Genomic DNA, 143517 nt, shown 5'->3' with positions numbered 1-143517 from the left:
CTGCGTAAATGTAGCAGGCCTTGACATTCCACCGATGATCATTTTTAAAAGAAAGCGACGTGCTCCAGAACTAGGAATTGGAGCTCCTCCATGTAGACTTTCTGGCAGTGGATATATTAATGGTGCTAACGCTGGAACTCCGATATCTGTTTATAATGTGGTAGCATTGATAGGAGAAGCGTAGGGTCGTGCAGCCACTGTTGGAACTGCAGCAGGAACCTTCAGGGGTGCAAGAATTTGGCAGTAAACCGTCATAAATTCTAAGATCATGACTTTGCACCATCTACTATTTTACAATCTGACGCAGCGGAAGACACAGAATCTCCCACAGCAACCTTACCTCCACCAGTTGATTGTATGGTCACTTCTTTCCCTGACCAAAAGCAAAATCGCTCCTTACTTATCTTACCCTTACCATCAACTAGTTACGTTAGAAATATTAGCGTCTCTCCTATTTTAACCAGATATTCGTCAGAAGTATTACATTCCCCAGTTGATCATAGCGTCACTCCTACTCCAACTTATTAACAAAGCTGCTCTTCACTTAGTTCACCCCTTCCATCAACTAGTTGTGTCAAAAATATGAGCGAATCTCTTATTCCGTCTTGCAGAAAACATTCCTCGCCCCTTCAGTCAATAAAAAAACAGTTCAGTTTGTACGAGATTCCGCCACTGCCGACCGGAGACAAAAAGACATGTGAACGACAAGACAAGGCATCCCAAATCTGCTATGGAATTAACAAACACACCATATAAAGAAGAATTAGAGTAGAAATAAAGTGAACAAAAAAAATAAAACAAAAAGGCACGTCGCGGGAAAAAATGTGATAAGAGAATTATTTGGAAAAAAATATAGGCATAACCCGTCAGACAAGTTCCGAAGAGGAAGAGAATGACGAAGGAAACACAGAGTGCCTGTACTTTAGAGACACCTACAAAGGTCACGTAGTGGAGAGCAAGTAGCCGCTGTTGGCGTTGTTATCGAGCACAGTTGGTATGGAGAAACCTTCTAGAGGTAATATCGCGAAGTATTGGCGCGAAATTAGACACGTGGTTCCTTGTGCAGGCGGTCTACAGAACTTTTAACCCCGGAAGCTGAACAAAACAAGGTAAGTGACCTTTTAGTGCGTTTGTCAGCTTCAATCCAAAAAAATTTAATTTTCGGAATTGTAAATCGCCGCGAAAAAAGATGTTTTCCATCATTAATACTAAAACATTATTTATTTTACCTTTTCATAACATTTGTTAAAAGTTTGTACATAACAAAGACTCTATATATTTTTTGTTACTTTTTTTTAATAAAAAATGACAATTATAATGCAGATTTTGTGCAAATTAACCGTGTAACAATAAGTTAGTAATTGCAACAGCATTCAACTTTGTGTTGACTTAAGATCAACTTTGTTAATAGATGTTAATTACTACATAATATCACATTATTAAGTAATGTTAAAAAGTCGTATGTCAGTTCTCCATTTACGAAGCATATTTTTGGCATCATCTACTTTGTTCTTAACATATAGCAAATTTATACATTTGCACAAGAAGACACCCACTATTAATTTTATGTTAACACCAATATTTACAAGCAGATATATGTTCATTAACACAAAACTATCCAAACCATCAAAATGCTACTTTACGCGACGTTGAAGCCCCAACCAAAAACCTTTCTCAACCGACATATTTATAGTTTTTCTGCTAAAACGAATCGGAATTTGTGTTTTCTCAATTGGAATTATTTCAAAATGTAACAGCATGTAGTAAAAAAGAAGCTTAATTTCCATTAAAGCAAATCTCGAGCCAATACAATTTCGTGGTCCCAATCCAAATGGAAAGAACGTATAGGGTTTGATTTTGTTTTTGTTCTCGTCACTGAAGCGTTCAGGATCGAATCGTTCTGGTTCTGGGTAGTATTCTGGATCCCTTTGAATTGCGTAGACCGGTAGAAATATCGTATCACCTTTATCTAAATGAACTGGTTCTTCATTTGGTGATTTTGGTTCGATGGTGTAGGGTTTAGTACAGGTTCTGTCAGTAACGATGGCATTTGGCCATTTTCTTAAGGCTTCTATAAATAATAATCAAAGAAAAATATAGGTACCTTATTAATATTACTATTATTACCAGACACCACCATATCCATATATTTCATTGTTGTTAAAGCTTCATACGTTATTTTTCCATTACATTTTTCGTTCGTAGCATCTACTTCTTTCTTAAGTTTCTCTTGTATTTCTTGATTGACACCTAGTTCGTAAGCCATAAAGCTCACAAGCGAAGAAACAGGATCGAATCCAGCAAAGAAGAATACAAAAGCCTGAGCAGTAATGTCTTCATCTGTTATTGTAGTCTTTCTTAGTTTTTGATTTCTGCCAATTTCTGACTCTTCTACCGTAGCAAAACCAGTATCCGGTAAAGAACTGTGATCGTCGTCGTCGTGCGTGTTTTTTCTTGCTTCAAGCAACAACCCAATCATATCAGCACGTTTAGTACCGTGTTTTTCCCTACTTTCAATATTTTCTTTGATTATTCTTCGAAAAAACTTCGCCATTTTGTCAGGGAAAAAAGCCACTTTGAAAAACTGTAAATAGATACATTAGTTAGATACCCAAAAACGTATCTAACACAAAATTGTACTTACTTTAAATAGTTTGGGCAATAAGATGTACCCCATAAACACCAGGATTTTCCTTATACTTGTAAAATCAGCAGCAAATTTTCCCATTGTATAAAACTCATTATTAGGTTCTTTCAGAGAGTCACTTTCAAACCCAAACACAGTATTAGCAATAACGTCATTTGCAAACCTTGCAGCAAGATCTTTCATTTCTACTTCAATTACGTCTTCATTTTTTTGCAGGAAATATTTTGCAAATTGTTCTCCGTTTTGTGACATTAAAGAAAACATGTGCTTCATTTTACTGCTAGTGAATGTTGGACTAAGTGTAGATCTCATCTCCCTCCACTTCATCCCGTTAAGTCCAAATAAATTTCGACCAAATAGAGGGTCCGCATCTGGATCTACGAGAGCTACATGATCCAAAAAGTGATCGAAATCTTTTACTGTGATTTGCTTGATGAGTTCTGGGTCTCTCAACATAAGAGCTGGTCGAAGAAACTGGTATATGCCGACGTACCTGATTGTTATTAAATATTTTGCTTTAATTTTGGGAGAGATAATGGCGCTTACCTTAAATCTTTATCAAAATTGTACATGTCTTGTATAATTTCAGGAACTGATCGTTTACGAAGAATCATAGGCCACATGTTTCCAAAAATAAACGTTGGTTTTATTTGTGGTACCCCTTTTCTAAACCAGTAACTATGACGTCGACTCAGCACCCAGTACCCAAATGCCATTAGTACCGCAGCGGCAATAAACACCCACATTTTTTAAAAAATTATTATGTAACACCATCCACAAAGAAAACCACAAATTTTATATTTTATCTTCACAAAACCAAACACAGCGTTCAATGTTTATTTAATCAGTGACGACTGCTGTCCTTGATGACATCCACATATGTGTGAACAGATTCGACGCGACGCAGCCTAAAAAGCAACTCTGACCACAATAAATTTTATTTAAGCTAGTTTTTGTACCAATTTATTACTAATTCTGAAATTTTGACTGACTATTAATACGTTCTGCAATGACGGCAATGATACAGTTGGGAAATAAAAGAATGTGTATATATTTTGGCATATTGCTTATTTTTAGCGCGCGTTTACGTGATCTGAAATTTCGAACTATGTACTGAGGGAAACTTGCGAAACCTAATTAAGTGCATCAGCGCGTAAAATGCGTATTAAATCACGAATCAGTAGGAATTAGGTTTTTTCTTATTAAACGGACTGAGTAGAAGACAAGTTTCACAGTTTACTGAATTTGTTGGTTTTTACGCATCACATGCTTCTTTACCTCCAGTTTAAAAACCCACTCCAATTTTTATTTAATCTTCTGGGGGTTATTATAACAAAAAAATCAAATCGGGATTCGTTTAATTGTAATTTAAGGGTCCCCAGTCGTCGTCCGCAAAATCGGTTCCAGTGAGAAGAATTATTTTTTGTAACTATGCAACCCAAAGTACCGAGCCATCGCAGGTACCGACCCAAAAACACGAGAGATCATAGTCACTGTCGGGTGTCTGTCATAAAATGCAAATCGGTAAACAACACCAGATAAGCTTATTTCTTTTCAAATGAAGGGTACAGGGAAATAACCATCGAAATCCATTTGTATGTATTTTGAAAGAAATTGAGTTGAAAGTTTAAAATGCTGCGGAAAATAGATTGAGAAACCCACAAGGTTCAGTCTAATACAACTTTTTATTTTCTTTATAATATTTTAAAAATATATAAAATAAACTGTTTATATTCAAATATAACAGCAAAAAAAATGGTGGAAAGTTGTTTCGACAGAACTTCCCGCGCACCTAAAATACAATGAAACATATCCAGCATTTTCGAAAACTCATCATATTTTGCACATTTTTAGTAGAATTTATTCGGCAAAATTTTGAGATGACGTTATTAATTTTTTAGTAGTGTTCCGGTTCGAAGTTTGTTAATATTTTGTTTTGATTTTGTTTGTTTTCCCGCGGATTGCTGACAAGTGTATTTTGGTCACTTTCCACTAGAGGCGCCATAGTACCGAGCAAAAGGGCCCGGTACTTGGGGTTGGCGCTGTTATCGAACAGAGTTATCGAGAAACCCTCAGGGCCGGTTTATCAATGCTCAGTTAAAAGTGTCTGTTAAGTAACTGTCAGATAAGGGTAACTAGCAGTTAACGGAGGTAAAGTGTTTATCAATGCACGATGTTTCTTCCAGTTTCGTAGCTCGAAGTTTAGCTGTTACTCTCTTAAGTTGGTAACGCTCACCCCACTGGAAATGAGTTGTGATTGGTCAGTTCAAAACTACCCCGACCTTGAAAGTTCCATCAGATTCGATCCGCATTCGGTATTCAACGATTGTATATCGCGTTTCACGTGATCAATCATGAAAAAGCAAAAGTTAGCATTAGAAAAAGTATTGGAAATTAAAAATGAAACAAGTAGGTACACCTATAAATAAATACAGAGAGATCGAAAAAGAAATTAGTCAAAGTTGGCCATGCACGAAAAGGCGTTTGTCTTAGTTTAAAATATTTTTTTATTAATCGTCACGTTGACAAAAGTAATTTGCACTGTTATCAAACGAAATTAAAGTTTTTTTGTTATTAGAATCTTCAGAAATGGGATAAATTTTAGACAAAATTGGAAAACGGTGATTTTAATTCATTCTTATGTGTTTTAAAATTAGGCGTCATAATTCTAATTTTAAACTGTCAATTTGACATTTAATAAAAAAAATTTAATTACCCTACCACCGTGATTACGACAAACGGCTTATCCTGCATGGCCTACTTCGATTAATTTCTTTTTCGATCTCGCGGTATTATTAGATAGGTTTTCAATTTTTGGTACCTACATTAGACCTGGAAAATAATCAGCTAATAATAAGTGTTTTTCTCATCTTTTCTCTGTCAATTTGTTGCACAACATAATCCTCATCAAAATATTGTTAAATTCGTAACAGATTTATTTGGATTTGTTAGGTTATGTTGCCACTAACTGGTGGATAACGCCTTAACTGACAGTTTGAATTGTCAGTTAATTTATCAGGCACTTTGACCACCAGTTTTGAGCTAGCGGGTAATGATAAACAGGTTAACTCACAGACAAGCTTTAACTGCCAGTTACTTTAACTTAACTGCGCATTGATAAACCGGCCCTCAGAGAGGTAACATCGCTAAGGTGGGCGTTAAGTGAACGCAGTTGCCATCTTGTGTGACGTCAATCGCGAATTGTTGTCGCGAAACTTAGACACGTGGTTCCTTTGTGCATGCGGTCTACAAACCCTCAACCCAGGAGGCTGAACAAAACAAGGTAGGTGACCTTTTGATGCGTTTGTCAGCTTCGATCCAAATTTTAATATTATTTTTTTGGAATTGTAAAATCGCCGCGAAAAAAAGGTGTTTTCAAAGCCTTTACGTCCAACAAGCAGCATAATCCTGAACTCGTGGTTTATAAATACATTATTGAGATTTTTCGGCTCTTTGGTTTTTCGATTTTTCAACTTTTGATGTTTCAATTTTTCAATATTTCAATTTTTGACATTTTCAATTTTTCCATTCTTCAAATTTTCGATTTCTCCTTTTTTTAATTTTTCGATTTCTCAATTGTCCGATGTTTCAATGATACGATTTCGCAATTTTTCAACTTTTCGATATTTTAATTTTTCAATTATTAAAATTCTAGATTTTTCGATTCCTCGAGTTTTCAGTTTTTCTATGCATATTTCAGTTTTTCAATTTTCGGAATTCATTAAATTTCTGATTTTCCATTTTTTTTTTATTTTTCGATTCTCCAGTTTTTCGATGTTTAGATTTTTCAATTATACGATTGTTCAATTTCTCGATTTCTAAATTTTAGATTTTCCAATTTTAATTTTTTTTGTTTTTTTTCATGTTTGGACTATTTATTATTATTGCTAAAAATAAAAGTAAAAAACAACTACCAAAATTGTGACTAAAAATATCTAAAAATTAATAGAAAATAGAACACATTGCTGCTAAAACATAAAAATAACTGCACTTTACCAAAAAAATCTATTGCATGATTACTGTTCCATTAGTATTGCTAATTTAGGACGTTAGTATCAAACGCAGTGAAAGTATTAATTCTTAGTTAAGCAAAAAAATTGTTGAGTGTCAAAATCGAGTGAAACATGTGAGACGTGTGTAAACAAAAGCATCTAAATAATAACTATTTCCCGCAGAATTTCTGGAGGCTTATAGAGTCGACATTGGCCTGAGCGCGCTCCGGTCTGTGGATCATACAAGTTCTCGGGCGACGACGTATCTAACGAGGCAATTGAAATACCTGATATGTCACAGGGCAAAAAGTATTTCTCAAAAAACTTTCAAACGTCGATGTTTTTTTAATGGAACAAAACACAATTGGCGAACGCAATAATCCAGAATGGTGCGCAGAAAAATCCTTTAGACTAAGCGAACGTTATTTTGGTAAAATTTGCAAAATGAGAGAACAAGTAACACGGCTAATCCTACTGTACTGTGAAAAACATTTTACAACCCTGCAAATCTAGTTCAGCATGTACTCTCCCAAAATCTTTGCATAGAAAATGACAAGGGCAAGGGCAACTGAAGCATTTTGCAGTAACACCAAACTGACAATAAGACAATGCGGTTTGTACATTTTTGGCGGCATTGCCAGACGGCTTAATAAACAAAAACGCTATCGTAGAAATATATAAAATGTCCAATTTAAATAATGCTTAATTCAACGAGATGGTAAATTTTGGGAAAATAGTATGACACAGCCCTAGAAAAATTTTATTTATATGTCTTACTTCCGGAGAGAGTAGATTCTCGTTATTAAACAAGTCAACCCATTAGACAAATTGTAAAGAAAAAATTGTACAATTAAAATTTTTTGCAGTTCATATAAATCTTTTGACCTTCTAGTATAAACACACACAGGAATAAATAGTAATAGTGGAATAGGTTTACTGGACTTACAACGTAAAAAACAACGTGCCTATAATACTCTACCTCATAGGTGGTGCGGAAAAGAAAATTAAATTGAAATAAATATGATTGTTCAGGTAAATAAGTGGTTAGTGAAGTGTATTGATTAATATATAAAATGACAGATCAATAAAAAATATTTAAATAATTTTTTTAAAGAAAATGTTTTAGTAGAATGTATAAAATTATAAAAATTTGCATACTTTTAAATCAAATTATGTCAGCAATGATAGAAGAAGAGTTTCAACAATATTGGTCAGCTAAGAGTATTTATGAATTTTATGACCTAAAGTACCTGAACTGATTACCTGAAAGGGTCGGTCGGCAAGGCTCCCTGCTGTGTAAAACTCAATCATTTATTGAAACGGATCTTTGTAAAGAGGGTTGCCTAGTTTCACTCTATTTTCATTATTCAGTATTTTTTTAAAAAGCAAATACATATTTTGATAAATATAAATTTTAAACAAAAGTGACCGGGTCTTCCCCATAGAGCTCAATGTTGTCTTTACACTGATATAAAAGTTGGAGCGAAAAATGCTCCCTCCTCTACTAAAAATGCAATTTCCTTCGAAGAATGAACGATTAATTAAACACTAAACAATCACTTATTTTAAAAAATATTGTGTCTTCCCCAGAGATTTAGAGATTATAAAAGTTGAAATTACGCCCGTAAAATGAACTTCTATTCAGCTCATTTTTCGGACTGCTACTGGGCACCCTTAAACCCGAGGGAGGTTCTGTGACAACAACTTAGACACATTTTTTGTAACCAATTAACAAAAACAGTCAATTTTAAATAAACGATATTTATTTATAACAATAACATTGTATACTAACTAAAAATGCTCTTTGATATTGATATGACATTTTTCGAAGTTACCTTAGTTTAATCTAATCAGAAATTTTTATACGTTTTATTTTATTTTATTATCATTGTAACCCTATATGTTACACAATATTAATAGCGACAAAAGTAACCGGTATTAGGAAATTTTTTACGATTAAAAATTTAACGTACACTTCCTAGAATTTTTTTGCTGTATTGTTTTAATCCTGATTTCCTTTTTACCCCGAACCATCGGTTTTTCTGTTATTTTATATGCTATGTTCTAAAATATAATCAAGCTTATTAATACAAACACACATCTCTCTAAATAGAACTTGTGCTAATTGCTAAATTTTGAAAATTAAAAGTCTAACAAAAATACTGAAAGCGCTTTACATTTATTCACAATGATATGTCTGTCTCATTGTGGATTGGTTTCTACAGGTTTTTCCCGTCAAAATTAGACATAAATAAAATTTTAAAACTGCGTTCATTTGCAAAATATGGAGGGCAAATCCCCGTACGTTATGGAATACGTTTCTTATTTTCAAATGCGATTTTTCGGCGCGAAATTGAATTTTTCAAAACGGGACACCACAGAGCTAAAAATCACTTATCCCTGTCATTGTTTTTGCCAAATATCAAACTTAATTTTTTCCTGTCAGCACCTCTTTAAATGTATGTACTACAAGTACATTCCATTGTATAAAAAAATGTTGTAAAGTTTGTAGTTAAATATAATTGTCCCAGGGATATAGTGCACACTTAAAAATTTTTCCACATTAAAGGACCGTCTGTTTATTTATAGGTGTATATGTTTTAACAGGTCTTTGAATCAGTTATTCAAGTAAACAAAAATTGTCAGGGCATCATGACAATGATAACGATGGCTTATTCACCACATTATCGTTAAATAAATTCATAAACCAAATACTACGAAAAAATTAACACAATTAATGTATTTTCACGTTAGAATTGCGGCAACTATAAAGTAAATCTTTATTAGCCCTTCTGCCTCCCCAAAAAGAAACTGTTAAAGCAACAGTTTTACAATGAGATACCTCTCCAAAATGAACAGACAACTTGTTTGGTGGTTCTTGCTCTGCTTTGCTGTCACATTGAGTAAGTTTTTATTTACTTAATAAAAAATTATTAAATTATTCTCAGGTGCAAATAATCGACAATTTGAAAACAGATATATTTCTTAAAACATTTTTTAAAGGTGAAACAATATATCTGTACAAAATTTATAAGCGAAATTAGCAGACAATGCAGTTAATTTATCTACTTTTGTGCATCGTGTGATTATATATATTTCTCCTTGTGGCCCCTAGACTACGAAGAAATAGGTCTCCCGTTTTCGTCTGTCCGTTTGTCTATCCGTCTGTCTGTCTGTCTGCCGTCACAGATTTTCATTAGACAGATCTCCGAAAGTAGTGGGCCGATTTTTATCAAATTTTGTATTTATATTAGGAATTTCATGTAGATGGTAGAACGTTAATCAAAATGTGTCTAATCATCGCCACCAATAAAGCGATGACGTTACTTCAAAACTGTAGACAGTAAATGGGTTTTAAATTGTTTAAAATAACATAGTCCTGCACATGTAGTTTATGACTCCGTGATTTTGAATCTGCAAAACTGAATGTTTTGAAATCTTGCAGATGCTTTAAAGTTATGATAAGTATGACAAATTTTTAATCAAAATATTTCTGTTTATTCCATTCAAAAAACTGATGACGTCATCTCAAAATTTTGTCGAATAAATTCCACCCAAAATGTGCAAAATATAAAGAATTTTTACTTTTGATTTATTATTGCATCAATATTTTTTATATTTGCTTAAACAGCTGCATCAATCAAAATCATCACAAAATTGTGTAAAGAAAAAACTCAACTCGAAAATGCTGGATATTTTTCTTTGTATTTTAGGATCTAGGAAAATTCTGTCGAAACAACTTTCGACATTTTTTATTTATTAGTATTTCGTTTTTTGTTTTTGGTTGCAATTCATGTTATTCTACACATAACGCAAAAATAGTACTAGTATAAAATTTTTTAGGGATCATGCATCAATAGATTTCAGAAAAATGATTGTACGTATTTTGAACGGTTTATAAAACTGAAATATTTCAGGTAATGCCCTGGTGTGCTATGAATGTATAAAAAGTACTAAATGAGCCTGTCGCAACCCTATCAATAAAACAACCATTGGAAAGGACTACTGCAACACAGGCACCTCTGACACCGCAGATTATCAATGTGTTGCCTATCTTGAACGCAGTAAGTTACTAAAATACATCCACGAAAATCTATAATACATTCGTATTTTAATTTCAGGTGGCAAAACAAATTTTTCCACTGTGAGCAGACACTGTGTGATAAAAAATGACTTTGTACAAATTTTACTAAGTACCGTAGACCCCAAGGCTATATTGTAGACGAGTGTTATGTATGTGATGGTGATTTGTGCAATTCAGGCCAGAAAACTGCTGCTCTTTTTGCTCTAACGTTAGGTTTTATATTTGTACGGAGATTTTGTTTTTAAACGATCGATAATAATTATTTGATTAAGTAATTTTGGTAATATTTAAACAATAGTGAAATAAAACTGCCGTCTAATTAAAAATAATAAGTTTTCTATTGTTTGTGCATTAAGTAGGTACCTTCTTAAAATGTTCGCTATAAATTCATGGTAATTACGAAGAAATTATTATATTTATGAGAAAAGCGAAGCTGGGAGGTTTTTAACTTGCTCTTATTTTATGTTAAAAACAGAGTGAAACCAGCATATTCATTAATGTGAAAAGTGAATTATGTTTCTCTAATGCACATCCTTCTACTCTTAATTTTAAAAAGTCTCTAAGTTGTTTACACTTTTTATATTACAGTACATAACTTTGCATAAGTTTTACCTGTTTTGTAATTATAATAAAATGATGTAATTAAGGAACTTTTTTACTTAAGTTTTCATAGCTACTTGATTTTAACCATGGTACAAGAAGACAACGTGTACCTTCTTCTTGTACCTATAATTTGTAATAAAATTCAGAAAAGTTAAACAAAATTACAGATTTCCTTATGTAATTACCCTTTGATGAAATTACATGCAAAACTCTACGTACCAACCTAACAGGGTGGACTTCCGTTAATCCCTCGACCTCATTACCCAAGTGATTGCCTACGTTATGGAATACGTTTCTCATTTTGAAATGCGATTTCGCGATTTGTTTTTTTTTTTTCGGCGCGAAATTTAATTTTTCAAAACGGAACGCCACGGGGCTAAAAATCACTTATCCCTGTCATTGTTTTTGCCAAATATCAAACTTATTTTTTTTTCTCGGCACCTCTTTAAATGTATGTACTACAACATCATTCCATTGTATAAAAAGTATTGTGAAGTTTGTACCTAAATAATTGTCCCAGAGGAATATTGCACACTTAAAAATTAATTTTCCCACATTAAAGGACCGTCTATTTATTTAGCGGTGTATATCTTTGGAGAATTCTGTGAATCAGTTATTCTAAGTAAACAAAAATTGTCAAAGAGTGTTTGAAAAACCATGTAATCACCATGACAATGATAACGGCGGCTTATTCATCAAATTATCGCTAAATAAATTCATAAACCAAATACTAGGGAAAAATCAATCACACAATGAGTGTATTTTTACGCTAGAATTGCGCCAAAACTATAAACCAAATATTTGTCAGCCAACCCGCCTTCCATAAACGAAACTATTAAAGCAACAGTCCTCCACTGTATCTCAAATAACTCTTCAAAATGAACACAAAACTTGTTTGGTTGTTCTTGCTCTGCTTTGCTGTTACACTGGGTAAGTTTTCATTTACTTAATAAATTAAATTATTCTCTTTTTAAACGTGAAACAATATGTTTCTGCAAAAAATTTTTAAGCGAATTAAGCAGACGATGCAATTAATTTATCTACTTTTATGCATCTTGTGGTCACAAAATTTGTACCTTGTGATTTAAAATTAAAACTATACGAAAACTTTTTACATAAGGAGATAGAATTTGACTGACGATAAAACGTATTTTTATTTTTATTTATTAATATTTGGCGTTTTCTTAATTGCAATTTTTGAAGAAAAAACCAGCAGTTATATTATTATTATTTATCATCATTGTATGTATATATTTTGAACGGTTTTGTAAATTTTTTGCTATATTATAGGTATTAAGTATGGAGATGAACAATTAAAATGTTTAAATATTTCAGGTAATGCCCTGGTGTGCTATCAATGCAGAACAAGTCATAACCAAGACTGTTACAGCCCTATCAATAAAACAAGCATTCAAAAGCACCACTGCAACTCACGCAACTCTGACGTCGTAGATTATCAATGTGTTGCCTATCTTGAACGCAGTAAGTTACAAGAATACATCATTCTACACAAATTAAATATAATATATTCTCTATAATATATTTGTATTTTAATTTCAGATAGCAGAACAAATTCTTCCACTGTGAGCAGACACTGTGTGGTAAAAAATGACTTTGACTGTACTAATTTTGCCAACAACCGTAGACACAAGGGCTACATTGTAGACGAGTGTTACGTATGTGACGACGATTTGTGTAATTCAGGACAGAAGACTGCTGCTCTTTTTGCTCTGACGTTAGGTTTTATATTTGTAGGGAGATTTTGTATGTAAAATTTTCGTAATATTTAAACACTAGTGAAATAAAACTGCCGTCCAATTAAGAATAATAGGTTTTCCATTGTTTGTACATTATATAGGTACCTACCTTCTCAAAATGTTCACTAAGCTTAATTCAGGATAATTACGAAGAAATTGTTATATTTATAAGAAAAGCGAAGCTGAGAGGTTTTACTGACACTTTATGTGAGCCGCATATTCATTAATGCGAAAAAAGTTAATTAAGTATGATTCTCTAGTACACGTCGATCCTTCTTGTTCTTAATCTTTTAAAATCTCTAAGTTATTTATAATTTTTATTATATAACATTATTTAACTTTGCATACGTTTTTCTCTTTTTTTAGTTACAATAAAATGATGAAATTAAGGAATTTTTTTTTACTTAAGTTTTCATAGCTACTTGATTTTAACTACCTACCTACGATTTTGTTTTTTTTTTTTCATAAAAATAATAATGGAGCTAATATATAACTGCTATATCCTATAAAAAGTTATTATAATTATTATTGTTACGTTCAATTTATCTCTTCTGTGCAAGACAAAAATTTGCTCAAAATTTCTATAAACGAAACAAAATGTGAAATATAGATGCAACCCAAAATACACTATGACAAAAATTTTCAAAACATTATTAAAATAGGTGACTGTCTGGCACTGAAACCGCTAAGATAAATGTGAAATATGTCACATCAAATTAAGTACCTACTTGAAAATCCATGCCCACTTTGAAACACTGTCAAGTTTTTCCAACAATGACAATAAACTTTCGCTTTCAAACAGAATGACATATATTTTTGTTGTAGATTTCCTAACAACCAATAATTTAGTATTATTCGAGGGGTAAACCGCCGACCATCAAGTGTACAATTGATTTCCTTTTGACAATGATTTCCTGTTGATTTCCCCCGCTTTCATTTGATTTTCTCTGATTTCCTTTGATTTCCTGTGATTTCCTTTGATTTCCTTTGATTTCCTGTGATTTCCTTTGATTTCCTCTTGATTTCCTATGATTTCCTCTTGATTTCCTATGATTTCCTTTTGATTTCCTCAAAATTTGTTTACATAATGTACTACAGGGCGATTGTTAACTTTTTTTTAACTTGATGTTTTTGTTTTGCCGATAATGATGTTGAATTTAAACCTTTTTTTACCAAGTGTTTACTAACGTACGGTGACTAGGTAAGCTGAAGTGCTTTCCCTTTAGACGAAAAAAATAAATAAATAAAATGTATTGTGCTGCTAAGCAACAAACTGAAATATTTAAGAAAAAAAATCTGATTTTACTAACAAAAAGAACGCTACTCTGAAATCGAGGTTTTAGATGTATAAATCAATAGAGTAAGTATACGTTCGAATTTTACACTTTCTTGGGTCAAATGTTTGTTCTAAAAGTGGACATATGCAATATTCTAGATTTTTTGCACATTCAGTCAGAAAACCTTATGGTCTATTTTAATTTTGAAATTAAAAATGTCTGGTGTGTACAAATTAGTTCGTTTAAATCACTCAAAGATTTAATAAATTATATCTATTATATATTATTATTAACTTTTTAATAAATTATATTATGAAATTTTGCTTTTGACTTTACGAAATAAAAGTACATGAGGCCAAGGATATTTTTAGTTACGTCAGCAGTTTTTACTTATCAGTAGAGAGCGGATTTTATGAAATTTGCATATCCTATATTTTTTGCATATAAGTCTTGATATTTTGTATGTGAACGAATCATGCTAATTAAAAATGAATGCAGCTATAAAAAAATTGCATATTTGCATATATTTGCCTTCTGCTGCATATTTCACGTATCGGGTGCATATTTTGCATATTTATCAATTTTTGTGCTAATTTAAAAAAAATGTTATTCTTTTGGCATTTAACTAGAAAGACGAAATTTCATATTCTCCTGAGCTTCAAATAACTAGGAAATGTTTAGGTTATATGGTAGTTTAGAGAATCCACTGGGTGTTAAGCCATCCTTCCAGGTAAATTCAGGCCCTAATTACTTTTGGAAATACGGTTCATTCCCAATATTTTTGTTCGTTACTTAAGTGTATTAATGGTATGTTTTATGGTGGTCGAAGACACGTTATCCTATTATTTTTCATCGTGAGTTTGCATTGAAAGCATTTAAAGTAATACAGGTGTGTCAATATGTCGAAGATAACTTAAATTAATTTATGGATTAAACCTTTTCCTGAACTTATTCTTCAAGAAGGAGTTGTGTTTTGTCGCGCCTGCTCTATTTTTACATCTGTGGACGTAGTATGCAGTTTTTCTATTTACAAATACATACTTTTAAATCACGGGAAAACTTTTTGTTAGAAGATTCGAAAAATATTTAAAAATAAATTGTTACCAAAATAGAAATTAAATAGTCGATTACTTCTATTTTTTGATTTGTTCTGTTTATATTTATTTTTTAGTATAAGAGTATTACCTTTAAAAATGTGATTTATGTGTTAGTGAGATGTAATCAAACACCTTGCAATGTGATTTATGTATTTTTTGTAATAAAACGTAAGCTCGGGAAACCTGTTTTTGTAATTTGTAAATAAATTTAGTTGGGTTATTAAGCTTTTTTTTTATTTTTGGAGCATATGCAACTGCATATCTCTGCATATATTAAGAAAATTACTGCATATTTGCATAAATTTGGTGCATATCTTATGATCATATTTGCCAAAATTTTGCTGCATATTTTCCGCTCTCTACTTATCAGTGACTCATACTCATAAGCATAAGACAACAACGACTGGCTCATACGTTCACAGAGGTAATTAATGAATACCAAATAGTCCAAAATCATTCTATTAGGTTCATCTCTGTGTTGTGCATACAAGATCATGTTAAAGTTTGACCTACTAAATCAAACTTATAATAATAACTGAGGTCATAACTTTTTAAAAATTGGGTTTATTCATTTATTGTGGTAGCATAAACAGAAAAAACAAGTAGTTTCATTTATTTTATTAAATGTTAAACAAAATGGTAACTCTAAACATAAAAGTAAAGCATTTCTGTTGGATCATAACAAAATAACAAAATAAAACAATTTCTTAAAAAATACTTACTCCATAACCTGAGTCGAGATTTGTGTATTATATTGTAGATGATGTTGAAGTAAAAAACTGTGCTAAATTCTAGCTACCCATAAATACAGATGATAACACTTTTAATTTTTTGTTCACAACTTTCAAATGAAGCATATTAGAAAAAAACTTTTGAAATGCAAAATTTAACACGTAAGAATTTTTTTTGCACAATAAAGGAGTGGATAACCCCACTTGATAAATTTTCAGAGGTAATTTTCCCCTTTAAAAGTGTTCATGGGCCCCTAGAATTTTGCACAGTTTCTTACTTTAGTATTATCTACGATATATACTTGTACAAATCTCGACCCAGGTTGAGCTTACATTATCACAAATTTTAATCACATCACTTAAAAAAAAACCTAGAATTAATGAAATATGTTTTCAATAATTTTTTTTCAAAAACTAAACTGCCTCTTCTGAGTACCTGAGGTGGAGGTGGTTTCATTATATATTCATTTTCTCGGATCTCCCCCTGATCTTTAATGTCCGGAAACATAAAAGCATACGGAATTTTTGGATTCCTTTTCAAAAAATCACAAAAAATAGGGTTAAGTGATACCACTTTCCCAATGTAACATTTTTTGTTTTGTTTTTGAGTTGTTAATTGTACTATAATATAATCGTCTATATTTAAGTCTGGTTTAGAACGATCAGTCTTACTATTTTCAGCCTTGAGATTCAAACGAGGATTCAAATCATCGGAATAATTGGAAGAATTCAAACTTTCGGTGTCCGTGCTGTCATCATATTTGATACTACTTGGGTTGTCTAAATCAGATAAGTCACTTGATATATTATAGATTCTTTTTTTTTCCAATTTGGACTGGTTTTTGAATTTGAAATGCATCTTTATGTTGAAGACAGGTATCTGTTTCTAAGTTAACTCTACTACTATTACATTTCTTATTTTGAATAAATCTTTTGAGATGATCCACACTGACGCGATCCTTTTCATTGTCTAACAGCCAGCAAAGTGAAGACTTTTTTATAACTTTTGTTGTATTATCTAAGCGTATTCTGACTAGATCACCTTTCTCAACAAAAATATCGTCACTATCAAAACTTCTCAGGTGTATGTCTCTGTCAAATTTCTTAGATTCGTACGAAATTGTGCAAAGATCATCCAGTAAATCTTCATCTTGGTCAACTGGATCGTTTTCCAAACTTTGAAAACAGTTACGTTTCATGGCTATTTGAGAATTGTTGCAATTTTCAATGTGATCGCACTGTTCTTCACTAAACATTTCATCTTCAACTTCGTCATTGCATTCATTGTCTTTACACGGAGGCAAAAATACATAGTTGAAATCTATCACTTTCATTCCTAAATCTTCAGTGTCACGCAGACAATCCCGTAAAGCTGATTCTACGGTGCTTTGTATATCTTTATCTGAAATGTTTCCTAAGTCATCATTTTTCACAAAGTCTCTCTTCATGATTGAACTTTTTTCCTGATTTCTCTCGGAAAAACGAATTTTTTATCCAAATTTTTTTTAATGTTGTTTATAGTTTGCAGTCTGTCACTTCGATGCAACATATCTCTTATACTAAAATTAAAAATTGTGCTAAAAGTTGAGGTCATTGATCTAAGGCTTCTAAACATACTCTCACAAGTTTGAGAGCTAAACTTCCAAGGTAAGAACAAATCATCAGTAAGATTTTTGCACGACCTGAACTTAATGAATTTGGGACCTCATATCACAAACTCAATTTTTAAAAACTAATTTGGGGTGAAATTATAAATTTGGTTTGTAGGTATAAAGCAATATAATGTATCATTTCTCATCGGAACTACAATTCATTAACTACAACTTTAATATTTGTCAAGCTGAAATATCATGCTGTCAGTTAATGATATTATACTGGAATTTTCTATCATTATGCCCTTAAAAGGTTATTTAATCTCCACTTTTAAGATTAAATTGATATTTTCTTTCTTATGATGAATGCTATGACTTATGTCGTACATGTTAAATTCCCTGAACTTTTTTCGTTAGGTTATGTTTTATTAAATTAAAGGTTAAAAAATATGCCAGAAAATAAACATTGTTGCCGATACTTTCAGTTTTCAGTAGCAATGACCAAGTTAACAGTATCCATTTCTTAGAAAGCATAAAAAACTTTACGCTATTTAAAACAGTTTTCGGCTTTTTGTAAGTGTTTATTTCATATGTAAGAAACAAACAATAAAATTTCATTTAAACATTGTTTTTATATGAATGGGGGTTCTATATACGACTATTGTCGCATACCACATTTAGCATCTCAACTTTAATTCTCAGTTCGTTCTGCTTCCAATGTCTTCCAACTTCTTTTTTCACTTTTCTAAGACTACTAAAACGGTTGGTAAAAGACAACAACCTTGCTCTAGTGCTTTGATGGGTTTAGCTCTTCTGAAACATTTTTTCGGCCTTAAATTGAATTATTTAACTATACAGCTATTACTAATGCTTACGTAAGTGCTCTTTATTTGCTTTTACTAAGTACTTGCAAACGCTCATTAATAAACACGTTACTATACGCCTTCTTCAGGTCCATGAAGAGTTACAAAAAAAAAATGAAAATGCTTAACATTTGGTGCAAAGTAACAACGTGGATGATCTAACTAAAATTATACTTATTTTGTTGTGCGTCAGGTAGTTTTTCACATACTACCTTGGTAAATTTAGAACGAAAGATGCGTAAAAATATCACCCCCCGACAAGCTACAATTCACTCCATTTCCATTATTTCGCTATGAAAATCTTTATCATCACCGTCATTTTCAAATTCAGATTCTGAATCAGATACACCTATCGAAATAATGAAAAGAGGTATAGGTTCGTACGAAAGATTTCCCATATTTTTTTCCCAATCTGCCAAAATAAGTTTTTCACAATGTTTACAAAAATTTTGCCACATGCTTGGAGTACATTTAGAAAGCGCCTCAAGCCATAAATTCTCCACCCTATTTTTTAATGAAGGGTGAGAATCTATATGCTTGTTGTAATAGTTCTTACAAAATCCCCACGCCATTTCAATTGGATTATATTGACAATGGTACGGAGGTAATCTAAGAACTTCATGGCCCCTTTCTCTTAATGTCTCGTCTACCAAATATCTTTTTTTTCTATTGTTTCTGAAGGGTTTAATTAAATCCCACAACTGTTTCTTCGAAAATTGTTTGTCAAATTCAACACTATGTTTAAAGAGCCATTCCTGCATTTCACATTTTTTACTAGATAAAGTGGGTGGTTTATCCAACTGAACCGAATGATACGGTGCATTGTCTAAAACCACCACACATTTTTGGTTCAACTTTGCCAAAGTAGGAATGAGCTGATTAAACACCCAATTTTGAAAAATTGTCCCGTCCATCGTTTTATGATAGTCTCTATCGTTATTTTTTGAATTTAAAAAATTGTTACAACCATCCAAGAATCCCGTTGAACAACCGTTTGGAGAATAATAAACCTTGATCCTTCACTTTTAATTTTGGTGGGATTGCTTTTTAGGTCAGTATCGTGCACCTCGCGACGAATGGACGAACCATTTTGATACACGAAAGTCAAATTTTCACAAGAATTTCGAAACTGTAAATATGTTCTCAAAAAAGTAATTTTAGCTGCAACGACATGTTTTTGTTCACATAGAATTTTGCGACCATTTGCTTCCCTGTGTTTATAACCCATTGACTTAAGAATTTTGTATAATGTGGTTCGCCCCCCTTTAAATTCCAACTGTTCCCTAGAATATGCCAAAAGAGTATCTAGAGTGAAATATTCGTTCATTAAGTTGCTAAATTTATCGTTGCAGGTCTGTAAAATTAAAAAATATTTTACAGCGTATTTTTACATCGTATTTTTTTAGATCGGGCCTGTCTTTTCGAAACTGCAAAAAATATCTTTTTATTGCAGTTTTTTGTTGCAGTAAAACTCTTTTAGGCATTTTCTTTTTAAATAATGTCGCAATGATCTGTGAATCTGTCACAATGACAAATTATCTATGCTGACAAAATTAAAACATTTGTTTGCTTGATTAAAAAATTATGTCTAATAATTCTGATCTAATAAATGAAGTAGAAAAGTGGCAATCCAGCTCAAAGCAAATGTCAATCAGACTACTGACTGACAAAAAACTAAATCATCAAATCAGTTTATCCAACTTAAAGAAAAAATATCAAAGCCTACTTTACTATATAAAGACCGTGAATGGATAATAAAACTGTGAAAGTCGTCTCTTACCCTGTCTAATAAGAAAAAACCTAATCGTACGAAATTCCGTCAGTACCTGTATAGTTGGAAATTTCAGTTCAGATAAACTTAGTCAAAACAAAATACTTGTACCTAATCACAAATATAAGTACTAAACAATGTATGATAAAAATTCGCTTAAACAACTTTTACTGTAGTGAAGTTGCCTTTGTTAATTACGCATGTTTTGTCGCGTCGAATCTGTTCACATTTAAGTTTACAACGTGATCAGTAAGCCTCATCAAGGACAACACTCGTCACTGTTTAAATAAACATTAGACACCACGGATGTGCGATTTGGTGAAGATAAAGTATACAATTTCGGTCTTCTTTTTGGATCGTGTTACATAATTTTTTAAAAATGTGGATATTACTTGCCGTTGCGGTCCTAACGGCACTTGGATACTGGATACTGAATAGACGTCATGCTTACTGGATTAGAAAAGGAGTACCACAATTAAAACCAATGTTTATCTTGGGAAACATGTGGCCCATGCTTTCTCGTAAACGATCAGCTCCTGAAATGGCGCAAGAAATGTATAATTCTGGTGAAGGTTCAAGGCAAGTACCATTATTTATACCAAACAAAAACATTATTTCGATAACAACCAGGTACATTGGCACATACCAGTTTCTTCGACCAGCTCTTATGTTAAGAGATCCAGAACTCATCAAGCAAATCACAGTGAAAGATTTTGATCATTTCTTGGACCATGTAGGTTTCATAGATCCAGATGCGGACCCTCTGTTTGGTCGGAATTTATTTGCACTTAATGGGATGCAGTGGAGGGAGATGAGGTCCACTCTTAGTCCAACATTTACCAGTAGTAAAATGAAGAGTATGTTTTCTTTAATGTCAGAAAATGGAGAACAATTTGTAAAATATTTCCTTCAAAAAAATCAAGACGTAATCGAAGTGGAAATGAGAGATGTTACTTCAAGGTTTGCAAATGACGTTATTGCTAATACTGTGTTTGGATTTGAATGTGATTCTCTAAAAGAACACAATAATGAGTTTTATACAATGGGAAAATTTGCTACGGATTTTACAAATATACGGACAATTCTCGTGTTTATGGGGTACATCCTCCTGCCCAAATTACTAAAGGTAAGTATAGTTTTTACCTGGATAAGTTCTTACACAATAATTTAATTATAGTTATTCAAAGTGAGTTTTTTCTCTGATAAAATGACGAGTTTTTTTGGAAGAATAATCAAAGAAAATATTGAAAGCAGAGAAAAATACGGTGCCAAACGACCTGATATGATTGGATTGATGCTTGAAGCAAGAAAAAATAAACATAGCGAAGACGACCACACTACTTTACCGGATACTGGCTTTGCTACGGTGGAAGAATCAGAAGTTGGTAAAAACCAAAAATTGAGAAAGAGTGATATAACAGACGACGACATTACTGCTCAAGCTTTTGTATTCTTCTTTGCTGGATTCGATTCTGTCTCTTCGCTCATGTGCTTTATGGCTTACGAATTAGGCATCAATCAAGAAATACAACAGAAGCTTAGGGACGAAGTAGACGCCACGAATGAAAAATGTAACGGAAAAATTACGTACGAAGCATTAACAACAATGAAATACATGGATATGGTAGTATCAGGTTAGTATCGTTATCATTATTAATCTATTTTTGTTAATCTATGATTCATAGAAACGTTAAGAAAATGGCCAAATGCTATAGCCACTGACAGAATCTGCACTAAACCCTACACCATCGAGCCAAAAACACCAAATGAGAAACCTGTTCATTTAGACAAAGGTGACGTAATATCTCTACCGATGTACCCAATTCAACGAGATCCACAATACTATCCAGAGCCAGAACGATTCGATCCCGAACGCTTCAGTGACGAGAACAAAAACAAGATCAAACCGTACACATTCTTTCCGTTTGGATTGGGACCACGTAATTGCATTGGGTCGAGATTCGCGTTAATGGAAACTAAGCTTCTCTTTTACCACATTATCTCCAATTTTGAATTAATTCCAGTTGAGAAAACACAAATTCCAATTCGTTTTAATAGGAAAGCCATAAATATGGCGGCTGAAAAAGGCTTTTGGTTAGGACTTCAACGTCGGGTAAAGTAAATAAAACATTTGATATTTTTTTGTGAAACTAAATTTATTACATTCTGTGTACAAAGACTGCATTTTGCATGTAAATAGTCAAGAAAATATTTGTGTACATAGAAATTAACAGTAGATGTCTTCTAGTCTAGTACATACAAATGGTATATTATACAACAAAAGAACTGAATATGTTTAACAACTAACCAAATCGTAAATGGCGTGTAAATAAAACTGAAATTTAGTACATTTTTGTCGATAACATAACAAATTTTACTTTATATATAGCTTTCATGCCGTTACAATTACTTACCTACTAAACTTACTGTATAATTTTAATTTCATATTATTATTCGAGAAAATTTATTTGTATTTACGTAACATTACATAACACAAAATGACTATTTTATGATATATTTTATTTTAATACCCCTGTACATTTTTACTTTCCGCGCATAATCTAATAAGGAAGTATTGTAATACGTTCTATCCGGCGTCCTGCGTCCTGCCAGTAACACGAAGGTCACCGATTCGATCTCGTCATGGGAGTCATGGGTCACTTTTTGTCTTACATTGTGACTGGTATGTTTTTACTTACATACCATAAAATAAATAAAATTTCGCGCAACCAAAAGGAAAGTCCTGTCTAAATAACCTTCAACCAATTTTTTGAAATAAAACTCTAAATTGAAGTCGTGTGATTTAACATCTAACCTAAGTACTTAAACTGCGCATTTCTATCTTCGTCATGTGACCTTATTAGAGAAAAAAGAAATTGCATTTTGTACGATTTACAAATGTGGAAAATTTGAAAATCGCCCCAAAAAATATCAACTTTCAAATTAAGAAATTTTTCTAAGAATAGGTATTCAAGGGGTTGGTTTTAAATAGGGGACAACTATGCTCTCAACTTTTTTTTGTAATATTTGTTTGACAACAGTAAACACTGTTGCATTTAAACTATATTTTCCATGATAACAAAAATATCAGTTACTTTTTATATTTTAATTTTTGAGTACAACTGTATAAAGATAAGAACAAATATCTCAGATACATTTAAAAAATATTGTTACAAATTAAATCCATACGCCGCTCCGGTACGACACCTGTGGGTTTTCTCCAGGGCTTTCTAGTATGTGCGTCGATGATGGGTGACTCATCGTCGGTGACGGCGGCTGGGCAGCGTTCGCTAAAGAAAAGCTGGGAAGCGGAAGTCGCGATGGGTACTCCAGAAAAACCTCGATCGCGGAACATCTAGAAGGGAAATGTGTTTAAATAGAGGCCGCCGTAGAAACGAAGTCAGTCAACGAAAGAATCCAGTCAGATTGCGCCGGAACTATTTTGTACATAATCACCGTGTAATGAGTCGTGTAAATTTGACTTACTGAGAAATATATTATAGAGTTTTACCCATCAAGTTTATAAAAACCCGCCAAAAATTCAAAATTTGGCGTACATTGTGTGAGTTTCTTTTGCGTAAATCAAAATGCAAAATGTACAGGACAAATTGTTTATTTTTTCATTGTTGAGGGAGAAAAACTGTGAAATAAACTATTTAAAAATTTATATCCGAGCTGCAAAACCCTCTCCAACTTTCAAAAATGCAACCAAAAGTTACGAATCAAAAGAAATGTATGTGAATTGAATTTCCAAAATTTAAATACACCCAGGAAAAATCGATATTAAAGTAACTGGATGTGAATACACAAGTTGTTACGATGATGTGGTTGAAAATTTAAATTGTGGCCGACGAGAAATTAGTAAAATGCCGCAGAGGACGTTGTAACCAGAGTCAAGTTCCTTATCGTAGTCTGTTACCCAAAAAACCTGCTGCATATTACACTCTACCCTCGTCTTCGCAAAACTGCCGACTTTTTAACCAAGCTGCGCCTTTAATACGAATGCGGGGCTTCCCCTTAAGTTTTCAATTTAGCATCTGCTAGGGTACGTAAAAACCAACTTTGAGTTAAAGCCGTGTGTTACGCTTTCGCCACGCGATATTGTGCCCTTATTTTAATTAAAATTCAAATCCTACCTTTCTCGAATTTATAACAATATGTGAATGAGTATTACAATTACAAGCAATGAAGCAAGCAACATTTAATTACGTCGCATAGAAAACAAATAAATTAAATTTCAAATTCAGGACACTACAGTAGGTATTATTCCATTAGAAAAGTTGCTGGCCATTTTCTGAAAGCCTTTACAATGATGTTTATCTTTTGTTTCAAAGCAACCTTGGAGTTTTAAATCGAAAATTGATGTGCTACAATATTTTACTTTGTAGTGCTTCTTCAGTAACACTGGTGCGAATAACAAATTGAATCTCGTAGTATACTGTGATGACCAGATTTGAATTAAAACTTCGCGCTGAAAAAAAAACAGCGGGGTCAAATAGCATTTGAACAATAAATTTGAATTTGAAAAAAAAACCAAATTAATCAAGATTAATCAATAATTATTTCAGCTAAGTTTTTTTTTTGTCAGTTGAAATTAGTCTTGAATTTTGAAGGTTTTTTTTCGAAATACGTATCCAAATTCAAATCCGAAGTTAACATCAGCAACGTGTGATTAACTATGTTACGGTTTTCTCGTAGTATATATCAAAGGTAACCACATAAATCCAAAGTAACCATAAGACACATTTCATATTCTGAAAAAACACATCACACTTTACTAGAATCGAAAAATGAATAAATGTTGTTTACTAACTGTTCTCCATTATAAGAAGTACTACCGAAACTTGAACTCTTTTCACACTGTTATGGCTAGAAGATCAAACTGTCAAAAGAAGTTTATAATTGTCTTATGCTATTTGTAGTAATGAATTTTGACTACCAGAGTATTTTACACGGTTTATGTAGATGATTATAAGGTCGAAGTAGGTCATGGAAACGTGTCGCGCCTCACTTTTGGACCTTACTAAACGTCACATGTTCACTCTCTTTTTTTAATTTAAAAAATGTTCTGTAACACCCTTTCGTCAATATTTTGGACCCATTGTTCAATTTCATGTTGCAGCAGGAACTCCTGAGTGCTGAGGAAACCTTGTCAAAGATGTTTGCGAATTTTGCTCAAGTCATCTCCAATTATCAACAATACTGAAGGTTTTCCTTTGTCGATATTGCCAGTCTGAACAAATCTGTTGATTATATCTCTAATGTGGGCCTCGAACGATGTTTCATGAATGACCAAATCACGGTATTTTTACCATGTAAATATTTTGTTGATTAATGTTTCCATCATAAATTGTCTGATGTCCAATCTTAATCTCAGATAAGAATTCTTTGCTGTTTCAAATTTCACGAGAGTGTATGGCGAATTTAAATGTTATTTATTGCTCTTTTTGCAACTTTAAAACTTGTTCGGTTGTAGTTTAATATTCGAGTCATAGAAATTGAACATTTAAATGGAATTAAGAAACATATGGCGGAAGCGGAGTGCGCGGTTCCTTGTCGAGCTGATGGTCCTGCCATCTGCACAAAAGACGCAGGTCTTGAATAGAAATCAGCAGGATCCCCAAACTCCGCTCGTGCTACACCACCCCCTATGGGTAGTTTTGCTGTGTTCTAGAATGAAATTGATATAATTTGATCGCCACACTCTTATAGCGACCCGGGTGCGGCCTCAACTTTTGGAGTCATAAGCATTCACCAGGAGGCGCTCTGGAGCTGCTGCCGCTACATAGAGTTTTATTAAAATCTTATTCTCTTGTTGACTGCCATAATTTTAAATGTGCCGCCACACGTCCGTAATGACAGTTACTTTAATTCAGATTTTTCTTTGTTTTTATTAAATTTGTGATATTCAAATATTTGCTTGATTCAGAACGTTTAATTTGATTTCATTCCAGGTTCCATTTTGTTAGACGATCGCAGCCAAATTTTTGAATCTTTGGATTTTTTGGCGGACTTTTAGAAACTTGTTCACATGTCAATTTAGGGCGGGATGTTTGGGTTATCACAATACATATAAAATAACGAAAAAAACGTCTATTTATGCTAAACATTATTTATGTTTTTTAGCACTATAGTAGTTTTTATCAACAGTAATATATTTTTCCATGTTACGTAATTTGAAAGAATCTAGTGTTGGACCAATTGTAAAAAAAATGAATAACAAGGTATATTTTTAAATTTCCAGATATTGTAAACTTAAGAAAAGCAAGTTAAAAATAGCGCATTGTGCATAACTTATACATGACAGGGTCCTATGATAGTGGTAATAAGTTCCATATTATTTTTTAACTATATAAATAAATAAATAAATATTGTTATACGCATAGACTATAAATTGCATAACTATGTAAACTTTATCCAATATCTATAATGCCTCACTGTGCGTCGATTCTCAGCCTATTTTATAGGCAATGCTTTAAACGTCAAAGTATTCATGCGTCCGGTGTCATACTGGGCGTCACTGCTGGGCGTATACAACGAGTTATTTCGTTACTTCATATTTATATTTATAGAGTGATTTCAAAACACCAAAACTTGTCCACCCCCAAACAAATCTTTTTCAGATTTTGTCAGTGTAATTGTGCAGTTAGTAACAAGAAAACATTGAAGTTGTGACGTCATTGGGCGTTTATGTCCAACACAGGAAACTAGTTAGGCCCCCGCTAAAAGCACACTTGCAACATAGCAGTCACAACTAAAATCAGCAGTAATGTCATATCGACCTACTGCTGTGATCAATACGTTCGTGTGTATTATTTTAAAATAAAATACAATAAAATTCACATTATAACTCAATATTTATTTTTCATAGTAATCAAAATTGACGACATGCACACTCATGAAAATTATAAATGACCAATACAGAGGAAAAGAACAAAATTTCTTAGAATGTTCTGAATCATTTTACCTCCGATAGTAAAAGCTAAAACAGTGATTCATAACTAGATAAACTCCAAATAATGGTGATTTATTGCTGTGGAATTATGTGTGCTTCATAAAAATGTATCTTTAACACAACCCACCATATGTTATAGGTATACATTTCTCAAATAAAAAAAACTACAACATTTTATCATATAATAAAGCCATTACGTTACACAATAAGATAACTTTATTTACTTAAATTTAAAAAGGATAGTCTGAGCAACAAATAATGTTTCCAAGGATTTCTTTCACCCATCGTTTAAAGCTTGGAACCAGATACCGAGAAATTCATTAATATTTTTAAGACGAAAATTCTAAGATTTATGGATGTCATGATCTTATTTAATTTATAAGACGTCGATAACAAAAAGGGGAGAAGAGTAAACTGCTTTCATTCAGAAAAAATTTGGTTTTTGTTTAAATGGAATGATTCATACACAAAATGGTTTCATAAAATTCCAAATGTCAGTTACCTTGAGCAATTTAAGTGCAACGGTTATTATTAGTACGCACTAATCAAGAATCCACAGAGAAATAAATTCGACTCTAGATCAGAAAAATATGTATTCCTATAATTTTTCGAGCTACTTTATTACAAGTTATGGACTCTAAATAAGAAGAAATTCGAAACGAAACGAGATGTGAGGTTTTTTTTGCAAATGAGGAGAAATATGCAGCCGGAGTGGGATTCGAACCCACCTCTCCCACTTACCGGGTGGGTATTCTACAAATTGAACTATCCATTGTGTTATCTTTTCTGTACTTGGTACTAACTAAAAACCAACTGTCGACAAAAAGGAAACCTAGACCACCTTGTGGAAAACTACTTGCCTGAAAGGAAACGAACACTGTCATAATATTATTCAAGTAAATGACGTAAAGCTGAAAAGGGCATTTGCAGCGAAAGTAGGTATCAAAGGAAAAAGGCTTCTGAAATAATAACAAATTTCAAGAATAAAATTTGGGAGTTTGTCGATTAGGCAGATGATGCTAATTATGATGTAGATTTTAATGAAAGGTTAGACCTGGAACAATTAGACATTTTTATAAAATCACGCTTTAGAAGCAAAATACAGGTACACATATGTTGTGCCTCTGTACTATGATGGCTGGTACTCCCCTTACGAAGTTGTGTTGAAGGGAAGTTCTGAGACTTATGCACAGAAGCAACACGTTGAAAGTGGTCACGTCGGCAAGGTGGTGATTGCAACAACTTTTATTTACTTATTTATTTTTGTTCTAGAACTGTCACTTGTAATGCTGTAACAAAAACGATTAAATATTTTAAAAAAATCAGTACCTACCACAAATTTGCTTTATAATAATAGGTCTTGTTTCTAATCGTAACAATGCTCGTTAAAATTACCAACGTTGTTACATTTAATTTAACATTAATTAAATAAAAGAAAAGTTGTTGGCCTTCTGTATATATATTTTTGCATTTATTAGAAACAATCGCTCACTAATAGTACCAACATAAAAACTAATCTTCGTTTGATTACGTTTTTCTTGTATAACGTATAATTATTTTCTTTACTTCTCAGTGGTAGTTGAATAAATAAAACTTCAACACTAAGGAAAAAACATCAGAGAAAGATGCTGCAATATTGATTTCTTTATATCCAGCAAAATGTGTCTGCGACACGCCCTGCGAACGTGCCTTGGTTACAAGTGAAGAATTATATTTAAATACGTATCAAGGGTCATACAGTCCATTGATAAGGTATTTATTATGGCTAACATATTAAATTCTTCAAAATATGTGTAATTTAAATTCTTTCGTGCGTTATTTCATAAAGCAATATTAAATATCATCGTGTTACTATTAAAGGAGCATATTATTTAAAAATTGACACAGTTACTCATTTTGACTTAATTGTACTAATAAATTAAAGTAAGTCTGGAAAATTAATTATAGCGTCCTATAATACTTTAAACTTTTACGGTACCTAAGCATTGAACAGTACTGATAAATCTAGTTTGTCTGGCGCTTCACAGGTATTAGAATACGAGACTGCAAATTTGGATTTCGATATGTATATCTAAACAACTGTATTTATACGGAAAAACTGGAAACACTGAACTGCTTTTGACTAAGCAGCAGCTTTTGATATTGTCCCAAAATTTCATGATCAAAATCAGCTAGAAAAGATGTCTTAGGGCCCTCCCTTTTCAGTTTCAAAATTTACTTACACTCAAAACGTGTGCCTAGAAATTTGTCCTGGCACTAAATTTGCCAATACGGAGCGCTGTCTTGAGGATCTCCATCGTTTGTTTATTAATAATTACCTACCTATGGGGCTTACATTTTTTCATTTAATGTGGATGTGGATGGATACGCATTTAGGTTGGTTGTAATTACTGTTTATGCCCCACTTTTATTACCGAGTTGAGTTCGTCATCAAGGTGACGTGGCAAAAAGTACGGTATTGATTACTTTTTGCGGAAGCGTTGTTGGTGATTTTATTAGCTTTATTAAGCAAATTAATTCAAAGTGCTTGGTTATCGATTCTATGTTGTGTGTCATTAATTAGCCGTTTAGAACATGTAATTTAAACTTAGGGAACGTAAAGTAGATCCATACCGACAACTATTCAAGTTACTGATAAAAATTTAGGATACGGTGTCACTTAACTTTAATCTTTTAGACACATTTATGGACTTTTTGTTAACAATAATTATTTTAGCTAAGGTTTTTTTTTGTCAGTTGATTAACCGCACTGAAATTTTGAAAGTTTTTTTTTCGAAATAGGTACCTGTCCAAATTCAGATCTGAAGCTAACACTAGCGACGTGTGATTACCTATCTCATGTTAGTGGTTTTATCGTGGTACATATCAAAGGTAACCACATAGGTCCAAAGTAACCATAAGAAACATACCAAGTTTTGAAAGAACACATCACACCTTACGAACTTACTAGAGTTGAAAAATGAATAAAAGTTGTTTACCGACTGTTCTCCAATATAAAAGTACTATCGAAACCTTAACTCCTTCCAAAAGAAATTTACAATTCTCTTTAGCCTTGTTATGTCATATGTAGTAATGAATTTTGACCACCACAGCATTTTACAGGGTTTCTATAAGTAATTATAAGGTCGAAATAAGTCATTGAAACATGCCGCCTCTCAGTTTTGGACTTTATTAAATGTCCAAGGACTCGCGCGATAAATACCACATGCATTTGTATAACTGGTTGCCTAAATGTTTCATATCATATTAAAAAATAAAACTAATTCATTAAACAAATTTATTGCCATTAAACATCACAGTAAATATTGAAAATGTTCACCATTTTGTTCACGCTCTTTTTTTAATTTCAAAGATGTTCTGTAACATCCTTTCGTCAATACTTCGGACACATTCAATTTCATGTTGCAGCAGGAACGCCTGACTGCTGAGGAAATCTTGTCAAACAACTTCCTCAGATACTGAAGGTCTTCCAGGAGATTTCCCTTTGTCGACACTGCCGGTCGGAACAAATCTGTTGATGACACCTCCAACGTGAGCCTCTAACGATGTTTCTTGAATTATCAAATCACGCAATGAAAGTATCTTCTTCAACAGAATAAACCGTTTCCACGGTCGTCGCTTCCTTGCACAAAAACAAACATTTTCGCGCGCACGCACCAAGAGTTTTTAAAACAACTACTTTCTACTTTGTTGTTTTGAGCTTGGATCAACGAGACTTACTGTAATTCACACTTGAAAAACGTTAAAACAATAAAAACGGTGACTTTGAATCGCAGGTTACAAATGACAAGTGAGAACTGTCATAATCAGGCATAATTTTTTGAAATCCATGCTCAACTACTCCCTTAGAATCATATATAAAAACCCTGTATTTTGTCCTTTTGGATAATTAACAGAGCAGAGAAAATCCATAATTTTATTCGATCTCACGATCTTAGCTGTGAAAGTGCATAGATTTTAAAAGTAAACTTGAATTTGCTCGACCTTTCAAAAATTGGTAATGTGAAATCAAATTATGTTCACATTAGTAGAATGAGGAAAATAATGTGCTGGTGAAATGTTTTGAGCACGGTAGAGTGGAAAGTGATCATGAAACATTTATAAGTATGAAAGAGAAACAAAGTGGAAATCTGTTGTAGAATAAATTGTTAGTGAACCATTTCATAACTGATCAAAGAAAAAATGACGTAGAGCGATGTTGGACGTTACGTTCGATGAAAACTAGACCAAAATTGATCTAAGGTTATATACACAGAACTTCCCCCATCTCTTAAATACAACGTCCAGTTTTTTTGAACAATTATAAAATTTGACTTCGCGTTTTTTATTTTAACCCCTAAAAGTAACAAATATAGATAATTCGATGCAGATGCTACAAGGATGGAAGTCGAACTCACACGGGGAACAGTCCGAGATTCCATCAACTGACCTGCTGGCCCACGAGGTATTGGCTTCATGAAATAACGAGGAAATTATTGCATAAAGCAAATGCGATAAAAATTAAGGTGGATTCATAGGCCATGAGCACAAGACTCGAAGGTGTAGATCATTTTATAAAATTTAGAAAACTTTGACTACGCAAAATGGTGAGGGGGCGTCATGAATTTGACAATAAAATCGATCCAAAAGTTTCGGAAATTTCTGTGTAAAAAAATAGCGTTTATCAAATGTATGGCTATTTTCATTTTTTCTCGATGTTTTATGACCCCAAGAGTACAAAAAAGTAGGTCTTCCGTTTCCGTCTATCGACTAATGAACTATTAAACACAGATGCTAGTTGATCAGAATAAGCGGCGGTGGCAGGTAATAAATATGCATTTGTTTAAAAGAAAATGAAATCTGACTAATTTTGTCTCCTAAAAATAGAGAAGATCAAATAATGTCAACGTGATTGGCGAAATGCGCCTACAAATATTTTTTATGTTTTCGTTGTTGTGGGAATAAATTTATAAAGTATTTGAAATTTTATATATTAAAATTTGCATTCTTAGAATCAGTTTATTTATCTACCCTATGATCGCAAAAATCCCCTAGTAAGTTATGAAATTAATTTTCAGAATAGTGGGTAACATTTGGAGAAATAACAGGAATAAAAAAATATTATTTACAGTGCCATTTTAATAAATAAGAATAGAATTTTAGCAGCAATAGATGCGCAATGACAAAGATTTTATGATAAATTATACAAAATTCATAGACCGACTTTTTCTGAAAACTAACGCGATTTTAACGATTAACATCGCCGCGAAGTCTCTGTTATAAAATGCGTTGCTAATGGGTTTTCTACGCTGCCAACTCAAACTGAAATAATAATTTATATAGAGTTTAAACAATACTTCCCTCGCCTTCTGTTGCGTGACCAATACATTGTACATTATACAATTAGATAAGCCGTTCTGGACTTGATAAATTGCTTTGTTTATTAACTCTTTCATGCATTTTCCATTGGTAATTTCAAAAATCGAAGAACAAACAACGTTGGCTCTGACTATTCCTTATAATAAACATTTATTTAATAATTTTTTAAGCTAACATCAAATTTCGAGGCGAGATAAACAAATAAAGTTTATTCCTTGTTCAGTAATACCAAATACAAGGTAGTATCATACCAAAATTCCAAAGAAGCACATTTCACAGGATAATTCGCATGGGTAAACGCGGGTGCCACAACATAACTTTTAAATAACAAATAAATAACAAATTTGTCAAACCAATCATTCACAACCACAAAACATAACAAAGTATTCATTATGTTTAACAGAAAATAATAACACATGCTGTAACAATGAAGATACATCGATCAAAACAGTAAATGACGGCGTTACATTCATTTTCAAGCCAACGTCATTCTAAAAAATTTCCAGCAACTGTCGAGATAATGAACTCTTACATTTTACCAAACTATTTCACAAGATCTATCTCTTTTGAAAAACTTCACACAATTATTTAGCGTGCATATTTAGGTTGTATTCAAACCAATACGTGCAAAGACATAATAAATACTAACAGCAATCATATCTATTCTGCTCCACATTAGGAAACAAGATTAAATTATAGAATCAGTAACATTAGAAAACAACTAGGTCAACTCACACAATACCTTAGAGAAGTTAGAACACCACATATCATTACATGCATGCGTTCGATATTGACCAAAAATAATTTTCAGCCAACTCATTATAATGAATGCAACACAATACTACTACAAATACAATACACTTTATTACAGAAACTTGGCCTATACACCAAAAGGCTTAAAAGATACAAACAAACGCATCTCAAAAAAAAATTCATTCAACAGTGTTTTAACAAAATTAAACATTATTCTATCGAAACAATTTTCAACAACTTTTTGGTAAAAATTTTGGTCTCAAGAATTTGAATTTTTTAAATCTGGTCAATAATGTATCCTCACATATCCATTAAACTAAAGTCGTGGAAATATCGCTGTTTAGACTGTGAGGTTTTCTTAGGACCAAAAGTATGTGCTTTCTTATGTTATGGATAACATGCTACCAATGCAAACTGTAGAAGTTTAAAATTAATTGATTAATTATACTTAAGTTTTATTTTTTTGTAATTAGATAAATAGGAGTTCCGAGTGATCTAGCGGAGCAGGTGGTTGGTTGCTCTGAGGTTTCCATCCTCTGTTGGTGAGTTTTCCTCTGATTTTCAAACCGAATTTTTACATCTCCTGGTGGATCTTGTGGTAGATAATTCATTTTGATTATAACGTTTGCCCGGTGGAAACGGTTGTCCCAATAGTGTTACCTCTCCCCAACCTAAAGTTACTGACAAATGCTTCCGACAAAGATCATAAACCGAGTAACCCGGACGATCTACAACTGTCTGCTCTCCTCGATCTGCCATCCCCAGTCGACACTTCAAAAGAATGCGTCATTCAGATTGTACTCAGACTCTGACGCCTACACCGGATCTGCTCGATCCTGCTAGAGATTTGCTTAGTAACACTGAACAATATCTCTTAACTATGACCAGACTGTAGAATCTATGGAGAAAGCCGTTGGAGAGAAAAATCTTATTTCTTTAATTCAAAAGTTCACTGCTGATGTTGACGGTGTGTACAGCTTACTGTATCACTTGTATCCACTTATGGAACATTCGACTATAAAATATAGATGTAGAAAATTTTAAGGTAAAATTAAATATCCCTTGACAAGCTTCGTAATGTAAAAAATACTGCAGATATTGATGCCTCCGGACTATCCCAAATATCTATAGATTAGTCCTTGAGCACTATTTGTCTTCTTATGGATAATCCTGTAGTTTATACCAACATTGGACGATCTTACTGTCTTTATCCATAATAACAATCCTTCTGTGGTCGTATTGACAGAAACCTGGTTAAATTCTGCTATACCTGACAGTATGGTTGCTTTAGATGGGTATAAAATTATAAGACGCGATCGCATTGGACGAAGGGGTGGGGGTGTGTGCATATACATTAGTGATCATATCTTTTCTGAATCTGCAGTAAATGTACCTAATTGACCACGTTGATACCGGTGGTACTGATTCTCTTTTCTTAAAGTTCGCTGAATTATTTTTGGGTTGTGTCTACAGACGTCCCTTATCTATCTTTATTCACTATAGGACTTTGTTTCAAAATATTTCTGAGTTAGCTGACAACAACGACAAGTTGTTGGTCTTTGGTGACTTTAGTATGCCCGACGTTGTCTGACCCTTAAATACGTCTCATGTTTGTGGGGCGTCCTTTCAATTGTTGGTCGATCTGTTACTATCTTCCCATTTAAACCAGTTGGTAACTGAACCTATTAGATATCCATCCGGCTAGAACCCATCTACTCTAGATTTAATTATAGCTTTAGACGATAATTCATTAACCAATCTGGAATATTTTGGCCCGATAAGTATCTCTGACCATTCAGTACTCAAGGTTCATATGCAGATGTGTTCTCTCCCCAAAGGAAGAACGGTTTCATTTAGGAGAACTACAACTAACAAAGACTGGAAAACTGCCACAGTACGCCCTATTTTTTAAAAAAGCCGACAAGTTTGATCGAAACAACTGTCGTCCAATTAAGTAGCTTAACATCGCTGGTTATTAAAATAATGGAATCAATAATTTACGACCGCTTAATGCAATTTCTTGCAGACCAGCAACTTATTCCTGCAGAACAGCACGGTTTTATTTCATGTAAATCCACCATCTCTAATCTCCTGTGCTATCTGACTAACTGGACAAGAAATTTGATTTGGGAATTCAGTCGACGTTATCTATCTAAATCTTTCTAGAGCGTTTGATCGTGTGCCAAAACGTCACTTCTTGTTAAAACTCTAACATTATGGGTATTAGGGGACTTCTTCTTCAGAGGATTGATGCTTTGCTATCTAAACGTAGGTTTAAAGTTAAAGTTGAGGGTGCTTTGAGAAATTGGATGGAAGTTTTGAGTGGGTACCGCAGGGGTTCGTCCTCAGACCACTACTGTTTATAATTTATGCCGAGGATTTAAAGAAAATTATTAAGTCCCCATTTGCCATGTAGGTATGCGGATGACATTAAACTATATAATGTTGGCAGTAATTCAAACATATTGACCTTTTAGCAGTCAGTGATTCAAGTTCTGATTGGTTAATGGTTAATTCCACTAAATATGTATTTCTAAGTGTTCGGATTTGTATATATATTGAGAACACAAATTTGAAACATACGTATTTGATAAATGTCGTTGAACTGAGCAAATCTGAACATACTTAGATCTAGGAGTACTTGTCACCTCGAATCTCTCATGGTCGGCACATATAGCGCATACTGTTAAAAGGGCAAATAGAATGACTTTCTTATTAAGCAAAACGTTTGTCAGAAGCGACGTAAATATCGTCAGTAGACTTTACAAGTCTTATTTGTCAGGTCGATTCTCGAATTTGCCAATCCTGTCTGGACCCCCGATACGATATTCACTTCTTAGAATCTGCACAAAGGCGAGCCACTAGAATACCGTTTGGTCGAGTTCGGCCACAATATTAAGACAAATTATTGTTAATAGTTCTGACGCCATTTTCGGAGCGACGAAAAAGATGAGACCTAATTCTCACATTTCGGTTTCTCAAAGACCCTAAGTCACCTATTAGACATCTATTTCTCTTCAATACTTCGAGTAAAACTAGAGCGCATTACCTAAAATTGCTAAGCGGCAGGTTTCGGACTACAGTAACACAATATTTTATATCGAATCGACTTTTTCAGTGTTGGAATTCGCTCCCATCCGATATTGTAGAATCTAATTCTGTTCTAAGTTTTGTGATAACCCAAACATCCCGCCTTAAATTAACATGTGAAAAAAAAATTGAAAAGTCTGCAAAAATTTCAAAAATTTAAAAATTTGGCAGTGATGGTCTAACAAAATGGAACCCTACATTATGTTTGTTTTTTTTGTGGTGGAATACGTTCAGATGTAAATGGTGGACCCCAAGATTGGAAAAGTACCGCTAACTAAAACGCAAAATATGTGGAGGGCACAAAACGTTTATTCCTCCACTGACAAAAAAAAGTTGCGACTAAGTTGTGCAGGTTGAAGACCTTCTTAATTCTCAGCTACAAAAAAAACTTGCCTAACTTTGAATGAAATAAAATTAAACGTTCTGAATCAACGCAAATATTTGAATATCACAAATTTAATAAAAACAAAGAAAAAAATCTGAAGTAAAGTAACTGGATGCAAACACGCAAGTTATTAAGGACGTGTGGCGGCAAGTTGAAATTATGGCAGTCAACAAGGGAACAAAATTTTCATAAAACTACAGCGGGGCCCACAGCAACAGCCAACAGCGACACCAGGGCGCCATTAGAGTGTGGCGATCGAACTATATCAATTTCATTTTAGAGCATAGCAAAATTACCCATAGATGGCGTTGTAGCACGAGCAGAGTTTGGGGCTCCTGGTTGTGGCTGTTCTCCCCCCACGACAGTGATTCTATTTTACCGGCAAGCACATGCCGCCCAGCACCCCTCTATCTAACGAAGAAACGTGCCGCGGTAGCAGGCCGATACGCTCGCAAACTCGTGGTTGGAAATCCCGTATATTGATAAGGCGTGAGCGTCACGACATCCCGACTACTCCCCTGTTTTCTATTCAAGAACTGCGTCGTTTGTGCAGATGGCGCGACTGCCAGCTCGACAAGGAACCGCGCACTCCGCTTCCGCCACGTGTTTCTGTGTTGTTTACCTCAATTCCATTTGAATGTTCAATTTCTATGACTCTGATATTAAACTACAACCGAACGAGTGTTAAAGTCTCAAAAGAGCAATACACAACCTTTAAATTCGCCATACACTCTCGTGAAACTTGAAACAACAAAGAATTCTTATCTGAGATTAAGTTTGGACATCAGACAATTTATATGATGGAAGTCATTAATCAACAAAATATTAACGTGGTGAAAAAAACTAGCAAAGGTTTATAAAAACAAAAAAAGATATGGTGTGAAGTAAAACTTATGCAGAAGAAAAAATACGTGGGGTTTGGAACTACAGAGCATGAAAATTTACGTTCAATTTAAATTATACGACAAAGAAAATTACTGAAGATAAAATTGTGAGATGGAGAAAAATTGCAAAGTTAACAAAATTACTTGAGTTTAATATATGCCATACTTTATCAACGATTCAAACAATTTCATATGTTAATGTTTACATAATGTTAAATTATGCCTTGATCCAAGTAACTGGTTACTTAAAACAGTTAGCTTTGACAGCTGATATCATGAATTGCCCCCAGGTTATCCCAAACAAACACATGATAAATAAACACAAAATGCGTCCCTCGTCGCGGTGATATAATTTCCCACGTCGGGAGAAATAAGTCTCGATGATGTCCAGATGATGATAACTGTCTAAGGGGGAAACACTAATCCCTTCGTCCCTCAGTCTACGATATTGGTTATGTCGCGCGGGTGGTGGTGTGAATCAGACGAGGGTTGGTGCTGAACTGTCTTTATTTACACTATTTACAATACAGGAAAAGTACCCTTCAAGGTCGTTGGACCGGTAGGGTGTAATAACCGTAAAGTGAGACGTACCATCGCCGCCCCCCTTGACGTCCTAATGGACTCAAATTTGTATACAAACTATGCAACTAATATGTAATACGAACACAAGTATATCTTAAATATGAGTAACAATATCAATGTGGATTAAAAAACGCTAATAGTAATATGATAACAATAACGGAAATAATTTTAATTATGATTACACTTCATTTAATTACTAATATAAATTGATTGTTCCAAACAATTTTTGTTGAACCTCAAAAAAAGTAAAACTTAATTTGTTCGGGTCGCACCTTAAAATAGTCCGCAAACTTATTTTTCAGGACCGCACCTTTACTTGTTAAGTCCGCAGACTTATTTTTCTGGAACGCACTTTCACTTGTTAAGTCCGCAGACTTATTTTTCTGGAACGCACCTTCACATGTTTTTGTCATCGTCCATGGGCACTACGCAAATTTTGCTAATGCCGCGTTTATACAGTCCCTTGTTCGTTTTGACCGTAACTACACGCACAAGACCATCGTTGCCGTGGTGCACCTCCTGGATGCGACCGAGTGGCCAATGCAACGGGGGAAGGCCGTCTTCAACGAGCAGTACCATAGCTCCAGGTTGGACCGCCGCTGTCTCAATCTTCCATTTGTTGCGCTGTTGTAGTTGGACAACGTATTCTCGGGACCATCGTTTCCAGAAGTGCTGCCTCATCTTCTCCACCATTTGCCAACGACTCAAGCGATTGAGTCTGACGTCGTCTAGGTTGATCTCTACCGGCGCCGTCAACGCTTCTCCAATTAAAAAGTGGCCCGGAGTTAGAGCTTCGAGGTCGTTGGGATCAGAGGAAAGAGGGGTTAGTGGACGGGAATTGAGGCAAGCCTCTATTCTTGTCAGAAACGTGTGCATTTCTTCGAAGGTCAAAATTTGTTCACCAATAACACTTTTCATGTGAGATTTTACTATTTTAATATTGGCCTCCCAAATGCCACCGAAATTTGGCGTTCTCGACGGAATAAAACACCATTTAATGTTTTGATTTGCCAAATGGTTAATAATGGTACTCTTACTGATATCATTTTTTAAAATGTCCCTTAACTCTTTTAACTGATTTTTACTACCGACAAAATTTGTAGCATTGTCCGAATGCAACTCTTTTACTTGACCTCTACGAGACATAAAACGCCTAAGTGCGTTCAAGAAACCTTCGGACGTCAAGTCACTTACCAACTCTAGGTGTACTGCCTTGGTACTACCTTTACCGCGGCCTCGGCTTTCTTTAATAAAAATGGGTCCACAATAATCCACACCTGTTTTAAAAAACGGACGTACAGGCTCAAGACGTGGTTCTGGCAGATCACCCATCTTTTGGTGCGCTATTGTGGGTTTTGCTCGAAAGCAGGTAATGCACTTGTGTAAAACGGATCGTATTGTGTTACGCCCAGCTATTATCCAATAAGAATGACGAATAGCGGCAAGAGTTGCCTGAGCCCCAGCATGCAAATTTACTATGTGAAAATGCCGAATTATCATTTTTGTTAGAGGGTGATTTTTTGGCAAGATTATTGGGTGTTTTTTATCAAATGATAAATTCGCATTCCGTAACCTACCCCCTACTCTAATTATGCCTTGCATATCAATAAAAGGACTTAGATTCAGTAGTTTACTCGACTTATTTATGTCTTGATTAGAATTCAACAAATTTAATTCCTGCGAGAAAGTCTCGTTTTGTACTAGCTTAATTAATACATCATGTGCATGCTGTAATTCATTGATTGTCAATGCGAGAATATGATTACTCTTAGAGGATTGCGCATCATCTAAACTTATAGATAATCTTCTGTTTTTAACTCTACAATTGTTAATAAACCTGTACATCCAAGCGATGCATTTTTTCTACATTGCTTAGCGTTGTATTCTCGTGAATAACTGACTTAAAAGTGTCCTTAAAAGCCAGCCATTCTGAAAACGAGCCACTAAATTCTGGTAATGTTAGTACCGGCAATTTTATTTTTGTTTGATCATTAGTGTTAGACGGTGGAGTTACCGTGGAACCATTTTTTTCCGTATTCGCGGTATGCCGTGTTAATAATGATTCTATTGCAGCGACCGTCTCGTAATATAGATCTTCAAAATCGACCCTTTTGTCTGCCTCCTCTGCTAGCTCTGTTGCATTTGCAGCACCCTGTTCTATACACGACTGAACCTCAGAAAATTCCCTGAACGCGTCAATTGCAACCGTATGTCTCGCCTTAATTAAACTGTTATTTATATTTTCACCAACATTATTAGCAAACGCTTGAATGCGTTGCAAACGGTTAATAATTTGGGTTCTTTCATGTTTATAAGCAGCTATGTCTTTTGCCTTTGTCATACTTGAAATTTAAAGACCTCAAAAACAAATGCACAAACCTCCGCAAACAACAGAGACGGGGTGGAAACAGGATATGAAATGGAAAGATCTGACCTTTTCTGCTGTACTCCTTGTGATCAGCTGTTGACGCCGTTGATATGTGAGCCCTTGTAGAAGACTGCTGGTAGTTCAAGAATGGTGATTGACGTGCCTCAGTTGACACGTTCTTAATATGCTGTGGTTCGTGGACCACCTCAGATTCACTGATTACACTGCCCGCTATTCCGGCGACTTTGTAATGATTATTACTATGTTATGTAATGTTGTTCTGTTCGACAACTTAATCCGGCTCGAAGGACCAAATGGTTATGTCGCGCGGGTGGTGGTGTGAATCAGACGAGGGTTGGTGCTGAACTGTCTTTATTTACACTATTTACAATACAGGAAAAGTACCCTTCAAGGTCGTTGGACCGGTAGGGTGTAATAACCGTAAAGTGAGACGTACCAGATATTATGAATTCAAGTGCACTTTTCACGGTCCTTTTCCCAGACTGGAACAACGTTAAGTTGATTTAACTACCGTAAATAAACTATTAGCGATCTTGTGTGACGAATTAAGAAGTGTTATAATGTAAAACTTAAGTATAAGCATCCAGAAACCTTATTTATAACTTGATAAACAAAGGATGAGTCCTGACTAAGTGAATTTCATAAAATCTCCTAGCAAGTGCTTTATCTGAACAATCTCATGACTGTTAAATTGTGTTGGAACCACTAACGATTAAAATCCTAACATGAATTGTGAATTTACAAACAATAATAACGTGTTGGTGTCAGTCGAAAACTCGAAAATTAGCATATTTCCGATTAGAAAAACAGCAATAATTAGTTACGGTTATCGGGCAAACTGTGGCGTCGTCATCTATGATTTTTTCCGTGTGGTTAATATAATTTTTTGCACTCATGACCTTTTTTGATGACTTTCGCGCATTCACCAGAGTGCGGGAGGTCGAACTTCCCGCACACGTGCATTTAACTTCCCGTTGCCATGGTAACCTTAAAATACTCGGGTAGTGTCAACATTGTGACGTGCTGACGGCGCTGTCAATGGCGTTGTTTATAAATAACTCACAGTTAATCTCTTCAGTTTAAAGGTTTATTCGTCGCAAAAAATATTGTACACAACACGTTCGTGAGCCTGCTTCCCGCATTCACGCAAATGCGGCACTCCCTTCGGTCGTGCCTCAAACAAGCGTTCATGCGGGAAGCAGGCTATCCCGAACTAGTTGCGTAAATTACTAATTCCCAGTGTGTATAGGGAACTTGGTTTATTACATTTTCCCAAGTTTTCAGTACATCAACAGAAGAAACATTTGTTTTTGGAATACTTTTATCGTACTTTCGTGTACATTACGACCATACCATTTCAATTGCATTAAAATGATCGTGGTGTGGCGGAAGTCTTAGGACACGGTATCCATGTTCTTGAGCAGAGTGATCTAAATGATACAATTTTTCGCGAAGTCTATTGCACACATATTCCAAATCTGACCTTTCATCGCTTTTTCATGATAATCTATATTTTTTGTATTTAACCATACCACCATTTTTGTGTCCAACTCTTTCGATGAATTTCTTTCTACAAATAAAGCAGAAATATTAAGTATACTGTACTTATCAAAACTAAAATAAACACCATAAGTCTACTGCGGTAAATTGCACTTTTTCTCTTAAACTGCCTAACATCATGTTTTCTTTTTTTCTAGATAATCCAACACATTTAATGTAACTTGTTTTGTTTAGATCACTAAATCGCTTCATTGTTCAAAATTAAGTAGAGTGGCAAAACGTTAAATAAACCAAAGATTTTGTTTGACAAATAATTCCGATGACGCACAAAGTGCATAAGATAGAACAAGTTTTATCTGAGCCATACAATTATTATTATCAACATATCGTGAGAAAATTTCAGTCCTACCTTTAGTTAACTCCAATGCATGTAGCATGTACCAAATAGTTTAGTTGAAATATTTACACTTAAATTATTCAATAATTGTCAAAATATAAAAAGCTACTTTTCATATTGTTTATAACTTCTCGAACAGTCTGGTCATGTTATACAGAATAGGTTAGTACCGCGGATAAATGATCGGTAGTTATTCTGGGCTCTTGAGGATGGGATAAGATTAGAGAATAATAGCAGATGAATTTTTATGCTGTGATGCTAGCATCCCAAAAGTTTTTTATTGATCTAAACAAAGCATATCATTACTTATACCATACTTGGTCTTAGTACCGGTAATGATAGAAGTCCTGGCTGAACGCCAATTATTTCCGGTTCAGTGGTGGTTCTTAAAATAGTAATAATAATACTAAATTATTTTTCCAACGAGCATTATTCAAAAGGATAATATAATGGAAACAATTAATATAATATGAAATATTAAACAACAATTAAAACACAGAAAACAAATAGAAAAAAAGTCAAAACACCGACTTACAAAAATCTAGAGTAGACAAACGGCAAATTTAAATTAAAGTGAGAGCCCTATCGCCCCTCCAGTTTCGCAGCCAATGCCCCCAGCGCTCAAACCCCGTTAATAATGTTACGACTCAGTAACCCTACCATAAACCGCAGGGGTGTCTGACGCCACCGTCTGCGATAAACCAACCTTATAAATTTTTCGTTCAATAACCGCTGGCCATCTTGCGTAAAATAAAAAGAATCTCCACAAGAGCAACTGCGAAGCGACGCAGAACGCAGCATCCCGGCGCGGCGCAACGTGCAGCAGCCCTTCACGAAGGGCGAAACGCGAAAACCTAGTATCACGAGAAAGACGGCAATATCCAGTCGATCGTAATCAACCACTTTCGATCTCACTTGCGGTATTGTAAAAATCACGTCCAGTCATCATAGTGCTACTAGAGATTCTGTCAGCTAAGCATCAAAATCACTTCACACCTTTTAGAGTTCAAAAAGCGGCAGTCTCTGGCGGCTTTGAGCCGAATTGTTCCGGCTACGGCTGTTGTTTGGCTTGCATTTTGCGATAAAACAGTCGTGGAACCCTCCAACTCCGACCGTTGCACAGTCTCAGTCTCTTAGTCCCTCTCTGGCAGTCGGAAGAGTGTGGTGTTTGGTCGATAAGTGTAACGGGCGTTGTTGCTAAATAACAAAGAATGGCTGCGAAAATTGTGCAAGTGCTTGCTTTCATGCTGGCCATCAGTACAGGTAATTTTTTAAATTTGTTGGTTGTTATTAATGAATTTGTTGTGATATGAGCTAAAAATATTGTGTTAATTTCTTTGTAAAGGGGGAACATGGGGGAGTCACAGTTCAGGATGGGTGGAAATCTGTGCTTGCGGTTTCGCATACGAGAAATAAAACTTTCCGGTACAGATTCATTGGTATATTATACCTTTTGTTTGGGTTATGACGGTTTGGTAATCTTTGGTAAAGTGTTTTACGAGTACTTAACACAAAAAAGAATTGGGGGCAAAATGGAAATGACCGACTAATATGTTAACTAATTCTTTATTCATTTACATGTCAAATATTTGTAAGATAGTTTTTCAGACTGCGATAACAATATTGGTTTTATGGTATGCAAACGGCAGTTTTATAACTTAAATATGTACGGAATTACACAATAGTGTAACACGTTACCAAAAGTGAGTGAACACATTTTTCTTGTTTTTCTTGTTCGCCAGAAGCACCATGAAGGGTTATTTTTGCTTTTTTTATCGAGATTGTGGAAGGAAGTGATTAGTTTAAATTTATTTAAAAAAAATCAGTCAATACATATTTAAAAATGATAAGGTTGTAATTTGAGTGAAACTTATCTATTCAGTGTAAGGAAATGTTTTTTCTGGTCATTTTTTAGAAGGAAGTTATTGGTTGTTCTGTGTTTTTTCGTTTTTGTATCCCTCATTTTTCAGAATTGTTTTAGTTGTAAGGATTTTATTTTTCATTACATTGCATTGGTTGAATGAATGTATGCACTGAAATGAATGTACTTAGATCAAAATGAGGAAGGTAAATCTTGCTGTTTTTATTCTACGAATAAAAACTTTGTTTTGGCATGTTTTAGTGAATTCGCTATCTCATTGTAATACAGTTTGTTGCTAAGAGACTACATATACAGGGAATAGTACTACGAGTATGTATTTGTTTGGAAAATTAACAATATCACGAAAGGGACGAATACCAATTTCAGGAAAACAATACTGACAGGATGTGTGATAAAGGGTGAATTATTTTGATATCAGAGACAGAATGATGATCGTATTTATCTCTCGTCGGAGTCGTGGTTTATCTATGTATTCAGGCTGAGTCAGATTTTGTTACCACGATTCACCCTCACGTTGCCAGCAATAAAACTATAATGATAATAATCAAAGTATTTTGCAATATACTCAATCTTTTTTCGTAATTTCAATATAAGTTAGTAAATTAATGTAAATAGTATTAGGTGATCACGATAGGTTTAGTAAAAACAAAAATGAGCTAATTTAACAAAAAATGCTATTTCATTACCTGATGACTGACGATAGAAATGTTGCAATATTGATACTGCTTATTTTTTACTTACCGAGCGTAAGCTAAAGTATTATAATCCGGTCCATCAGGCGACTGGCTACTTTCATATTTTGTCGATGGGTTTCCCCATTTCCGTCTGCCTGTCTGTGTCAAAATTTGGTTAAGACGGATAATCTCCGAAACTACTGGACGGATTATTGTCAAATTTTATACGCGTATTATGAATACCATGTATATCGTAAAACGCTAGCCAAACTTTCTGTAATCATCCCCACCAAAAATATGATGACGTCACCTCAAAGTTGTTCATAGTAAATGTATCTTAAATCTTAGAAAATAACATATTCCTACACATGTTGTTTATGAGTCCGCGTTGAGTTTTTACCCGAGACATCCAGCTTTTTGGAAAAACAAATCAAAAGTGTATAACGACATTTTGCAATTTAATTTTGAATCTGCGAAATCGAATGCTTTGAAATTTTGCAAGCGTTTCAAAGTTGTCGTAAGCATGGAAAATTTGTAATCAAAATATATTTGTTTACACCCGCTCCCCCCCCCAATTGATAACGTCATCTCAACATTTTGCCAAATAAACCGATCTAAAGTGTGCAAAATAGGAGTCTATATTGTGATTTATTATTGCATTCATATTTTTTTAGAATTCCTTTATACAGGATACAAAAAATTGACGAATGTGTCAGTTTATTTTTCAATTTTGTCGAAATAACTTTCGACGAATTTTTGTATCTGTGGAGTGTAGGAAATGTCATAAAGACACTAGTGTATTCTCAAAACTGCAGAAAATAATACAGATGCCGAAAATAAAATGACGCAAGTAAGGAAAATTTAAGGAACATTATATATGTAAACAAAGATTTGGAAATTAAACTTTACGTTTATTTATGTATTAAACAAATACGTTGATAAAACTTTTTATAGATAAGAGTAAATTAATCACTGCCATATTACCTAATCCAGATATTTTATACATACCTTTCCATTAAAGGCAAGGATTTTAATCCTGATATGGAACCATTTTTACTTACCCGAGCGTAAGCGAAAGTCGAGTCCGGGAGATTTGGTACTTTCATGTTTTCTCGACGTTTCATATCTGTCGTCTGTAGTCAATTTTTATTAGACACATAATGGTCAAATTTTGTATGTATATTAGGAATATCATGTATATTGTGAAACGTCATCCCCACCAAGAATTTCACGACGTTGTCTCAAAAGATTCTATGTATATTAAAATGGTTTAAATTTTACACACTTGTGGTGTACAGATCTGCTTTGAGATTTTCCCCTAAACGCCCAAATTTTCGCAAAAAAAATCCAAATTGAATGATCACCTTTTATATTAAGTAGTATAAGCGGCTTTTTAAATCTTAAACTTTGACGCTCACAATATATATATTTTTTATTGTTGAACTGTAGTTTGAACATCTCGTTTTTTCTTGGGCTTGTTATCAAACAAGCAGATACAATAGCAAATAATCGTGATCTTTGGCTGTGCCCACTTCCTGTTCCGAATTGGTTTCTTGGAAGAATATGTATGGTTGTTGTTAGTTAATTTTTATAAAATGTGGGAATATAGTAGATACTATATTGAAATACAGATATTTATAAATTGAACTTTTAGTATCAGTTTTTTCCATAAACTTAATTATTAGGAATAATTTAAAGCAGTTTTAAGAAATACTTTCGTGCACACGAATTACAAACCATTTCTCGAGTTTGAAATGTGTGACTTTTTTTTGTTACCAATAGGTGATATTTTTGTTTTTTTAGGAATTTTGAAAATATTGATACTAACAATTCGACCTTCTAGAATGTTGATGACGTCATCACAAAACTGTGAAAGGGAAAAATTAACTTGAAACATACGAATAGCTTACTACCTTTACTACACATTTATCTTTATTTTGAAAACCAAATTTTATAAATTTTCTAAAATGTTGGACCAGTTGTGGGCGAGGGAAGTTCTTCGAGCATTTTTTTTTCAGTTATTCCAATAAGCACCAAGTCAAAGTACTTTTGTGCCATAAATTGTATATAACAACATTTAGATTTTATTCGTTTCATTTTCCTGCATTCTGTAACATTTTTACTTACTTCCTTAATGGGAAGCATTATTTAAACGGATGAGATTTAGTAGTCTATGACCTTGAATTTTAAAAACGCCAACTAACGAAACTGTTTCATGCTATTTTAAACCACCGAGTCTTTCATTGTTAAGTCTTCGCACTTCTAAAAGGTACAGCGCATGTTCTTACAAAGCACGGCTTTACTGCTTTTTAACTTTCTCATCCACAATGAATTAAGTCTGCAAGGTAAAAATATTTCTTTTTCTACCGCCCACGTTTTTTGGTTTTCTAATAGAGCTATTAACGCACGCAAATGACGTCACAGCAGTTCGTTAATAGCGGAAAGGCGTTCTTTAATAGATCTGGTGTAATTTAGATCGGTAAGATTGGTAGCAATGACGAGAAATGTCAGGTGAATGTCAGTGGCAAATCTAAACTTAAAATTTCTCATGTTTCCGGACGGGTAACTTCTTCGCAAGACATTTTAACCAATTTTAAATTACAAAAACTCGAATTGGTTTGAATTACAATTATTGTTGTGAAAATTAGAACCTCAAATATATCGTGGTTAGCGTCAGACCGACCCATCACCAACCACGACAAAAGTCCCCAGATTAAAAAAAATGCAAATTTCAATTAAATTTTGGGAAAAAACGTGTGCGGTAGAAAAAATAGTATAAATAACTCGTTCATAAGGCCATTGAGGCACTCATCCTTTATATAACTCGCGGCTTCGCCGCTCGTTCTATAAACTTGGGTTCGTGCCTCAATATTTGCCTTATGAAACTCGTTCTTTAATATACTATTTCAAAACCTGTTTATGAACAATTCAGAGAATGGTAATTCATTATACGCGAACCTCACAGTTTGATCTAACGTTAAGTGTTACAATTCAGGTTATAAAACAATGAATGGCGCGTAATGGCTTTGTTTAAGTAAGTATGCTTGTGAACCTTTTAGAATCTGTTCATAGAATATCGTATCATCCACACGATTTACTCTGTCATTATTGCAAAACCAAAACTATAATTACTGTTCCCGCGTTAATATCTACTTGGTGTACGAATTAATAACAAATAAATCACTTTATAGTTCTTTTAACTTTACTTTGTACAATAGTTCACAAATATGCTGTCACTATCTCACGAAAAAGTTCTCATTTTGGAGGTTTTTTTTGTATGGTTTTTCCCTTTCACTTATCAGCAGACGTAACCGGAATGTGATTCCTGTTTGAAGTGGACGTTACTTCCTGTATGGTTCCTACTTTAAGGTTAATTAACATTGCAAAAGAACCGACGCATTCTATTGTTTAAATTTAATTCTTATTAATTTTCTGACATGCGTACTTGTATGTTTGTTACTAGGATTGTGAAAGACTTCCTTCTATTTCTGTCGTCGCCATCAAATAAACGACTTTTATTTAGTGCGTTGTTCGAGTTTTATGCACTACCGAGAAAAATCATCTTCGGTTGAGTAGTAATTCATTTATAAGTCCTGCAAAAACTTCCTCATTTAGCTTCATTGGAAACAAATACACCTGTGTTATCGCAGTTTTTATGTCTACTTTTATTGCAAGCCACTAACCAGTAATAGTTTTGTTTATCGTTAAAAAAAAATCGTTAGACAAAAAGTACTTAAAATTCATTTATTTAGTTTTGGTAGCTGCCTTAAACTTTTTACACCGCTAAAGTTTACCAAGAGTTTTTTAAATCTACAGCTGTACTCCTCACAAGCTTTGATGATCACGTTTTACTGTCTTTAATTATCGAATCTGAAATTTGTGCTTTGTTAAACTAACTCGCGTAATAGCGAACTAGCAAACAACAAAGTCACGTGAAAGGAGTTCAGGAGTTGTGGCACAGGCTGGTGCCATCACCACAAAACCACTCTTGATATAATCAATTCTCATCTGTCCATCATTAAAGCAGTTTTTTTCCACCCAAACTTCGAACTAACAATGATACCAACTAACAACACTAATGAATTATTAAAATAATTATATAACTTTTTTGATACTATCGACGAAATTTAAATTAAAACGAAGGCCAAGTTTGGTCTTGCATTTGCCAACCTAAACCCTGACTCACTTTTCTTTATTGCGATATAAATTGCAATGTTTGGGCCACAATCAGGTTACAACGCTGTTAAATGCTGACTCCTCACCGTAAATACATTCACCCCACATACATTTATAATAAAAAACCCCAATTCTAAATTAGATTTTCGATAGGGTGCCATCGATCTTGGTTCACTCACCCCAAAACCACTAAATTAAGTGCACGATATAATAAAATCATGAAAACATTATGAAGCTCGTAATACGTATCATTAAGTAACCATCGTTTGTGAGCAGGTTTTATGTTTCGTCTCATATTTAATATTTATTTTTTTGCAGCACTGGCCCTGACTTGCTACAAATGCGATTCCAGCGAAAACAAACTTTGCAGTTACGGCATCAGCAGCTTCACGTATAACACTGTTGATTGTAATGAAGAATTCGGTGGTGGTGCTCTCACCAGTTGGATTCCTAAGCAGTGTGTCAAGTTGGTTGCTCAAGGTGAGAATTGAAACCGAATCGGATTATGACGAGACGGAGGTCTGAAGTCATGGGTTTATCGGGGAATTAGCATACATAAAGAGCTAAATGAGATAATGAATGAGTATTTTAAACAACTACATCATCACTGTAAATGACCGTTACAATTGATATTGGTCTATTGGGGTACTCGTGTGGTACCACTGGGTGAAGTATGTGTCAGAGCAAACACCTGCAACTTGTAAATACCTATTCAATTTAACTGAAATGTGTTAAGAATGTTGAAATTACTAAGTAGTTCGACTTTTCAAGTGTCAAGAATTTTAATGACCGAAATTTCAAATGACGTGTGAAAAATATTGTAACATCCGTACTTGTGATCAATTATATAACACAAGCAGGAATTAAAACTCTGTTCGTTAAAAACAACACAATAGAGAATTAATTGCAGCTTAATTGTCATTAAATTTAACCTTGATTTCATTCCTGAGATAAAAAGCATAAAACAGGAACAGATTAATAAACAGTTAGGTACAGCTTAGTTTCTGCTTTAATAAAATCTAACTTTCCAATTTGTTGGTCTAAAAAGCTTTCATTATTCAAAGTTTCGATTCTGCCAAGAAATATTTTGGTGAATTTGCCAACAAACTTTTCGCCTAGATAGAAAAACAGATAGTATGTATGCAAAATTAAACACTAAAATAGCATTAGATTAATAACATCCCACGTATTGTTTGTTATCTGCTCTATTGTGGACCGTGTCAAATTTAATTAATACCGTCAAAAATAGAACGAATTGGAGTTTGTTGTGAAAATTGGAGTAGAGGTCAGGTCTGTCATTTATTAGTGTCTAAAATTATTTTTTTTATAAACACTGTGTATATTAAAATTGATTTAGTTGATACCACAACAAAGTGCGTACCTTTATTTATCAACGGCACATCAGAATTTCAAAAGAAAACTGTGGAGGACCGCGTGCTTGGTGACTCACCCAGTATATATTATATTTTTAATAATAAATTCTATATGTAACTGCACCATGTAAATAATGTATATTGAAATCACACGAAATGAAGAAATTGCGATTTTATTTATATATAAAAAGTGGATTTCAGTGTTTTGTTGCGACCTTTAGCTTTGCATGTGGTCACGTATATTTTCTAGGTTAATTGCCGGTGGATCTTTAATCAAAAAACGCACAGTACACAACTTTTCTCTGAACAGGGTCATCATTTTTTGAAAGGACTTACAGACAAATAATGTTTCTATTTGTATTTCACGTATAATAATTAATAAATTTCGAAAAACATATAGTCAGAAGTTATCAGTTAATTATCAGTTAAGAAGTCATGAAATGAGCAATATGTTTTATTCAGTGGAAGTGATTTCATCCAGGAACTATTAAAACTGAACGCAATATATTTATTTTACATCATTACGATAGATAAGAAAAATAACAAACCTTAACCCTGACCCTTGCAAAACCCCCAAAATCAACAGATCGGAGGAAAATCACAAAAACAGATTTCAGGTTTGCGTGGCTCTTAAAAACATTCATTCGTTGAGTTTTCAAGGATTCTGATTTAGATGAAAAGATTGTTTCGAATGAATATTCTCTCAGTTTTAAAATTGTGGTGCATAAATTAGTATTAAAATTAGTACGGGGTGTTCAGTTGAAAAATTCATCAAATTGGCCTTGATTTTTCGTAAACATGGATGTCTACAATGAATTTAATATTTAGTCGACGACAGTTGACAATTCGGAAATGTCAGTTACACACAACTATACGAATCAATAAAACACATGCATCTATAGGTATATTAATAAAATTTTGCAACCTCAGAGTCAAAGAACCAAAGTCCCTTATTTTTAGGCTTCGGCCTAAACTTGGCAGTCGTCAAACACCGAACAAATGCGGATTTGACGACTCCGTAATGAACTTAATTGAAACATGTGTAAGGATCATATACAGTGATGAACTGATGAAATATTCATTTGTTGATCGTATTTGTATGTGTAGAAGTAGTTTAGTTTCGACATGAAAGTAGTTTGGTCAGTATTCAGACGAGTGAATCTCTTTTGCAGACACAACCTTGACACTTAACGTAAATATTTCAAAATGATACCCCTCGTCTGTTACCACCTGTGTTGGCCTAAACATCACTCACAAGCTATGAAATTTTATTAGCATACAAAAAAATTGTTCGAACAATACATAAAAATGTAAGATTTAAATACTGTTTATGTAACTTTCCACGTTTTAAGATCCAACACACCAGTTGACTGTCTTCACTCACTATAAATTAGAACTACTTTACTAAACTCAATCTTGATTCAGTTTTCTTAGTATAATCTAATTGTTTTTTTCTTTGCAGACAAAGATGGTAACGAGCATATAGCTAGAGGCTGCATGCCCCATACAGGCGGAGCTTGTAGCAGCATTGCTAAGGCTCTGAGCTTCTTCAGCAGTGTGGAGGGTGACATCAAGGATATGAACTGTTACCCTTGCGACAGCGACAAGTGTAACTCGGCGCCCAAACTTACTTACACATTCCTTGGCGTGATTATGGCAGCTGTTGTATTCATGTTGATGTAAAATGTGCACATTAAGTTTTTGTGTGATATAGAATTTGATATTTAGTTACCAAATTTGATAATTTAAAACTTTGTTGCTGTGTACTCATGCCTTTGAAATGTCGCATCTCAATTTTTATGGTTTTTCTGATAATAACTATATTTTTCTATGGCAACCGAAGATGATAGCCAGATTCTATTTTCCTGTTGTACTTTACAAATTTACATATTTGTAGAAATGATAACTGCTTGTTATTGATATTACTCAGTGCTACTTGAGGTTTCTATAATAATAATCAAAATAAAAAGTAGTGAGTATAGAATAAATGTACCAATTAGAAGTAGAAAAAGTTTGTACTTTTTTTTCATGTTTTCGAAATAAATTTTGATTTTATATTTACGGTTCATTTATGTGACGAAAAATATGCATTAGGAAACTTAAAACGTGATTCGTGAAGTCGTACTTGTTAGTTTATTCAGTGGCGAAAGCCGATTTATTTAGAGTTTGTGCAGGTAGATCTTTGGGCGTTTATTCTTGTTGGTTATGCCAGGGTAATGGATCGGGCAGAAATCCAATACAGGCTGTTTGGGGGAAGGGAACACAGAATTAGTTTCGTAGCTTAATGGAGTGTATATCTGTACAAAGAATGTTGAAAGAAAATTCAGAATGCAGTTCAGAAAAAAGTTCTAGAACTTGAATGACAGGGGAACGACGTTGTTGAATGAGAAAACACGGAAGACGTGGAAAACCTTTTTTTAACTGTGTTGTGACTCGACGTAATACTATTGGCGATAATCCAATAGTCGTTTGGCTGAAGCCCCTGAAAAAGGCTGTTACATATAATTTGACCTTATTTTTGCATCAAAAGTTGTTGACTGCAAAAAAATGCAATAGACCTTTTCAATAAGATTTATTAAGGTCTTAATAAGCAACGTAGTTCAATAAAAAAAAAATGTGAAGAAGTGTCTGGTCCATAAAACCAAAGATGTTTTGTAATCAAAAAGTCAGTGCTTTCCAAAATTTTGAAAGCTTCAACTTTGTGAAAATCTATATACTATCATTAAAAATGTGAATATCACACTACATACTTCTCAGTACAGTTTAGACTAAAATTCAGTTAAAACGTCACCACATTGTTAGTGGATCAAATTTCGTTATTGTAGTTTCCGGATTCAAATTAAATTATGCTGGGAAGTGGATACACCGTTGTCTGCAGTGTATAGTCAACCAACTATACCTCCCTGTACTCATTAGTCGGGACTAGCCACGGCGTCACTTATTTAGAGTTGGAAAATTATTGCCACTGACATTTAAATTTGGCGCGTTGCCTCGTATGTCTCGCAACATTTTTGTTACTTGTTAAGGTCCAAATACAGTGCCAGAAGTAAGGAATAAGCAATAAGAAATATACTTTGTTGTATTCCTTGTTCCTTATTTCTATATTGTGGGTTGTTACACCCCTTTACACCTGCTGAAAATTTTTATTTCTTATTTCTTGGATTGTGTGTAGACCTTTAGTAATGTATCTCGACGATAAAGTAGAGTCCGTTAAATAGTGAACACTGACTATCTGACAATTAGAGGTCAGCATTAACCCGCTTAGGATTACGGAAATGAGAATTTACAGCACTGACTCCGATTGCTTACCTGTAAGGAACAAAGGTTCGATTTATCAAACAGCCAAGAGTTGTAAATGAATCTCACCATTATAATTCTGAGCAGTTTATAGAAAATCGATCTTTATTACAGTTTTCTTAGTCATTAGTTATTACGGTGCTGTTGCGCAAATTTAAATATGAACGTGCTACAGAGGACGTAACGACAGCGGAATTAAAGTTTCTCGTCGTAGTCTGTCACCCTTGTTAATGATTTACTCTATTGAAGTTATAATACACCACATCTTTACGCCGCATATTATAGGATTTACCCTGCCTTCGCAAAATAGCTAGCTAAGGTATGCATTTTATTTTCTTTTTTTTTTTTTTTGGTTTTTTTCTTAATGGGTAGTTGAATAATAGGGGTAGATACGACTCATTGTAAGTAACTGTTGTACTTACGGACATACGTACCAGAACGTTTATTTAGATTAGAATTATTACATACGCAAAATTTAGTCACATGTATTAAGTTAATGGAGATAATCCTTATTAAACGTTTAATGTCGTTTCAGTGATTGAACCCCTTTTGATTAGTTCCTCCATAAAAGGGACATTTTCCGGAAAAATATTCTTATTTAATGCACAAAATATTTAAAAAATTGTGCTTATAATATGTCTATTGTGCCCGCGAAAAATTAAAAAAATTTGCCTTGGCTATGATCGTCTAACAAAATGCATTCAGGTTTATTACGTTTATTCCTCCACTAACAAAAAAAAAAAGAAAAAAAAAGCTGCGACTAAGTTGCGCAGGTTAAAGACCTTAGTTCTCAGCTACAAAAAAAAATTGTCTAACTTGGATTGGAATCAAATTAAACGTTCAGAATCAATGCAAATATTTGAATATCACAAATTTTATGAAGAACAAAGAAAAATCTGATTTAAAGTAACTGGATGCAAGTACACAAGTTATTACAGGCGTGTGGCAGCAAATTTAAAATTATACCCATCAACAAGAGAACAAAATTTTAATAAAATTCTATGCAGCCGCAGAGCGACAGCGAGACCAGAACGCTATAAGAGTGTGGCAATCGAACTATGTATATCAATTTCATTCTACAGCACAGCAAAATTACCCATAGGGGGCGTTGTAGCACTATTCTATCGGCAACTTGCCATGCTAACAGGCCGTTACGGTCGCAAACTCCTGGTTGGAAATCACGGCTATAGATAAGCTGACAGCGTCACATCATCCCGACCGCTCCCCTGACTTCTATAAAAGATCCGCATCTTTCGTGCAGATAGTGCGAATGCCAGCTCGACTAGGAACCGCGCACTCCGGTACCGCCACGTATTCCTGTGTTATTTACGCCAATTCTATTTACATGTTCAATTTATACAGCGTGTTATTGAAAGGTACGTACAAAATAAAATCCACAATTGGTCTCGAGGTATGGGTGCCAAAAGTTAAAAAAAGTTCAGGTAAAAGTGTTCTCCTTTTAGAGATAAAAATTATGACAATTTATGTCCAAATTTGTTGTACGCCTCTGATAAAAAGATCATCTCTCGTTTCTATGGCAACATTTAGTCTTGACAAAAGTTTTATTGTTACAGTTGCTAGGATTCACTAAAATAAATTAATTTTACCTATTTATCCTTCAGTAGCGTCTAAAAAGGTTGGATAAGGGTTAATTTTCCCCTTATAATTTTGATAACACAAAATAAGATTTTCAGACTTCTTAGGCTTCGCGAAGAACTGCCAATTTTGTTGTACGTACCTTTCAATAACACCCTGTATAACTCTGATATTAAACTACAACCGGAGAAGTGTTAAAGTTTCAAAAAGATTAATAACCAATATTATGAATTCGGCATACACTCTCGTGAAATTTTATATAGCAAAACATTAATCAACAAAATATTTACATGTAAAAAAACTAGCAAAGATTTATAAAAACAAAAAAAGAACTGGTGTGAAGTGAAACTTGTCCAGACAAAAAAATTACGTGAGGTTAGGAACTTCAGAGCGCGAAAATTTACGTTCAATTTAAGGAAAATTACTGACGCTAAAAAAACCGTTGAGGTGAAAAATTGCGAAGCTCACCAAATTACATGAGGTTAATATTTGCCACATTTTATCAACGATTCAACAAAGAATTTACATGATGTTAAATTATTCCTTGATCCAAATGACTGATGGTAGTGATGGTTACTTAAAACAATTAGTTTTGAGAGTTTATATCGTGAACTGTCCCCAGCTCATCCCTAACAAAACACATGATAAACAAATGCATAGCACAAGAAGTAGCATCAGCTTTTTAAGCACGTTATCTATATTTTTCACTATTTCTAGACAGTATTAAACATGTAGAAATTTCTGAATATTAATTATTCCAATTAATCTGAAACAAATTTTCCAGTTCTCCAGTCATTCCTTTTCCTAGTTTGCTATGAAACGATTGGATTTTACAAAAGAAAAACGTGTAAACAGAAAAATATTTACTTGAAAAAAATATAGTAAGCTCCCTTTAGTTAATAATGTATGTATGATGGCAGAAATCTCATCATAACACCATTATCTCAAAGTCGATATGTTGGTAAGTCATAAATTGCGTTGAACGTATCAAATTTCTCATTACCTACCTTGCAAGAAAAATTGGGGGTTATTAACTATAACCGACCCTAATGTAAGTTCCATTATTCAATTGAAAAAAACTAGTCTGCTAGAACATAAAAGTCGGTATCGGTTAAAAATTAATCCTGAACTCTTAACCTAATTCCATGTTATCTTCTTTTGTGAGTGCCGCTATAGAACAATAAATAATAAAGACATGCATCATTAATCAAGAAAAAAGAGGATTGTAAGAACAAGGTTCATTAGAAAAATTGATGGAAATGCAATATACAATATATTTTATCCAGTTGGTAGACAATAAATTAATAACATAAAGCACTATTCAAATAATGATCCATTTATTATTTTATTTGATTGTAACCAAATATTCTTCCACTATCGTTAAAAAAAATATATAAAAAAATAGGTAGTTTCTGAGGCTTTTATTTACACAAAAAAAAATCGTTATGGATATTATTTTCTACTCAAAACACATGTATAAGTATATATTCTGTCTCTGGGGCCGAGCGATCAGTCGAATTATAGAGAAATGTTATTTCGCTGTACATTAAGGACCCCCTGAAACCTGCACACAATTCGTTGTGGAATATTTTTTTACAATCCCCCCTTTCCGCCCCCCCCGAATGGTTAAAACGTGTCCACTAATGGTTCCAGATCAGTCCAGGAAAGATCAGGATCCTCGAGGTCTTATCGCGTTACCAGAGACTTCAGAAGTATCCTAGACATTTACCAAATCAAAGGAGTGAAGATTCCTAGCCTTGGATTGCTTCCAGGTGGTGACTTCGTACTCGTACCTGTTACCACGATAACATTTCCGCAACTAATGGGTTTGCTGCCTGGGTTGGTAGCCCGTGGGTGTATCTCAGTTTGGACCCAGGTGGCTGTGGATTAAACAAAAATAGGCGCCAGGTTTCTTTAATTACCTTGCAACCCAAAGTAAGGTCCCAGGTCAACAAAATCCCACTTAAAACATAAATTCTATATTAAAACAAATTACAAAACTAATATAAAGTGGAATTATATAAAACTAATATGAAATTATGAAATATGTATTGAGGAAAAAAAAGAAAATTACATTATCCATTTCCGTGAAGAAGTAACAAATGTCTTATATAACAAAACAAAGTAAATGAAGTAAAAGAGGTAAATGAGGTAAACGAAGTGATTGAAGTGTGATCTTGCTAACATAAATTACACAAAAATACAGCGTCCTCAGGAATCAAGCCGACGGTGTTGCCGTTATTAACCACGTACTCAACTAACGCCCGAAGATGTTAAATATTAACCTCGAAAGAGCTAGGAATTGCTGTACCCTTTTTGGCATATAAAATGGTTACAAGGATTCTGTTGAAAGAAGGGTTGCCAACCGTCCTTTATTTCAAAGGACTGTCCTGTTTTTGCAAAAGTTGTACTTTGGATCTTTGACCTATTATTATCAATCATCCTTTATTTCATTTTTCTAAAAAAAATTGTTTTTTTAATTTATTGATGCTTTCTCGTGAGTCGTAGTTTCGCCATAGATTAATATAGATGCGACATAGAGGCTGATTTTGCAAAACCACCCTTATTGACATTGGAGTCCTCAACCGCCAAAGGCAAGCGTCGAATTGAAATAGTTGATGCCAATAAAAACCTTGTTTCACACTGGTTTCACTATAATTGTAATTCGTGTGATCTGAATGAAAGTGAAGGAAATAGTAAGCAGCTTGTAATATTCTGGTAATCCTAGTGTCAATTTGTCAAAAATAAAACGCGTCGTTAAAAATATTATGACATTTCTTCTAGTTAATTTTATTCCTAGTTAGAAACAAATACTGCTACCAACATAAAGTGACGAGTCCGCAACCGTCATTTGATTTAAACTATGACGCTTCTCTATGTTCTCTGGTTTAGTCCTTTACTTGTGTGAAAGAAAGTTGGCAACCCTAGTTGACAATAATACTAACAGTTCTCGGCTTCCTGTACCTCCAGTGATGATACCTCCATGAATGCGAGATATCAACACTAATAAGACTGTTGTACATGTTTCTATAAATGATTATAGGGTCGAAGTAGGTCATGCCGCCTCTCAGTTTTGAACTTTACTAAATGCCCAAAGACCACACGCATCTGTATAAATGATTGCCTAAATGTTTCATATCTTATTAAAAAATAAAACTATTTCATTACAAAAAAAAAAAAACAAATTTATTGCGGCTAAACATCAGAGTAAATGTTGGAAATGTTCGTTCTGTAATCCTTTCGTCAATGCCCATTGTTCAATTTCATGTTGCAACAGGAACTCCTGACTGCTGAGGAAATCTTGTCCAAGATGTTTGCGGATTCTGCTCAAGTCGTCTCAAATCATCAACTTGTTCATTTATTCAATCAATTTATTTCTTTTGTTCATTACACTTATTTTTAATACACACAATTTTAAATATTTCACGGCATAATGAAATTTCAGAAGTAAGTCTCTGGCACGGAATTATATCTTCCAGTGGTACAGCGTCAGTTCGCATTTGTTTAAAAAATTATTAAGGTCTGTAACTTCACATGGCAATAAACTTTAAAGATGTGAATGATGTCTTATTACTATATACATATTATACGTACATGTATTTTAAGTCTATTTAACATGTCCTAGTTCTTCAAATACAATGCGATGGTACAGCAGTCATGTCAGATTCGCTTATTTAGAATTTTTTAACATATACGCCAGAACGGAAATAGCTGAATACACAGTTTTTATAAGCTAGAAATATAATGTCGGTGTTAATGTTTATAGACTTATAGAATAACATACGGAGACAGCCAGTTTGTAGTTAATTGCTACTGATTTAGAAAATTCCAATCTAAATGTTTTCTGGTTATTTGAGAGGAATATTAAGTATATTTTTTTATTTTCTGAATTCCAGCTGGACCAGTCGATCGTTCTCAAAATCTCAAAACACTCATTTGTCTGAAATGAACTAATAAATAAAACTAGTGTCATTAGTTATTGGCGGTTCAATTGATTACCACATCCTCAACTGTCTGACCGCCCACAATTACAAAAACAAAACATAAAATAACGGTAAATACTAACGTAGATATACGCATGTATCGTCCTTCAAAAGTTCCCTCAAACTACGAATATGATAATGATAAGTAAATATTTTAGAGTTAGTGAAGTAACATACTGAAAGCAAAAATACGATTAGGGAAATGATCATTAAACCCCCTGTAATAGAAAAAAGAAATATAAAAATGTTCACTTCGTTTCTAAGTTCATTTCCACCCCTGAAATAAACATTAATTAATTGTTAATCGGTATCTGCATAAAATTGCTGCAAATACCGGATAAGTAAGCTGTGTTTTTGCACAATACGCTTTAAGAGATTTTTGACTTCCGTGTGAAAATCTTCATTAACTTCACTTTTGTGAATCTTATTTAAACTTTTAATCATATCAAACACCACATATGCCTGAAATCGCGTGTGCCAACATATGTAAATCGTCAGATAAAAGGATGCAGACATTATGAAGGGCATAATCAGAAAATTTGCTCTGTATAAGAATTCCAGCCAATCTTTCCACACAGGAAAAAAATCTTCAAAAAACGCAAGTGGGAAGAAAATTTCTCTATCATCTCCAAGAGGCAACACGTGAAAAATTCCAGAACTGAAGGCAACGAGATTGTTTACAATTACAAACGTATTCAAACAAAGGGCTTCAAATTTGATGCGTTGTTTAACTTTGGGAATGGCCGCACTTGTGTTCCAGAGATCCATTTTTTCTACGGCGACAGAAAAAGCATTCCCCATGTGTAAAGTGGCTTTTATGGAAACTAAAATCTAGCAATAATTAGTTTTTAGAAGAAAGATTATTATAATTAATATTTTCTACTTACAAAAAATGACCCACAGTAGTAGGGTAGGTACTTAATAAAATAAGTTTTCTCTGATTTTTCCAAGAACAGGACTGTCTGTATTAAATTTAAAATAATGATTGCGTAAAATAAAATGTTAAGAGTGTGTTTCGAAAATCGGTTGCGAAATATGTCAAAACAAATCATTCGAGTGAGCCATAGGCAGTCATCTACGACTATTGATTTATATGTTCATATTTATTACAATTGTAATTACCTGATTTTTTCCATTTCAGTGGGAACATTATGACTTTTTTAAAACAGATTCTTAATTAAAATTGGATGGTTTTTATTCCTAGTGAATTTTCCTTCTTAGAGCTCGCACAGACAACTGTATGTTCAATTGAAACAGTCTTGTTATAAGAACAAATGGAAACAACTACATATATCAAATCTTAAGTTTTGTTTCAGTGGATTTTTCCTCATTTGGTTACTCAAGCAGAAAAACTGTTAAGAAATTATATGTCAAGAACTTACTGCTCTAAGAATTTTGGAAAGTTGATATTTTGATATCAGCAGTTAGTAACTGCATTGAAAAGCTCTCTTACCAAATTATACTAAGCCCAAAAACGAACAAGCGAGGTATTTATACCTACTGTATGTTAATGAAATATTTAGATTGATGTTTGCACCGCTTATGTTTTTACTATATGAATAATATATTGACTACATTAGTATTGTTATTACATAGTAAGAGAAAGCTGTTACTTAATATTTATAATGTAAGAGCTGTTATGTCATTAAAAATTATTTTATAAAACAATGAAACCAAGGTTTTTTCATAAAATGAAATCAATTCTGGACAAAACTAAACACATATTTAGACAGTTACTTAGTTCAACTATAATTAGTTAATAGACCAATAACATTACACAAAAGATTTAAAATTTAAATTTCGCGCTGAGAAAAAAACAACGGCGGGAAACCGCATTTAAATAGTAAGAAAATGTTTTAATAACGTATACAATTACATATGTTAATCACCCTTTTGACTGGTAGTTTAAGGGTTGGTGCGTAGAATTTTGTTCGTAATTTCACCAAAAAGCTATGATCCCTTTCAACGAATGTAATTAGTGTAAGATCAATTTATTAACAATTTTATAATCTAAAAAGTGGAGTTTTTGGGGATTCTAGCGACACGTGTTAGTTAACTTTGAAATATATGTCATCAGTTAAATTAATACATATCTCCATGGACTCGAAATGAGAGGGGTATTTTATGTTTGTTTTGTATTATTGTAATGTGTTATTTTCTTACAACCTGAGTTTGAACATTTATTCGAGAATTATTATTTTGATTTTTGACCGTGCCAGTTGAGTTTATTCCATGTATGGCTTATGAACTCATTTTGATTTAATCACTCACTTATGTAAGTTTTTTGTTATTTGAAACTCTTGATAGAATGTCACAATTAAATTTTACTTACCTATTCATTGTGCCATCGTCAAAACTCAAAAGATTTTAGAAAAGGAAAAGAGGACAAATAATTTGATTATTTCTTGGATTACAGTAAAAATGCGTGAGAAACGAACAATGAAAGAAGAAGTGATTAAGTTCTTCGGAGAAAAACTAGAAGTGGAAGTTAACCTAAAAGTGTGAAAATTGATAATTTAAAAGAAAAGGTGTTGAGGAATAAAAGCAAGTGCAATTCTAGGGAAAGCAACGAGAATTATGTAAATCCTGTCTGTCTTCTCTTCGCGGGTTACGTGGAATTGTGGCTTTCCGCGCAATTCGCTCTTCGAGAAGGGAATTGCATCAGTTACCGTAAACGCAGTTCTAGGCGGAGCAGCGTGTTTGTCAGCTTTCTTGAAAGTGCGAAGTGCAATTTCGTGCAGAAATTGCCTTAACTTCGGGATGTTGGCCTCCAGAAGAATCTGATTGTTTGTGACGAATAAACAGGGAACCCTTAAAGCTTATCGGAGAATTTTTGTCTGGCGGACTTACAGACGATGAAATTGCTTTTGGAAGGCTCGTAGCTCGAGGCTACTGAGGCTTAAGAAATGGTGGGGCTTGTTCTTGATCGAGATCTCGCTGCGTCTGCCGATGAGTGGCGACAGGACGCCTTTGATTCCATTGGTCTTGCCTACAATGTAGTCAATGTGGGGAATGAAACTGAGCACTTTGTTTTGTCGTACTAGGGGATGTCCTGGTTGAACATGAAGACGTGTCCTACCGGGTCTCGATTTTTCATGATGGAAAGTGTAGAGCTCATATCGGGATTGACAGTGATGAGTCAGCCTCTCCACCATTCCTCCAACGCATCAGTGGCCGCCTCTAAGTAGGTTATCACACCTGCGCTGATTTGAAGCGTACAAGGATAGGATAGATCGCGAGACTCATTCGAGGTGGTATGCGATCTGCGGCGAAAATCGCATACAGCAGGGGAGATAGCTCTGATCCCTGAGGGACCCCAGCGCTTATTGTATGTTCTGCTGATACAGTGTGGCCTATGCGGGCACGAAACGTGCAAACGTCCAGAAATGATTCATGCTAAACCCTGTCGAAAGCTTTGGCTACATCGAGAAAGATTTAATTGACTTTATTGCGAATTCGACGATCCGAAGAAGTTGGTCGGAGGTGGAATGAAGGGTTCGAAAACCAAATTGCTCGTCGGGAAGTATGCCTGTATCGTTCACGATCTCAGCAAGCCATTTCCGATTGACCATTTCAGCGATCTTCCCTACCGAAGAAAGAAGACTGATGGGGCGATGATTTTGGGGGAAAGAATGATTTTTCCCGGGTTTCAAGATGAAGATGTCGTTGGCCTGTTTCTACCTACCTAGAAAGAAACGAAATTTGAACATTGCGTTAATAATACTTAGTTATTAACGCGACGATGACCTTTTCAGAGAGGTTTTCCAGCGCTTTGTTTAGAATCTGGCCGGGACCTGGGGACTTCCTCGGCTTGAGGCTTCGGATGACGGTTTGGACTTCATCGAGATTGGTTTTCCAGATGAGTGCGTCGTCATTTGGTTCTTCCTCTCGAAGATTTACTACAGTTTCTTCGACGAGGTCCATGTGCTCGTCGTCTGCGTCGCGGTAGATTTGTTCTCATCTGTGAAAAAGATACCGTTGTTCGCGCTGTGAATCGGTGGGAGTGGCCTCTTGACGCTTCTCGGCGCTTTGGCCATTTTCCTGGTTGATTGGTCCTCGTTGTTCAAGGTTTCGAGTTTTTGTTTTTACTGCTCAATCTTACGAACGCTGAACTCTGGGCTAAGGTGGGCCGTTTGAATGGCCACGCAGGGCATCGAACTGCGACTGCGTCGATGAGGTTCGGATACGGTTCTCGTAGTCCAGAGTTGCTTTCTCGATTTACTCGGTGCTTTGAAAATTCGTATCAACTCACCAAAGTTACCTTTGATGTGCTCGGCGAATTTCGTCCAGTCCGTGGTTGTGATTGTGTGCGATGTGGGTTCGTTGTTTTCGTTCCCAATGCACATAATCACCGGGAGAGTGGAGTTCGGCGACAGCGGTTACGTCCACTACGCGATGGAGATTTTTGACGAGCACCAGGTGAATTCGATCGATATCGGTCTTAGAAGGGCGGTTTCTCTATGGAGATGACGTCCACATCGGCGCTGCTCTGGAGGAAGGTTTGGAGTCGCCTTCCGTTCGGGTTGCGTTGTTTGGCGTTGAAGTCACCAATTGCTATGTGGGCCTCGTCGACGTTGGTGAGGTCTGAGATGTCCTCAATTTGAATCGTGGCGCTGGTGTCATAACATGCAATGAGGCGCAAAGGCTCTCTTGTAGTTTCACTGTCGTCGCCTCCAGCTGCCGGAAATCTGGAACAAAGAAAAAAGTGTTTAATCTCGTTTCTTACGTAGATGGTAGTTCCTCGTTCTTCTCCGTCACGGCAGTAGGTACGTTCGGTGCAGAGTGGATCCTGGTATTCTGTGATTTCTGTGTCCCGGCTGAAGTCAAGTTTCACAGAAGAGGACGGCGCCTAACTCGTGGGCATTCATTAACTCCCCGAGCTCATAACGCCCGCACTGGAGACTTGTAAGCGTTCCAGAAGGGGATCTGAAAAGAATTCAAAATTAATTGGTTACTATCCATTTAACTTTGAAGGAGAAGAAGGAACGCCATCAGCTTATCTGCCATGGATTTGGCGAGCCGTCAGGAAAACCTTTTTGGCGGGGGTGATGGGGGGGTTGCGAGGCCGCGCGAGGGGTAGTGTTGGTGGCAGTGCGGGGGGCTGCTTGGAGGGCAACGTTGGGGGACTTGGCTGCCTTTTGGGAAACTTAAGGCATCGTTTGTAGTTGGCCGTGTGAGGATCACCACAGTTTGCGTATTTTGCGGGTTTGGAGAGCTGTTTGCTGACTCGCTGATCTGATGAGTGGCACCGCACTTGACGCAACGGTGTTCCGCTGTGCAGTGGCGCTGGGAATAGTGTAAGTGCTGGCAGCGGTGGCATTGATGGAGAGGCCGCAAAATTTTGTGGGTCTTGCAGTACGTGTTGGCTAGGGATGCTGATGGGGATACCCTGGGCCTTTATTTGTTGCAGGAGTCTTGTGAGACTCCTAAAATTGTCGATGTCGAGTTTTTTGCTTTGGAAAAGCGAATTGATTTCTGGCTCACTCTGGACAAGACTTCTGGCCACCTCCTGCTGTCGTGAAGAATGATGGTGGAATTCTGCTCTTGTGAGGAGCAGACTGGGGCGGACTCATGTCAGAGGCAGGGATGTCTGTCTTCATGGTGTTCGGCTCGTCGACGACAGCGGAGATGTCGTAGAAAGTGAAGGGGGGGGGGGGGGGGGTGATCGATTTGTTTGGATCCCGACGCGGGAGCAGGTGAGATTGGGGGCAACAAACGTAGTGGGAGGGACATCGTCAACGTCAGCGCGGGTGTCGTCGGAAACCGTGGGAGGTTTGGCCAGGCCCGTGTCCCGACGTGGGATCCAGGCTGGAATGGGCTGGAGTTACTTGAAGTGTACAATATTGCTATGAAATAAACCCATACGCCGCAAGTTTGGAGCGGGTGTTCGCGTTCTATCCAGAGGAACATATGTATGGGTTTAAATAGAGGCCACTGTCGGGAACGAGGATTATTCGGTTAACGAGTCGAATCCAGTGAAGTTGCGCCGGAATTATTTTGTACATAATCGCTGTGTAATCAGTCGTGTAAATTCGAGTAATTAAGAAATAAATTGTTGAGTTTTGCCTACGTCGATTTGTTTAATTAAGATCAACGTAACAATATTTTTATGTATATTAAATTTGTGATATTCAAAGATTTTTTTATTAAATCATTTTTCTGAGATACCGTGTGCTATAGATAATTATATAAAATAAAATCATGTTACGAAAACACACATTAAAACGACGCATGATTTCACGAAAAAGTTATTAGACAAATTTTTTAGGCGACGTCATCTTCTTTCTAATATATTTAGCATATTTTGCCATTTTTTCTATTTTTCTCATATTTCGATTCAATCTGCATATTTCGGGCATATTTCGTATATTTCCATTAAAAATATGCACAGTCAAAATCGCAATGAGTGTTGAAAAATGGATCTTTTGTAAAAATGTATGCTTCTTGGGTTCACATATAAGCGCATATTTTAGAAAGTCTAACTAATAAAATAAAATTTTACAATACAAATATCTCATTGTATTTTTTTGATCTATTAGATCCCTCAAAATGAAAATTTGCATAGTACTATTAAATAGTACTTGACAATATAATATTTATACCTATTTAAATTAAAAAAGTAAATACCTTAAACGATACGTCCAACGAATGATGAACCAATACATAAAAGCTAATAACATTTACCCTTTAAATCCAAATTTTTGTTCCTGGCGTGCTGATCTCCAAAGAATTCTGTTGTCCACATAACATCATACATTTTTAATGAAAATAAAACAACACAACGTAACTACACGCATCAAAGTCAAATCACTGCACTAAAACACATCAAACGTAACGTAACGTGATGTAAAAAAAATTAATGCACTTCTTATCATAGACTAGTATTTTGTAGAATTATTAATCAACATATCACAGAATATGAAAATTTTCAATCATAATAAATACAAACATTAAAATTACCAGGATTAGAATTTGTCAAAATCAAACATGAGAGTCCCAAGTGGGTTTAAACATCAACAGTTTACTTATTTCAACTACTTTTAAAAGTGTCGTTTCTACTGATTTTTGTATTCAGAGCTATTTTTTCGGCAAAATTTAAAATTTTCCTTCCTTACTGCCAGACTCCTCCCGTTTTGTAACTTCATGTAAATATTTTCAAACAAATAAAATTTTTACCAAAACCCTCGACCATGATTCAAACCAGACTCGGTATTAACATACCTCTATTCGAATATTTCCATCAGGCCGAAAACAATGACCACCTGAAAATAAAATCGTGTTTTATTTTCCTCACTAGTGGAAACATGATTACTCGTCTCATTAATCGAAAGACTCAAACAGTGTAATAATTATCTCTTCAATTTTTCATCGTTCGAAAAAATGTTACATGACACGCAATGAAAGCATCTTTTTCTCATTTGCGAAGATGTTTTGTTTCGCCCTCACTTCTATAAAACTCCTTATCGATTACATTACAAACAACTGTTTTTCGACATTTAATAACGCCGTTAGCATATGTCAACGACAGGGGAAAAATTATCATATAAATATTGTTGCATATTTTCTGATCAAATACATCCAATTAGTATGAAATACTGATTAAATGTTATTGTATGCATGAATCTTTATTCTATTTATACAAAGAAGGTTTGATTGAAGTATTTATTAGCTGAAAACCATGCAGGACCACGCCTATGAAATTCACAAACTATTAATTTCATTAAGTTGGGTAAATATACACAACAGCAGGCCATAAATCAACAAAAAAGTTGTAGTTAATTCCAAGAATTTCATATAATATAATATATACAGCTCTTCAGTTTTAATCCTGATATTAAAAGGAATATATAGAACAAGCAACTTGAAAGAACTGCAACATGTGTTCCACTCTTTCAGGTAAACCGATATTATTAATAATGGTGAGATAATTCAAGTGCATATTGAAAGATATGGGTTTTATTAATCGTAAAAACACAGTAATTATTTTATCAAATTATCAGTTGTACGATAATCTCGAATTAGTGCAGTGTGAAGCTGGTCTAATGAAATTGTAATTAAATTCAGTTTGTGTACCATAATTTCAAAGTTTCGTTGTGTTTAAACAGTACAAAATTTGGGTAAGTCACGACACTGACGTAACAAATATTTAGTTATAAATTTTGGGATTGAAGCCGAGCAGTCATACTGCTGTTTTAAGAATATACCTTGTTAAAAAAAAAAAAAAATTAATAATCGTGACAAATTATCGTTCACAATATTTATAATCAAATGTCAAACGTCAAAGATCAAATATGATTATTTTTATAAATTTACTTAATCGTTCATCATTAGGAGCAGCTGTTTGCAGTTTTAACATAGCATCTGAGCTCATAACACTAAAGAAAATTCTTTTTCAAACAATACTGATGGCATGATGAAATAGTTGAAATAATATTTTTTAACCACATGTAGGTGCACAGCTTCATTTAAGTGAGTCGTAAATAATAAGGTTATACTCGTAAATATTATTAAGCTAATAATTATTTTGCCTCAAACGAAATATTTATTGACACTCCGACAGAATAATAAATAATAGTATTCAGATATTACTAAGTACAGCAAAAGTGTCCATAAAATCTATAAATACGAAGTAATCTATTTAATGGGGTCCATTCATAAAATTTTTAACATACAAAATACTGCCTGAGTTTACTTTACTTCCTATTAATATACTCCTTATAATGTAAATGACGACAACCTTCACGTCATAATAACTAAAACAAATTTTCAGTCAATATTCGTTCCAGATGTTCTTAGAAGTGGTCAAATAAAAATTATCGCATTATCTAAATCATTGTGTTCACAGGATTAATCTTTATTATCATTGGCGATCAATCACAACCAATAGTGATTAATTAAATTTACTGGATATGAAGCATATTTGGAAGAAAATATACCATATGTGCATCATTTAAGTGTTTGGTGGAAACCACTAATCTAATCTGAGTTGTTCCGAAATATCCAAGCTTATTGCTACTAGTGCCGGTGAAGATGTCCAGATACTTGGTTTTTTTAATTCTGTGCTTAACTACCATTAAAAATGGTAAGCTTTTTGATGATCATAACACCAATTAAGACGTAGTTACATATTTTTTTTTAATATTGATTGTGATTTAAAAAATACTAACAAAAAATACAGTTTCAATGTCGTAAGTCATGTTTCAAGCTTGTCCCAAGCTGTAATTTACGTCATAAAGTGTCCACTGTGTTGACCACCATTTTACAAAAATAATTCCAAATTTTAGTTTACTACACGGTCGTTTATAGTTTATTACACCACTTATTGTGTAGCGTGTAAATATTTTCTGTACTTTATCTGTTTTCTTTCGCCAAAGGATATATATCGTTCTGTTTGTTAAAACAACAGTTAATATATTTTTATCTCCGTATATATCACTCATTTCAGCCTTCTTTCTTTGTGTTATTACATTTTTTTAGGTTTCTGTTTGAAATGTTACGCATCTAACTACACAAAACAGTCAGTCAAAATACAAGATATTAAACATGAATTAAAAGAATGCCAAGATGTGTTAAACGAGATCAGGAAAAAGCAAGGACTTCCAGCAAGAAACATCACTATTGAGTTATGCTGTTACACTGTCACTGCAACAGGTAGGACGTAATGTTTATGTATCTATTTATTTTATTTTACGTTATTCAGGCCTTAATGGAGCGTTAACAGGCTGTTTTCCCAAAAACGGCTGCCAAGAGATGAAACCTAGTTTTAAAAAAATGTTCAAGCCACCCCCAGAAGCTGTGTATTGTACAGAGTGCGAAGAAGACGGATGCAACGCAGTGACATACAGATCGGTTAAATTAAGTGACAGTTCATCCGCAGAAAATGTGTTGGTTAGTTTGGTGGCTTCATTTGTATTTGTTGCGCCTTTAATACTACAATATTACGAAATTTGAGTGGTGGATCAAAATCAAGCTTTCGTCAATGAATGGTTTTATCGTTTATGAAGTGGGTGTTGTAAATTACAAGAGTTACTTAATTAAATTATTATTTTATAGATCGCGTTGATAACATTGAAAGTACTGAGAATTATCCACGTATAAGTAGCTTTCGGTTATAATCTAGATGATGAATTAAGTGGTTTGTAATAGTGGTGATTCATTAATTTGAAAACAATTAATTGTAAAACAACACTGTGTTATTATTCATGACGACTTAATTGCTAAATATTTAACAACTGAATCATTCGCATACTAAAGATTATGTAAAATTGTAAAAGATTTTTATTAATTAATTACACACTAATTCCTTCCTAAACAATATAAAAAATAGATAACGTACTGAACTTTGTCAGAGTTATTTTAAGATTTTATATTTTAGTCTAGCAATTAATTACATTTCGTTTATTTTGATAAGCTGACGGCTCATTACTCTAAAGCATAATAATCGGTGGTTATAAACCTACAACTCTAATTGTCTGGACGAATTTAGATAGTGAGCATTCTTAAATGATGTGCAATATTCTTGTTCTACTAAATTAAGCTTTTCAGAATAAATCAGGTGTAAAAACCTATGTTCCTAGAAAATAATATTTTCAGTAATTATATTAACTTATTTTCATTCCAAGTGTAAATAATTATTTGATTTTTGTATGTACATAAAACTGTAAACTGAAATACTGTACGCCTCGTTAAAATATTGAATACTTCTAAAATAAAAAATACGCAGACTGACAATAAAACAATCACTAAATTTTCCACAATGTTTATGTTTAAAGACAATTATAATATTTTTGTAATGTAACTGGGTCTTATTTTATCTTTATGTTTTATAATTTTATTTTTTACAAATGTCTAATTTGATGGTTTATCGGCCTACCGAAACGCTAAATTACGAAAAGATTGTTCATTTCTGTCTGTATGTTGGCAGTTTTGTGCCATAAAATAAATTCCGAAATAATTTAGTCCTTTACTTTGGAATTTTGGATAGAATTACTTATCTCAATTTTTTTTTTTTTAGTTTTAAAATAATATTGCCACTATAGTGTCATGGAAAAATCTTTATTATAAAGAATTTTATGGTGTTTTAATAAATTTGTAAACAAAAATATAATAATTATATACAGTGTAGTTTTAAAGTCAACAATTTTTTTTTTCATAAGCGTTGCAAGCCATTAGTTACAGATTCTAACTTACATAGCAACAGCTTGAAACAATAGTTCCAATTAGAAATCGTGAAATGTAACAAAGTTTGGAGAGTCGACTTTAATTCTGAACAGCCATTCAAATGATGGGTACTGATTGGCCTCACAGTGACGCACTGTGACCTTGAAATATCAAAACTGTGATGTGTAGGTAAAACATTTTAAATATACAAATTTTTCCCACTGTTTCCGAGTTTGGCCTAATTGTGTTGCTGAGTTTAATGTGTTGCCCCTTTTACTTTCATTATTTCCAATTGTCTTGTTCCAGGTATCTTTCGTATCGATATTGTTCCTTCTATTTCTTGTAAGTGTCCCCACCAACTCAGGTGTTTTTGTTCTATATATTTTAGGATCGATTTCGTATTTAATCTTTCTCCGACGTTTCTAATTCTATCACTTCTATGTAGTTATTCCTTTTGGGTATTTAATTTCTGAATCTGTGCGATCTACAGATTTTTTTCGAGATCTATGAATGCAAAACATTCATTAGTTTTGCTTGCCTAGTGGGTTCTATATACCTATGTATTTTAGTCTGTAATTTCTTGTGTCATCGGATTTAAATATGGGGGTTAGGATTCCTATTTTTTGGTATCGTTTCTTCTTCCCAGCCTTTAATACATAAACTGAATAACTTAATAACTACTCCCATATTTATATATTTCTTACAATTCTTCGTGTGTAACTTACTAGTGGTTGTCTATTTCTTCTTGATTTTTCTTCATTATCCATTTGGTGATTTACATCCGTCTTTGTTTTCATCTGCTGCTTCGGTTGATAATCCTTTCAAATGTTCCTTCTGTTGTTCGATTATTGCAGTCTCATTAGTTAATATTTTGCCATCTTTGTTTTTTTTTATAGTAGCATTTTGCTCTTAATTTCCTTTTATTGTACATTTCAAAACTTTATAAAACAATATTTTATTTTCTTTGGTGTTAGTTTCCATAGTCTCTACGAACTTTGTCTAGCTGTTGTTTTTTCTTCGTTCATCATGTTTTTGATTTTTATTTTTTGTGTTTTGTAATCTTATTCTGTGTTTCAGATATTTGTTCTATTATTCTTTTTAATTTTCACATCGTAGTTTATATTTTGGGTCCATCGTGCTGTTTGTTTTTGTTTGTTGTTTGTTTTCAGTGTGCCACTTGCTTCCTCAGTTGTTTCTGTGATAATTTGTTTAAATGTTGCTCCGGCTCTTTTACCGTTAATTTGAATTTTCATATCTCCTGCTACGTAAATAATTCCATTACTATTTTTGATGATAAGAGTCAGATTTTCCCAGAATATATCGTTCGTGTCAATATTTTCACAATTTGGACCAACTGCTGCAATAATAATAAGGTACGAGACAAAAAATTATCACGGTGCAATTTTTTAAGAATTTTTTATTATGTAGTCCTTTGATTAAATAAATCACCCAGTAGAAGTTAATTTAGCATACAAAAATGCTTTTTTCAGTGATATTTTTGCATCAAATAATTTCTGATCTGTGAAAACTCAATTGTGTCAAGAAATTTTGAGACAAAAAATTATCACTCATCACTTTTTGTATAAAAATTAAATAGAAAAACATAGTATGCGTAATTGTTGTTTATTTGTACGATACGTAATTGTTTGTTACAACTGTTAAAGTGTCGAAATATATTTGACCGAGCTACAATAATTGTCTTTCGTCATGGGCAAAGAAAACGATCTAACAAAATGTGAAAAAGGACAGATTGAGGCATACTATGACCAAGGTTTGACTTTTGCGAAAATAGGAAGAACAATTTAAAGAGATAGGACCACAATCTCCAAGTTTGTAAGGAAGAAATACAATAAAAATGGACGACAAAATTGTGGAAGAAAAGAAAAACTCACTGCACGTGCCAAAAGATCCATTGTGACTCTGGCTACAAAGGATAACATGTCGTTCCAAAGGATAAAGACGATCCTAGGACTTCCTGTTCACAAAAGAACAGTTTTGCGAGTACTGGCTAATGACAAAAATGTTAAATATGCCAAATATAAGAAATAACCAATGTTAACAAAAGAGCATATTCAAAAACGTCGTGGTTGGGCCAGAGAAATGCAGACGAAAAATGAAGAATGGTTCCAGACTGTTTTTTCAAATAAAAAGAAATTTAATATTGATGGTCTTGATGGTTTTAGAAATTATTGGCACGATTTACGGAAGAACCTAAATACTTGTCGAAACGAGTCCAAGGAGGTGGCAATACTATGGTCTGGGGTGGCTTTAGTAGCTTACGAAATACTAACTTAGCATTTATTTCAAATCAAATGGACTCTTTGAATTACCAAGATGTGTTGGAAGTGCACCTCAAACCACATTTGAACCTATTTCAAGACAGCAAAGTGATTTTTCAGCAAGATTATGCGTCGATTCATGTGTTTAATTCATCGAAAACGTGGTTTCAACGACAAAATATAGCTTTGCTACTATGGCCTGCTGAAAGCCCGGATCTCAAACCTATTCAGAATGTATGGGGTTCTCTTGGAAAGCAGTACGCAACAGTTAATGAACTGAAAGATGGTATCTTGACGACTTGGGAGAATTTGGACGTCAATTACTTTATCCATTTGGTCAATTCTATGAAGCAACGCGTCTATAATCTCATAGAAGCAGGTGGAAAATACATAGGGTATTAAATTCGTTTTCATTTAGTTAGTTAGTTATTTCCCTTTTAAGCGTGATAATAATTTGTCACAATAAGTCCGTTAACAAAATTACTTATTTTCAATAAATTTCGTTCAGTTTTGTGTTTTCTGTAAAAATGTTTTATTAAATTAATTAAAAATAGGATTGCTTTATCAACCAGATATCTTCACTTTCTTTTAATACATTTAGGCAAAAATTCTGCCCCGTGATAATTTTTTGTCTCGTACCTTAGTGGTTAGTTTCATGTCTAAATAGATTTCTATTTATTTCTATTATATGTATATCCGTTCTTATTAATTATGCATCTAACACTTGCGGCAGCTCGTTCTTCCTATTTAACTCCACTGTATACAAATGTTAATACTTGAAAAACCCCGACACAAAAAATAACCACTAAAAATGTTAAGAAAAAAATGTTAGCTTAATAAATGCTCAATCTCAATCTTTTGGTACTCTTGATAAACGTAAAATCTGTTATCTACTTTAACTACTTCAACTAACGGTGTTTAAAAAATCCATTATGACCCAATACTTCTTATGTCAAGCAGATATAAAAAATATTTTTTTCTTGGATCAGTGTTTTCTTTTTTAAACTTTAGTAGTACATGAAAAATGAAATAAGCTTTCAGGAGAGGTTACTTAACCTTATAAGGAAACCTATATTTTTTCAAGAAAATAACAAAATAAAATGCAGTTTCCAGAATATGGCACACTTTTTTGACAAATAGATATCAGTGCAACAATGCATAAACCAAACAATAATAATCAAATATATCAACACAGATAAAGATCAACAACAATAACATGAGCAAACTGCATGTCAGCAGATATTAAATTTTGCTTTCAGTATCGTATATTTTCAATTATACGACATCTGTTTCTGATTTAAATAGATGAAATTGTTTTCTTTGTATCTGTTTCTTATGAAACAGTGTATATAATTGCTGATTAAAAAATTAATAATTGGCGTCAACAAATATTTATTTTCCGACTCCTCTTTACATTTGATCGTGTGAGCGGTTCAGGTTTTACTACTCTCACGTCCCCCTGATCAACGAATAGTGTAGATTTAGTAGAGACAAATTTTTGACAATATCATATCCCAAACTTCAGCAGCCTCTCTTTGTTGTATTCACCCGGAACGCTTGTCCTCAACCGACCGGACTACCATAAGAGCAGAATTACTGCAAAAATTACTACGAAAATTAAAAGTCTGAGAAAAATATGTGCAGAAGACGCGATCGCTGCTCCAGGACAAGCCTAGAAGCGGTGACGGCGACCTTTCGAGAAGCGCCGCGTGCTGTTTAAATTGGAGCAGTCAATGAATTCCAGACAATGGAAGAAGTAGAGTCTAGTCAAATCCATTACAGTCGGAATTATTCTGTACATAGTCGTTGTGAATTATTTGATAATTTAAGGTTATTTGAAGTTTTCCAAAATCTCATTGAACATTTGAAAAAAGTACATACTTTAGGATCAACTTTGTATACCTAGTTCCAGAATTTTGCATAGTCAGGAATGCGGGACTGAATCGTAAGCTTTCTTACAATGAATAAAAACAGTATATTTATATATTTATGTTCCTGTTTCTTTTCGAGCTTATTCACAGATAATGGAATCTATGATTAATTATTGTTCTTTGCAACCAAAGGATTTTTTAACACATATTTTTTGTTCTTCGTTGATAATGTCAGATTTAAAATACTATGGATATATGTTTTTTGTAATGCATGAAATTATTATTTTGTATATTGTAGGTAAACACCTGATAGGTCTGTATTTTGATGGATTTTTGTGTTATCGTCTTTAGGTTTTAGGTATGTTGCACCATGACATAAAATACTTGGAAATGTAGAAGGGTTAAAAAGGAACTGGTTTAAGTGTTTTAGTACAAACAATTGAACTTTTTAATCCAAAAATTATGTATTTTTGCTGAGTCCTGGGATTTCTAGATTTGTGTTCTATCGATGGCATTTATCAATAGGTAAGTAAGTTTATTATATATAAAAAGTCGGAGACGTATTACATGTCATTAAGTTAATTGTACGTAAACATACTTATAACAATTACATTTGGGTACTAAGATATTTTTTTATATTATAATAGGCATTTTTTAATAAAAAATGTTTTAAATTTAATTTTACATGTCTTAAATTTCCTAATTTTTGTTGCATTGGTAGAGTGTTATATATTTTTAATGCTGAAAATAAAACATTTTTTTGGAGGTAAGTGTAGTTCATCATCTCACAGTCAAAGTTATCTTTGAAGCGTGTATCATAAGTATGAGTGCGCTCATGTTCTGTAAAAAGATCCTTATGAGTGAGAATAAACATGACACATTCATATATCTACAGGCTTGCTAAAGTTAGTATTCTTTTTTCAAGAAAATATGGTTTACAACTATCCGTTTTCTTAAGATTGAAAATGCTTCTAATACAACTTTTTTGTATAATGAATATCGTATTTACATCTACCGAGTTTCCCCAAAATATTATTCCGTATCTTATTCTACATTCTACATATCCAGTATACGCCATCATTGCAACTTCTGGTGAGGCTCATTTGGATAACATTTTCAGAGCAAAGCAATACTTTGATATTTCAGATGATAATATATTTATGTGTTCTCTCCAGTTAAGCTTTGTATCGATCCACAATCCTAAAAATTTGGTTTTATTCTTAGCTGGTGGTACGCTTTGATTTTGTGTTGATATATCACAATCTGTATCCGACTTATAATTGAATTTTAGTATAACAGTCTTATCATCGTTTAGCTGGAAATGATTTAACCTACATCAGTGTTGTAGTTTCTGTAGATTTCTTTCAATCGATTTGTTTAGGTCTTCACAAGACGCTTCCCTAATAATAATATTAGTGTCATCAGCAAATTGCACTGAAAAAGATTCACTATATTGAACAAGATCATTAGCATATACAGGGTGACTGCGAAATATATGCAAATATTTTAACCACGGCATCCCCCACCCTAGTAGAGCCGAAATATAGAAAAAACAAATTAAAAATCGAATGGGGCAAAACCCCCATGAACCACCCTCGATACGAAGGCACTGAGCCACCTTGTAAACAGAGTTGGAAAAACGTTCGAATAAAAACGACCTAAACACTTTCAGTTTCAATTAAAAGTAAAACCGACTTTTTGCTGCTTATCATTCGTTCATTCATTTACTCATTCATCGTTAAAGGTCACTGTGAAAGTTTTTTGGTAATTTTGATTCTGACGGTTGTTTGGTCCTTGTCACAACGATTTTACATTGTTTATTGGAACAAAAATAAGAGCAACTTAGAATGCTACTACCTTTTTACAAGAAATGTTGAAAATGTTGTCCTTGACTAGCAATACAGGCGTGAGAGCGTCGCAAGAAGTTTGTTGATAGGTAAAAAAAACACCGGAGTAGCGGCTGCCACTTCCACTTGTTGAAACTCTTCGATAATTTCTGGACACTGTTGATTTCCACAAACGAACTGTTTCATCCAACCGATACACATTTATCGAAAACCGTCTCATGAAATCGTACTTGTTGACGACTATGTGGAGTTCCATCGGACAAAAAATGAGTTACACAACGTGGAGAATCAGCGGGCTCCAAACCGTGCATTTTGTCAACATGGTATGGATGTGACCGTGTTCTTTTAATGTAGGATGCACTACAAGCTGCGAAAATCAAATTCCTTCTTTCTGCCCCATCACGACCACGATCGTGAGTTTGAGGTTGAAGGTACCATGATCTCGGAGATGCTGTACCACTGATGTTCGCGCACACCAATTACCATATCGACACACTCTGCATTGGAAAACTGGACCATACACCGATTTCAATGACCACTCGATAATGACTGGCCCTTTTCGTGTTTTTCACGTTGCGATTAAAAAAGTACCGGATAAAATTACTTTTTTGGTTCTTAATCCGAGTCGCCTGCCCATTCATTGCAGTAATTATGTAGGTCACGAAACATTACCAGCGGCGCGTATAACAATTTACATTTAATTTCAAATAATTTTTTCTAGCCACTTAGGACCGTGGATTTTTTCCAGTGACATAATCATATTGTGAGCTATTCCCCATTTTTTTTTTTGCATATATTTCGCAGTCACCTTGTATTAAGTAGAAGAGCGGCCCTAGAATAGACCCTTGTGGGATTCCTTTACTAATGGGGAGTTTGTTAGATTTAACTTTCTGTCCCATATAGTAATCTATTACACATTGTGTTCTTCCATTAAGATACGATTTAATGAGTTGTAGAGAGATGCCTCTCACTCCATACATTTCAAGTTTTTGAATCAGAATTTGATGATTGACAGTATCAAAGACCTTTGTCAGATCGAGACACATCATTGTAGTCTGCTTACCACTGTTTAAAGATGTTATAATTTTGGGTAAGGCTTGATAGATGTCTCTTGTTGTAGATTTGTTACTTCGAAAACCATTTTGTACATTTAAAGTTGTTATTTTCAAAATATTCCGATATTCGTTTGTAGTATATTTTCTCAAAAATCTTTGAAATATTTGAGAGCAGCGCTATCGGCCTATAATTTTCGAAATTGCATTTAGAACCTTTTTTATGTATGTATGCTATTTTAAGTTTATCTGGAAATGTGGCTTCTATAACTGTTTTATCAATGATGTCGGTTAGAGAGTCACTTATTTCTTGAGCTACAAATTTTAATAGTTTAACTGGTATTTCGTCTTCTCCAGTAGATGTTGTGTTAGCTAAACTATTTATAACATTGAAAACTTCGATAGAGTTTGTCCGTGACATAAAAATGCTTTTATTGCATTGGTCCTCAATGGGGTAGTAATCAGAATTTGTGGGTTTTGACGCTAATCCTTGATTTAGGAAAAAGTGATTTATAGTATTTATTCTATTTTAGAACCATAATCCCTACCTAGAAACATATTCTCGTCCAACTCTACCCAAGTCTTTTTTCTTCCGCCCCCTTCACCCAGCTTATACCATCAATGCATTCCATATCCTTCCTATATCAATAACTTCATTCCATGGAACATTACTGCACCCCAACTAGACTTATCACTATTAGCCTATCCCAAGCAATCAACTCCAATCTCACTTTTTCAAGAAGCTTTCCACACTGTCCTGGCCACTCACCCTCACAATCTACACTGACGACTCTAAAAAAAACTGAAGGCACGGGTTGTGCATTCGATTCCGCCACAACCACCACCACTACTCAGTTTCGTTTACACTCTGAATGCAACATATACACTGTTGAAATATATATTTTTCTTTAGGCATTGCAATATAATTCTTCCCTTCCCAATCGGAACATGCTCCTTTGCACTGATTCTCTCAGTTCCCTTACTGTTACGAAGTAAACCCATATTCCGCCCCAGTATGACGCCTATATGTTTTCTAGTATAAACAGTGATGAGCGGTGGTGACTCATCATCCCTGACGATGGCGCTCGACTAAAAAAGAGCCTCGAAGCGGAAATCGCAATGGGCACTCCAGAGAACCTCAATTCCGAAATATCTAGAAAAGAGCAGTGGTTGTTTAAATAGGGATCACCGCCGGGAACAGCCAATGGAGTCCAGTCAACGGGAGAAGTAGAGTCTAGTCAAATAAATTGTGTATGTATTACTGTGAAATAAATTGTTGAGTTTTACCCACGCCGATTTTTAAATGCCCATAAACTGTAACAGTATTGTGAGTTGACCTAGTTGTTTTCTAATGTTAAAAATTTTATAATTTAGTCTTGTTTGCCAATGTGGAGCAAAGCAGATATGTTTAGTTTTAACTTATTATGTCTTTGCACGTATTGATTTGAATACAAACTAAAGCTGCACAGTGGATAATTATGTGGAGTTTTTCAAAAGAGATAAAGTTCGTGATATATTTTGGTTAAAGTAAAAGTTCATTATCACGAAAACTGCTAGAAATTATTTAGGATAACGTTAGCATGGAAGTGAGTGTCTATGATTCGATTTTTTTATTGTTTGAGGAAATCGTCCAGGTGTTGGACCAAGGTTCGAAGTGGTGGAAGACCTGTTGTTTATGAACATGGTTCGGGTCGGGGATCGGTGAGAAGTCCAGAAGGCAGTGTCGTCCTGGAACATCCTTATTTTGATCCTTGTTGTGCCTGAAAGAGGAAAATCGCTGCAGTAAATCAAATACTTGATAGGTAAGAGCACGGAGCCTTGGAGAACTCCGACAGTCATCATAACAAACTTTTCTCAGATATGCATTTCGGTTATCTTCATAATACTCTAAAACGTTATTTGTTCAGATGTATGCTTACTTATTGCAATGATAGGAAAATTTTGAAAAACTGAGTACTCTAGGGATCGATTTTGGGTTCCTTGGTTTTTAATTTTACATTAATGTTTTTTAATTACTTTTTTGCACCCGTAATTTTAATAATAATAAAGACGAATTTCCTTAGGTTATGAAATTCTTTAAAATCGAGTCTAACATGAGAACAACAAATCGACGCCATGTCCGACAGATTGAACAAAACAACCTCTCTTTTAAAACAAGTATGCATTGAAGTCGAAACTAATATGCCATCAACTACCTACTAAAGCCTGTTTCAAATCGTCCCGACGTACGCAATTTTAATATGGGGACATAGTTCGCATACTAAAAGAAATTCCTCCTTTTAGCGTCAAGCAGTTAGAACCATATTTGGACTATGTTTCAAAGACGACGTAAAATAAATTTTTGTTGATCAGAAAATTTTAACCATCCCCTCTGTATACATTTACACATACATTTTATTCATGAGGGATAATTATATAAAAAAATATAATTATAGAGGTGATTTTCGCGCCTATATTACAGGCACGAAAGGCAATATACATATGTATATCAAATTCGTAAGACTTCTGTAATAAAATTTCAAGGGCCATAATTTCATTGCCCCGGTCAAATTTTGCCAACAAAGTGAAACATATTTTAATAAAAGGCGCCTAATATGATGTTAATGATACTGGGTGCAATAAAAGACTTATGGTATCACACATGTTTTATATTTTAGTTTTACAATGTTACGATATTTTTTTAACGCCTGTAATGTTACAGTGTAATTGATTATTATTATTATTAGAGAAAATGTATTCGGAAATGGCATTTATATTAATACAACTTACAGCTCAGAACATAACAATTGTAGACACCATGACTTCACTAATATTTAAAACGCGCTATAAAAGTCTCCACGTCAATAATGTGTAATGCAGTAGCTTTGAGTTCATCAATTTGTTCACATTATGAAACTGCACATTTTTCCGGTTCGAATATTTATTTGTACATTTACAACGGTAAGCCACGCTTCAACTTTCAATCAAATGTAATTGAACACCCAGCCTTGCCCATTATAGCTATCAATATCCATTGTTACTGGAGCCGCATGACATTAATTAACCCTAATTTTAAAACTTGTATTTTCAAGAAACATTAGTATCACCGAAATAGAGTACGAAAGTGCAAGTTGATGAAAATTCTTCGACGTTAAGTTTAGTTGTGCGCAAACCTCTGCGGTTTACAGCCGCGAAAATGGAGAAACATGTTGTTTTCCTCGTTTTGATACTTGTTTACTTAAAAGGAGGTAAAAATATCTTCCATCGAATTTCTAATTACTTTCTTTATTACTTTTTCCAGTCAGTAGTTTGACGTGTTACGTAACAGAAATTGGACCAGATTCAATAAACGGTTTGTTAAATAAAACCCACAAAGCGCGAAATTGCAACGAACAGAGCAAGAGCCTATTGCCATTTACAATCGACTTCGAGAGAGAATCAGTTGCCTGTTTTAAAATAGTTGGGACAGGTAAGTATCTGTTTGAGCACTATATTTAATTCTTGTGTTCCTCTTTGTGTGTAGATTCTCTTGGAAACATTATGGATATAAAAGGGTGCATTCCGCGGGGAAAATGTGATACAGTTAAAGATAGGACAGTGAATGGTAACAAGTTGGGTCAAACTGGGTATTATTTACCCTTAGATGGAAAGTGTCATGAATGTGAAGGATACCTGTGCAATTCAACGTCCAGAATAAAAGGGTTCAAATTCGCTGCAGTGTTAATTTTCGTTTCTATGTTGTTTTGACTTAATTTTTTACTGTGTTTTATATTTCGTTTGTAATTTATTTTTTACGTAATTTTTAATGAAGGTAAGTTATACAGACTATTGATAAGCAAGCGCACCAAACATAATAAAATAGTCATAAAGACAAATTGCGAAAACAGTTCCAAAAACATACTGATTAGCGTTCGTTATAAAAATTTTAAAATTATTTTTTAGCATTAAATTATTTTAACAAAAATACTGAATATTCAAAATTTGCTTTTTGTTTTGTTATTTGTTATGTCGTCCAAAATTCGCAAAATTTTGTATAGCGATGATGGAATCAATGATTCAAAATATTTACGGAAAGTGTGTAATAAATGTATTATTAACTTGATGAGAAACACTACAACACAACAACCACACTTTTACCTTGTGCTCTTCTTTACCATAAATGAATGCATACTTGTTTCATCTGCGAAATATTTGAACTTTCAGTTCGAAAATTTTATTGATTAGTTCAGTTTCGTTCAGTCGTATTAACCAAGATTTGACATAAAACGTAATTTTAAAATAACAGTCTTAATTAGATCGTAATCATTGTTATAATATGACTAACATTTCATTATTCAAAATAAAGCTAAAATTAATTTTTATGTGTTCATACAACTGTTTTTGCCTTTTCTTTTATCTTTCCGCATAAAAAATGTCTTGCATTTGATGTGATGATTATAAGACAAAATGTATAAACATAAATAAAAATAAAATAAAAATAATGTAAATAAAATAAAAAATAAAATCAAATAAAAGAAATATTTATTTTTCGATTCCTGTTTACATTAGTGAAAATTTAGTTTATCATCAACAAAAATCAACTTGAAGCAGTGCACAGCTGCTAACAGCCGTTTCGACAATGAATAAACGTCATCTTTATTGTAATCCGCTTTTGTAAACAGTGTTTGAAATAAAGTCATAATAAAAGACATAATTGGATTCTTGTATTAATTTATTGTTAAATTAAATGTGTTACTTTCATATTTTCTCGATGTTTCGTGACCTCTAGAATACGAAAAGACAGGTCTCCTGCTTCCGTCTGTCTGTCTATCTGTCTGTCTGTCTGTCGTCTGGCTCATTACCCCTATATTTGGGGGTTATGAATGCATCCAGATTTTCGCAAAAAAGTCTGCATCATCACATTTTATACAAGTATAAGAGCTCTGATGTGGGTTGAACCCATGTGACCGTGTCGTAAAAATGTTGAATTAATAACGCGAAGGTTGGTCACAATTTTTTGTATTGATCAAATAAAGAACGATTCCCCACGTTTTCCCAAAAATTTGAGAATACACAAATGTTGCACCCGCTTCTATTAGCTAGTTACCCAAAATAATATTCACAACTTTTTGTTCTATTGTAGCTTAATTAATAATTTGACTTGTCTCCTAAACAATCGAAGTTAAGCATGTACTGATAATACATTTTTCTGTTGGTTATTTGTTTTATATTTAACATTGTTGGTACCTGGATGTAACAAGCTCTACCTGGACTTCAAGAGTCAACACACATCTTTATTTTAACTTGCAGAGGTTGCCATAAAAAAATAAATAAAATTGGCCAAATTAAATTTCTTTAGAAGAAGAATGTATTTCAGGGGCGAAAGAAATTGCGTCTAAATAAATTTAAACCAATTTTACTGAAAGCTAAACAAGTTATTTTTCTTCAATGTCTATTATTTTGTCGCTTGTTTATGTGTTTTAATAGAGAAACTATTTTCGAAGCTGTCTACATCAAAAAATCCTTTTAAAGGGGACTCTGTTTTTACATACATGTTTATTATGTACTTAACTGTTACGTCCAGTTTGTTTTTAACTTTTGAATTAATTTCTTTAACAACAAACGATTCGGCACGTGTGTATGAAAAATTAGTAGGTAATACTTCCTCAAGTAGAATGAAAATACCACAGCTTAACTAAACTGGAAAAATTCAGATGAGCTTTATTTTGCTAACTAAAAAAAATAATAAATAGACTATTGAAGTTTATTTCTCTATCACACTGAAGCTCCAAATTTTTTACAAAAATAACCAGCTATGAATTTTTTGGTTGTTTCTTGCCATTAAACTTTTCAAAAATGTGTTTCCAGTTTTTAACCATTTAGAAATAATGAAATATTTTATTAGAATATTGTTAATTTTTGTATCAATCTCATTAAAGCAGATCCTACACGTTGAATCGGTCTGGGGTGGAGAAAATGAGATAAAATATAGATAAAATGAAATAAATATAGATACCTATTCATTTTAAACCACACTGTAGACACTGTCGACAGAAGGAACACAACATCGCCATCGTAAGATAACATCAATCAATGTAACTGATTCATTAATATATTTTTTAAGCACTACAAAAAATTTTAAAATATACATCTACTTATACATATAAACGTACGAATATAAACAACATTACACAGTTATTAACAAATTTATTTATTTATTAAATTTATATGATCACTTCCAGTAACAGATCAATAAATCATTTTTATTTATGTAACCATTCAATCAATGTTAGTGCCTGGTCAAAATTTCAAAATATTATTTTTGTTTTTCTATAATTTATGGTAATATATAGTTAAAAAAATAAATATGGGCACAGAATAAACTACGAATTGAGAAGCATGTTACATCATAATATTCAACCCTTCAACACTTCAAACAAGAATTGCTGGGCAAAATTTTGAATTGACATTGAACTACACACACCAGTCTGACGGAAACGACTACCAACATTTTCATGTTTTGAAAATTACCTTCGCGAAATAATCAAAATTAGTTATTGTGCTTTTATCATATTTCTTTGTATTTTTTCAGGATCTGTCTTAGCTTTTTTAAATTTGACAGAAAACATTTTTTTTTTTTAAGTTAATACACAACACACTCAATAAAGTACAATTCTGAGGAGCAAAAGTAACTAAAAATGAAAAAAAAAGTTTTGAACTTCTATTCAATATCCCGTTACTGATGATAATAATAATAATTGTTATAGCGACCAATTTTAGAAATAAAACCACAACCTATTCTAATAATAGAACGAGTGCAATTTTTCTAATAGTTGTAAGAGATTTGTAAACGTTTTAGGGAAACAGCGAATAGAGTTTACAACACATGATGATATTCCTTGCAATATTTGAAAATCATTTTGCTTATAAAATAGTTGTCACAAGCAAACAACACCGCATGCTGACCAGTCTGCAAAAGTAATAACAAAGTGAATAATTTCATGTATGTATTAATTTACTCAACATGTGTTACAAACATGGGTAAGTAAGGATCTGTTACGATGTGATTGCACATACATTTGAAAAATATTTATTTAAAATGCTGTTTAAAAATACTCGTAAAACATATTGTTTGCAGAAATTGCAGCTACAAAACTACAGTGTTATCAATACACCCGAATGTGAGGACAAAGAAGAGGTCGTTGTGGAGTATTCTCCTGCTATCGTATACAGCAGACAAGTGAAAAAAGGTAATAGCAAAATTTGGATGACGTTATAAATTTACCACGCTTATATACGGGGAAATGAAGACGACTTCATACACCAGAAGCGTAGGAGTTTATAAGTTTGTGACGACACAATAATACGTAGTAGTAAGCGTAGAAAGATAAGCTCCTCCGTAGTCTAGTGGTAAGGGCACCCGCCCGGCAAGCAGTAAACGTGCGGTTCGATTCCCACCAGAGAAGCAACATTTTTCTCCGCTTACGTACAAGTTTATCAAATTTACATAACATTTACAATGCAAAATTTTGATGTGACGTCATCGCATTGTTGATGGGGATGATTAGACAAATTTTGGTTGGCGTTTTAACATCAACGCGATGTTCCTAAAATGTATATAAGATTTGACAACAATCGCTTTAGTCGTTTGGGAGATTAAGTATCTGTTTAATATGTTTAATAAATATGGACACAGACCATAGACGGCAGACAGATTGCAACTGGAGACCTATTTTCATATTCTACAGGTCATAAAACGTCGTTTCATGAAACAATAATAGCCATTCGTTGGATGAACCCCGCTGCAATACTTTTTAGTTTACGCTCGAGAACAAAAAATGGACCAGAAAGTACCAGTCATCAACTGTAAAATACTGCAAGGTTTAGAAATAATTCTAAAAATGTTGTTGTTACTTTAAGTAAGTCTTATCTTACACTTCCATGGATGTTATTATCTGTAAATCAAAAGGGACAGAGATGAATTACCAAGGATTTAAACTCAAGGAACAAATACTGAAGCAAGATAGGATTTTCATCTTTGAGTAGAATTTCGGTGAGAGGACTTTCTCCGTACAGCACGGAGGGCTAAATCAAGCAAGAAATTGTTAGACCGGTAACAGGTGTCACAACAGTCGACACTTTTAGGGTAAAATATGAGTGTTCTTATTTCCTCGTATAAACTAAATGCTATAAAAATTTGGAATTGTTGGTTTTTTTCTTGATACAGCATGAGAGATGATCGTCAACTGATATTACGTGTCACGATCCTAGGAATGTAAGAGACCTATCGTAACCGTGTGGATCGTTCCAGGGCACGGATCTCGAGAATGGGCTGCGTCTTGAAAAACCCAGGTGGACCTGGGTTGTGCTAGGGTAGTTGGCCTGATAGTATTCGTGGTGAGAAGAAGATTAATATTGATAACGACCATTTTTAGAATAACAATTAATATCTCCTAAACCACCCCCTCTACTTGAGTTAAGTTTCCGAAAACCAGGTATAAAGGAAATGATCTGCCTACACTAATTGGCCAAGATATAGAAGACGTTCCTTGTCCGGATATCTTATGGAATTCATTATTAGCTGCTCAAAAGAAAGTGAGGTTAGTAATATCAAGTGGCCCTCAACAGGATGAGTGGCAGAGACACACTGGTTGTAATTCTGCAACGTCGTTACTGGTGTGTAGCTGCTTAAGGTTGTCCCGATTAAGCTTTAACCTTCCTCGATCCAGCTCTCCATTGCTTTATATTAAAAGGATATACATATTTTGTCGTAATTTCCTTTTACAAGTTCATGTGATAATAACAGTGTTAGTAACTTGCACGGTTTCTTATTAGCTTAGATCCACGTCTGAGCTTGGTCATTTTTAAGATGATCCACTTTCTGGGTTAGCTCGGTGTAGAAGGGAGGGAGGATAAACCGATGAGGGTTCAATGGGGTTGTCCATTGGGAAAGCGTTTTCGGAATTCTGAAGAGTGATTGGATCATTCTGCTCAGGTCCATGAAGATGACCTAAATTTCACCTTAACCTTCTGTTTACCTCCTGCTTGTGTTTTTTGTGTAACAATCAAATTCTTGAGGTGTCCCTAAAGCTAGTTAGTAGCTTGGGAGGCTACCAGTGTTTTTTTTTTCTTAAGGCAATTACATTAAGAGTAATTTCAACAAAAATCTTAATGGAGCGAATGATGCAGTACTTATATACACTCAGTTAACTTCTGTATTTCTTTCATCCTCTAATGAATTTGATTAAAATACTGTGATAACCCAAAAATCCCGCCTTAAATTGACAAGTGAAAAAAAGTTTAAAGCCCGCGCAAAATTTAAAAATTTGGCCTTGGCTGTGATCGCCTAACAAAATGGATCCTACGTTGTGTCTGCTTTTTTTGTGTCGGAATGTGTTCAGGTACAAGTGGTGAACCCCAAGGTTGGAAAAGTACCGCTAAATAATAGTCTAAATCAAATGACTTACATGCACGTCCCACATGACCCACAATGTTGTTAATTTGTTCAACGAGACTTTACAGTCCAAACATGTGCTCGGTTTGAAAATACGCTTTTAACATGGCCGCTGCTAGAACAAAGAATTTACCTGATGTTAAATTATGCCACACTTTATCAACGATTCAGACAAAGAATTTACATTATGTTAAATTTTGCCATTATCCAAGTGATTGGTTACTTAAAACAATTAGGTTTTGAGAGTTTATATCGTGAACTGTCCCCAGGTTGTGCCAAACAAAACACATGATAATAAACACAAAATGCATCCGGCGATGCGAGAAAAACTTCTTGGTGATGTAATTTTCAACGTTGCGAGAAAAAATGTCTGGGTGATATAACTTTACACGTTGAGAGAAAATGTCTCGGTTATGTGATGATATGATGCAGCTGCTTAAGAGGAAAAATTTTTAATCCTCCCGTACCTCAGTGCACGATATTATGAATTCTACCATACTTTCACGGTATTTTCCCAGAGTGGGGCAACGTTAGATTGATTTGTAACACTTGCAAACCATCGCGTTTATTAGAGGCAACCGACGCATTTTTCTGATGGGAACTTTTCCAGAAAACGAAGATGTCATTTCTGTTGAATAATGGTTTATTACTCCGTCCAATCTTACTACCCAAAATTCCGAAATTACCCCGCAATATCCATCCGTACCCAAGTTCCCAAAAATCCCCATAGACCGAGCACGTTTTCGGTTTGATGCACTCTATACAATGGGCCCTAGCAATAACGTGGAAACCCATCGTTTAGAGTTGTAAAATTGAAACGTTCTTGATCGAAGCCATTAAGCACCAGATATGTCAGTCTTTGACGCGGAACTTATTCGTAGAGATAGATGATTTTTCCTTGATTGTAGATTTGATAATTGTTAATAGTAATAGGGTTTTTTTGAGAAAAGAGCTTTAGTTTCGGCCGGACAGATTGTCTCGCTTCCGGATTTGTAGAGGCGTGTTTTGCATTGCCGCCTCGAGCATGGGCCGAAGAAATCGGCCAGCAAATTCCGAAGTGGGGTAATTTTTATTAGGGTTCGAGATAGGAAATTCTCACCGTTTACAATGGGCGCAGAGTACCTCTGTAACTTACGTTTGTTGTTGTAAGCCGATTGTACGGGAAGGATATTTCTATGAATTGGACGAATTTGCCGACAGACCACCCGCTCAAAGTCCTTGCTCGCTTTTTAGGTCAAAGCTGTGGGAAAAAGCCCCCGGCGCGAAACCACCCCCGAAAGAAGGTGGTTGGCTAAGAAGTATCCCCTCTAATCAGGAAGGTACGACTTGGCTTCAAAATTTTGTCCAAAAATTTAGTTACTGTTTCGGTTCTGAAGTGGTCGGTCGGGAACTTCTCCTGCGGGTTGATTCTTGTGTTTTTGTGTAGGCTGTGTTAAATTGTCAGCTTTTAATTTAACTTCAGTTTAAGTGTTCAGATAGTTAAGGTTGTCTTTGTTTTTGTGTTTTGCTTTAATAATTTTCCTAACGTGTGCGATATTAATCGTAGGTAGTTTTCTTCCTTTTTTTTGACAACCCCTCTTTGCGGTTCGCGACTTCAACAGTGAATTATGTGACCTGGTGTCGACGCCACCATCAAAAAGGTAAGAGCAATCATTTTGTTTATTCTCACACTAAAATTGTTGGGACCCACACCGGTCTGGCTAGACCGGGTTACAGATTTAACTGCCGTAAATAAACAATTAGCAATCTTGTATGAGGAATTAAGAAGTATTATAATGTAACACTTGAATATAAGCATCCAGAAACCTTATTCATAATTTGGTAAACAAAGAATGAGTCCTGACTAAGTGAATTGCATGAAATCTCCTAGCAAGTGTTGTATCTAAACAATCTATGACGGTTAAACATGTGTTAAAACCAGTTAACGATTAAAATCCTAACATGAACTGTGAATTTACAAACAATAAAACAAATTTACACCACGTGTTAGCGTCGGTCGAAAATTCGCGTATTTCCGCTTGGAAAAACCCGTAAGAATTAGCTGTGGCGTCGTCGTTACGATCAATTTTCGTTAAACAAAGGATTTTTTATTAACTACCAAACCAACTAAATTTAACCTAGCTTTCTTACCGCGTCGTTTATCCCACAACAAACAAACCAAAAGTGACGCATCTCACCTCCCTCCCAAGCAGGCCATCTTCTACCAACCCCCTCACTAGACACTACCAAGACAATCTTTAGGAGCTACCAACTACCAGAAAAGAACTAAATGTCCACATGGTTGCCTATGTTTAATGATTTTTCTTGATTGCATTTTTTTTCAAATTCAAATTATTCAAATGCAATTTCGCGCCACTATTTTTTTTTTCAGGGGACATTTTAATTGAAGTCTGGTCACCACAATACCGTGTTTGATTCGACCTGTATATGTCAGACGAGGGTCTGGGTTTCGCAATATATAAATAAAATCTGCAATCAGTCGTTCCAGGGTTTTTCGAACGGTTTTAACTTTCTTAGAAATTTTAGGATAGTTTTTTTATATAGCGCTTGCACTTCTTGCTGCTTTTCTTCCTCTGTCAATACTATACCATTAGATACCTAATACTATAAGATCATGGAAACTCTTTTTTTTTTAAAGAGTTTCGCCTCTGGTATGGTTGACATACTGAGTTACCGTGCTATTTTGCCTTATTCTTAACCCTGATCCTGAAGATGCCACTTTCGAAAGTGTGCGAAACGTTGAGGTCAAAAACTCAGTTAACACGGTTCCAACCCGGAAAACGATCAGGTTATGACAAAATAAAAATCTCAAAATCACATTTTATAATTTTCCGATGAAGCGAGATTACTTTAGGTGCGAGGGAAGTCCCGTCGAAATAAATTTCGACCAATTTTTTAAGTTTTAACAAAAGATTTTGTGTTTGTGTATAAAAGAAAAAAAAACGTAAACGCTCGAAGTGACGCGCAGATTAACTCGTTCAAGTTGCTAAAATTGGTACCCCGACATTACTACTTCTTGAATCAGATATTTAATTTCAGCATGAAATAAATTGTTACCAAAAATACTCTTGATGTGGATTTTTTTTTATTAAGGAGAGGACATTGAATTGTCTTTCAATGTACGAGATTCCAGCAAATTTATAACCATGTCCTCAACTTAATACACCTTAATATAGCAAGTTTTTTTTTTATCTATTTAGAAATTTAAATTAAGACATTCCATAAAGTACACCATTTTGACGCGTAAAAATAACTAAGAACGAAAAAAGTGTTAAACATTTCCATTGAATCCATTTATTAATAATAATGATTAACACAATCAGTTCCAGAAACAAACCCACAACCCCGTTTAATACTGTTAACGATTTCTATTTTTCTAATACTTAAATAAGGTGTGTAAACGTTTTAGCGAAACATTGAATTCGAAGTTTACAACACAGTATACATATTATCACTCACACGACGACCTTCCTTCCAGTATGTGAAATTCACTTTGCTTATAAAATATTTAGTTGTGTCACAAGCAAACAACACTGCGGGCTGACCAGTTTGTAAAAGTAATAAGAAAATGAATAAGTGTTTTATTTATGTATTAATTTACTCGACATGTGTTATAAATATGGGTAAGTGGGGACCTGTTGCGACATGTTTGAAAAGTATTTAATCAAAATGCTATTTAAAAATATATATTGTGTCCAGTGCTATTAGAATCTTTAACCCTAGACCAGATTAGAGTTCCAGAAACTACTTCATCAGTTTTGCATTGTTATCAATGCAATCCTGCTACACAGGAATGTGAGGACAACAAAGCAGACGTTATAAAATGCGGTTCAATGTCGATATTTAGATGCAGCAGACAAGTGAGAAAAGGTTAGTAGCAAGCACTTCTCGTCAGTTATCGTATGGTACCTAATTATTATAATATTACATAATATTGTCTCTGTTGTTTAGATTCACCAGATAAATCTAAAGCTCTCAGAAAATGTGTAATCGCAGATCGAGACGGATACGTTGGATGTCCAAATGAGTATGAATGCTTCAACTGCAATCAGAGTTTGTGCAATGCGAACCCCATTGTTACTACTACATCTTTGTCAAGCTCATCACCGTTGATTACGAACTGTATTTGGCCAGCTGTGGTTTCTGCAATATTTGTAGTTATTTATTCGTAATGATATTGGGTCAGTTATATTTTTTATTTAACGTCGAAAGTTAAGAAAATTCGAAAAGGGTACTCAAAAGTGCTAGTCAATACTGTAGCTTTAGAAATAATTTTAAGAACGTTGTCGTGGTTCAATTAAGTTTTATTATTCCACTGTTGTGCGTATTTTTCAATAATAATTCGCCATATTTCATTTTTGTTTGTTTTGTTATGTTTGTTTTTATAATGGTTTGTTTACTATTTGTACATAATTCTTACTGCCAGTTTTAGAAATTAAATTGTAGTCAGTGACGTATTATTTCCTTTGATTTAGTACCTAGTGTCTAGAGAGTGTCGACTGTGTTGCAATGTTTTCACAAAAACTTTATCGAAGGTTTGCTAAAACCTAACATTCACAGTGAATTTTATCCATGAAAATTTTGAACGTTTACCAACAATGATTGTTTAGTCAGAAAGTGAAACTCTTAAGTTGTACAAGGCTTTAGGAACAATGAAAACTACGGTTAGTGTATTGAAAAGTTTTCCAGGAGAATTTGGAAATTGTTTAGCAACAAGGGTAGACTCGTGTGTTCAATAAAAGCCCTGATTTAGACGTTTTATATCAATTTTGTGAAGGAATGGGCTCTGGTACCAGTGTTACATACAGTACCTTGCAGCCGTATTTTAATTAAATATATCCCGGTGACAAATTGCGATGTAGAAGGCTCCTTTTTTACATTTAAACATTTTTAACACCTTAAAAAAGACGGATCTCAGAGGATAGTTTAGAGGTTGTTGGGTTAAAATACAATTAAAATAACTCACTAATTATAAAATATTTCAGCATACTTAACCTCAACTTATTAACCTCGAATTAAATATAGGGAGACCGGGGACAAAAACGACAGCTTAATTATTTCCGAAATTATGCTAAGCACATGCACATAGATTCAAGAAAAAAAAAGTTATTTGGTTTAATCTCGCGGTTTAGTACCTAGTAATCGATCCCTACCTGTCGAAACTTGTATAGGTAGGTATATTTATATGTATTTTGTCACTGTAAATTTGCTGTATCATTTAGTAACGGTTTATTAATTTTATTTTTTATTGAATTGACTTCGTTTTGAAGAATTTTCTTAGCTAAAATGAACAAAAAATTATCCCCTAAGTTGGAAAAGTGGCAAAATTACTGGCAGGAACCGTTTACGACGTGTGGATGTGTAACACCCCTAGGAAGACTACGTCGATTTAAAAATTATAATATTCCAGGAATCATTAAAGTAAAAATTGGTAAAAGATATTAAACAGAACTTACCTAGTTCCTGAAGTACAATGCAACAAAATCAGCTTCTTCAAATAATTGTAAAATTTGATTTTGCAAATTTTACTCTTTAAAATAATTAAAGTAGGAACTGTTAAAGTACACGTAAAGAAGCATGCTGTACGTGTGTTTCGAGTGAGTTTTTATATAATAAAATTTTGTGATGACGTCGTCAAGACAGTGCAAACAAGAAGACATCCGTGTTTCTCACAACCGCCGGTCAAGATGAATTTTAAAATACAGATTATACTTACTCTTCTTTTTGTTTTATACTGTTTTTGCGTTTGATTAACATGTATAAAATTTCTGTTCAGTTTTATTATTTACTTCCCAAGTGTAAACTAAGGAAGTATTATACTGGGGTTTATCGGGCAAATAGATATTTTCATGTTTTCTCGACATTTTAGGACCCCTAGAGTATGAAAAAATAGATTTCCCGATTCTGTCTGTTCGTCTCTCTGTCGTCTGACGTCTGTTGGCCGTTTTCTATCGTCTGCTTTTTATACTCATACTGCAATAACGAATCCCATTTCAATTATATAAAATAGTATATTTTTGTACTTTACAGACCAGATATAAGCTAGTCAACTACTCAACCGCGTCTAGGCTTGTTCTGGAGCAACGGTCGTGACTTCCCCTTCCAGGCTTTTAAGCGAACGCCATCCGGTCGCCGTCGCCGACGATGAGTCACCCATCATCGCCGCAGATACTAGAAAACCCACAGGCGTCGTACCGGGCCTATTTCGTAACATTATGATTAAAGCATGATGCATGAATGAATTCAGGAAAACATGTTTTACAAGTTTTTTTCCTCATGAAGTCTCAATTTCAACATCTATTGGGACAACCATAAAACCGCAGACAACTAGAGATCGTGTGTTTCGCTTTCGCCACGCCAACTTTTGTCCCTTTATTTCAATTAAGTTCAAATTCTATCTCTCTCAAATTAATAACGGTGGGGAAATGAGTATTCAAATTACTAAAATTAATTACGCCACACTCAAGAATTCCAGTTAAGAAGGAATTTGAATGATATTAAACTATGGCACATTCTATTAACAACTTTAAACAACAAAAAATTTACATGATGTTAAATCATGTATTATTTCAAGTTATTAATTATATCAAATCGCATTTACAGAGTATCCTGTGAACCGAACCCCCACGTTACACACCAACAAAAAAATAAAGACATATTTAATACGATCAAAATCCATCAATTAATACCACACCACACAACATGGTATTTAAAACTAACTTAATCGTTGATCCATTTTGAAAAGGACCTTGAAAGTTTACGGTTAAATTCATACCCTCCTGGATTCTAAAAAAACGCGAGGGCTTTAATAATTTCTTACAGGTTTAATAGTTTGTTGCAGGTCCAATTATTCCATTTTCTAGTAGTCTATTTAGACTATCATCAATCTAAAGTAAAGAACAAAAAATGTGTTACAATTTAATACTAACGTGAAAAAAGTATGGCATAATTTCACACCATGTAAATTCTTTGTTTGAATCGTTGATAAAGTATGGCAAAATTTAACATCATGTAAGTTCTGTGTTTAAGTCATGGATAAAGTGTGGCAACTATTAACCTCATGTAAGTTTGTTAGCTTTACAATTTTTCTCTGTCTCGCAATTTTAGCCTCAGTAATTTTCTTTGCTCTATACTTTAAATTGAACGTAAGATCTTTTTTGTTTGTTTTGATAAATCTTTACTAGTTTTCTGACCACGTAAATATTTTGTTGATTAATATTTCCGTCACATAAATTGTCTGATGTCCAATTTTAATCTCAGATGAGAATTCTGTGCTGTTAAAAATTTCACGAGAGTGTATGGCGAATTTAAATGTTGTATATTGCACTTTTGAAACTTTGATAGTTGTTCGATTGTAGTTTAATGTCACAGTTATAGAAAGTGAACATTTATTTTTTATTTTATTTTTTTTAATTTTATTCCATTATGTCTCCAACAGACCAGAGGCTCAATTACAGGAGACAAGACAAAGACAACGCCCAGAGGCAAGTGTGGCGGGCAATCATGGAGCTAACTAACCCACCCGGGTCCTCTTTAAATGGACTTGGGGTAAATAATACAGAAACAAGTCACAGAAGCGGAGGACGCGGTTCCTAGTCGAGCTAGAGGGATTTATCGCGCCATCTTCACAAAAGAGGCGGATCTTAAATATAAGTCAGGGGAGCGGTCGGGATGACGTGACGCTCGCGACTTGTCTCAATAGCTTCGCCACAAAAAAAAACAAACACAATTTAGGGTTCCATTTTGTTGGACGATCACAACCAAGGCCAAATTTTTGAATTTTTGAAACTTTCGCGGGTTTTTCAAATTTTTTTCACATATCAGTTTGAGGCGGGATGTTTGGGTTATCACAACGTTAACAGTTTCACCTGTCTTCTTTAAGAGCTAAATAATTTTTCAGTAAATAAATACTCCTAGTTAGTATGTAACTATCTCAGCAATGACGTATAGTGTCCGGTTCTGTAATAAAAAATTCCATGGAAATAAATACGCTGTCTATGCATGAGGAACTTCAAGTTTATCACTTTGGCCCGGTCAGACTATGTAAATAACAATCATTCACGGAATAATAACATTTACTGATATGTCTGCTTTTATTTTGAAGTTTTAAGACTTTGTTTTAAACATTTTAAGAATAGCAGATAGGTACCTATCTTTTTAACACTTGAAGTAAACAAAATTCATAATAACAGAACACAATTATCATACCATAATAAAATCTAATAACTCGAAACCTTGCCTGACCTTTTCTTAATTTTCAAATTGTAACGCCAGTTATATAATTATTATTTTGCCAAACAACGTTTAATTAAAAAAGTGGTGTTATAATAAATTATGAAAGATGGTTCTATTAATACCTACATCAGTTTTAAACAATACAATACACGTTGTTTATTTACCTTTCTAAAGTTTAGATTTTTTATTAAATCTACATAGGTACGTAAGGAAACAATAAGTTGGATTTATATAATAATCCTACAGTGGTACAGCTAGAATTTCAGAGTAATCTAGCCAGTAGTTAGAAGATTATTGCTTAAGAAAACCGCCAATAGACAAAGTGAAACGGGAGAAGTACCTTTGCAAATCCTAGGAGCAGAAAAACGTCGAGAAAATATGAAATGAATTAAAAGAAAGCGACAAATTAACAATAATGTTGCACAAGTCTAGTTTTCAATAGCGAGCTTTTAAAAGAAAATATCCATATAAAATTTTGTTTTAAATATGATGAAGACGCTCCGTGGTGCAGACGTGTAATATTGGTTGCCTCCACAACCATTACATTACTCACATTCAGTTGTATTATGTAAACAAAAACAATTTACATCAAAACATCGTTCTAAAAATACACGGATGACACCACCTAAAAGTACAGAGCCGGCCTTAAAATTTCATTCGCTTCTACTACGCACGCAAGAGCTGCCAACAGATGCCACCGTCTTTAAACGATTGTCTTTAATGCCGCTCTGCAATAATACATCTAATAAAATTTAGTGGTGTAAATTCATTCAACAAACCAAAACACTAAGTGGACCATATGGTCACATGCCACATGACGTCTTAAGACTTAAGCTCCCTACCACCTAGTCTACGAAGTAGGTTACACACTTCAGTTCCGCGCCGCCACATAAACAATCCATACTTACCATCACCGACAGTGTTGTATTAGGTATTTCAAAAATGAAAGCAATTCTCGTTTTGGCTGTCCTCTGTTTGGCAATTTGTGAAACCTGTGAGTAAACTTTCTGTCGTTTTTATTAACAATAGGTGTTGCTAATAATAGTGCCCGTTCTGTTCCGGTTGTTCCGAAAATAGATTGAATTTTTCTTAATCATCTCTATTTTTCCTTTTGCTATTTCCAGTTGCCGACGACACATTAGAATGCTACCAGTGTAATCCTGTGACCTCCGAATGCGAAGTAGGCAAAGCCGATTCGATTAAATGCGGAAAGACTAACGCTTCAAAATGTCTGAAGCAAATCAGGAAAGGTATGTTGCTGTCCTTTTTTCATTTTTAAATCCATTGACTTGTTTTGAAGGAACTTCCGATGAGACTAAAGCTATCAGAAAATGTGTTGTCCCCGATGGTAGTGGTAATGTGGCTTGCCCAAATGGTTTTGATTGTCATGTCTGTGATTCGGATATGTGTAACACCGGATCTGTAACAAAAGTTACGTGGGTTAGCGTAATTGGTGTTTTCTTGGCCGTCCTGCATATGTATTAATCTTAATTTGTTGTTAATTTATTTGAAGCATAAGTTGTTGTAGAGGTAATAAAACTAACTAGAATCTTTTTTTGTTATTTTTAATCGTGACACAATGTATTACGTAATTGTTTTACAACAAGTTTTAGAACTATTGTATGTAAGGAATAATAATAAGTAATAGTAACAGTGATGGTTATAATTAAGTCCATCACCTGGTTTGCGGTTGGTAATTGTGCAAACTTACGTACTGTAAATATTGACGATGTTAGCATAAAGTTTACTAAATAGTAAAATTTCCATTATTATTTTTGGCTAAGGTTGGTGTTTTTCTTATTTGCACCCACCCAATATTAGCTTAGTTAATATCAGTCTCATTAATTAAAATTGTTTAAAACAGCTTATAAAGCGTGAATCAAATAAATTATTAAATGAGGCAGTATATTTTATTGAACAAATCTAAAACGGCTCGCCCCATTGTCCGAAACTTTGAGAATACATTGCATATAGACAAATTGATATACGTGTCCTTGTTAAAATGTTTATGAGGTCACAATGTAATGGAAAAACTCGCTTCTTTAACTATACTGTAACACCACACACATCTTTATTTTAACTTTTATAGGGATCAAATTCTGCGAACATCCTGGATATGTTGTACTATAATTTATAGGCGAGAGAAACTCCGTCTAAGGAACATTAAATTATTTTGATGATAATAATATTAAAATGAAAATTTTGTATTCCTAGAATTTTGGGAAAATTAAAGAAACCGTTTTTTGTTTAATCAATAAAGTTAACTGAGTCATTATTTAATTTTTAACACCTTGTATAAACAATTCTAAATATATTAACTGAAGCACAAACTTTGCATCTCTAAGTGCATTCTCTGACAAACATTTACTTAATAAACTTAGACGAAGACGATATTAAATTTAATATCTTGTTAAGAGTTCAAACAATTCAGTCCGTTGATTCTAAAACAAAAAAATTGAGAGCAGTCGATTTTGTAGTTTCGAAAATCATACATATAGAGCACATTATTCACATTATTTAAACAGGATTTAGCTACCAAATTTTAGGATGACGTCGTAAAATTTTTGGTGACGGTTAGACAAATTTTCATTAGGTACGTTGTGTCAGTTACGCGATATTTTAAAAATATTTCTAAATTTTTATAAGGATCGATAGAAACGGGAGACCGGATTTTTCATACTCTAGAAGCTACGAGAAGTTGAAAACGATGAAATCATCCATTCGCAGTTTTATGTCTGAGATAAACAAATGTCTTAAAATTAACTTTCGGAAGCTTTTTTCAGTGTAGTTTTTGCCTGATGGATAGGCAACCAATAATTTAGGTCGAACGATAGATTGCAATATACTTCCGAAAGTGTAGTGACAGATTTTCCAAAGCCAATTTGAAATACGATATTTCATAATCACTTTTTATTTATGTAGTCTCCTATGAGAAAAAATATTAACATTTTTAACAAAATAAGAAAAATGCTATGTAAATAATATGAATCTGAACAATCTATGAATCAGGATTCTAGGGATCTTTACAACGTTCTTTACGGCGTTGAGACACGGACAAGTAATTAATGAAATCAGACAAAAACGTCACTATATAGGAAGAATATATAAGAATATACTGTGGTATCCCCGTTTGAATTAAAATTTCGCGCTCAAATAAAAAAAAAATGTCGCGAAACCGCATCTGAAATTTAAAAAATTAAGAGATCTTCAAATTAGGGTAGAGAAATTTGGTGGTAGTTAGATGGTTGGCAATGTAAGAAGGAAGCGAGGTGAAAAATAAAGGTAGGTTAAACTTAGTTTGTAACTTCATAAAAGGACATTTGTTTAAAAACTCCAACGAGCGTAATTATTATTAATGTTTTTCTGATCTGAAATGTGTAAAATTGACGATGCTGTCAACACGTGTTATTGTGTTTATTGTTTGTAAATTTACAGTTTATGTTAAGATTTTTAACGGTTCCTGGTTCTAACACAATTTAACAGTCATGAAACTGTTCATATAAACCACGTGTGTCAGGAAATTCACGTATTCAGACTTCACTCTTTTATTTATCATAATATAACTGAAGTTTCTGGATCCACATTGCGTGGCTTCTCACCTCATTACAGGTTTAACAGTTTATCGCAGACCTAATTATTCCCTTGTAGGTATAATATTTTTTGCGCCTTGAATTTGAACATTTATTCTCGATGGCGCAGCTTATTGTAATTTTGATCGCATTGAATGTGTAATCTGCGAACACATTGTGATTTACTCAGTAACTCGAATTAAAGCATAATTTAAACGCATGTAAATTCTTTGTTGTTTAAAACTGCTGATAAAGTGTGGCGTAATTAAATGCTGCTTGCTTCATTTCTTGTAATTCTAATAGTCGTAAAGTTATCGTTATAAATTCGAAAGGAATAGAATTCGAACTTAATTAAAACAGGAGCGTGGGCGAAAACGGAACAGACGGTTTCTAGTTAAATTTTGCGGTTTTGTCATTTGCCCAAATAGATGCTGAATTGAAAATTAATGGGGAGAGTCGCGTCCGTGTGAAACGCGTAGCTTCTACGAATAGCTGGCCTGTTTTGCGAAAATCGGTTAGAGAGTATAATCGGCGGCAGGTGTTTTGAGCCTTCCTGTCAGTAGAGCAGAATCATCGAGAAAGAATGACAGACTAGATTCATGTTTTCTCGATGTTTCATGACTCCTAGAGTATGGAAAAATAGGTGCTTCGTTTCCGTCTGTCTGCCGTCAATGTGTCGTCTGCAGTCTGTGATGATATTTATTAGAAAATTTCTTGACATAATCACGTCTATACAAACCATTGAGGGCTAATTAATTTATTTTAGTATATGAAATTACCTGCCGTGTATGCCGCATCGTAACCACAATATTTATTATTACACATCAATTAAATTTGCATAAACATTTGCAGAAGTAACGCATCAAACAAAGTTTGCTGCCGATTCGCTCCAAAGAACTGGTGACATTTCAAAATATCATCAACCAAATCTCACCTTCCCGTAGTTCTGTGTTCCTGACCTTATGGTTTAAGTTAATAATTCTCCCCTAAAAATATTATTAGTTTATCAAGTTTTGCAACCGATTGTTCGTATATTTTATGTGTTTTAGGAATATCATGTAGATAGTATAACGCTAACCAAAATGTGTCTAATCGCTCTAGCAAGAATTCCATTACATTTTATAAAATAACACACTCCTATAGTTGTAGTTTATGAATCTGTATTAATTTTTTACGACAGGCATCCAGCTTTGCGCAACAAAATCCAAATTACGTCATATGTATAATATTTTACCCTCCCTATTTTCGCGAAAATTTGAGAATACAGTAATGTTGTGCCCGCCTACACTTAATAATAGCAAAATAATAATAATTACTATTATTATTAATTAATTTAAAAAAATGGTTTTGAACAAGACGTTGCGATTGCCACAACAAAGAATTTAAGCTATTTAAAGACTGGAAACTTGCAAACAAAGTGACAGCAGTGAGCGAGGATGTGATGTTTGCTTATATACTGGATTTGGTAAGAGTTTTTATTTATTTTAATAACAAACGTTCACCGCATGAAATAACTTTCTCGTCTAAGAAAATGAGCAGTTCGTCATTGATTTATATGTTCTTAAAGGCGCTTAAAAAACCTCATTATAGCGGAGAAATATCAGAATTTGATCAAGTATGAAATAAATAATTATAATCGCGTCCTCTGTGTTGAGGAAAGAAAATCCTTCAAATTTCTTCAAATGTATACTTTTTAGCCAACGCCGCTTGTTTTAGTTAACGACGTATTGTGTGCTTAATAGTCGCATTCTTTCGATGTATACGTGTATATTTTGAAGATTCTTTCCGAATTTTTATGGCTTTAGAGTGCGTATGTTAAGAATTGTGATGAGGTCTCATATTTTGAGTAGTTTTATGAAAGCTGAAACTGCTGGAGTATGAAATTTGAACAAAATTCTCTCGGTTTCGGAATTTGGAAGTATCTTTGCAAAAATAATAGAGATTATTGATTGTTTCTATTAACTGTTCCGTTTCATTTTATTTTTATAGTTACCTTATTTTATATTGTTGTTTCGTTCGTTTCTTTCCTTTCACAATCATCTGCCCCAATAATAACACACTTTGAAAGCTTAAGAAATATGTTTTTTGTTTTTACGTTTGCATATTTATAAATACAAAACAATAAAGTGCCCCGAAAAATAATAAGATTTTTTTTGACTAACCACGAATGTTTTGAACATTTTTGGAATTTAATTTATTTGATCATTTGAAATTATAAAAGGGTAATTAGTTTTTCCATTCTGTTTTAAATAAGTAGTGACGCAATTCATTTAAAAATTCGTTTCTAGATTCTTGGTACTGCTTGTATTTACTAATTATATGGTACGGAATAACTTTATTTGTTGCGTAAGAAACAAATATGTTAAAAATGTTTTTGTCGAAACAACTGGTTATAATTAAGATTTATTCTATGCTGTGATTTTAATTAAAATTTGTAGTAAAATAACTGTCAAATGTTCATGAATTTTTAACTACTGCACTTTTCAAAATGTATCAATTTATGCTAAGTGCTGCTGCACGGGATATTTTTAAATTCTACGGTCAATGTCTCAAATCCGTTCCTGCTTTATTTTATCAAAACGCATTAAATCTTCAGTGCAAAGTTCAGTCAGTACTCCCGTCATATTTTTATTTACGTTGTTTAAGTGATTCTGGTTACATTATCTTATTTCAATTCTTGTAACTAGAAAATTTTGGGTTTTTGAATTTTCCCACTGATGCAAAATGTTATTAGATAATATTTTGGGATTAGCCGTAACCACAATCAAGATAACCTTTCTAGTTTTCCCCATAATTTTTAACTATATAAACTCTTGAAGATGTTATGGTGGTCAATAGTTCAACGTTTAAGAAGACGAAAGTGTACCTAACATGGCTAAGAATTATATTGTTATAACCCTCTTTGTGATTATATCCCTATATAATGGTAAGTCTATTATTGTCAAAATTTACTTTTACCGAAAATTGTGTTTTTTGGCGGTTTACAGTTTTCGCTTTGGAATGCTATACTACAGATCTAAGAACGCTACGAAACAAAAATCCTCAAAGCGGCAAACACCAGTTGCAAAATTGTCAGGAATATATGAAAGATGTTCTACGAATGCGAGGAATAACCAACCCAATGTTGCCCCCAAATATCAACTTCCATTGCTTTTCGCTTACAGTTGATAGAGGTAAGATCCAATCAACGCAGCAAATAACACAAACAAATCTTTATTTTTGTTGATTAGGTGCCAACGACGTAGTCGTTAAAGGCTGCATGCCGTTATATGGTTGCGGTTTAATGAAAAATATCGTCACCTTAATGATGAAAAGTGGAAGTTATGGTAGGACGCACAAGGTCCAATGCAACGAATGTACCGGAATTGGTTGTAACAAACCACGTTTGTTTGAAAAGTCATCGTTGGCCAGTTCTACTTTACTAGACTACTAAACCTAACTTGTTTATTTATTTATTTAATTTATTTTGTGCAAATGTTCAGTATTAAAGTAATGAGTAATAAACAACCGAATAAAAAATTGTTACAGTACCTGTTTGATGTTCATCTTTATTTTCGAGTAGGCATATCAAAGGCGTTTACACTACGGTTCAGTTTTCAATTATTCGTCTGAAAATAAATGCTTTTAATATAAATATTCTCAATCGCATGTGCGTTACATCATGGTGTCGATAAACAAAAAATGGGCATTCTAACTATCTAATTTTAGTCATGCTGAAGCATCTGAATCTGTCGTAAGCATAATGTCAAAAGTGTTAATGGGGCTATTTTTGTGTGTATGTGTAATGCATAAAGGTGGATTATTCTCATACTAAAATTTTGGGTTAACGACTCTTCTTTTCAGCGCTATGTTTAACTTGTTATACGGTAAACTTTACCAGTTGGCTGAGTGGGAACGTGCACAGATTGAAACATAAACTGCAAGAGTGTAGTGACTATATCAACGAAGTTAGTAGTGTTCAGGGGCCGACAATTACAGGAAAGTTACAGTGTTTTACCATTACTTCAGGTAACTGGAACTGGTAATCAATTTTTAATGTCTTGTTAATTTCTGTAAAAAATTTTTAATGCTCACTTCCATGGAGAAGAGTTGAATGTTTACAAAATTATTAACTATCTGTAATATTTTTTGATGTTCCCCATGAAGTAAGTAAATTGTTTCAGCAAGCAACTGAAAAATTGTTCAGTTTCAACGTCATTTCTATTAATAACAATTTCCTAAGAAGCCTACATAATCAAAATGTGTGATACATTGTTTAAAAGTCCATTCATAAAAAAATAGTTTTCTTTTTGCGTCTTAACAGTGGTGTTTAGCTTGTGCATTTTGTAAGTATATTATTTTCGAATTAAGATGATTGGAAACACTTTTTTCTGTTTTAAATAAGTAAATGCAATTTTAAACGTCTCTATGCACATCCGGGCAATAAACTTTAACAAAAACATCAATGTGTTTCGACAACAGAAGTGGGATCTTCTGGACAAACTTGGTGGGTGAAGGATTTTGATATGTTTGTGTAATTTTAATGTCGCCGGTGGATTTCAGGCAAAGTTCAAATAAAAGAAAAAAATTGTACGAAAGCAATTTCAGCAGAACTTCCCTCGTCCTGAAGTACACTTTTTTGAGAATGTATAAAATTTGATTTTCTGAATTTACTTTTTTATGAAAACTCCTATAAGTTAAAATAAAGATATGTGTAATAATGTAAACAACTGTAGGTGAGCTATTGGCATGTTTTAAGTGAATTTTTTCATTACAAAATTTTGTGCGCAGGCGCACGTATATCAATTTAGATGGATGCAGTGTAATACTAACAATAATAGTACTATATTTTCAAATTTTCTGGAAAATTGGGTGAAGCATTCTTGATTTAATCAGTAAAATTAATTGTTGCCCTCTTTATTTCCTTTCGTTATTGTCTGTAAGCATTTCTAAATAAGGTCACTCACAATAACAACAAATCTCGAAATATCAAAGAAAGCGATGTATGTATTGTTGACGGCTTCTTTGCTATCGAGGACGTTATTCTAAGAAACCATTAAATCAGAACACAAAGCGGGGTGGCCAATGGTCATATCATAACTTACGATTGCTTCTGTTTGTTAGATAAGTTGCCTAACTTTTTTAATGTAAAAAATATATATTTCTTAAAAGCTTTACTATGACAAACATTGAATGATAAAAAATATACTAATAACAAACAAAATCAGGGTAAATTCATAAACCACAAGTACAGGAGTATGTTATTTTATAAAATTTATATAGCATGTACTAAACCAAATTTGCAGAGACGTCATCAAACTGTTGGTGGTGATGATTATAAAACAACAACCTGTCCAATAGTTTCGAATATTAACTGTCTAATAAAAGTCGACAAAGACGACCGACAAGCGGAAACGGATGACCAATTTTTTCGTACTCTAGGGGTCATGAAACGTAGAGGACCGTAGTCAAATAAATCTGATGATGAATTAAAACACAAACAGTGTAAAAATATTATATATACGTACAAGATTTGCCATCACCTTAGCTTATTATTACCTATTAGTATTATTACTGTCTCGCAAAAATTAATAAAGATAAGATACGCGGTTCAGAAAAATGTTGTGATATTCTAGATTTTACATTGACTAATAATATCGCATATCAGTCTGTCCGTCTGTCTATCCGTGTCGATTTTTATTTAGATAGTCTCCGAAACTACCGGACCGATTGTTAAATTTTGTACATATTTTAGGAATATGGTGTAGATCAGGGGTCGGCAACCTGCGGATACAATCGATATAAACACATCTTTTTTTTAATTAATTATTGGTAAAATTAAGATTTAAAAACTTGATCAACTTTGAAGCCACTACGTTACGTCATTAAAAAAAGCAAGTGAAGATTTGAAAAGCGATTTTCAGAGAGGGAGGTTAAAAGAATTTTATGCAAATTTGTCAACTACCAAATTTCCAAAACTGAAAATATCTGGACGAAATATGTTGTCTATATTTGGAAACACATATATATGTGAACAAACTTTTTCTCAGATGAAAATCGTAAAATCCAAATATCGTTCCCGCCTCAGCGATCTACATTTAGAAAATCTTTTGAGGGTGACGACAAATGGTTTCAAGGCTGATATTCCAAAATTGACAAACAATCTACAAGAGTCCTCTGACACCTCTTTAGACAGTCATAACTACTCTCAACATAGGGCGTCTGATACTTTGCAACTTTATTATCAAAATATTCTAAGTGTGAATAATAAATTTGCTGATATACTTTTGAACTCTATGACCATGACGCAGTATGGCATCTTGATCCTCACGAAGACTTGGCTAAAAAATGACGTGTCTAATAATGAATTATTTGAAACGAATATTTTTAATGTCTATCGTAAAGATCGTTATCTTGCGGCAACTGACACTAGTCGAGGTGGTGGAGTACTGATTGCTGCTAAAAAGCATCGTCTAATTGATACTTAATTCTGGCTTTGATGAGATCAGGCATATTGACATTTTAATTGCTAGGATTAGACTAGTGTAAAAATCGGTATTTGTAATTGTCTTGTACATACCTCCTTCTGCCGTAGTTGATGATTATGCTCGTCTTTTTGAATATCTATCTTCCATTAACCAATTATTCAGCGCTAACTTAATCGTTATAGACGATATAAATATCTCCCACTTTGCAGAATTTTTTAATCTTACGCAATGGAATGGTGTTCTAAATCGTGATAATAGTCTCCTTGACCTTGTGTTTTCTAATTTTCATTGTTTTGTTTCTAAGCCTGTTGAACTTTTAAGCACTGAGGATTCATATCATCCAGCGTTGTATGTCGATTTTTCCTCCTTAAAAACTAGTAAAGTTGGCAACCCTTCTGGCATTTGTGGTGGATCCCGTAATTTCAGGAAGGCTGATTTTTCATCATTGTATGAGTCTATGTTAAATACTGAGTTCTCTTTTCTTGACGCGTGTGATGATGTAAACAAGGTTGTTGATGACATATGTAAAAAATTAGAAGCCTTGTTTTCTTCTTTTGTACCAATTAAGAGAAAACCTTCAAGAGTTTATCCTCTCTGGTATAATGGACAAATTATTTCTAACTTAAAAAATGAAGGAGAAAGCGTGGCATAAATATAAATGAAATAAAACAATGGAATCCTATAATACCTTAAAAAGTATACGCGCTACTGTAAAACTCTTGATTCGGACTTCCTACAAAGAATATTTGCAAAATATCACCTCTGAGATTAAGAGAGTTCCAAAAAAGTTTTGGACGTTTATTAAAAATAAATCGAAACATACATGTATTCTAGCTAACATGTTTTACAATGATAACGAACTTTCCAATCCTCAAGACATTGCTGATGCGTTTGCGCATTTTTTTGCCAGGTCTTTTAATCCTGTTAGTAGCACCTCATCAAACACGTCCGTTAATAGTGATCTTGTGAGTGCGTTAAATCAAAATATATTAGATGTTAGAAAAATTAACGAATCTGAAGTGCTTACAGCCATTAAGAAACTAAAGCCGACGTTAATCGCTGGGCCCGATGAGATTCCGTCATTCTTTGTGAAAGACTGTGGCATGATTTTAGCTCCTCCACTAACAGTTATATTCAACTTGATTTTGGGCAGTTCAAAATTTCCTGACAAATGGAAGTTATCTAGGATTCTGCCTATTCATAAAAAAAGGAAGCACTGCGGAAATCAGTGAATATAGGCCAATTGCTTTGATCAACAGCTTTGCTAAAGTGTTTCAATTGTTTCGCAGCTCTTGTCACCGATGCAGCATGGTTTCATTAAAGGAAGGTCGACTGTCACGAATTTGATAATCAAGACGCAATATATCTCTGAAATGTTTGACAAACATCTTCAAGTTGATTGCATTTATTTGGATTTTAGCAAGGCTTTTGATCGTATTGACCATCGTATTCTCTTGCAAAAACTGGAGAGTTTTGGCTTTTCCGACGGTTTACTAAGTGTCTTTAAATCTTATCTAAGCAACAGATATCAGTATGTATTTTGTAACAGTTGCTCCTCACGTCAATTTCCACAGACATCTGGTGTACCGCAGGGCTCGGTCTTGGGACCATTATTGTTTATGATGTATATCAATGACATTATCGATGTTGTGGACGTTCCTTCCTTGCTTTATGCAGATGATTTAAAAATATTTTTTGGCGTACAGTCATCTTTGGATTGTATTCGTCTTCAACACAACTTGAATCGTGTTATGCTATGGTCGAAAAAAAATAATTTGCTATTAAACGCTGATAAATGCGTCGTCAAGTCATATTCGATTAAACTGTCAAATGTTGTACACAACTACGTCTTGGATCAAAGAGTCCGGCAACGTCCTGATTATGTATGTGACTTGGGTGTCACATATGATGCTAAATTAAGTTTCCATAAACACTATGAGGTTATCTCGACCTCGGCGCATAAATCATTCATTAGGCTTTGTTGTTCGCAACGCGGCGGAATTTAAAGATCTTGATGTTCTAAGGCTTCTCTTTGTATCATACGTCAGATCCGTCTTGGAGTACCTACGCGTCGGTGGTATGGAGCCCTTTTTATCAAACCCACATTTCTCTGTTGAAAAAAACGCAACGTCGATTCCTAAAATTCTTGTCTTGTCTTGTGATGGTGTTTACCCTACAAGAGAAATTCCAAATAATGTACTGTTACGTAGATTTAGTTATCAGAGTTTGGTATGCAGGCGAAAAGCAGCTTCTATCTTAATGTTACATAATATTTTAAATTATCATATCAAATGTGAAGATCTTCTTAAGATCCTAAAGCTGTGTGTGTTAAAACCTGGTTTAAGATCATATTCTTTCTTGCATATGCCTGTCCCAAGAACAAACATATTGAAATCGTCTCCGGTTTATCAAATGCTTCAAAACTATAGAGAGGTGGAATCTGAATTTGATATATTTAATACTTCGCCAGCAAAAATTAAGCAGTTTTTCAGTGTCTAACTATATGTTTACTTAGTTGTTTTTGCTTTTATTTCCTAGTTTTTACTCCTCAGTAATTGGGCTCTCAGTCTGTTGAGGGATTACTCATAATAATATTAATAACAATCCTTTCTTATTTATTACGTATTCTGGTTTACTATTAGGGTTATTATTATTATTATTATTGGGCTCGCAAAAAAATTATATTTAAATTTAGCCCGCTACCCTCAAAAAGTTGCGGACCGCTGGTGTAGATGGTAAAACGCTAACTAAAATCTATCTAATCATTTCCACTTTAAAATATTTCATAGCAAATATTATTTAAATTATACAAAATAACATATAGTTACACTTTTGTTTTAGATATCCGTTTTCACTTTTTACTTTAGTCATCCATATTTGTAGAATACAAATCAAGAATATATATATACGAATCTACATTTTTTATTTTTCAACTTTTCGATTTTTCAATCCTTCGACTTTACACATTTTTCAATCTTTCAGTTTTTCGATTTGACGATTTTTTGATGTTCCGATTTTACCGATTTCTAAATTTTGTAAAATTTCGGTTTTTCAATTTTTCAAATTTTGGATTTCTCGACATTTCGGTTTTGATGTCAACTTACAATTTTGTCCAATAAAAGATATTTAAATGTTGAAAAGTAACACAGTCCTAGTTAATGAATCCCTGTTCAATTTTTGTCCTAGATATAAAGAGATTTTTCGAAATTGTATAACAATTCTTCAATTTCTCAATGTATTGAATTTTCGGCATTTCGATTTTTCGGTCTCTCGATTTTTCAGCTTTCGAGTTCTCGATTTTTCGATATTTGGGATATTTTTAGTTTTTTGATGCTTCAGTTTTTTGAATTTTCAATTTTTCGATTTTTCAATTTTCCGATTCTTCAATTTTTCGTTATTTTAATTTTTCAATTTTTTACATTATGTTTATACTTCTACTTTCCAATTTTTCTAATTTTTAAATTTTTGATTTTTCAGTTTTTTTAAAACAGGCAAAATATAAACCCCGGCCACCCGCCCTCGTATAATTTGTGATGATTTTTTCTTATTCATCGTGAGCCGGGGGGCGGAGCTTAATAGCAAAATCTTAATTTTTTTACAAGAAATCACAATGTGAAACATGTTCTTATGTAAATCATGTTATTCAAAGAAAACTATATGTACTTATTATGTAGAAAAGAAAGCCGAAAATTGACTCCACCGGAGCATAATTGTAAAATTCATATTTACCAAAAAATTTACCATTGGAAACATATTTTAAATTTCTTAGCTTGACAACGAATGAAAAATTCATCACAACCGAGAGTAGGGCGGGTGGGTAGGGCTTAATCTTTGCTTCTTTTTTTATTTAACTAAAATTTATCTAATAATTCCCACTTTAAAATGGTTCATAGTAAATATTATTTAAATTTTATAAAATAAGCTACAGCTACACTTTTGGTTTATGTACCTGTCTTGATTTTTTACCTTAGTCATCTAGATTTGTGGACAAAGAATCAAAAGTAGGTACATGAACAACAATTTAACTTTGAAAGTACAAACACCGAGGGCTGTGAAATCTTGCAAAACGTTTTATGGTTATCCTAAATAGTTAATCAATGTGCAAAATTTTTTCATTTTTAGGAAAATCTGCATATATTGTACTCTTCTTTAGGGGCAAGGAATTTCTGTCTAAACAACCTTAGACCAATTTTTCATTAGTTTTCCAGATTATGATAGCAAAATACTGAAAACACCACCCCCTACAGCTATTTATCACCACTTTCAAGTGTGTCATCAGGGGATGCCATAACCTATGACCGCTGTCAAATTACCAAGGCATTCATCAATTTAAAACAAATTTAATTGACAGCAAGTAGTACGTAACACGATATAGACCAGATATAAATGTGAAATTTATTGAACACCCCTCATTACATCAAAACGTTTAATTAATGAAATTTATAACTTACTCTACAACTCGCATGTAGAGTATAAATTTTTGTTACTACTAAGTTTTAATGTTCAGATAACGGAAAGTTGTTTGCGAAATTCTTCTATGCATCTCTAATGTGATGGGTGATATAATTTTCATGCTTGACTACATGTAAGAACTTTAGATAATTTTTTTTTTGTTCCAAGTATTTTTCTTTACTACAATGCAAATGTCAAACCAACAGGCAACGTCAATAGAGAACTGCCACAATAGTTAGAAAAAAAAAGTTTTTCCATGGCCGACTAGACGGCGTTTTTTTTTCGATCAAAAACAAGTAGTGTTCCCAGAATTTTGGAAAATTTACACCATTGTTTTATTTTTTAAAAACTGCAAACAACGTTGCAAATCAAAGCACATTTTTAACAAACATATTTTGAATACATTTTGAGACGCCTTTAACGTCCTAGAGCGGACCAACCAAATTATTATATTTACAACTTCTATTTTTTTTTTAAATACCCCTTGTAACATGTTACTAAAAATATAAATATAATATTAATAATAATAATTAGGCAAGTCACGCTATAAATTTTAACCTAGATTTATTCAACAAAATTTTAATATTACGTCATCAGATTTTGGGAAGGGATGACTGATGAATTCTGAGAAGCGATTTGCCATGTTCACAATAACTGTGTGATAATAATTTTGTTTCTTATTAAGTTTCTCAACCCCTACGTAAAAATCGTAATTTCGCAAATAGGATAAGCAGTTTAATTAAATAGCAGAAGTAAATCTTTCAATTCGAACTAAACAGTGGTTTTTTCGTTTTGTCATTTTTTTTAGTCTAAAAATGTATTGGTACCGTATCATACTTTTGAAGTGCAAGGTAGTAAGTTTATTTTAGTTTGCACTCATAACCACAATGTCAAAACAACACAACATCAAAAATAACTCTCAAGTTTTGCGTTGCTCTCTTTAAATTTCTCTTAATGAAAGATCAAAGAAAACACAAACGTTGAAATTTATAATTCTATCTTGGTTTAATTTATATTCAGATTATCTGGATGTCGTCCTTAAAGGCTGCGTTCCCGAGGGTCACTGCGACAGCATGATCAAAGCTTTTCAACAAATGATAGAAAAAAGCGAAGAAGCTTCCATCGGCGCTGTAGGAAACGCAGACTGCAAAATATGCGAAGAAGACGGATGTAATTCCGAAGACGAAGAAACTTTTTACCTTCCAAACAACATCTCTACCTTAAAAACGACAACGTTTCCGCGTTTAAAAGTAGTAACAACAGCGAGTACCCACAGCTGTTGCAGCTGTTTGAAAACTGATTACAGCACATGTTTATTTTTTATTGTGTTGTATTATTATTCGCTACATTATGGATAATGTGTTTTGAGATAAAATAAACAAGTTTGTTGTCAATATTTATTTACGTTTAGTTTGCTACTGCATTGAAAACGTAGTCTGAGAATGTGTCTATAAAAAATCTATATTGTTATGATCGGTGATTCACTATTAAATTACGCCAACAAAAATTAATGTTGTGCCCTCAAAACAATGGTTATTAATATCGCAAATATTCTGCTACTACACACATGCGTTAAATACGTGCCAAAATTTCCTACACGCTAAGTTTAGTTTCACACAAAATTTGAAAGCTATTATCAACAATGTGGAAATCTTGTATGTTTATAATAATTTTATTTTCGTTTATTTGTACAAAAAACGGTAATTTAATGCAAATAAACACGCTAAATGGACTTGTAAGTGTCTTTTGATAGTTTACAGTTTACTTTGTTACGTGTCTGACTTTGAAAGCTTGAAACTGGGAAATATCAAGAAGTTGAATCACACGTTGCGAGACCATAATTATTATAATAACGAAGTGAAACATTTAAGTCAAGAACTTCAAACACCGGAAAATGTTACACTGCACTGTTACACTGTTGAGGTCAGTAGAGGTAATTGTGTTTCGTTTTGGTATTCCATTTTACCTACGAAATGTTTGTTAACGATTGGTTTGTAGATGTGGTCATTAAGGGGTATACGCAGAAAGGAGGTTGCAGATTTTTAATAGATGTAGTCGAAAATGTAGTCCAGAAAAATAGAGGTCCTGATCAATCGGGAATGACAATAGGAATGATGGGATGCACCGAGTGCAGCAGCGATAAATGCAACAGTGTAATTTTAGGCTATTTGCAAATAGAACCAACACACTTTCCCACATCAGAAGAACCCAGAGGTAAAACAATATGAATATCTCGAAAAGTTCAAAATGCGAAACACGAAACTTTAACTTTTCCAAAAATTTTATCTTGGTGCTAAATTCGTTTGACTTTCGTAAAATCCAAATTATGATGGTGTTAGTTTTACGAAATTATGAATATAATTAGCATCTCTTAGGAGCACGACCTTGAATCCGTCTTAACACAATCATATGTTAAAAGGAAATTTCAGGTGTGAACTCCTTGAAGTGTTACTACTGTTTACACCCTTGTGAAATAGGAGACGCTCGAGAAAAAATATGTGGACGGAATATTGGAAAATCGCATGAAGCAGTTTGTACAACAGAGATAGCGAAAGGTGTTAGGTATTTGGAAAAGTACAAGAACCAGAACTACGTTTCTTCCATTTTCAGATAGTCGTTCTCCCACTCGAGCGGTCCGAAAATGTCGAGTTGTCCAAAAAAATCAACAACCTCCGTGTCCAGATAATTCTGTTTGCACGTCATGTAAAAGTGATTTGTGCAATGAGAATCTGGAGGATGTAACAACAATAACAGGTACATTTTTTAGTAATCGTCAAACAGTGATTGTTTTCCATTCAGTATTAGACTGCAACTTTTTTAAATACGAGTAATAAAACATTAGTATCGAATTACAGACAACTGGAAATTAATATTTTTGGACAAATGCGATTTTTTCAAAAGATTGGAAACGACAATCACTGTATTAAAATTGGCTTAGAGTTTCGAAGTGTTTCACAATATTCGGAGGTTTTCTTATGTTATCTGTCCAACCAATTATATTGGTGAAATTAAAGATCTAAATATTTAAAGCAATATTAACTGCTATTTCTACTGTATTTAGATAATAAGACATTTCGAAGTTATTATTATTGTTTGAATATTGTACTACACTTACACGTGGGCGGTTAAAAACGCAAATACAAATACCTAATAATTATTTATGTCAAAAGTGTGATAACAAGGATATGATAATAGTACGTTAGCCAAGCGTAAAATGTATAAACCTTTATTTACGAACACAATTTGTTTGAAAACCTTTTCAATAAACAAAAAAATTTACAGGAAAATCAGTCCAGTAGTCTGTAGTTAAATAACACCGTAGGTATTAGTGTCCTTCATGTTGTGCAAAGAGTGTAGTGCTATCATAAACGATAAACTGCAGAATATTTTAAATTAAGTATCCAATTTAGACAATTTTGGCTCCCACAATTTCTTGCTTTATTCCACTATTATTCATCCCGTATCACAGGCACTAAACAGTTTGCCAAATGGACCTTGTAAAAATATTTCACTAGCTTGCGCTTAGAAAGTAAAAATCTTGGGTCAAGTAATATTATTATACACATTTAACATAAAGGTTTCAAAAATGTACGTTTAGAAAACAGTAAAGTTATCGTAATAATTTTGGAGATGGCGTCACCAGCATTTGAAGAATACATAAATTTTAAGTAGGTTACATGACACGAGAAACCTTATTAAAGTTGTTGGCAAACGATTGACAACTGCACTCTTGTATTCTACAACCTGTGGTGTATTAAGGCGAAACTACGCATTACAGCTAATGTGTAATTTATGCTGTGAATTCCACATTTCTCGAATATTTATCAAATTCAACAAAACTAAAAATTTCTTGTGGCAGTGTGGTAATATTGCTATTTTCGGTACTTTTATATTTTTCACACTTTAACTTGTATAAACATATATAAGATACTCTTCTCCAAGAAATTTTAAATCAAACGTTGAGTTGGTTTTCCAAATTTCTCTTTTAATTTTTTTCTTTTTAATTTCTCCAAACATCAAAATTCATTTCTACTTCGTTGTATAAATTAGCCCACTGTCTTCTCTAGAAAATTATAATCATTTTTATGTTCCCGAGTCTACCACAGGAATTTTATTGAACATGTTATTTCCGAAACTACTAAACATAGTGTTTTGAAATTGCGTATATTTTTTAACAATAGTATATAGACCCTAAAACTCGCACGAAAATTTGTCTGATGATCCCCACTAACTCAGGGATGTCTTCGCACAATTTTGCTAAGTAAATCCTGTTTAAAATGTGAAATGATAGGTTGATATAACCTTACTTTTAATCCAACGCTTGTAAGTTTGCAAAAAAAATTGTCGAACTTTTCCCGCCTCTGAAGTACAATCGAACAAATACAGCGTATTCAAAAAATGATAGTATTTAATTCTGCGAATTTTATTTGTTTTTACTTCTCAAGCGTAAGCTAAGAAAGTGTAGTAATTGAGTTCCTTCGGGCGAATTTCCACTTTCATATTTTCTGTCTATCTGTCTATCTGTCTGTCTGTCTCTATTAGACAAGTAATCTCCGAAACTACAAGACCGATTGTTGTCAAATTTTGTAGATATGTTAGGAATATCATGTAGATGGTTAAACGTTAGCTACCAATAGGATGACGTCATCGCCAAAATTTATAATAGTAAGTTTTTTAAATTTTATAAAGTAAAATACTTCTGCACTTGTGGTGTATGGATCCTTGCAGACTTTTCACCCGAGACATCCAGATTTTTATAAAAATATTCAAAACTGTTTTGTAATTTAACTTTGAAACTGCAAAACCGAATCCTCTGAAATCTTGTAAATATGTTAAGATTATCGTAATCATGGTAAATCGTTAAGCAAAATTTATTCGTTTATCTCCCCCAAAACTGATGACGTCTCATCTGAAAATTTTGCCGAATAAATCTTCCCTGAAATATGCGAAATATTATGACTGCATAATCGTGGTTTATCAGCGCACTCATAGGTTTTACTTCCCGAGCGTAAGCAAAGGAAGTATTCTAATCGAGTCCGTTGGCCGACTCTCTACTTTTACATTTTCTCGATCTTTCATGACCCCTAGAAGACGAAGAAATGGATCTCCCGTTTCCGTCTGTCTGCCGTCCCGGATTTTTATTAGACAGATAATCTCCGAAAGTACTGGACCGATTGTTGTGAAATTTTGTATTTATATTAGAAATATCATGTATATGGTAAAACGCTAACCAAAATTTATCTAATCATCCCCACCACTGAAGCGATAACGTCACTTCAAAATTGTACATAGGAAATTGTATAAAATAACATAGTCCTAAACATGTAATTAATGAATGGGTAAATGTATTTTATTGATTTAATCAGGAACTACAGAATCGAATGTTTTGAAATCTTGCAAATGTTTTAAGATTATAAAGAGCATAATAAATTTTTAGTCAAAATATATTTGGTTATCTTCTCCAAAAAACTGATCACGTCAGCTCAAAAGTTTGCCGAATAAATCCTATCTAGAATATACAAAATATGATGAGTCTGTACTTGTAACTCAAAGAAAATAATGAATGTGTAAATTTATTTTATTGGTTTACTCAGGAACTACAACACCGATGGCTTTGAAATCTACTGCGAAAAAAAAAAAACATAATAGACATGCAGTCGTCACGTTTCCGACAGCGAGGGAAGTACTGTCTAAACTCTTTAGACCAATTTTTTTATTATACTTCAGGGACGAGAGAAGTTCTGTTGAAATAATATATATAGATATAAATAATTTGTGATAACCTCTGTAAGTTAAAATAAAGATATGTATGGACTGTTAAGTACAGGTAAAGACTCATGCTATTCGGTGGCATAAAAAACAACCCCGTAGGATACGCAAGGGGATGCAATCCTCACAGATAAGGACAATATACAAATGTTTAAAGCGATCGTAGAATTAAAGTTCTGGCAAATAGAAATGGTAGACCTGACGTCCAAGACCGTAATAGGATTACCAAAAAAGTATGAACTACTGTCAAATAATATTTGTTACTCCTATATTTCTGAATAAACAACTGCACTGGAGCCAGATGAAGATGAGTCAAGTTAAGCGGTATTTAAAATACTATAGTGAGATGCGGATATTTCGGATTGAAATGCTCGAGCTGCAGGTGTGCAGAGGATTATGGCAATTAAATATATTTTGGAGAAAACCAAATTCTTTTAGACTCAGTTGAATATATACAATATGTAACAAAATGCTTCAATTCAATAATAAAAATAACTGTAATTACTTTGTTAGTTCTCTTGTGTACTCGAATATTGCTTCTCGTCTCGCCAAATATGACCAATTAATTGCCTTTATCTCTTGCAACAATCCTTCATTTGTTATGTTGGCAGAAATGTGGTTATCTCCTAGTATACCTGACAGCTTCGTCTCTGTGCCGAATTTCGCTCTTTTCAGAAGTGATCGAATTGATAGATTAGGAGGGGGTGTATGTATATATGTTTCTGACCAGATTTTATCAGAATTTTCGGGAACTCCTATAAATAAATGTTAATACTTTCGGCATTGTTTCACTTTTTTTAAAGCATTTGATAAAAATTTACTTTTGTCCTGGGATGTGTTTGTCGCCCTCCGAGACCAGTGCTGCTTGCTGATGATAATAACTTATTCAGTTCTCTATCGCAACTTGCCTTTAGTCACAATGAACTTTTTGTATTCGGGGACTTTAATATGCCAGACATAGCTTGGCCTTTAAATATGAGTCAACATTTCAGTCCATCTTCGCAGCTATTAATAGATCTGCAAGTCAACAGCAACAAGAACCAACTTGTTAATGAACCCACCCGTTATAGGCTGAACCAAAGACCGTCTACATTAGATCTAATTTTAACGTCCGATTGTACTTCACTGGCAAATTTGAATTATTTAAACTCATTCGGCAAATCTGATCAAGTAACTTTAAAGCTAGATCTCCAACTTTGTTTTGTAGCGAGATCTAAAACTGTTACCTTACAAAAGAGAATTGTTGACTTTAAAAAAGCTGATAAATATTTGTGTACTGTAGACTGGGCAAACCTTTTAAACCAACCATCGGTTGATACAAATTGGGAAAGTTTTAAAAATCATTTAAAACTAGCAACTGGTAAGTATTCTTGCCCCTTAACTTACAAAGCATTTTCTTCTAAACCATGGAAAAATCCCAAAACGTTCTACAGCTACATTCGCAATAGATTATCAGGGCCTGTCAGAAAGCCGCAGGTGAAAGATGCAACCGGGCACATTGTAGAGGACAGCCAACATTTTTGCTAACCTTTTGCACAGTCGTTCACAATTGAACCAGACGCGAATATACCGTATTTGTTGACTTAGATTGTCTCAGTGGCATATGCCTCTCCTCCGATTTAATAAAAGATAAATTGCACAAATTAGATACATACTACCAAATCTCCTGGTCCTCATGGTATTAGGGCAAAAATTTTAAAAGAGTGTGCCAGTTCTCTTGCTCACCCGCTTTGCATCTTGATGAACCAATCATTTCGGTCAGGACGATTGCCAAACGATTAGAAGATTGCCATCATCACTTCTGTGTTCAAAAAAGGGGACACGTTTAATGCGGCGAATTATAGACCTATAAGTTTAATTTCAGTAGTAGTGAAACTAATGGAATGTATCATCTACGATCAGTTGGTGGCATTTTTAACAGCACACCATGTTATACCTCGCGAGCAACATGGTTTCACACCTGGAAAGTCCATAGCGACCAAATTGCTCTGTTGTTTAGACAACTGGACCAGAGAACTCGATTCTGGTGGCTCAATAGATATCGTATTTTGATTTTTCGAAGGCTTTCGATCGTGTGCCGGAACACCGACTCCTTTTGAAATTACTTTTAATTAAACATTATGGAATCCAAGATAGTCTTCTCAGGTGGATTGAATCTTTTCTTTCTGACCAAATATTCAAGGTTAAGGTTGGTGACATGTTTAGTTCTCCTATTCCAGTTCTGAGCGGTGTACCACAGGGTTCTGTATTAGGACCGTTGTTGTTTTTAACGTATCTATCGGATATAAAAGACTGCTTAATTTCTCCTTGGGCAATGTATGCTGTCGATTTGAAAATCTACAATATTTGTTCCAATTATGAAGTCTTAACGAAGGATATAGCAACTATTTATAACTGGTCACTAAAATGGTTACTTTCAATTAATGCGGACAAATGTAATATCCTTTAGTTAGGCAGCGACAATCCGAAGCAAACTTATTATATCAACGGCACCGAGCTTACCAAGTGTAATTCTTTGTCGGATATGGGTGTGATTGTAACGTCTACTTTGACGTGGTCTGAACATATCACAAAAGTCGTGAAAAAAGCCAACAAGATACTATATCTTCTCAGAAAGACATTTGCTAAAGCTGATGTAAAAACTGTAACTAAACTGTATGAAACTTATGTTAGACCGATATTAGAATCTGCTAGCTGCGTTTGGGTTCCAACATTACAACGTGATATCAACTTACTAGAATCTGTCCAGCGTCGTGCCAAAAGAATACCGTTTGGACAAGTGCGCCCGTCTTACCCTGACAGACTTAATCTTATGAAATTGCCATCGTTAGTCGACAGGCGTGTAAGACATCAGACATCAGACATCTTTTTCCTGTCAAGATTGGTGGACCAACCAGAGGTCACCGTTTCAAAGTGGAGAAGGACAATTTTCGGACTTCTATTCGTCAAACGTTCGTCACTAACAGGGTGTTCACCGAATGGAATGCATTACCTCCTGAAGTTGTTGAAAGTGCTTCCGTTCCTAGATTTAAGGTCAACTACGACACCTTTCGGAAGCATAGATAGTTGTATATCCATAATTAGTAATAGGTATTATATTTGAAATAATTTGTGATTCCATCAACTGTCGTCTTGCACGGACATAACAGACTTCGGTGTCTGCCCGAGCGCTTCATTTTAATAATAATATTAATAATAATAATAATAATAGTGTATGTATGTATGTATGACATCAATACTTCATTTTTCTATTAACATACCAGACATGACAACACACAAAGTGGATTTACGGACAGTAAATTTTATTTTAAATTGAACGATTTTATGAAAGGACGTTATAATGGCAAGCTGTCTTCTAATATCCAAAGATAGCATCCCAAATTCAGTTAACAAAATGGAATTATTAATTCCACGCTGTGGATAGATACCATGTTTTTTGAACCAACAAAATCTGAGAAATCTCTGAACTGCTCAACAGCATTTATATGAATGAAATAAATTGGATGCCAAATAATACAGCCATACTGTAAACATGCAACAACACAAGAATTAAACAAAACATTAATTTTTGAAATATTATAAAGTCTAATAGTGAAAATGCTCGCTCTATTATATGATTAATATGATACACAATCGTTAACTTACAATAAAAAAAAATACCTAAATCTGTGATGACGCTTTCTCTAATTTGTTCATTACCAATGTTATAATCATAAATTGTAGGAGAGCTTTTACGTGCAAATTCAAGTATAGTTTATTGGAAATACACCACAAATTAAGTCGGTTTAAATCATTTTGAAGTAATAAAATTATTAATAAATAACGTTATATGACTTGTCATCATCAGCATACAGTAGAGTGGGATATTTTGGTTGGTAAATCATTAATAAACATCTGAACAATAACGGCCCAAGAGTGGTTCCTTAAGGCACGCCGGAATATATTTTATATGTATAAGAAGAGAAACCATTGTAGAAGACATACTGAGACCTATGAGAAATATATAATTTCTAGTGATGTAAAACCAAACCTGTAATACCAAATGCTTCAATCTTATCTATTAACATTTTGTTATCAATACGGTCAAAAGCTTTTGAAAAGTCTGTATATACTACATCCACTTGCGACTGGTTATGAATCGCTTCAGCAATAAATTGAGATATACTTGCCAGATTTGTGACAGTTGAACGTTTGTCAATAAAACCATGTTGTTATGATGAAATACAGTTTCTTACATGAGGATATATGTAAGAGTTTAAAATAATTTCAAAAATTTTGAAGAAATTACATAAGATGCAGATTGGACGACATTTTGAAACATCAGCTTTATCTGCAGATTTAAAAATAGGTATGACTTTAGATAGCTTCCATTTCGATAGAAAAACACCATTCTTAAGGGCCGTATTAAATATTTCTAATAAAGGTTGAATAAATACATATTTGCAGTCACGTACGAAGAAACTAGGTAATTCATCTGCACCAGCTGTAAATGAATTTTTGAGATAATTTATGGGAGTAACTATATCATGCTCAGTAATTTCTTTGACATAGAACGTTGGTGTGTTTAAATTGTAAGTATCTATGTTGGAGTTATTGTCGGAAGACTGAGTGTAAGATAATTGAAAGTATGAGGCAAATGCATCAACAATATCAGAAGTAGTATTAAGGGAATTATCATTATAGATCATTCGACAAGGAATTCTTGTCAGACCTTTTTTGGATTGTATATAGGACTACAGTTTTTTGGGATCGTCCTAAGATCAGTTTCTATATCTGCAAGATATTTTTTATGTGAAGCAGCTATTTGGTTTTCTAGCAGTTTACGGTAGAATTTGAACTTGGCATAATAAAATGTATTTTTACATTTTTTAAATTTTTTATGATAATACGATTTGGAATTAATGTTACTGATTATGTTACTATCACACAATGGTGGAAATCGAGTTTTTTTGGAAATAGTTCTATATGTTGGTAAATGTTTGATTAATATTTTATATAAATAACTCAAAAAATGTCCTACCGTGGTATCGGTATCCTTGAAATTGCTTAAAAAAGACCAATCGACATTACAAAGTTCCTGATAAAGCAAAGGAAAATTAGCTTTACGAAAATTAAAAGACTTTGATTGACTTACATTATTATTTGGAAAGGAGTTTGTGCTGTCACTTTTCAAATAAACTAAAATTAAGAGAGATGTGAATGTTCTACGACAGGAACTAAATCACGCATGACCTTACAATTAGTGTTTGAGAAAACAAGATCCAGCAACTAAAGTTTTTAACTGTGAGAACAAGAGTGTTATTTATATCAGTATTTATATCAGTAGTGTATTGGAGAATATTAAAGTTTCCTATTATAAACAGACTATCATCACCACTAAAGTTCTCTTCAAAATAATTACAAAATGGAAGTAAGTCATTATTAAGAGGGTATTCTGGGAAAAAAGACAACAAATATAATTATAGAACAGTAGTCTGTTTAGATAGTGTTTACACCCTACAATCTGAACATTGATTAAGTAGTTTAGTTAAATCAATATTTTCTACAGTGATAGAGCATTTTAATGCTAGGAGAACACCCCCACCTCTTGAGAGTCAAAAGGAAGTATTTAATTGATTATTGTAATTACGATTACACATTGTATGAGTTAGTGGGGGGATATTATTTCTGCATTAGAGACAGAGTCATTTAGCCATGTTTCAGATATACAAATGATGTCAAAGACCATGTCAATAGTACCATTAAAAAAATCATGTATTTCTCAGGGGTAGATAAGCTGGCAGATTGTTCGGTTAATCCGTAAATTATTAAGTTGGCTTTACGATTTTGACGATCGTTCACCTCGGGTATCATCTCCTCAACATTCATATCAGTAAATTTTTTTGCTTCAGATAATAATTGAACCTTCAGCGACACCACTGATTTCGCCATATCACTGATTATTTCTTTTAACCGTGGAATTAATTTACAACCGTTACAAATACCATTAGGGTCCTTTGAAGAGTTGATATTGCGGCAGTCAGAACACTTCAATTCTATAGCTTCAGTAGATTTTATTACAACATGTTGAGCTCTTGTTATTTCAGTACACTTGATGTGATAAAATGTATTACAAACCACACACTTCAGTCCCGGAATAGTAGGGGTAATTGACGTCTTATACTTTGTGCAATTGGCAGCTGACTGCAGTGAAGTTTATGCGACTATTGATCATAAATCAAAGAGGTAATTCAGTTTTACATCTGAAACATTACAAATTCTCGTAATTGATTAATAAAATGGCTAAGAATTCATCCTTTTCAATGTCCTTGAAAAAATTTTCACAAAATCCACTCGTTTTGATTTCGTGCTTACCATAATTGCCACATTAATTTTTTTTCGCTGCAGGATTAAAAAATTGTAAAATACATAAATAACATTAGTGTATTGCCAGAACTTCGGGGAAATCAAATCAGTAGTTTCTCAAACATCCTTCATAAGGAAAAAAAAAATTAATCACCAAAAAAGGCAAATAGTAAACTTGCATTTTTATATCCTCCGAAATGTAAAATAAAATATAGAAAAACTGAAAATACCACTGTTATACTTTACCCTAAAGCTGGAGGTAAAAATGTCATGAAGTCCAGGTATTTATTCTTACAGTCAAAATACAAAACACTGCGCATTCGAAACTTTAACTCTTTTAAAATCCTTTTATTACTCAATTAGTTTAACTTTAAAATCAAAATGTTAAGAAACTATGGATATAATTAGCATGTCTTAGAAACACGACCCTGGGTTTGTCTTAACACAATAATACGTTAAACAAAATTTTCAGGTGTGAATTCCTTGAAGTGTTACTACTGTTTAGACCCTTGTGAAATAGCAGACGCTCGAGAAGAAGTATGTGAACAGAATATTGGAAAATCGCACGAAGCATTTTGTACAACAGAGATAGCAAAAGGTGTTAGCTATTTGGAAAAGTACAAGGACCAGTACTACGTTTCTTCCATTTTCAGATAGTGGTTCTCCCACTCGAGCGGTTCGAAAATGCCAAGTTGTGGAAAAAAATCAACAACCTCCATGTCCAGAGAATTCTGTTTGCGCGTCTTGTAAAAGTGATTTGTGCAATGGGAATCTGGAAGATGCAGCAACAAGACAAGGTATTTTTTTAACAACAAAGAACAACGATTGTTTTCCACTCAGTGTGAGATTGTTTTAAAAACAATTGTGTACGGCTGTAGATTTTTTTTAATTATGTGACTACTTTCTAGATCTTCTTCTAAAATTTAATAAATCATGATTTTTTCTGCATCCTTGAAAAAGTAAAAAAAAAAGACTTACCAATAGATATCAGAACCGAAATAGGCAACCTGTATTTTTAAATTCTATGGACATTAAAACTGAAGTAAAATAAGAAATTAGATGTTGAGAGAAATTATGAATTCGATTAATGTGGTAACTAATCAGCAAAAATAACTAGGAATACGAAAACAAAAATTTCAAGCAATAAATTTTTTAGAAACGGCGAATTTCTCAATTTCTATCCATAAATCTTCTGCTTTAATTTTTTAACAGTTTATATTACTCAACTAAAAACTGTTAATGCCAGTTTTAGTGCTCGTAAAATAAATTAAATAGGTTTGCACTTATATAGCGGATTATTTTGTTATTTTTAAGAAAATTATGCATCCTTTTAACACAACATAAAAAGTAATAATTTAACTATGAATTTTTTAATGATACATTATATGTGGTATATCCTTCCACACACAACGAGCATGAACGGGTTTACAGGAAGACAAAAATATCGCAATAGTTTTCATTTAGAATTCCTTGCGCATCGTGTTGAACGTAATTTTATGATTAGGTTAGCCATTAACCCACAAAAATATTACAATTTGGGGACATGAATAAGCAAACGCCAACTACAAAGACGAGATTACATAAAGATGCAAAACAAATTTGTTTTCTTCTCTTATTTCCACGCCCTATTTTTTTCTACCCACCTGTAAACGTGTGATCAAAGGAAGTAACAGAAATAATTGTTGTATGGAGAAAACCTTTATAAATAAAAATTTAAAAATAGGTTCTACTTTTTACAACAAAAAGTTTTTTCAGCTTAACTGAAAATAGATCATTTTGTCTAGTGTTTTGTGCTTAAGTTTTTCATGAATTTGAACAAAGTTCTGAAACAGACTTTTAAATTCTGCAGTATCGGTGAGCAAAACTGGTAAAGGTGACTTCAAAAAATTCTTCCTTCAGTATGTTTCTAATTTAATAAATCACGGAGTAGTTACCCGACAAAAGTAGGGTATTTAACAGACGCGCCAAACGTTTGTTGGTATCACTGTAGCAAAAGGACCATAATATGATATAATATAACCGCATCACGTGTTGAGTTATGAAATTTTCCATTTTAAAAGTCCTGGCATCTGTTACTTTGTTCCATACGTCACGATTATAATAAAATGTCTAATCTATTAATAGCATATATCATAATATCCGATTCTTTATGATCAGAATCTACAAATTCCATCTAGCTTATAATTGCCACAATTAAGCAACAATTAAGTTATTCTTTTATTCTAAGCACTAATTATAGAATAATGAGCAACGAATAATCACAAAATCTCATTAAAAATTTGTATAATAATTTAAATTCCCAGTTATTTTACTATCGTTGTTTTCTATGTTACCAGTGACCTTAATATTTTGACATAGAAAAACAGCGCCAGGACCAGCCCACTTACTGCAGATTCAACCAAATCGACGGAAACTGGAGCCATGATGGCGCCCATTGTTTCCCTTCTACGCATGAAGCGCTGCTCCAAATTTTATTACACTAGTAAAAGGTGCCTTGACATCATTGGACAAATTTGTAGTACATCGCTAGTAAAATTTACTCACGAACAAATTGATTCCTGTGCAATTTCTATAATAGGACGTGATGTGAAATTAAGTATAAATACGTTGGCGCGCTTTTTATAGCTAGTTCCCCCATTCTTTTTGTATACATTCACTCTGTCCAAGTTTTAGTCGTGTTTGAGCAGGGCAGAGATTGGACACTTATTTTGTGCAAGTTCTAAACATAGTTGTAAATATGGTGAAAATTTTATTACTTGCAGTAATTACCATCGCTTTGACACTTCATGAGAGTGAGTACTAAAACCCATTAGTTTATTTTTTAATAGCTTTATGGTTGTTAAACTATAAATTTTAAGCTCTTTCGTATTTTTGAACGGGGATAGGTGATTTATGAAGTGACACACCCACTTTGATGTGCATATGATTGTCTGTGCATTTATATAGGGTTTCGTCATCTCTTAAGACGTGCGATTACATCAGATGACCAAATTAATTATCACACATCGTAAGAGCGCTAATTAATTTGAATTCGTTGCTTATATAGGTGATGCCATAAAGTGCCACACTTGCGCCCCAGAGGCATGTGAAGTATCAAAAGCGACAGAAAAAACCTGTGGGCTATCGATTGGCTCTTCTCAAGAGGCCGTTTGTACAACTGAAGTTCCAAAAGGTATACTCCCAATAACTTTCCCCAAACAGCTTTTCTAACAGTTGCAACTCATAGGCAGCAAAACCCCCAACATTGGAATAAGAAAATGCCAAATTGTCGCAAAGGGCGCCGAGCCCAATTGCCCTCCAACTTCAGACTGCACAACCTGCAAGAGCGACCTTTGCAATTCAGCGCCCTCTACGAGCTCCAGGGTGGCAATGATTGGTGTTGTCACGGCGTTCGTCGCCGCGAAGTTTTTGTTAAATTAAATGTAAAGTAATGATTACACATGTAATAACTTAAGTAGAATAAATTAAGTCTATGACGACGTTAGCCTTGTTAGACACGCTCCCACGCCTTTTGGAATAAGTGATGTAATTGGCGCTAGATGGCGACCTTGATTCACTCAAACGTAACTCGCTCGATATTCCGTTTTAGGTAGGTCAAGTTGTGTTTATTTCGAGAATATTCGCTGTAATTTGATGGAATGGCGAAATTGGCTGTCATTGTACTGAGTCTGATCGTTGTCCAAGCGTGTAAGTTCATTGTACCTGTTTCTGCTGCTATGTTTTTAGTCTGTCTGTCACATTGGCCATGACTTGATCAAGATTTCTTTAAAGACACTGGGCACACTAATGTCCGTGCTAATGTACCTAGGTGCAAACATTTTGTTAACTGTTGTATTTTGAACACCTTGCTATAGCATGCAGTTGTGATGGATAAATTAAGAATATCAAACAATTAAAATAATACACACTAGGAGTGGGTATTTTGCTTTCTTTTTACAAGCATTTACAACCAGTGTTATCGGTAGTCACATGGCTTACAACTGTAAAATTCAGTGTAAATTTGTTATCATAGTTCAAATACAAATCGAAGCACCTTCCGTTGCATTGTAGGTATTAGTGGCCAATCAGAAAATAGTGTTCTAATTGTTTTGGTAGAATGCGCGCCAAGCCGACTAAGCTAATCAAGAAACTGTTTTTACAACGCTGAAATTTATCACCACATTAAGATTTAATTTGAAACATTGAAATATATCGACAATATATCTCCAAAATTTCGAATATTTTTCACAAGATCGTTACACTTTTCGAAATTTGGAAATTACGTGAACATGTTTGTGAAACCTCTAATTTTTAACTTTGATATTCTACAGAAAAAATGCTATGTTTGTGTACAATATATTCAAAATATGTGGTTACTTAACACATTAGTCATCACTGCGGTAAAATTCCTACCAGGTAGTATAACCAGTTTCGTTAGAAAAATCTAAAATTTACAGCGAAATGTTAAATTTTCTCAGAAATAATGTAGACAAACAGTCTACACTTTTGTGAAGTATACAGTCTAGTTTATCTTGCTTAAGATAATTATGTTTGGCGTTCATTGTGGAGAAAAAAGTTTATAAGTTAAATTTAAGTTAATTAACGTAAGTAAAACTTGGAACACTTACTTATTAGTACTCGATTTTACCATTATGCATGACGAAATAAGAAAATATGGGAGACATAATCACCATACCTACCTTATTAAAAGAGTGACTCAAGGTACCCAATAAGTCTTGTGCTGTGCGTGATTTACATTGTTGATATGAATGAAATTTCAAGTAAAATTCAATATCTGATGCGAAGATTGTATTAATATGGAACCTATATTTTAAAATATCGACTCCGTGTGATTAAGTCATTTTACTTAGTCATTTGATCATAATGCAACAGAGTAGGGAAAAATCATGACCAATAAAACTGTAACTAACAAAAATTCATTCTACATGTGTAAGATATACACACGCATCATTATTTTTAACTTCATACAGATTTTATAAATCTAATAATGATATCCACTAATGTGATTGAAGTTTTTAATAGCTTTGTAGATCAAGATAATATAAAATGTTATAAAAAGATTAAATTTAATTCATGTATTTCAGCTTTTGTTGTATACATTAAGTGCTTTAGATACATGTATATTATAGTACATTTGGCGTGCTTCTGAGACTTAGGGTCTGTTCAGCAATATACGTAGTTGAGTACAAACATGATTTATTAGACCTAAAAACCAACAGCGGGTCAACTTAATGTTGAAAATACTACAGTACATCGGATAAACAAGTCAAGTACTTAATTACATTTTTAAATTAAGTTTTATATGTATAATAAAAATTTTACTCTTAATTACATAAATATATTAGGTGTGAGAAAGTTTGGTGATTTTTCTCGTGTTTGGTCCTGTGCCCTAGATCCTAAGCATATAAAAAAATCCAAAAGTTAAATCAAAAGGAAGCGAATTAAGTAGTAAGGAGGTACTAAGCCAAACAAACGCTTTTGTTATGAATATCACAATAACGGCAAGACTAATTGAAGAAATATTTTTAGGAGTCTAAAATTTATACGTAATTTCTAGTGAGATATTTTTCAATGGTTTGTGGATTTGGATTAAATGGATAAATGTGAGTGATGTAATGGTTTACAACAAACACAAATTAATTATACGAACTGAGATTAACCTTCACAAAACGGAGTTGGTTGTTGTAGTTTTGGTCATATTTACTGAATATTGTGGTATTGTTAAAGAATCGGCAAAAATAATAATTTCTGTTAATAGTTTGCAAAAAAACATTCGCATTATTAATTCTCAACAGTTAACATGAAAAGTTGCCATTTGATTGTCCGTTTAGAACCCCAAGCTAACGTTTTTTGATAAACAATACAACTGATTTTGTGCTCGTAAAATAGTTTGTTTAGTGCTTAAATAGAATGTTTGTATTTAAAGGTGCTTAAATGTATTTATAAATTCTTACAAAAGTTTAGAAAATAGAGTGCTAAATAAACCAAAATCAAAAGGATAAGACAGTGAAAAGATACAATTGTAATTAGCAAATCAATTCTGCAAAATTGTTTCCTTATTATAAAGTATCTATTATGATAACCCAAACAAATCATAAACGTGAAACGTGACACGCGGAAAATTCAAAATTTGGCATGGAACTATAATCGTCAAGGAAATGGAAACCTATATATTTTTTTTATTGTTTGAGGGAATGCGTTCAAATGCAAAGTGGTGAATTCCAAGGTTGGAAAAATTCCGTAATATCCAAAGTATGGTGGGCAAATTGTTTATTATTTCATTCTGAAGACGGAAAATCGGCAAGTTTAAATTATGGTCGAGCAATCAGTAAAGTGGATTTACAAATTTGCTGTGACGTTGCAGTTGCTGTTCTCGCTTACGTTGCGTTTAGAGCTGAAAATTGTCATTTATAAACTCCGTTGCCAAGTTGCCATTGATAGTAACTTTGATGTTCAGCTTTTGCCGTATTTAAAAGAACTGTAGAAGAAAAGTGGAGGATTTAAGTTGATTACTACAAAAATTTACCATTTTAGACATGTTTTAAGTTTCATGTTGTCGAAATAAGTCTATACATGTTAATAAAAAAAGGCAGAATGTAGCCCCGCCCACCCGCCCTATCTCAATTCTGATGATTTTTTTATTCGTCGTGAGCCAAGAAGGCGCAGACTAACTGCAAAATCCTTATTTCTCTCCGAGAAATTAAAAACTTGTTTCTGAGTATCGTTTTGTTCAAAGAATACTATGTATATTAAGAAAAAAATAAAGCCAAAGATAGAACCCCACCCATACCTGCCTGATCTAAATAGTAATGAAATTTTCATTCGTTGGCAGACCTACCAAAACTTTACCATTTTAAATGTGTTTTAAGTTTCTAATAATAAAAGAAGTCATCACAACTGAGATGGGGTGGCTTAGGCTCCGCCCCATAATTGCAAATGCATATTTCCTTGCAAAAATATACCATTTTAACCATGTTTAAGTTTCTTGTTGTGAAAAGATGAATATGTATATTAAGAAGACAAGGGCAAAATATAGGCCCCGCCCACCCGCCCTATCTCAATTCTGATGATCTTTTTTTTATTCGAGCCGAGAGGCGGAGCTTAATTGTAAAATCCTCATTTTTCTACGAGAAATTACCATGTAAAATATGTTTTTAAGTAATCGTCCGTCCGTCTCGATCCCAATCGTGATTAATTTTTCATTCGTTGCCAGACCGAGGGGCAGAGCCTAACTGTAAAATCGATATTTTCCTACAAAAATTTACCATTTTAAACGTGTTTTACCTTTCTTGTTGTGAAAAGAAGGCTATACCTACATATTAAGAAGAAATGGCAAAATGTAAGCCCTTGTAGTTATAATACCTAATTTTTTTTTGAGACGAATACCAATAAATCCTTGTTGATTTAAACCTCGAGAACAATCTTTAACAATCCATAAGTACCCACAGGAAGCTACAGTGTAGAAAATGATTGCAGTTATTTAAAATATGAGAGTTTCGGTGAACAGGTGATTAATTGGCTCAATATTAGTGGACCTCATTATCTCTATCAAAATTTGATTTTTGTGGAATTAGTGGTGTCAACCAGAAAAATGTCTCCCACTACTTCAGGGGATTTTCCTTCAAACTGGCAGCACTGCACACTACCGCAATTTGATTGGTTGCAAACCCAACGTCAACGGCAACGTAACGGCGAAAGTTGGTCACCTCGAACGTCACCTCAACGGCGTACCAACTTTCAACGGCAACGTTAACGGATGATATAAACGACGCATACCTTCGCTGCGTATTTATCTTACAACGGCAACGTCAAAGGCGAACAGCAACGTCAGCGATAACTTTATAAATCGACTTTAAACAACCCGCTATTGGCCCTAGCTGCACGTTTCACACAAACACGAATCTCCCCATTAAGTTTACCATTAAAAATCGTTTGTTAGATAATTACTCCACACTCTCAATAATTTCGAACAACAAAAATTTACATGAGTTGTCTTATCCCCCTTATGGATGTGCTTTATAATGATCTGTTTAATCACAAATCCTTTTTCTCTGCACTATTTCATTTTACGTTACCAGTTTCGGGCTTTACAACATTTAAATAAAAAAATATGAAATCTTCACTTGTCTTACCTGTCCTATAGTTGTTCTTACTATTATTACAGTAAACAAATTCCCTCCACTGGGGTGGTTACTCACATAAAATTTAAACTTTTTTGGTGAACGGGTGACCGCATGACAATGCCAAGATGTATGTGTTTCCTGTTCGATTTCTGTCAAATTTTGAAAATATCTCAACATTTAGTAATCTATCGAAGATGAGTCTATACATTAGTTCTGTGTGGTCGTTAATGTAATTAGTTTCAAGGATTGCTATATAGCTTAGTATGTTCTTTGTCTAACTGTTGTAGAATTTAATTAAGTGTTGTTGGATTTTGGAATATTTATTAATGTGTTCATTTACTCTTGTTTTCATGCTCCTTCCTGTTTCTTTTAGGTAAATCCTTGAACACTCTATACAAATTAGTTTGTATACCCTCGCTTATTTCTCTGTGGTCTTTGCTTGTTTCTGGTCTGAATTCGTTTAATCTTCTCTAATATGTTGCCTACAAATCTTATTTTGTCGTAAAAGATCCTTTTGTTATTAATGTTCTCATTTTGGTGTAATCGTTTTTTGCTACTTTATTGTCTTTCCTTCAATATTCATTGGTAGCTTGTCTACTCTGTTAAAAAGGGCCTAAAAGGCGTCACTTTGTATTCCTGTGGCTGGTTGGAGTTCTTGTTGATCGTGGTGTCCGTATTTGCAGGTTTTCTGTATATTCTATATTTCAACTGATTTCCTCTTTTCAAGATTGTGAGGTCTAAGAAATTCAGAGTGTTCTCTATGCCGTTAATTCACGTTAGAAACATGTCTAATTGTTGTTATCGTCTTTTTTCTGTATGCTTTTCTTTCATATTATAATGTTGTCTTAGTAAAGTGACTTTGGGTTAAGTATCTTAAGTAAGTATTTTCTAGTCCGTCCATGTATATTTCAGCTAGTGCTCTAAGTGTGTTTCGTCGCTCAGATGCTGAGAATCATCAAAAAATGTTGAAATATAGTTCAGATTTAATAAAAATCGACAAAAATACTGTTTCTAGCTAAAATTTGATGGTTTCGTTGCTCTTTCCGAGCCCGTGTGGTTTCTGATTGACTTAAAACTACAAAAAAACACTTCAAAAGCCACGTTTCTGAAGAATTTTAACAATTTTCTTGTATCTACGAACGCCATTCTTAAACCTTGTGCTTTCTATATTTATTTTTTGAAGTTAAAAAAGTCTTGTTGTAGACACATTTTTAATAATCTAATGACTCTTTTTATATTTTGTGTATTGTTGGAGTCATTAATAAATTTAGAGGCCAGTTCTAGTGCATTTTTTGATCTTTTTTTTTTATTTTTGTGTTATATGTGTTCAATAGATTTTTATGTAATTTTGCATAGTATGAACCCACAAAACTCTAAACCCATATGCACATGAGACGGTTTTGAAGTTTGCAAGGATCTAAATACGAAGGGTCAGCTCATTGTCAACCAAATAGTCCTAATTATATTATAAAATTTCATTAGTATGTATTTTCCGTGATCGTACTGTGCATTCTTGTTTCTTCTAGAAACTTTCTACGTTCGTGTTGTAATTACATATGAAAAAAATACATTTGGGCACATATTAAATGCGGCTGAATTCGAATGTAAGAAACATTAATATAGTAAAAGTGCAAAATAAACATAAAATACATGTCCCATTTTGAGTCCACGATGATATTAATTCAACTGATGATAATTCTCAAGGACCCCTTTTAAAATTATCTGGGGCTCTACATTCCAATCACCCTAACACTACGAAGCCGAGGGTGCCGTTCCTCTATGCTTACGTCATTAATGATTTTTCTTATTTTTAATTTTTCAAATGCTGTTTCGCTGCGTTATTTTTTCTCCCGCACCAAATTTAAATGTCAAATTCAGGACACCGCACTATAGAAAAAACCTGTTGCTACTTCACAGACAGTACCGTTGGTGCAGCAGTTACCAAATAACTACGCTCTAACGTCATCGAATTTCAGGTCTCTTAACTGTCAGTCGTTTTCGAGGAAGTCGGACGCCTCTCTACGACCGTCCGCAAGAAGTTGAAAATAACATTTACCAGAGTTGAGGTTAAATAAGATTCGTAATTCCAGTGGCTCCATATTTTGTCTTTACTATATCAGCTGATGTCGAAAAACATATCGTTTAAATTCAAAATAAATTTCACGTCAGTGTACCTTTTTTGTCGCTGCCCGTGTTTGTAGGAGTGGAGTGTATTGAATAAGAATTTCCGCAGGTTTTCCTACGATTGCATTAGCATGATGAGGTCATTAGCAGCACAGAAGTTTCATTATGATACTGTGAATGCGTACTAAACGGTTCAGTTCATCATTCAACTCAAAAACTTCATGTCTGTGTTACAACACAGAACCTCCTGAAGTATAATGACTGACGTATTAACAAATTACTCATTTTCTTTATTTATTAACCAAACAAGTACACAACAGTAGCTGTATAATATAATAACAGTCGGAGCGATTTCATGTACCCACACTAAGTACCTAGTAAATTAAAATATGCTGAAATATTGAAAAGAGAAATAATGTTGAAATATGGGCCCAAAAATTTTTTAAATTATTATTTTTTTGTTCAGTAAACAATCCTTATCGACCAAATTGTCGTTCTTTTATGTTCAATTTTAATGTAAATTAATACTAACTTCGTTGGAAGAATAATTAAGTGAGAATGGAGGCGGTTAAATGTATGTTGTAACTTAAAATGGTTCATTTCAAAGAATTATGTAGCACTCCCTAGCATACATTTACTTTGCATGCGGGCGGCTACAGGGTTAAGTAGGTAATGTGTCAATACTCTGTCATTATTTACCAATCCCAGGTGTTCTAACGTACAATACAATATCTACCATAAAATTACAGATATTTTGAAAACTGTAAAAGTACCAGAACGACTTTGTTAGAATTGTTTGTTTGTTCTTGTAGTTGCAGATATGTATATTAAATTATTGTAGCAATCGGTTAATAAAATCTACAGAAAAAGTGGAAATCTGGTTGTCGTAATATAATACTAGCTTTTGTCACTTAAGGATCTTAACGAAATGATAAACCCAATGTAATAGATATAAAACAATCAATCACTGTTTGTGGAGCGATGTTTTATCATCACCCTCTGAGACAAAATATGTATAATTTATTATTCTGAGGAAGTCTCTCCAGGGCATTTTATGCTCTAAATCTACAATTAGGGCGTTGCTAAGATACACAAATAGATAAACACTCCAACCCTCAAATAACACCAGGAAGTCTAGCCAGAAAATAAAAATCGATAGGTTATGGCGCCAACTTTCATATATGTTTTTCAGGTCGAGCTCTAGTGTGTAAAAAATGCAAAGATTTTAAATGTGACAGTTTGGAAAATGAAACTTGTGCAGTGGATGTCGGCAGTAAACAAGCAGCTTGTTTAACCTACGTCTACAAAGGTGTTAAATTTTCTGTTTTTGTAACAATAACAACCCGAAGATTTCAGATGCTAATAAAACACAAGTAACGGAAAAGAGGTGCATCAGTTTTGACAAAGGAGATACATACGAGTGTAGTAAGGCTCAAGTAGAGAAGATTTCTTGTACGACGTGTACTGAAGACTTCTGCAATAATTCTGGATGGAGGAGTAGTGCTAGCGCATTATTTTATATAAGCTTGTTGGCACCACTATTACTTCTAAAGGTGACTTAATTGTATTTGCTCAACTAATGTAATATATAATAAATTAGGTGCTTACAATACTTGTTTTATTAGTTGTTACACATAAACCCAAACAAGCAAATTATTTAAATAAGATTAGGTGAAACATACTGTCTAATATTATCAAAACAAACGAAGATCATCCAAATTATACTAATTAAGGATGAATGAGTGACAATGTTTACCTACAGTTTCACGTACATCTTTGAGTAAACAATGACTTTATTTAAGGTGATTCAGACTCAGGGCTAATGATTGAGTAAAATGTTATTCCCAGCCATAAAAATAATATGAATCTTCAGACAACTTTGCAACAGTTATGATTTGTGTCATCATCTCTAATTTTGGGAACTTCAATGCTGTTTTCGAAATAAAAACATTCTGTTGCAGAAGCACTAGATATATCTACACTGCATTAATGTAGCAATCCATTGTGGAACTCTAATTAAATGAAAATTAGGTCAAAGGTGGGGCATAGGGATCGGCTCCATAAGCACGCAAATCGATAAAAACCATTTCAAATTTTAAGCTCATCTTGAAAGTTATGAAATGCGATGATTAGGTATGTATGAGAATCGGCCATTCGTTGTATCTACTTTGGTCAACAAGATTTTTCTTTTCTGGGGAAGTTTTTGTTTAATTACGAACACGAAGTTGGTCATTGTTATACGTAACATGTCCATCTGTGTTCAATAAATGGTGTTTATTTTATTGACAACCTGCATTCTCCAGTGTATTGACTTTCCTAGAACTACTCCCTTGTTTATCAGATCGATAATTCTAAATATTTATCTTTCTTCCTACGTAAATTGTAACATATTTCACAAAGATATGGACTTTCAAGGGGTAAAACGTTGACCTATACGATCTAAGTATAGACATTCAATAACTACTTTATAAGCTAGTATGTCCTAAATATGTTTGATAATCATGAAAAGAGAAGAAACAAACCGTGTTTGCTTAGTGGTAATTTTATTATTCTTATTTCAAAATATATATGTTATTATATGAGATAACAATTATTGTGTAACGTGCATGGATTGTATTTTATTTACTTAATGAAGTTGTATAATAAAATGCAGGAAGGAATTGTGATCAAATACAAATAGCAGAGGAACTAAAAAAAAAATAAAAAAAAAGTAGGTATATGAAAACAAAGTTACCGCACAAGGACATCACTGATTTGAATAAATGCTAAGTTCTAGTGATATCAGTTTAAAAAAAATGTTACCATTACAATAAAAAAACATTTTACTATTTTTTTGTAACCATATACTTATCAGATCATCTTTTTGGAACTTCAAAACTATTAATTTTTAAAGTACCAGTAATCTTTGTGTTCATCAAGCACTCATGGTGTAGATACAAATTAATCTAGGGAGACTTAATTACTACTTAGCAAATGACCATTTTTACTACAGTTAATTAAAATGATGATTGTTTAGTATGACTCAACATTTTCCATGATATTGTATTCCGACTAAATTTTTAAATTTCTGCTTGTGAACGATGGAAAATTTCAATACCGCAGTGATGTCAATTCTGACATCAATATCAATACACGCAAAAGACCATCACCTGAATAAACCAGCCGTCCGTTAAATTTGGTATTCATGTATTCGTGTAGTGCTTCAAATAATAAATACGTAAAAATATTGTTCTTAACTGCTTACTACATTTTCCGGGCAGTTCAGGATCCATAAATGTTTCAAAAATGTTTTTTACACGTGTCAACGTTCATATTCATGTTTCCGGAGCAGTTTTGTTTTGCATTTTTGTGTAGGAGTGGAGAAAAGGAACAGCAGAACGGGGAAAAAACGAGAATCCTTTTTTGGAAAGTCGCCCGACTCAAGAATAAAGGAGGTTACTTGTGTCAGTATGTAGCGAATTTTGATATAGTAGGACAACAATAAAAGGCTGGGGAAAGATGTCAAGGGAATTTAATTGGATATGTCAGAGGACAGAATGAGAAAAGAAAAGATGGGGGTAGAACAAGAAAGAAAGAATTAAAGACAAACTATAGGGAACAAGAAGGATTAATGGTATGGACCATCATAATAAAAGGGAACAAATGGCGTATTGAAACGGTATGTAGTAAGAACATGACAACAATGAAAAAAAAAAGCAAAATAGAAATAAATGATGACAACTATGTAATTCTAGACGGACATTTCAATGCAAGAATAGGAGAAAAATGAGGAAGAATAGGCAATACAGAAAATGATAGAAAAAGAACATACAAAGATAAAAGTAAAAATAAGAGCGGAAAGCAACTATTGCAATTAGTGTCAGAGAGAGGATGGGAAATCTCGAATGGAAATAAAACGGGCGATGTTGAAGGTGAATTAACCTATGTAGAACTGAGAATGAAAATGCATGCAAGGAAATTTCGCAGTTCAAAGTAGGAAAAAGGAACATATACCAATGGAGGTTGAAGCCGAAGAATATGATAGAAAACAGGAAAAAGAAGCGGAGAAAGTAGGAAAATATGGGGTGAAAGATCTAGTGGGGTGTATCAAGAGAAGCTAAGAACGCACACTTTTGTTGAAGCTAATACCCAAGCAAAATGAGATTAATTAGAACAACTGATAAAAGATGCAGAAATTAAGGTAGAACTTAGGATAAGAAGAAGTGGAAGAGGAAAAATGATTAGTGGAATGAGGAATGTTGCATCTTAAAAAGAGAAACAAGGAAAGCAATAAGAAAACGAACATCAAAACATAACAAGAGAGGCGTTCCTCAAAGTCAGCGAAACATATACAAGTAAATGCAAAGAACAAAACAAAAACAGGCAATGAAGGAAGAAGCACAAAAGACAAAGGAAATTATATCATAGAAAGAATAATGGAACTATATTAATAAAAATAGAAAGAAAAAAGAAAATACAAGCAAAAAAATTGGGATGCAGAGATAGAAAAAAAGACAATAAATTAATGAAACAGAAGAAAAAGAAGAAAATTACAAAGTAGAGCTAAACAAAGTGGACATAGGAAGAAGTAAGAAGGCAACTAGTGAAACTAAAAAAGGGCACGGCAGCGGGAAAGGATGGAATTCCAAATGAAACATGGCCAAAGACCCTGACAATGTTATCCGCGAAATTAAAACGAGGTGTAGATTGATGAAAGCATACCGAAACAATGGAGTGAATTGATAATATGCCCCGTACACATGAAAGGATACAGGGAGAAGAGTGAAAACTATAGAGGAATAACATTGCTGAAAACGAATTGTATGCGATGGTACTGAGAAGAGAATGGGGAAGAGAATAAAAATTTTAATACGATAAAGGGGGTAAGACAAGGATATCCGCTAAGTCTAATAAGTCTTTGCGCTGTTTACATGAGAAATCTTGAAGAAATGTTTAGCAAACTACAGATAGGAGGGTTAGTGATTGGAAGAAAAAGGTTTGGGTGTTGCATATGCGGATGAAATTGTGGTGATAACCTAAGACGGAAAAAAAATGAAAGATATGATTAGAAATCTTGACAGGTATATGAGAAGGAAGGGATGTATAAGACAAAAATAATTATGTTATAGAAAAAGGTAGAAGAAAAAAAGAAAGGGTTTAGAAATGGGGACATAGAGAATAGAGGAAGTGAAGGAATTTAGATATTTGAGATCCTACCTTAACTCACCCAACTCAATGAGCACAGATGTAAAGAGCGTATGCACAAGAGCTAGCAAGGTCATGGGGATGGTATGAGGAATTGCAGAAGAGAAATTTGGCGATACTTGGAAGAGACGTATCATGCTGTTTCATACTTTGATTGAAAATATTCTAATGTATGGAGTAGAAATCTGGGGGTGGACAGAGTTTGAAGAGGTAGAGACAATCCAAGAAAGATATTTGAAATAAATACTAGGTCTTGATAGAGAAACCCCGGAGTATTGTATAGTGACGGAAGACATGAAAAGGCAAAAATTACCACTAGAAGCCGGAAGGACAGCCGGAAAAGAGAGCGAGTAGATGAAAGGCCACACTGTCAAATATTACAAAAATGCTTGAAAGAGAAAAAGAAGAACTGCGAGCAAGAACTTCGGGAGATGATGGCAAAATACTACGAATGCAATGGTTATACCTGGAAGGAAGTAGGAAGAGTGAGAAGTCAAGGACAACCAATGTGGCAGGAGCTCTGTAGAAGAGATTTTCGTATAAAGAAGCAGGAGGGAAGGGGATAAGAAATTCTAGGTGCAACACAGTACCAACCAAAAACAAAGAGCAAGTAATCATGGTCCGATTTAGATGCGGAAATGAAGGAAGAGAAAATAAATATTGAGGAAATTTAAGTGAGGAATAGAGAATGTGTAGAATGAGCAAAAAACAATAGAACATATGAGGAAAGAGTGTGATGAACTAAAATAAAGAGAGAAAATCATAGAAGAAATACTAGAGAAGATGGCAGGAAAATGGTTTACGAAAGTGTAACAGGCAAGGAGGATATTTAATTTAAATTCAATTATTCTCGTATTGATCTATTTTCTTTTTACCTTGCTATTGATACCTGTATGATTTAAATAAAATATGTTGATTACTGTTTTTAAATTAAATGAAAATATGAGCGTCCGAAAAAATTGAGTGGCCACCAAGTGAAGGGTGAAGAAACGCAAAAACGCAAAAAGAGGTTTTGAGTAAAACTCACAAATTTGGATACTTTTCTTACTGCTTCAAAGCAACTTGTCGCTTAAATTACGACTGAAGAGGCTTCTACTTCAGCTGTTAAGCAACATTTGCGACGGGCTAATTTTACTTTCGAGGTACAACATAATTATGGCTCAGCAATAGAAAGCTTCACGTGAAAATTGTTGACGCTTTTTTTGCTAGTGCTTTCAAAGAGGTTTTCCTAAAAAAATTTTATCAGGTCAAAGAATTTTCAACGCGGTTCTTCAACGTCTCCCGGAAAATGGAGGATTTCGTCCACAGGCACCGGGTGAATATAAATGTGGAAGCAGCAAAAAACAAATTACAAAATTAAAAGACAATTATGCCGTTGGTTTGACAAGATGAAAGAGCACGTACTTTTCCATTTTGCGACATATCATGCATAAGTACATGAGAAGTGTACACAACTCATTAAATTTAATATTTAAAAACATTCCGAAAAAAATCTGTGTTCGATTGGAAAGGTCACGGTGTAGAGTAAATAATCTTAACGAATGCCGTCCTAAAGATAGTATTGCATGTTAGACATTAAGTTAATATTTTAACTGAACTAGACCCCCAACCCTAACAAAAAACTTGAAATGACCTGGAAACACGAAAATGGATCCAGAATAGATAAAAACAGACATTCCAGAATATACATTTTAGGTCATCAGAGTAGCTGATCCATCGGCGTGAGAAATTTAAAATGAATGTGTGAAAGTTGTAGGGGGATTAGTGGTAAGGTAAATGAAATTAACAAAAATTAGGGTGTTTCTTTAGGTTACGACATTAATTTTTGAAATTTGCGGGATATATAAAACGTTTTTAGTAAATATCTTCAAGTTTTTAGGTTGTGTACTTTATATAAGTAAATAGTTCTATAAATAAAGTCCAACCAACACGGAAGTGATTCGATTTCAGAGGCGGCTGACTCCACAACATTAACTTTACACAAATTTCTCTTTTTGAAGCAAAGAGAAGTATTAATTTAGCGTCAAATGAAGGTTACAGTCGACGAAGAATCTGAGTTTAAATTTACTTTAAATTATTATCAACACCAAACATTAATTAAAATTTGCATATTCTTCTGTCCCATTATATTGATGAAGTCATTTCATAGTTTTGTGAAATATACTTTATTTTACAGTAATCGGTTTTGGGGAATTATCACAAGAAAAAAAACATGCAAAATCAAATTTTATCATTTATCTAAGAAAGTGAATTTGTTTGAATGTGTTTCAGAGACGGGGAAGGTTCTGTCTCAATAACTTTTAATCACTTTTTTAAGTTTTAGAAGTTTGATTTTGAAATGCATTATAAAGTAAAGATGTTAGCGAATAAAAAACGGGGCTACCTATGACTTTGCTTTAAATCTTTTCAGAATAGAATCAATTTCCATTTTACAGTAAATAAAATAAGTCAGTGAAATGGAGAAAAAGTCTAAGAAGTTTAGTATGTGTAAAGATAAGACTGATTTTGGACAATAGGGTAAGGTTGCCGATATCGCACCACTTTTTCGAATATCTCCATTAAAAAAAAAACAATATTATTTTTGGTAACGTTACTAGTTCTAACACATTCCTTTATATATTGGGCATATAAAATAAAATTGTCGTACTTTTAAAACTATATTAAATATTTTTTTGAAGACATTTTAGAAAGTCTTGCATCTGGTGCGATTTAGGAACCTAGTTTCCCAAATCGCACCACGGGGTGCCTAAAATGCACCATCTTTAAATTGATGCAGAATAGAAGAGGAATAGGTAGTTAATTTGTTTTTTAATACAAACTCTTTAATACTTAGAAAAACATTACAAATGAGAATTAAGATAAGCATAAATCACACACAAAGGATCGTTTGAAAGTTTCCCCCGAAAATCCTGCACAGCTCTCATGCGCCCATCTTGAACATTTTTGGCACATAACCATGTCTTCGATGTTTGCCTCGCAGCAAAGAAAACAGTACCATTCGTTCTTATTGACTATTATCTTAAGATTTTTCTTGGACTTTTGAAGGCCACTAGGCCCTGCTCGAGGTTCCACTTCTTCAGATTTAAAATTCTTTTTACGTTTGTTAATTTGGGTCGTTGAAAATACATTCTTCACTATTTTTCCAGCATTCGTGTTGTTCTTTTGCGCTTGAAACTGTTTTGAGGCTTCAAGTTGCTTCTTGTAGGGACTGGCAGTTAAAAGCATTGCTTTTTGCGCTCCTTTGGTTCTTTGTGTTTGATATCGTTTGCTTCCCTTTGGTAGTGGACTTATTTTCTGTATGGGTACCACCAATAGATTGCACACTTAGCACAACATTTATTTAACCCTATTTGTCCGTTTTTATACTCTTCTATACAACGCATCATACTTTGTGGATCCCATAAACCATACTGGCTCTTGGCCATTTTCTTAAATCTTTACGAAAACAAAAAAATGTTTACAGAAATGGCAAGTTCCTGAAATCGCACCGGTGCGATTTAGGAAACTTCCAATAAGTGCGATTTAGGAAACTGGACATTTTTAAACACAAAATTATAGATAACGTTAACCCCTTAAAAAATACTCATTTTAGTGTACGGACTAATTGAAACACATTATGTACTTTCGTGATACGCAAAAAACTGTTTATAATAAACACTCACCTCTTCAGTAACTCGTTACATACACCGTCTGAAACTATGTTCGACTTATCGTGAAATAAACTTTTCACTTGGAAGTTATGACAGAATAAAGTTTCCTATATGATTCTTGCACTGTCGGCGGTAAATTTGATTTAGTTTCTAAAATTATCGATAGATGACAAGTTTGGCTGATAGTTTACTGTAAACTGTTGGTGGTGCGATTTAGGAACCGGTGCGATATCGGCAACCTTACCCTAGTATACCCTCCATGAAAATAAAGGGGGGGTGAGCTGGGTTAGTAGTTCCTAAAATACGACTAATTTTGACAAATGACATACCCTATAAGAAAATAAAGGGTGGGTGGGTGGAGCTAGTATTTGTAAAGATAAGACTGATTTTAGCAAATGATATACCCTCTAAGAAAATAAAGAGGGGGTGGACTGGGCTAATTCTTACTAATATTGTGATAACCCAAACTTCCCGCCTTTAAATGACCTTGAAAAAGTTTGAAAGGCCCGCGAAAAATTTAAAAATTCAAAAGCTTGGCCTTGGCTGTGATCGTCTAACAAATAGGAACCTACGTTGTGTGGTTTTTTTTTTGCTTTTGAAAAATGGCGGGAAGACGTTCTTTCATACAAGTGAGCATATACTGCATGTGAGTTGAGAGCGCAAGAAATAATAGACAAAATTGTTTTGGAGGGGGGAGCACGGCACCCCCTCACCGGAGCAAAGACGCTGCGAAGATTTACTCCTCAGCGCAAAAACCCCCTTTGTTTTATTCCCGGACATATTACATTTCAAACACCTTAAGATATATGAAAGAAAACACTCGCGAATTGACAGACATACACATATGAAAAAAATGAACAAACGGAAAATTCTATGCATCTGTTTGGAATCAATGTAAATATTCACAATCACAAATTTAATAAAAACAAAGCAAAATCTGAATTAAGTAACTGGATGCAAATACACAAGTTATTACGGGCGTGTGGCGGCAGATCTTTTTTTTTAAGTTACGGCAGTTAACAGGAGCACATCAAAAGTACCCCTGGGGCGTTGTAGCATAAGCGGAGTTTGGGCTACCGGTCTGGAGCTGTTCTCCCCCCACGACGGTGATTCTATCTATCGCAAAGCCTACCCCACACGCATATCTCCATTACGAACGTGCCCTGCGGAACTAGGCCATTACGGTCGTCCAACCCGCAAGAGATCTCGACTATGGGCAAGAGCCGAGAAATTTACAAAATCGGCGCCCCCCCCTGAATCTATCCAAACCTGTGGACTTGAACAGGTGACACGATAAATCTCGCCAGCTCGACTAGGAACCGAACCTCGCTTCTGCCACGTTTTCTGTGTTATTTAACCTCAATTCCATTTTAAAATATTCAATCTCTTATAACTCTGATGTTAACAACAACTGAACAAGTGTTAAAGTTTCAAAGAGCAATAAACAACGTTTAGATTCGCCATACAATCTTGTGAAATTTTAAACAACAAATAATTCTTATGTGAGATTAAACTTGAACATGAAATAATTTATATGACAGAAACATTCATCAGCAAAGTATTTACAAGACAGAATTCAGCAAAGATTTATCAAACAGAAGATCTGGTGTGTAATAAACTTGTACAAATAAAAATATTATGTGAGGATAAAACTGTAGAACATGAAATTTGCGTTCAATTGAAATTATACAATAACAAAATTACTGAGGTTAAAATTGTGAGATTAAAGAAATATTGTTTGAGGTGGAAAATTGTAGAGTTAACAAAATTTACAGGAGATTAATAATTGCCACACTTTATCAACGATTCCAACAAAGAGTTTACATTATGTCAAATTATATCATGATCTAAGTGATTGGTTACTTCAAAAAAAAAAACAATTTACTTTGAGAGTTTAAAATACCGCGAACTGGTTACCCCAACAAAACACATAATAAACAAATACAAAAATATCCAATCATCGCTCCGAGGAAAAAGCGACTCGGTGATGTAAATTTTAAAAGGGCATGCCTTGATTAATTAATCAATCTGTGGCGTTGTGAGGCATGCCCCGATGAATTAATCATGATAACGATGATAACCACCTAAGGGAAGAAAATATCATAACCCTCGCCAGTTCGCAGTATAATGAACTTGTTTAACTGCCGTAAATGAACAATTATTAGCAATCTTGTGTGAAGAATTAAGAAGTGTTATAATTTAACGCTTACGTATATGCATCCAGAAGCTTATTCGTAATTAAACAATAAGGTGTTTTTCTGACTAAGTGAATTTCATGAAATCTTCTAGC

The 143517-nt window shown here is 33.8% G+C and overlaps 13 protein-coding genes across 19 annotated transcripts; 11 read left to right on the top strand and 2 right to left on the bottom strand.

Moving 5' to 3' along the window:
• Positions 1-1258: 1258 nt before the first annotated feature.
• LOC135132549 (cytochrome P450 9e2-like) lies at positions 1259-3625 on the bottom strand. The gene is made up of 4 exons (XM_064060676.1): positions 3194-3625; positions 2645-3140; positions 2128-2584; positions 1259-2071 (listed from the first exon to the last, which is right to left on the bottom strand). Exons 1-4 carry the CDS (start codon positions 3391-3393, stop codon positions 1635-1637), a joined length of 1590 nt encoding a protein of 529 aa, XP_063916746.1. The 5' UTR covers positions 3394-3625; the 3' UTR covers positions 1259-1634.
• An 8200-nt stretch (positions 3626-11825) lies between these two features.
• On the top strand, positions 11826-13472 carry LOC135132763 (uncharacterized). Its single transcript, XM_064060959.1, has 3 exons — positions 11826-12256; positions 12662-12808; positions 12887-13472. The coding sequence occupies exons 1-3, from the start codon at positions 12205-12207 to the stop codon at positions 13096-13098; spliced, it is 411 nt and encodes a 136-aa protein (XP_063917029.1). The 5' UTR covers positions 11826-12204; the 3' UTR covers positions 13099-13472.
• Positions 13473-20599: 7127 nt separating this feature from the next.
• On the top strand, positions 20600-22591 carry LOC135132650 (cytochrome P450 9e2-like). The gene is made up of 4 exons (XM_064060800.1): positions 20600-20993; positions 21045-21540; positions 21592-22048; positions 22100-22591. The coding sequence occupies exons 1-4, from the start codon at positions 20794-20796 to the stop codon at positions 22534-22536; spliced, it is 1590 nt and encodes a 529-aa protein (XP_063916870.1). The 5' UTR covers positions 20600-20793; the 3' UTR covers positions 22537-22591.
• Positions 22592-37484: 14893 nt separating this feature from the next.
• On the bottom strand, positions 37485-40266 carry LOC135132905 (uncharacterized). Its single transcript, XM_064061121.1, has 6 exons — positions 38914-40266; positions 38694-38846; positions 38379-38452; positions 38200-38279; positions 37668-37720; positions 37485-37622 (listed from the first exon to the last, which is right to left on the bottom strand). The coding sequence occupies exons 1-6, from the start codon at positions 40264-40266 to the stop codon at positions 37485-37487; spliced, it is 1851 nt and encodes a 616-aa protein (XP_063917191.1).
• Positions 40267-43822: 3556 nt separating this feature from the next.
• On the top strand, positions 43823-52869 carry LOC135132408 (uncharacterized). Its single transcript, XM_064060487.1, has 3 exons — positions 43823-43970; positions 49758-49919; positions 52275-52869. The coding sequence occupies exons 1-3, from the start codon at positions 43919-43921 to the stop codon at positions 52493-52495; spliced, it is 435 nt and encodes a 144-aa protein (XP_063916557.1). The 5' UTR covers positions 43823-43918; the 3' UTR covers positions 52496-52869.
• Positions 52870-67751: 14882 nt separating this feature from the next.
• LOC135132612 (uncharacterized) lies at positions 67752-70420 on the top strand. Of its 3 annotated transcripts, XR_010281059.1 has the most exons (4): positions 68537-68770; positions 69166-69339; positions 69389-69691; positions 69742-70420. XR_010281059.1 is itself a non-coding variant. In XM_064060753.1 (3 exons), exons 1-3 carry the CDS (start codon positions 68719-68721, stop codon positions 69637-69639), a joined length of 477 nt encoding a protein of 158 aa, XP_063916823.1. In that variant the 5' UTR covers positions 68537-68718; the 3' UTR covers positions 69640-70420. The 3 variants fall into 3 exon arrangements, 1 of the variants encoding a protein (XP_063916823.1); XR_010281060.1 differs by lacking the exon at positions 68537-68770 and adding an exon at positions 67752-67805 and having other exon boundaries at positions 69389-70420; XM_064060753.1 differs by having other exon boundaries at positions 69389-70420.
• A 10327-nt stretch (positions 70421-80747) lies between these two features.
• Positions 80748-82574, top strand: LOC135132227 (uncharacterized). Of its 3 annotated transcripts, none has more exons than XM_064060242.1 (4): positions 80748-80837; positions 80898-81124; positions 81178-81345; positions 81400-82574. In XM_064060242.1, the coding sequence occupies exons 2-4, from the start codon at positions 81073-81075 to the stop codon at positions 81621-81623; spliced, it is 444 nt and encodes a 147-aa protein (XP_063916312.1). In that variant the 5' UTR covers positions 80748-80837; positions 80898-81072; the 3' UTR covers positions 81624-82574. The 3 variants fall into 3 exon arrangements, with proteins under 3 accessions (XP_063916312.1, XP_063916313.1, XP_063916314.1); XM_064060243.1 differs by having other exon boundaries at positions 80756-80837; positions 80883-81124; XM_064060244.1 differs by having other exon boundaries at positions 80757-80837; positions 80969-81124.
• An 8189-nt stretch (positions 82575-90763) lies between these two features.
• On the top strand, positions 90764-91748 carry LOC135132367 (uncharacterized). Of its 2 annotated transcripts, none has more exons than XM_064060442.1 (3): positions 90764-90932; positions 91043-91179; positions 91261-91748. In XM_064060442.1, exons 1-3 carry the CDS (start codon positions 90916-90918, stop codon positions 91479-91481), a joined length of 375 nt encoding a protein of 124 aa, XP_063916512.1. In that variant the 5' UTR covers positions 90764-90915; the 3' UTR covers positions 91482-91748. The 2 variants fall into 2 exon arrangements, with proteins under 2 accessions (XP_063916512.1, XP_063916511.1); XM_064060441.1 differs by having other exon boundaries at positions 91009-91179; positions 91261-91747.
• A 4495-nt stretch (positions 91749-96243) lies between these two features.
• LOC135132091 (uncharacterized) lies at positions 96244-97097 on the top strand. Its single transcript, XM_064060021.1, has 3 exons — positions 96244-96538; positions 96669-96794; positions 96845-97097. Exons 1-3 carry the CDS (start codon positions 96487-96489, stop codon positions 97027-97029), a joined length of 363 nt encoding a protein of 120 aa, XP_063916091.1. The 5' UTR covers positions 96244-96486; the 3' UTR covers positions 97030-97097.
• A 4762-nt stretch (positions 97098-101859) lies between these two features.
• Positions 101860-102643, top strand: LOC135133019 (uncharacterized). The gene is made up of 3 exons (XM_064061248.1): positions 101860-102039; positions 102101-102286; positions 102344-102643. The coding sequence occupies exons 1-3, from the start codon at positions 101985-101987 to the stop codon at positions 102544-102546; spliced, it is 444 nt and encodes a 147-aa protein (XP_063917318.1). The 5' UTR covers positions 101860-101984; the 3' UTR covers positions 102547-102643.
• Positions 102644-102820: 177 nt separating this feature from the next.
• Positions 102821-111428, top strand: LOC135133018 (uncharacterized). Its single transcript, XM_064061247.1, has 3 exons — positions 102821-102907; positions 102957-103121; positions 111053-111428. The coding sequence occupies exons 1-3, from the start codon at positions 102856-102858 to the stop codon at positions 111388-111390; spliced, it is 555 nt and encodes a 184-aa protein (XP_063917317.1). The 5' UTR covers positions 102821-102855; the 3' UTR covers positions 111391-111428.
• A 219-nt stretch (positions 111429-111647) lies between these two features.
• On the top strand, positions 111648-125625 carry LOC135133017 (uncharacterized). Of its 2 annotated transcripts, none has more exons than XM_064061245.1 (9): positions 111648-111732; positions 111786-111965; positions 112031-112246; positions 112462-112587; positions 112643-112786; positions 122619-122744; positions 122800-122943; positions 125193-125318; positions 125373-125625. In XM_064061245.1, exons 1-9 carry the CDS (start codon positions 111675-111677, stop codon positions 125564-125566), a joined length of 1314 nt encoding a protein of 437 aa, XP_063917315.1. In that variant the 5' UTR covers positions 111648-111674; the 3' UTR covers positions 125567-125625. The 2 variants fall into 2 exon arrangements, with proteins under 2 accessions (XP_063917315.1, XP_063917316.1); XM_064061246.1 differs by having other exon boundaries at positions 111660-111687.
• Positions 125626-125725: 100 nt separating this feature from the next.
• Positions 125726-134003, top strand: LOC135133022 (uncharacterized). Its single transcript, XM_064061252.1, has 3 exons — positions 125726-125833; positions 133586-133702; positions 133750-134003. The coding sequence occupies exons 1-3, from the start codon at positions 125785-125787 to the stop codon at positions 133953-133955; spliced, it is 372 nt and encodes a 123-aa protein (XP_063917322.1). The 5' UTR covers positions 125726-125784; the 3' UTR covers positions 133956-134003.
• The last annotated feature ends 9514 nt before the right edge of the window (positions 134004-143517 follow it).

Source organism: Zophobas morio, unplaced genomic scaffold (assembly GCF_036711695.1).
Source record: "Zophobas morio isolate AGI-343-1 ecotype UQ-CSIRO unplaced genomic scaffold, CSIRO_AGI_Zmor_V1 ptg000021l, whole genome shotgun sequence".
NCBI classification, from domain to species: domain Eukaryota; kingdom Metazoa; phylum Arthropoda; class Insecta; order Coleoptera; family Tenebrionidae; genus Zophobas; species Zophobas morio.
The sequence above is the reverse complement of the archived record's forward strand: the minus strand, read 5'-3'. Positions and strand labels throughout refer to the sequence as shown.

Coding starts and splice junctions, on each gene's coding strand:
- LOC135132549 (XM_064060676.1), bottom strand. CDS start 3,393: ATGTGGGTGTTTATTGCCGCTGCGGTACTAATGGCATTTGGGTACTGG. Junction 2,585..2,644: donor TATTGCCCAAACTATTTAAA/GTAAGTACAATT, acceptor ATCTATTTACAG/TTTTTCAAAGTGGCTTTTTT. Junction 2,072..2,127: donor TATGGATATGGTGGTGTCTG/GTAATAATAGTA, acceptor TATTATTTATAG/AAGCCTTAAGAAAATGGCCA.
- LOC135132763 (XM_064060959.1), top strand. CDS start 12,205: ATGAACACAAAACTTGTTTGGTTGTTCTTGCTCTGCTTTGCTGTTACA. Junction 12,257..12,661: donor CTGCTTTGCTGTTACACTGG/GTAAGTTTTCAT, acceptor TAAATATTTCAG/GTAATGCCCTGGTGTGCTAT. Junction 12,809..12,886: donor TGTTGCCTATCTTGAACGCA/GTAAGTTACAAG, acceptor TTTTAATTTCAG/ATAGCAGAACAAATTCTTCC.
- LOC135132650 (XM_064060800.1), top strand. CDS start 20,794: ATGTGGATATTACTTGCCGTTGCGGTCCTAACGGCACTTGGATACTGG. Junction 20,994..21,044: donor AATTCTGGTGAAGGTTCAAG/GCAAGTACCATT, acceptor GATAACAACCAG/GTACATTGGCACATACCAGT. Junction 21,541..21,591: donor TCCTGCCCAAATTACTAAAG/GTAAGTATAGTT, acceptor ATTTAATTATAG/TTATTCAAAGTGAGTTTTTT.
- LOC135132905 (XM_064061121.1), bottom strand. CDS start 40,266: ATGTACAGGTTTATTAACAATTGTAGAGTTAAAAACAGAAGATTATCT. Junction 38,280..38,378: donor CGGTCCAACGACCTTGAAGG/GTACTTTTCCTG, acceptor CCAATATCGTAG/ACTGAGGGACGAAGGGATTA. Junction 37,721..38,199: donor CGAGACTTATTTCTCCCGAC/GTGGGAAATTAT, acceptor ACTTAATCTCAG/ATAAGAATTCTTTGTTGTTT.
- LOC135132408 (XM_064060487.1), top strand. CDS start 43,919: ATGGCTGCGAAAATTGTGCAAGTGCTTGCTTTCATGCTGGCCATCAGT. Junction 43,971..49,757: donor CATGCTGGCCATCAGTACAG/GTAATTTTTTAA, acceptor ATTTTTTTGCAG/CACTGGCCCTGACTTGCTAC. Junction 49,920..52,274: donor TGTCAAGTTGGTTGCTCAAG/GTGAGAATTGAA, acceptor TTTTCTTTGCAG/ACAAAGATGGTAACGAGCAT.
- LOC135132612 (XM_064060753.1), top strand. CDS start 68,719: ATGTCCAGATACTTGGTTTTTTTAATTCTGTGCTTAACTACCATTAAA. Junction 68,771..69,165: donor CTTAACTACCATTAAAAATG/GTAAGCTTTTTG, acceptor ACATTTTTTTAG/GTTTCTGTTTGAAATGTTAC. Junction 69,340..69,388: donor TTACACTGTCACTGCAACAG/GTAGGACGTAAT, acceptor TACGTTATTCAG/GCCTTAATGGAGCGTTAACA.
- LOC135132227 (XM_064060242.1), top strand. CDS start 81,073: ATGGAGAAACATGTTGTTTTCCTCGTTTTGATACTTGTTTACTTAAAA. Junction 81,125..81,177: donor ACTTGTTTACTTAAAAGGAG/GTAAAAATATCT, acceptor TACTTTTTCCAG/TCAGTAGTTTGACGTGTTAC. Junction 81,346..81,399: donor TTTTAAAATAGTTGGGACAG/GTAAGTATCTGT, acceptor CTTTGTGTGTAG/ATTCTCTTGGAAACATTATG.
- LOC135132367 (XM_064060441.1), top strand. CDS start 90,878: ATGAATAAGTGTTTTATTTATGTATTAATTTACTCGACATGTGTTATA. Junction 90,933..91,008: donor GACATGTGTTATAAATATGG/GTAAGTGGGGAC, acceptor TATTGTGTCCAG/TGCTATTAGAATCTTTAACC. Junction 91,180..91,260: donor CAGCAGACAAGTGAGAAAAG/GTTAGTAGCAAG, acceptor TCTGTTGTTTAG/ATTCACCAGATAAATCTAAA.
- LOC135132091 (XM_064060021.1), top strand. CDS start 96,487: ATGAAAGCAATTCTCGTTTTGGCTGTCCTCTGTTTGGCAATTTGTGAA. Junction 96,539..96,668: donor TTTGGCAATTTGTGAAACCT/GTGAGTAAACTT, acceptor TGCTATTTCCAG/TTGCCGACGACACATTAGAA. Junction 96,795..96,844: donor TCTGAAGCAAATCAGGAAAG/GTATGTTGCTGT, acceptor CTTGTTTTGAAG/GAACTTCCGATGAGACTAAA.
- LOC135133019 (XM_064061248.1), top strand. CDS start 101,985: ATGGCTAAGAATTATATTGTTATAACCCTCTTTGTGATTATATCCCTA. Junction 102,040..102,100: donor GATTATATCCCTATATAATG/GTAAGTCTATTA, acceptor GGCGGTTTACAG/TTTTCGCTTTGGAATGCTAT. Junction 102,287..102,343: donor TTCGCTTACAGTTGATAGAG/GTAAGATCCAAT, acceptor TTTGTTGATTAG/GTGCCAACGACGTAGTCGTT.
- LOC135133018 (XM_064061247.1), top strand. CDS start 102,856: ATGTCAAAAGTGTTAATGGGGCTATTTTTGTGTGTATGTGTAATGCAT. Junction 102,908..102,956: donor TGTATGTGTAATGCATAAAG/GTGGATTATTCT, acceptor TCTTCTTTTCAG/CGCTATGTTTAACTTGTTAT. Junction 103,122..111,052: donor GTGTTTTACCATTACTTCAG/GTAACTGGAACT, acceptor ATTTATATTCAG/ATTATCTGGATGTCGTCCTT.
- LOC135133017 (XM_064061245.1), top strand. CDS start 111,675: ATGTGGAAATCTTGTATGTTTATAATAATTTTATTTTCGTTTATTTGT. Junction 122,745..122,799: donor TACAACAGAGATAGCAAAAG/GTGTTAGCTATT, acceptor TTCCATTTTCAG/ATAGTGGTTCTCCCACTCGA. Junction 122,944..125,192: donor AGATGCAGCAACAAGACAAG/GTATTTTTTTAA, acceptor TTGCTTATATAG/GTGATGCCATAAAGTGCCAC.
- LOC135133022 (XM_064061252.1), top strand. CDS start 125,785: ATGGCGAAATTGGCTGTCATTGTACTGAGTCTGATCGTTGTCCAAGCG. Junction 125,834..133,585: donor TCTGATCGTTGTCCAAGCGT/GTAAGTTCATTG, acceptor TATGTTTTTCAG/GTCGAGCTCTAGTGTGTAAA. Junction 133,703..133,749: donor TTTAACCTACGTCTACAAAG/GTGTTAAATTTT, acceptor CGAAGATTTCAG/ATGCTAATAAAACACAAGTA.